This window comes from Dryobates pubescens, chromosome 8 (genome assembly GCF_014839835.1).
Source record: "Dryobates pubescens isolate bDryPub1 chromosome 8, bDryPub1.pri, whole genome shotgun sequence".
NCBI lineage: Eukaryota > Metazoa > Chordata > Aves > Piciformes > Picidae > Dryobates > Dryobates pubescens.
Genome location: NC_071619.1, coordinates 15,712,060 through 15,856,238, shown reverse-complemented (window position 1 = coordinate 15,856,238; position 144,179 = coordinate 15,712,060). Strand labels below are relative to the sequence as shown.

The following is a 144,179-nucleotide window of genomic DNA, read 5'->3' as shown; positions in this document are numbered from 1 at the left end:
GAAGATCACCATACATCCATCTGGAGAAGCAAAGGCTCCGGTGGGGGCTAATAGTAGCCTTCCAGTGCCTGAAACAGAGGTACTTTTTACAAGGGCTTGTAGTGATAGGATGAGGGGGAATGGCTTTAAGATATAAGAGAGTAGACTTAGAATGGATATTCGGTAGAAATTCTTTACAGTGAGGGCAGTGAGACACAGGAAAAGGTTGCCAAGGGAAGTTGTGGATGCTCTGTCCCTGGCAGTGTTTAAGGCCAGGTTGGACAGGGTCTTGAACAACCTGATCTAATGCAAGGTGTTCCTACCTATGGCATGGGGTGTTGGAACTGGACGATCTTTAAGGTCTCTTCCAACCCATTCTATGATTCTGTGAATGGTATCATCTTTATGAGTGAGACACAATTATCTTCTGTGTACTGTGGAGGTGGAAAAAGAGTAGGCAGGTAAAAATATCAAAGTAAGCAAAACCAACTGCAATAAGGTGAAAATGGAAGAAAACAGTTATGAAGAAATGGGCATGTCAGCAGAATTAAGAATGTGTGATCAGTAAGCACTTCTATGGTATGTTCTTTGTACAAAATGTATCCTATCTGATATGAGGTAACAAAACAATTGTGTACCATGAGCAGCAAATATCCCTGTGGACCTGCACAATAAAACCAGGTGAATGTCCCCAAGATATTCCAGGTAAGTCAAATGCAGCCCACATCCTAGATTCACTATTATAGAACAAAACTGCAATGCTCCAGGAGGTGCCTGAAAACTGGCATGCTGAAAATGGAGCAGTTTGAGAGTCCAATGCAGAGCTGCATTAATTAGAGATTGTCTTAGTACCAAAGCTACAAAAAAAGTCCTTGGACACATGTACTTTGGTGTAGCAGTTAGATAAGTGCTGTCCAAAAACAGCTGCAAGGTATTAGTCTAATGATGACGGCTGCAGAATGATGGGTGAGGCTTGTGGCCAAACTGCCAATGTCTTGAAAAGCTTGTGACTTCAAACTGCCAAGGAAGTTGTGCCAACAACTGAAATACATTGGTTGGATGATGTCATTATCGATCATATCATTTGGAGATGTGATTTGCAGTCCTCCTGCAATGTTAACAAAATGCATTTCCATGTTGAGGTTACACTCAGTTCTTCTTGGCGTGCAGATTGTTTCGAGGTGTGAGTTTCTGTATCCATTCTTCCCTGGAAAAATAAAAGGGGGGGGGTGGGGGGGGGGGAAAGGTGGGAATTTCAGAGAATGAAGCAGAGACAAGGAGAAAGGGAAACTGTCCCTGACACTCAATTGCCTTTAATTTCTTTTGCCCCAAATCATGTTTTTTCAAATACTGCTAGGCCTTGGTGTTCCCATGGTATTCTTGTTCATCATGCAAGGTCTGTGCTCACCTCTTTTTGTTGTTAGAATTGTGTTTTGTTCCCCTTGACACTGCTAGAGAATTTTGTATTGAATTTTCTAATCATATCATCTGATGAGGCACGGAACTGCTACGAAGAGTAAGGTATGTTAAAGGAAGAAATCTGCCATTATGCTACTTAGCCAATTCTCTGGCACTTGCCATTCCCACCAGCACACAGACAAGTGTTTGGGCCTGACTAGCTTAATTAAGAAAAATGATGAAGGCATTAAATACAGGGGGTTTATTGTTACTCTTAAAAAACAGATTTTTCACACATTGCAACTAATCTTTACAGACAATACCTTACAATTTTGTTTGGAAGTGGTGATGACACTTGCATTAATGACACCTGTAGATAGTTGTAAACTAAAATAGGACTGTTCTAATTTAGCCTCTGTGATGCTCTACCTTAAATTTGACTCTAGAACTTTCCAAAGCTATGACAATAGTTGCCATGGAACATCACAGTAAAATCAACACCTTTCTTAGTAGCTTCCTGGTGCTTTGCTCTTACAATGTGTGTCCTGTGCTGATCCCTGGGTCAACTCAGCATTCACTGCAGCAGGTGACAGGGGATTCTCTTCCTGAAATCCAAGGGATTGATTTGAACATCTGAAAGAGAACAAAGGAACTTTCTGGAGTTGGAAAATCCAACTGCATATTCAGATACATCTGTATATGTCTATATATATATACATTGTAGATATATAGCTTAGATGTATGTATATCCAATACCTTTTATATAATGTGTCTACATAAGTTCTACTGCTGAAAAGCTATTGAAGAATTGAGGGAAATTCAGAGGTACTGTTGAAAGAGATTCTGTGAGGTTCCTAAATTTGAGAAATAGTTATTAGCTTTCCAAAACAACTATTTTTTCCTTTTATCAGCAGAGACCTGCCTGTAGATTCTGTATAACTGGGTGGCTTTTTTTACACATACTATGCTAAAAAGAACTAAAATAACCTTGCCACAGAATAAATAGTAATTTATTTAAAATAACATTATAATAGATGGCATTGACCTCTGCAAGGACAATGAATTATCTGATGAATAAATTCCCCTATGAGGGCAAGCTAAGAGAGACAAGTTTGCTTAGCCTAGAGAAGGGCCCAGGGAGACTAGAAATGATCAGATGAGGGAGTAATAATTTTAACTGAAAGAGGGTAAATTTAGATTGCATACTGGAAATAAATTCTTTGCTGTAAAGGTGGCGAGGCATTTAAACAGGTTGCCCAAAGAAGTTGTGATGCTTTCAATGCCTCCTCTCTGAAAGTGTTTAAAGCCAAGTTGGATGGGGCCATGAGCAACCTGGTGTAGTGGAAGGTGTCTCTGGACATGATAGGGGGTTTGGAACTAGATGGTTTCTAAGGTCTCTTCCAGCCCAAACCATTCTATTTTTATGATTAAAACCTTTATTTGCTACACTGTTGGAGGACTCAGCCCATAAACAGAGATTCAGGAGACTTGTAAACCTTTAAGAGAAAACACAGTAACAGTAAACAGTATTTTCTTTTATGTCATGAAACTCAGTTATAGATTTTAGATAACTTCTAGCAGTTTGAGAGATGCTCCAAGTCTGAAACAGCTTTTACTGAAGTCATAATCTGCAACTAAGAAATAGCAATCTTTCAGATATTCTTACTGGAACATAACTTCTGTAAGATGATAATTTTATGACAGGGAGGTATCTGCCATTATGAAGCATAAATATTTTACAAACATGCAATCTAAATCAATAATAGGATAAGCTACCATTCTGAAACTCAAGCGTAGAGGAAAAGAACACTTTATTAGAAGAGGTTGTTTATATCAGTTATTCCAAGAAAGTAGTTCCAAAGAGGTTAATGGATTTTTGTGATAAAAGTCAACCAATATATACATTGTAGTCCAATCTTCTGTTCTCAGAGCTGCAAGAATTTTTTCAAATGAAGGGCACATTTTTGCTTTAAAGTTGTATTCCAAATTATGAACTAGAAGTTAAGTAGAGCTTTTTAGTGGATTGCAGAGTATAATATGTGAATAAAGAAAAGCTAGTCAGAGTATTAAACTCCCTGAGAAACATTTTAAACTAATAAACTTGGAATGCTGTTTCTGCTTGGCTGATCCATTAGAACCCCTCTGGTCATTTGCAGCTGTATTTGGAGTGAGTGGGGACAAATTCTCCTTTTTGTTCCTGTGGTTAGACTAGGGTAGGTTACAGTCAAATGCTTTTTGTCCTTGAGATGATTCCTGTGACTCTTCCATTTTTGGTTTTCATAACCATAGTAAAATCTATATGTTGGTCAGAAAATGGAAATCTTTTGCTGAAGAGATTTTTGCGTCTTGCAAACTGGAACAGAGGTGTGTCTTGCGTTGGTTTGGATTTGCTGCTTGGTTTTGTAAACCAAAAAAAAACCCCAAACAAAATCTAACCAATTTCCTTGAAAGAGATTTTTCAGGGGACAGGATACTTTTAGGAGAAACAAAACCAATCTAATTTGTGATCAGGACAAATGCAAACAGGGGTTTGTGGGCTGTGCCAGCAAATGAAAAAAATTCTGGCTAAGGAAATGTGATTTTTGTGTAAAGGAACTTTTCTGTCATGAAATCATTCCAACACAGAACTTCCATTTGTCTGCAACTGTTATAATCCTGGCTGTTGATAACAACATTCTCTGTATACAGGTCCTTTCTAAATAAAGGAAAACAGCCCCTGTTTTCAGGGTTTTACTCTAACACCGATAAGCAAATAATTTCTTGACTTTCAATGGCTAAGATCAACTGCTTTTGTGAAAAATGTGCCTTAATATTAACTCAGGTCTTGGCATTCTTCCTATTGGTCAAGTCCTGAATATGCTGTCGAAAATGAACTTCCACAGCATACCTCTTCAGACATGTGCATTGGCTGCCTCCTGAGGCAAACACAGAATCTGTGTATCTATATAATACAGGATGAATATCAAAAAGGATCTTTCTTTGAACCTTCTGCTCAGAGGTGATGAATAGGCTTAAACACACTGTCAAGGATTTCGTGATGTCTGTAACAAATACACATATTTTAGGGTTTTAGATTAAAAAAAAAGAGAGCATCTTTTGCAAACAAACCTACTTAGCACTAGAGCTCTGTATGGAAACTGGTAGACAGCAACTGGGCAGCACAGTTTGCAGAATTTCAAATAGTAGATGGACAAATTACACTAGAAAGCTGGTAATGATTTTTCTTCGCTTTGGGTGAGACTCGATCTGCGAAGATTTGCGGCATAACTGGTTCCTTGGAACTACTGCACTTTAATGCAAGCATACGGGCAGAACCATTGACACGTAACAATTCTGTAAGACTGAATTAATATCTCTGTCATGGATAGATGGTGTGCTTCACTGGTAAGAGAGAGGCAACCATATGTTTGTTGATATAAACCAGCATTTTTAAAAAGTTTGCTAGTAAATGTGACTGTGTTTAAACAAGATGTGATGGCAAGGTACAATTCTTTCTTTAATGCATAGAGGACAAGTCAAACAGTACTGTCAGGGAGACGCTCCCATTGAGTCATGAGGCTCGGAAAGGACCCTTTTATGTTTTCAGAGAGGAATCTCTTTGCAGTTGGATTAGTCCAAGACTTGATCAGTGGTTAATGTTTAAAGGATTAGACAGACGGGTGTTGGTCTCTTCTCCCAGGCAGCCAGTACCAGAACAAGAGGACACAGTCTCAGGCTGCACCAGGGGAGGTTCAGGCTAGATGTTAGGAAAAAGTTCTATACAGAAAGAGTGATTGCCCATTGGAATGGGCTGCCTGGGGAGGTGGTGGAGTCACCATCACTGGAGGTTTTCAGGAGAAGACTTGATGGGGTGCTTGGTGCCGTGGGTTAGTTGTTTGGGTGGTGTTGGATTGGTTGATGGGTTGGACGCGATGATCTTGAAGGTCTCTTCCAACCTGGTGTATTCTATGTATTCTATATGAGCAATCAATCCTTTATTTCACTTATCTAAAATTTTAGAGTTTCCATGCCATTATTCCCAATTCACTTACTAAGCAGCTGGTATGACAAGGATTCTCTGAAACATGGAGTAATCTTGAGAGGAGCCCGTATTCAAAGGGAGAGCCTAGTGTACAGCCCAATCTCATGCAGAAGACCCCAATAGGCCCTGGGCTGTCCACTGTTTAAGATTATAGACTTACGTTTTTACAGATTGACTGCAGGTGTTAGTTTCCCTAAATCTGGCTTGAGTTGGGCATTGACCAACACTGTGGTTAGGTCGGTCCATTGCTCAAATTACTACTTGGCTTTTGTGTTGTTATCTGTCTCCCTGGAATCCACATAACTAGACACATCCATTGAGACCCCCACTGGTGGTTATCACTTGAGCAGGGTTATGGCATGTAAAGGGCAGTCACAGAGAGTCTTTCAGTCATTATTTAAACTCGACAGTGAAAGCTTTTATGGCTCCATTGTTTTCATTATCAGTAGTTACTTATTTTCACACTTTCACTACTTATTTCATATGATAAATCAGAAGGAAACACATATGTAGCCCGCTGATGCTAGTAATTAGAACACCAGTGACAAAATTTTACACTTGGAAAAAATTGATGTAAGAACAAAATGGTATATAGAATAGAATAGAATAGAATAGTATAGAATAGAATAGAATAAACCAGGTTGGAAGAGACCTTCAAAATCATCGTGTCCAACCTATCATCCAACACCACCTAATCAACTAAACCATGCAACCAAGCATCCTGTCAAGCCTCATCCTGAACACCCCCAGTGACAGCGACCCCACCACCTCCTCGGGCAGCCCATTCCAATGGGCAATCACTCTCTCTGTGTAAAACTTCCTCCTAACCTCCAGCCTAAACCGCCCCTGGCACAGCCTGAGACTGTGTCCTCTTGTTCTGGTACTGGTTGCCTGGGAGAAGAGACTAACCTCTACCTGACTACAACCCCCCTTCAGGTAGTTGTAGACAGCAATAAGGTGACCCCTGAGTCTCCTCTTCTCCAGGTAGGCAATCCAGAAATGCTTGTACTTGGTGGGCACTCTGATATGTGAGATAAGTAATTTGCTAACCACATACGGTACAGCTACTGAAACTTTCTAAAATTGTTTTGTCATCGTAATTATACCTTATGCCAGCAGTTCTAAGCAAAACTTGCTATTAGCTTAATTGAGGGAAGAAGTGACTTGAAAAAAATATCTGATCTCATGGCCCAAAAGCAGCAGGTACACAACAAATCCAAGAAACAGGTCCCTTGTAGGAATCCTATCTACAAAGCCTGGATGCAAATCACCTTGTGATTGTATCATGACCTGAGATGTGGCCCAGCAAAGGATAAAGACTGCTCACCAGACTGCAGCTGCCCTGGAAATAATGGGCAGATGCCACTGCTATTGATACTCTCTGGAATATGTATAAGACAAGATCATCTCCACCCATCAGGTACCCCAGAAAGGGAGGATGGTGAGAGGACAATGGATTCACTACCTGGCCCCTGACATGTATTATGTGTGAGGGCACGTAAATGGAGAAGGAGGAGGGCCCTTTCCCCCTCCCCCCCATCCCCTTCCTCCTGTCCCCTGTACAAACACAAGGACTACACAGGGAATTTTTGATCCTGGAGCACCAAAGATAAATACTGACAATTATTCCAAAGGTGCTTTACACATAGATGAAGTCAATGCTTTTGCCTATGTAATCAATGCTTTTGCCTATTTTGGAATTAATTCAGCTATAAATTGCTGTATCTTTTTCCAAGTAGACATCCCTGTATAAGATTTGGTTGTGGTCTGGGAGATGTCTGCATTCTGCTCTACAATATGGGAATAACTGAAGCGCTGAGGAACTGAATGCAAAGCACATTAAACGTATATGACAGGAATGACAGCTGATCATCACATCTCCAAAGAACAGACACTGGCAAGTTTCACTGATGTTCCTAAGAGCTAAAGAACTGTGTTTTGCTGGCAGAGAACAGCAGAGCTGATGATAACCTACTCCTTTCCATCCTGAATCCCTCTTGGAGGCATTTGCTGATAATGTAGCTAGCATCACCCAGATGGGACTGCTGCCTACTAGATTTATAGAGCATAACGAAAGTAAAAAGGGGGGAAATTGTTCTTCAGTTGTAGAAAAATCTTATGTTGTGAATTTAACACATGGCCTCCTAAAAAAAATAACACGTGTGTACTTACTTATCTTTCTCTAACTAGTGTAAAGCTTTCTGGTGAACAGAACCACGTGACTTTATAGCAGTGCTGCTGGAGACAAGAAGCATCATCTTCTAAAGTAGCTCTAGTGCTGACTTCTCTTGTGAACAATGCTACCTTCTCAGCCAACTTCTTTGCCTTGTTTTTGGTACAAAGACTTCTCGTTCTTTATCTTGCAATAGGTTCTGGCACTTTTATCTAATTATTTTGCTATTTATTCTTTAATGTTTAGGCTAAAGCTAATTCTCTTGGCTTCCAGTCTGCCTATTTGTCAATTCTTATTTTAAGGATATTAATGCAAAGTAGTTTTGAAGCTCTGCAAAGTGATCACAGTCAGCAACTGAAATCCAACAACTTTGTCTTATCTTTTTGAAAGTCATTAATTTATCCTAGAATGCTGTCGTCATTTTTAGGCTAGTGGAGGATATATTATTATCCTGGGAAATGCTATGCACTTTGTGTACTGATAAAAGAAAATAGTGATTTTTTTTTTTTCCACTTGAGTACTCTCATTCTTAATTTATATTGTTAATAATTTTCAATAGAAAACTGTAGGGATTAAAAGGTGAATGTTCATGTAGAATCAGCTCTTCTCTATACCAGGTGCTGTTCAGATCCTTGGGAGGTTCCTTCACCAGGTTGTGTTAAAGTGCTGATACTGAACTTTGCAGAGTTTATGTTATTTGAATATAATTCATTTGTGGTAAGCTACTTCCTCAGACAAAACGCTAAAGTTCAGTTATGTAGAATGATTTTTAAAACCCCACAGAACCTCTCCCTAAATGTCTCCCTGAAAATGTGTTCCAGGACTTGTGTGTTTTCCCAAATCTCATAAGTAGGCAGCATGTAGAAATAATGGTTTGAGGAGATATGGACACTTGAACAGTATAAATATTATACAAACAAACTGAAGTTCTCCTTAAGATATATACCACTAATATTTCATATCTGGATAAAATAATGCAGTTGCTTAAGAACATGAAATGATGTTATCTTTCAAAACCAAAACACCAAACAAACAAACAAAAAACCAACCCAACCCCTCCAGACACTAGACCCCTGATGGATACTTAGTCACACTGAAAAAAGCAGGATTTAAAATCTTCAAGAACCTGAACCAAAATGTATTTTGTAGTACTGAAGATAGTACTAAGTACTTCCTATCTTAAAGCAGTAATCTGCTAATGCTTAGAATGTTCCTTTTCAATCTCACCTTGTAGTGAGATATCAGTAACTGTCAAAAATAACGAATACTAATAAATACTAGGCATAGAGGCAAACATATTTCAGGCAGTAAACCACACATCTTAGCATTTGGTTTTAAATATTGACAGGTGTACACATTTAATGTTTAAAATACCATGTTACCAGACAATCTTAGGAAAAGCTTTAGCACTTCAGTTCTAATTAAGAGTAATACTCTATCTGGGGCCCGAGTACCTTATATTTCTGCTTTTCTGATTATTCTTTCATTACCTTCCTCTGATGCTGTTAGTCAGTGTGAATAAGCAATCTAATCAGTCACATCAGAGTAGAATCCAAATAGTCTGAGACTTGGACTCAGTTCTACAAATAAGCTGTAACTGTTTCCCTAGTAGCCACACTTTACTTTTATAAAGTAATTTAAACCAGATGCTTCTGAGAACTCCTCATTTTTGGTCTCTAGACTATCCCTTTCCTAATCATGATAATTTAAAAACCAAAGTTTAAATCTAGTTTATGGTAAACTAATCCCTAAAACTCCATGTATTCACTTTGCCTGCTTAATAGCAGCACAAATGTCACAGTCATGGATGACTTGTGTGATAGCATCCATGGAAATGTCTAAGGATCTGTCATGACCCCACTGGTAGGTTGCATCTCTGCCTTGATGTCCTGATGAATCATGAGCCCACCAAGCTAAGAACATCTCACCTCAGCATTTCCAGTCAAGATCAAGATCAAAGTTCATGTCTACTTGATAAACTCTTGCAGCTAGATCTGCTTGATGGTTGTGTTGTTACAGTATCACAGTATCACCAAGATTGGAAGAGACCTCAAAGATCATCAAGTCCAACCTATCACCCAAGACCTCATGACTACACCATGGCATCAAGGGCCATATCCAATCCCCTCTTGAACACATCCAGGGATGGTGACTCCACCACCTCCCTGGGCAGCCCATTCCAATGGCGAATGACTCTCTCAGTGAAGAACTTTCTCCTCACCTTGAGCCTAAACTTCTGCTGGCACAGCTTGAGACTGTGTCCCCTTGTTCTGGTGCTGGTTGCCTGGGAGAAGAGACCAACTCCCTCCTGGCTACAACCTACCTTCAGGTAGTTGTAGAGAGCAATGAGGTCTCCCCTGAGCCTCCTCTTCTCCAGGCTAAACAATCCCAGCTCCCTCAGCCTCTCCTTGTAGGGCTTGTGCTCAAGGCCTCTCACCAGCCTCGTTGCCCTTCTCTGGACACGCTCAAGTGTCTCGATGTCCTTCCCAAACTGAGGGGCCCAGAACTGGACACAGGACTCAAGGTGTGGCCTCACCAGTGCTGAGTACAGGGTCAGAATGACCTCCTTGCTCCTGCTGGCCACACTATTCCTGATGCAGGCCAGGATGCCATTGGCCCTCTTGGCCATCTGGGCACACTGCTGGCTCATGCTCAGCCTACTGTCAACCAGTACCCCCAGGTCCCTTTCTGTCTGGCTGCTCTCCAGCCACTCTGACCCCAGCCTGTAGCTCTGCATGGGGTTGTTGTGGCCAAAGTTCAGCACCCGGCACTTGGACTTGTTGAATGCCATCCTGTTGGACTCTGACCAGGAGGGTTTCCATTGTTTGCTAATGGTAAATATCTATACAATATTGTGTATTTTGTACATATTAATTGCATTCCATCGTAGAGTGTAGTTCTTGCTTGTAAATACAGCTTCATTTGCTTCTCACTGAGTTGCTCTGGCAAAGTTAATACTGGGGGGAAACTTCAACCCACCACAGACCTGCAGTGTTTAAACCTGATTTTGAGGGAGTGTATTTATTACAGCTTATAGATTCCTCTGCCTGGCATGTGGCTGCCAACAGCCAGGCATGTTTAGAGCAGTCTGATGCTAGTATCTGGAGAACCATTACCTGTAGTAACAATGGTCACCACCAAGAAAGTGTAGCTAAGTAATTGCAGCTATTATCAGACTTAACTTCTGCAGAAAAATATTTTTATGCTTCAAATATTCTTACAATTTTTGTATGGAAATCACAAAACAGATTCAGAAGACAGATGTCAGAGCTAGCTAGTTCACCTATTTGCCCCAGGACAGGATCAGCTATATCTAAACCACTTGTCTAAGGTGGTCTTAAAAAAGCTTCTAAGTAACCTCTTTCTGTGCTTGACTGCATCTAAAAATTCCTGCTTGTACCTTATACCACTGTCTATAACTTTTTGTCCTCTACATTTAAAGTAAAACTTATCTATAATAGCTATGCAGAACACTTAATTTCCCTTTTCTTTGTGGAAATATTTTGTGAAGGTTAAAACTTACCCCTGCATCCAGTCCAGCCTTTCTCAGATTTCACAGGCATTGTCTGTACAGCTGTTTCTCATGGATCATGGGGTTAACATCTTTGATCACTTGGGCCCAAATCTTGCCTAGAAAGTAGTCCTTGAAATTCAACAAGATTCTTCTACTGAAGCTTTGTTGAGGACATGTAGAAAGATTGACCTTACAGATTTGTATGGGATTCATCTGTTCCTGTACCCAAGTCCATTATTTGCTTTCTCCTATTTCATATTCAGCTTGTGTTCTTCAACACTGCACAACATATTTCAAATTCTGAACTGCTCAGCAACTAATCACTGTTTATTGCTTGGAGAGTTTTCTATCCATAATTTGCCAGCTATAACAGAGTCACCTAAATCACACTTTGGGTTTTCCCCTTTCTTTCCTGTCTCATACAAACAGCTGGCCAACAAGTTACAAGCGTGAGCTCAGGTATTTATAAGGTGAATGATCCCCTAATGACAGAAATAACAGTTCTCTGTATGTTCTGCAATGCAAGGGTTCAAATAGTAGAAAACCCTCCCTTTTTAGTAGGTGTTTAGTAGGTTTTTAGCAGCTCCTCCCAAAAAAAAAAAAAAAGAAATCTTAAGCAGGAGAGTGACTTATCCCTGTCTGGAAGGGACAAAAGCTTCAAAAATGCTCTGAATCAGACAATGGGGCAGGGGCAGCAGCTCTGTTTTTTGAGGAAATTGCCCATGTTGCCCAGGCTTGTCTGAACATGCCCTGGAGTCCAAGTGGGCCAGGTATGTGTGCCTTTGGCCAAGTTTGGAGGAAACTTACTCTATAGGTTAAAATGTCAGGTTTTTATCTCTTAATCTTTGTTATCATTGGCCATCATTGTCTCAGGAAATCTATAAATACCAGCCCAAGAGCCAGTGCCTTGCCTTGCCTTGCAGTTGTCTAAACTCTGGGAGAAGTCACAAGCCTTGCTTGGAATGCGAGCTGTGCTTCCGTTTACCCAGACTGCAAGACTCCTCACTGTATGTGTTGTAAAGCCCAGGAACAGAAGGGACGTGTCTTGCCGGGCCACGAGATGAACCCCAGGACAGTTTTGTTTTATTGGAAGAAGCAACAAGAACTGCTGTGAAGGTTGCAGCTAAAGAACCTCTATAGGCAAAGCTACAAAGCCGACAAGCCCTGCAAGCCTCAGCAGCAACCTCTTTTCTACAAAGCTTTCAACTACAAAGCTTTCAGAGATAAACCCTGCATGTGCTACAGCAACAAGCTGCAGAAGCTAACAAAAAGTGACACTGTTCCTGCAGCTTTCACGTGGTCAACACCGTTTTGGTTTTGTTTAAATCCCCACGCGTGCTACGTGGTACCACGACCAGTGAGTAATTGCAAAAATCTGATTTTTATAAGCATCTGTTAAAAGTCTGCTGCCCTAGAGAGTTCTGGAGTTCCCTCACCCCTTATGGGCAATCTCCAGCATGTTGCTGTTCTCTCTTTTAGTGTTTTTTTACAGTTAAAATTGCCATTTGTTGTGTCTGGATTTTTGCTCATATCGTTTAAATTGTTACATGTTCCTGCTGGTGAGATATCTGTTCCACAGCTGAATACTGTGAACCAGTAAATAGGTTTTATTAATATTTTCCACAGGATTTTTTTTTATTAATAAATTTATTATTTTTTTAATTATTCATTCCACCTATTGAATATTAATAACCTTCATACGATCATAACAGTCCCCTGGATATGCTCTGCAGAATGCTGACCTTCACAATGAAGCAGAGCAATAGGACTGCTTACAGACATTTTTCTGACTACTGATCCTTCCCTGGTCCTTACAGCTTCACCACCCCTCTCCACAGACATGAGGCACTTCCTGAAGCTGGGGCTTCAGCTGGGTGAAGCTCATGAACAGAAAATGCACAAGGAGAATCCTAAGTTGAGGATGCTTATGGCAGTTTATTGTGGAGCAAGATTCTTCCAAAATTTGGTCCTTACTAAGTTATCCCCCTCTGCAAATAGTGTCATATTCAAATAAACATTGGTGTTAACAGTATGAATGCTCCTGGTGTTTAGCAATGATAGGGACACTGTGTCAAGTGTATCCTTCTACACTTTCTCTTACCTGACTTCTTAAAATGCTTCTCTGATTTGAAGAGTACTCAGTAGTAGTACAAAAGGATCAAAATAAAAGGGATTTTGGAGAGCTAGATTATTCATCATGCTGTGCCTAGATGGGTCAGAGCTGTTCTGTCACTGTTCCCAGAAGAATGTGGTGGATTGAATAGAATAGAATAGAATTAACCAGGTTGAAAAAGACCTTTGAGATCGAGTCCAACCAATCACCCAACACCATCCAATCAACTAAACCTTGGCACCAAGTGCCTCACCCAGTGTCTTCTTAAACACCTCCAGTGATGGTGACTCCACCACCTCCCTGGGCAGCCCATTCCGATGGCCAATCACTCTTTCTGTGAAGAATTTCTTCCTAACATCCAGCCTAAACCTCCCTTGGCACAGCTTGACACTGTGTCCTCTTGTTCTGGTGCTGCTTGCCTGGGAGAAGATACCAACCCCTCACCTGTCTACAACCTCCCTTCAGGTAGTTGTAGACAGCAATAAGGTCTCTTCTGAGCCGTATCTTCTCTAGGCTAATCAACCCCAGCTCCCTCAGCCTCTTCTCATAGGGCTTATGCTCCAAACCCTTCCCCAGCTTTGTTGCCCTTCTCTGGACACATTCCAGCAAGTCAACATATTTCCAAAACTGAGGGGCTCAGAACTGGACACAGTACTCAAGGTATGGCCTGCCCAGTGCTGAGTACAGGGGCAGAATGACAAGCACAAGAGAGACATCAAACTATTGCACGCAGTCATTGAACTTACCTTCCCCACCAGTCAGTTTAGTCAGACTGTTAGATATTTGTTTTGCAAAACTTTAAATATTCAGCTACACAAAGGAGGTAATGGCACTGCTTCTTAGAGAGGTTGAGAAATCCAAATAACTCTCTATTCTGATTTCAAAAGTTTTGTGGACTGTTCCAGAGAGGCTTTTATTTCCCAACTTAATTTGCTCCCTAGAGGGAGGAAACTTTAAAATACACAAAAATTTCCTTTTTCTCTTTTTTTTCTTTACAGTATAATTTCATAGCTGGTCAGCTTATATCCAGTTGTCTTTGACTGTATTCTGTTCTGCATCTTTTCCATTAGCTTCATTACATAATATCCAAAATGTTCTCTTTAAATCATTCGTTATCTAACTGGAGCAATTGGGACTTTCATTAAGAATGTTTTTGCTTAACAGTTTGACTGTGGGAGCAAAACCAAACCTCAGTGTAATCAGTTGATCTGTTCTAGTGGAAAGGCATTTTGTTAAGTCTGGACTGGAAAGAAATATAGCCAGCTCTTGTGATCTGTGCTGTACTCATCTCAATGTTTTATCTGTGTAGTGTCCTGATAGTGGCTGATCAGTCCTGTAAGCTACTGATTTGCAGGTAGGTCAAGGAGATATTAGCATTGACAAAGCTTAGAAGCAGAAATCATAAGCCAGTTGCTGGATCTCAGTAACAGAGTGCAGTAACTTTGACAGATGCCAAAGGTTGGCTTAAAGAGAAATTGCATTTTGGAAACTCACAGAATTAGGTCACCTGAATTATATAATCGGGCTTTTGGAAAAGAAATGTTGATTCAGGTGGATGTTTATTCCTGAGGGTGGGGATGCCATTTTGTATTTGCTACAGCAATATTTATTTCACCACTGTGGCAACATGTGGAGTGTTAGTCACAAAGACCAGACGTTACTTAATTACATTGAAGTAATTATCCCATAAAAAGAAAAGAAAAATAACCTAACCAATGATTTAGATTAAGCCCTGCATATTATACACATTCAGCATGAAAATCTCTCCTGACACTAACCCATGATTTTCAAAATGTATTTTTAGATATTCTAAAGTTCCTAAAGAAATGTACAAATAATGTCTGAAAATTCTGTGCAGTCTCAAATGTCATATAAGGTATCTTGATGGACTCTGGAGACTTAAAAATTTGTGAATTCTCCATATGCATTTTTGGATTTTATTCTTATTCTTTTTCTTTTCTACACCCACACAGTAACCATTTGTCATGTGCCAGAACCTGAGTGTTTCTCTGCTTGGCTTTGTGATTGTATTCAGCATCACTTTTAAGCCACCCTAATTCCATCTGCTTGTATCTCTTCTGCTTTCTGTTTAGATTTCCTCCTTTGTCTCTCAAGTGACACACTGCAGTTATCACCTGATCTTCAAACTCTTTCCAATCCACTTAGCTTATGCAGAGAAGGTTTAAACTCTGATCAGGGCAAGACTAGTCAGATGCTGATTTTTGCTGGAGTACACCGAGTCATATTTTAGAAGCAACCTTTGCAAGCTATACTTGTACACTTGGACAACTGCAAGGGTTTTGTTCAATGTATCATGCCTCTTCTAGCTTAGTTTGTCTTTCTGAGTCTTCTTGTGTTTGGGTGCAAAATGGTGAGATGCGAAGCTATTCTGAAGATATTTTTACACCTCTGTCTGCATCTTTCTTGCTAGCCACAAAGCCTGCCCTGAGTTCTCTTCTTTCTTTCCTTCCACTGACAAGGGATCACTGAAAATTGTTTCCTGAGCTCTAGTAGATTTTTCACAGGAAGGAGATATGAATCCAGCCTACAAAGTCCTATAATATATAGAGAGACATAGGTAACCTCAGACTTGGTTGATACCCCCTTAAATATATCATGTAGCTCCTGGTAATGCTAGCATGCATGTTGTTTTGGAAATCTAGTTTAACTCTTGATAGGTACTACTAAGCAATTCATTGAACTTGACACTGGGGCTATAATTTTCAGTAGTCTAGGAATTAATGTCCTATATTATCACTTCCAGTTATTGAGGAATCTATATGTGGAGCTACTTCAGTCAAAGCAAGAAGTAAATTTCTAATTTTCTCATGTGGATTTTAGTAAATCTTCAATTTGTTGTGTTTCTCATTTGTGTTAATGTTTGTCATTGAAATGTCTAAGGATACATGCAATCTGTTCTCTGGAGCTGGAGAGATATAAAGGCCAAAGCATTCATCCCTAAATGTTCTCTGTGTCCTCAAGGTCATATATAAGATAAGTTGCATATTCATAAATAGTATTCACATCACAGCAGTCTCTGTTAACAATTCTTTTGATCAGTTTTCTTGCCTAGTAATTACTTTATCCTTTGCTATGTCTTAATTTGCATCTTAGTAATGTACATGAGTGTTTCTGTTTCATGAGGTAAATAGATCAAAGGAACTGTGTTAAATAGACACTCTAAGCTTGAATTTTCAGGAGGAGTTACAAGTAGTTCTACATCTACTACAAATAATGTCTTTTTCATACTTCAGCACAAGGTGTTTTTCAGTAGAAAAACAACAGAACACTTCAACGCCAGAAATTCATTGCACTAACAGCAGTACAGCGTCAGTGGATTTCCATCCCCACTTAGTGATCTTGCTGAAGAACTGAGGCTGTAGAATATAAGACCCTTTATTTTCTCTTTGCAAAGTTGCTTCTGCCTTATTTCATGCTAAATTAAAACAGCTGCAAAGCTCATAAATTATGCATTCAGTAAGCACTCTGCCATGATACTCTTGAAAACAGTTAATTTTAATCTTTCTCGTGCAATATTCTGACAAAAAATAAAAACTGATGACGCTTTGTTTCTTTTTTTCTTTTCTTTTTTCACTGTAGTTTTGACAGCGAAATGTCAGAGTATATTAAGTAATCAATTAGCCATCTGATTTTAAGGTAAATAATTGTCATACAGACTATGACCAGAGAAGGTTTAGCTTCTTCCATATTCAATATTTGATAAAGTAAATTCAAAATACAATGTGCCGCATACACCTAAAAAAAACACCTCACCAAACTGAAAGAGGGAACTCAGACCTACTGTTTGATGTCTATCTTCATATGGGAGGTCCTCAAGTATGTGTCCATTATTGCAATGTAGTTAGTAAGGCAGTGACAGCTTAATGGAAACATTCCTTCAGGGATATTTGCAAAACCTTTCTTATTTGGAACTGCGCTGATTAAGTCTAGAGCAGAAGTAACACTCTCAATGCCAAAGTGCTTAGGGGCTGAAGTACATGGGAGGAAGCGTGTCCAAGAGCTGTGGCAGCAGATACTCAGTGTTCAAGTGACATTTTGAAAGCCAATATTAATAAATGAAGTAGAAAAATGCTTGAATGTTAGCTCTTGTGAACAGATTATTCCCACTTCCCATTTTCTTAAACGCATTACTTATTAATGCACCAAGAACATTTGTTCAGGTTCATTAGCAGATGATATTTATTCTTCCCACTTTTTGCTTTACCTGAGTTTGAGAGTAGCAGCAGCAGCAAAATCTCACTTCTAACTAGTAACCTTAGAGATCTGCAAATCCTTCTCCGAGTACCTGCTCTGCAATTACTGGAAATCCTCAGGGGCTTTTGTGCTATGGAGAGGGCAGCAACATCCTTGGCGTGGCAAAACATAGTTCTACAGTATTGAGAAATTTTAATCTGTCTCTGAATCCTGCTATCTTCTGAAATTCCAGGTGTTATGGGCAAGTATTGTATCGTGTTTGTTTCCTTTCAGAAAATAAAATCCTTTTTAAAAATTTCTTTGTAGATTAAGGAATAAGATTTTTTAAATTATTATTAAAAGAAAACCCCAGCACTAACTGATTGGCATGGTAGGGAGATGAGCCATGCTGACACTAGCTGTGAAAGCACTTAGAAAGTGAAAGACCTTGCCTAAGGTCTGAGATGGTGTTTTTATTGCACATGTGTGCATTGATAGTCATCTAAATGTAATTACTAGGTTCCTAACCCAGAGATCTGAAATGTCTCGTTGCGGCAGAATGGTGTCTGTACATTCAGTTAGACCTTCCCAGCTATGCAGTGTATCTGTTTATCCTTCATGTCCAGTTTCCAGTTCTGCACAAGAAAGCTATTGCAAATGGACATGATGTCTGCAAGAGCAGACATTGACAAATTTATGTTTAAAAATGGTATTTATAATGATGAGGAGATCACAGACTGATTTTAATTGAACTTCTAATTACCCTATGTTAGGAATACCTTTGCTGACAGGAGATAATCTTCAGCACGTTGCTAATATATTTTGGGTTACTTAAGACATCTGATGATGTTGAGTGACTTCAGGGAAATTTGCAGGCTGATTGTAAGAAATAAGCAGTGAACTAGAACAATGTTCAGCTGATCCCAAAGCATGCTTTATCTGGTTATAGAGGGCTCTTGCAAAAGAAATGTAAACTACTTGCATGTTTAAAGGCTTTGACATTATAGACAGAGGCAAAATGAACCAGTAGATATGTTAAGCAATATACTGTTAAAAGCTGGTGAGAAGATGCAAAGCTCAGCAAGAGGTCCAAACCATCTCTCTGCTCACACCTCAGAGCAAACCAGTGGGTTGAGGGAGAGTTCTTCACTCTTCCCTTTCTGGGGTCCCCTGGTATTTGTTCATGCTTGCAGGGAGGCGATAGCAATCACATAGGCACACTTTGTGAGAAATGTACTTTAATATGCAGTATTCCATTCCAAAAGGCACTTCAAAAATTTGAAGTAATTCTAAACACTAAGAATTGCTAGTTTTAGTACAGCACTGTTGTGCTCCCATTTTGCAGAGTTTCCAAGTGCACCTGTCACACAGAATCACCAAGGTTGGAAGAGACCTCAAAGATCAAGTCCAACCTATCACCACAGACCTCATGACAAAACCATGGCACCAAGTTCCACGTCCAGTCCCCTCTTGAACATCCTATTTGTGTAATATCCACATATCATTTTTGCATCATTTACAAGCATTATAGGGAGATGTAAAGCTAACACTGTTAACTCAAACTTGATGACTTGATGTTTTCCTGAAAGCTGCAATTCTTGTGATTGTTGGTATGCTTTGGACTTTGGGCACCGTATCCAATGCTGAAAATAGCTTCCTAAAACCTTAGTGTGCTGACACCAGACTAGGCAGCATGGCAAAAACAGCTGTTCAGATACAGCAGTGTATCATACAAGCTGCTGTGCAGCCATAATGCAAACTGTGATATTTATCAGCAGATAAAAGTTCTGTATTTGTAAACTGTTCCTGACGCTTGAGAAGTTGTGTAAACAACCAGCTTGTTTGAGACTAAACCTATGGTCTTTGCTGAATGCTTGAGGCAACAGGGATCTGCTTTAATCCTCAGAATAGCTGAAAAAGAAGTAGCTCTAGGAAGAGTTTGGAGACATAGTAACTTATACTGTTTCTATTATTTTTTTAAAAGGGTATTGACACATAGGACTGTGTTCCAAAAAAACCCCCCACACCAATATTTCCTTGCTGCAACACACTAAAATGAATCTTCAGACTGAATAACACCCATTTTGATACATGTGCTCCTTGCCCCTGTAGTTTTTCATCAATCAGCTCATTCAGTGCAAATTTGTCTCCTCAGAGGGTACTAATTGTTCAGATGAGTGAGGATATTTTGTAGTTCAAAGCCATTTCTTTTGCACCTAGATCACTCACAAAATCTCTTTTTCCCCCCTTTTTTCTGTCCTGCTTTGAAGAATTCTGATAAAATGCTATTATTTGAGTCATTTGAAGACTGGTTTTCTAGCTATTTTTGCCTTCTGTTTCAGCTTGTTTAATGTGGGAAATGAAACTGGAAAATCTGTGCTGATATGTGTTGGCAAAAGGTCTGTAATGCCCTGTGTAAAATTTGTACTGGTAAAACTCCCTGATTCCTCTCTCTACTAATCATCTCTATAAAGTTTCCCATCCACAAGGAGATGACTTTCAATGTTGCTGATGTTATTTTAGATGAAAAGAAACCTAAAACATCTGTGAATATGAAGGCAGAGCATTTCCCTGTACTTGTAAGAGTCTGCAGCTTTTAATCTCTGTGAGTAAAGGATTGATGTGGGCCGCACGTAGAGTGAGAATGAGAAAACAGAGCAAGCTGCACATCCTTTGCTTCCCTTTCCAATTTTCTCTCTTTTTACTGACACCATTTTCTCTACTTTTACTTCCTCCCAAGTGTACCTCTTTTCCTCTTTGTTCCTTACTTTCAAATATAACTTTGTGAAAACTTTTAATATATCCTCTTGATGCTGTTTAGGAAAAGTAGATACATCCCCTGGGTTCTGTCTTGTGGAAGTCAAGAATATTTGTTCATTCTGCTCCTGCTTAAAGCCAGAAGGCACACAAATAAGTTACATAGATGTAATGGCCAGCTTGCTAAGAAATGTGCAACCAAAAAATCCAACAATACAAGCCTTTTTAAAACATGAAACTTTAAAAAAGTAATGCTGTTTTTAAGTCAAGATATTGCTCAATTTTCCTGTTCATGGTTTAAAAGAAATGTGAAGGGTTTTTGTTGTTTTATTCTGTCTTACCTACATAAGTGAGTCATATAGGGAGAGAAAATAGCCAGTTAAGAGAACTCAAGATGTGAATTAGCATCTTCTGTTATTCAAGACTTGGCTTCTTCACACTCCCTATTTTGACACTTTAATGATATTAATGAGAACTTTAATTTACAATAATGGAAGTGGTCTTTTTGCTATGTTTTAATTGTGAATTTGTAAACTAGATCTGTCTCTTAGACAAGAACTCCCTTTTTTTCTTTTTTCTTATTTTATTTTGACTGCAGTTGCATATCCAGAGGCACAAATGGTATTTCAAATATAAGATAACTGACATGGAACAATGTTGGACAATGTATATTTTGATTAGGATTTATAAAAGCTTGTGGAAAGATTTATGACATATCTGAAACTCAAAAAACGATTCCTCCCCTTGGGCCCACTATGATCTGCAATGCAATTGCCTTGTTAGTCAGAATTACTTGCAGTAATACCTCTGGTGAATGGATTTCCTGATGCAACTGTGCGAATAACAGGCATTTTGGTTTGTTTTCAAAACCCTGGGTCAGTTAAGATGGTCCCTGAAATTTTAACAGGCAGTTGGGCAGTGGTCATACAATAATATTTACAATCTCAGTGAGTAAATAGTCCCTCTCTGATTACATTTGATCTGCTTCTTTATTGTAGCTTAATATTCACTGGCACTGTGAGTGGAAAGCAAAGTGCCTGTCACCACACTGAATGGGGTGCTGTGTGCCTCCTGAGCCTTGCAGCATCTGTTGAACAATAATGATGATTGCATTTCTTTCTTACTCTGCTTAGAAAAATGGTAATAGCTTTCCCCAAATGGCTGAAATAACCACTTTATATAAACTACATTTGATGTGGAAGAGATAAACATCAAGAGACTGTAACTTTATGATGATCACAAGGCCAGTTTTATTAGATAACATTATATTGGTGAACACAGATTTACCTGAGCACAAAGAACAAAGTTACATGAAGAACCCTGTGTCCATTTCACTACTAGTTCTTCCACGCACTTCTTTTCCAGTTCTGTCTATGCTGTCAGAGTCACTGTATTTTTGTCTTTACTAGGCACACAACTGTTTCTTCTTTCAGTTTTTAAGTTTGCCCAAATTTCCAGTGTGTGCATTTAAAGTAGTGCTCAAGCAACATCAGTGTCACACGTCGTGTTTGCTGAAATTATGGAATATGAAAAAAATACCACTTACTGCTTTTATAACATGTAGAGGGCGATTCTTCAAACTTATTTTCCACTGATATATCTTTTTATGCATTGGTATGATGACAATCATGCAAAATTTAGCACATTGCACTTTTTCTTGTTTTGCTGATTACATTGCCCTTTCTATACCTTTTGTCCCAGATGTGGCAGGACGCTGGAAGCCTCTTCACAGTTTTCAGCATTGAAATAGAGGCTCTTCTTTGGACTGTGTGGCAACAGTACACTGTTGATTCTCGCTCTGTGGCTTTATCGAGTTCCAAGTGATGCCATTGTGCATTATAAAGGTCAATAGTAACAGATGATCACATATTTCCTGGAGTAGTCTTATTTCCCAGATGGGATTAGAAACTGAGGCTGTGGAAGACTATGACTATTTCTGAGAAAGAAAATCTATCAGGATTTATTCAGTTGTATTGTGCTGCTGCCCTATCAATAAAGGACAGAAGAAATTATGACAAACTGCTTACTGAAATAGCAAAGTAAGGAAGAAAACTCAAGTAATAAATTCAGAATTTGCTTTGTGCATTTTGATGCAGGATTTATCACAAAATGTGTACTAGATACATAGGTAATCTTATCAGTAGCTCCACATAGTGCAGGAGTACAGAAAGAAACTAAAGGGAGCTAGGAAAAAGTTGCTGTTGTTGCTGACACATGATAGCACAATACTGTAGATTAGGAAGTTATCCTATATATTTAAAGTATTTAAAAAGTATTGGTAACTGCTAACTAGTTCTGATCAAAACACTCAGTCTTTCAGATCTGCTTGTGATGTTGACACTTGATTTCTGCACTAAAAGCTGTAAATTAATATGGAAATACCTAAAGTAAGCTTATTCCTCAGTAGTCTTATTGCAGCTTTGTAGCAATTCAGCACGGGCTGTTTCTTCACCAAAGGAGTCCCTGTTTCAGCAAGAAGCCAAGCTTTTGGCTAGGAGGATTGCCTGTAGCGTAGATTAATTTCCAGCCACAAATTTTAGAGAAGAATGAAAATACTCTATTTTTATTTTAGTGAAAAGAAGACTTATATCATTTGGCTCCCTGTAAAGCTAAAAAGAGATGGAGGAATTTTCTGAATAGTTTTATTTCTTCCCTAGGATGTATAATTTAATTTATGATGTACTAATCAGTGAAATTCTCAGCATTGGGTGAGACTTGCTGAGCAGGCCAATAAGTTGCATGCCAAGCTTCATGTGTAAGAGCATTAGAGGACAGCTATCAAGTATGTGTGGTGTGGTTTTCCATACTGCTACTATTAAACTTTTTCAATAGTTCCCCACTAGCAACTGCAGACAGATTGTATTTCCCATTATTAACGCCGTTTTAGATATAACATTAGAAAAAGAAGCTGATGAAGTGGCAGCACAGAAATAATTAAAGCTTACTTAAGGAAATTCACATTTCAAAGGGGGGAAAAAATTGACATAATTAGACTCTATGAAGCAAAGCTTGGCATAAATGTCTGGATTGCCGGCATAGATACAATGCAAAGAACCAAATTCTATCAGGAGCCAGTTGAAAAATGAAGCTTTGTGGGTGTTTTGGCCCTAACAACAAGGTTTTCTCAGATGAAATCATCAAGTACAACTCAAAAAATTAGGCTGATTCTTCTGTGTGTAGAATGTGTGAACTACACTCCAGGCTTCATAGAGCACTATGCTATTGAATGCTTAATCAAGATGGGAGGTTCTCTAAAGCACCATCACCTAAGAATAAGGGCGCTAATAGCGGAGCGTATTTCAAAGTTATAAGTTATATACATTCCTTGCACCAGGGTTTAATTTTCATTTGGAAAAGTAATAAAAAATCCAAAGCATTTAAAAGGTGACAATTTGCATGTTCTCAGTGCTTTCACTGGTTATAAATACTGCTGTTTTGTAAAATATTGCTTGGGACGTGAGTGAGGATTCCTTTATTTATTTATTTTCTTCCTAAGTGGAATTTGGTTTGGACTGTCTCAGAGATATCTAGGTATAAAACTAGAGGGAAACAAACAAACAAAAAAATACATGGGGAGGAAAAGAAGCATAGACATTAATTTGAGATGTAGATGAAGCTTGTTGACCCAGGGGAATAAAATAAATGAGCAGTAAGTAAAATGCTTAAGCAAGATTTTCAGAGCTCATTACTTGCATAAAGACACACAAGTACTCTGAAAAAAAACACCCCACAGTGTTGCTTGTCCACTTCTTTAGGCAGCTAATGAGCCCTGCTAAGTCATTGCTATTCTAAAAGAAACACCATAAGTCAACACAAATAAAGTGCATGTGGAAAATATGGTCAGAGATATTTTAAATCAAATTTGTCCAGAATAAATTGTAATCAGGTACAATTTCTAACAAGCAACCCTAGCACAATGCATTCTACCGAAGATCTTACTTAAGCCAACGTCTTACTGGTAGTGATTAGGTTTAGTGAGCATCAGTTTGTTGTATTGTACGTGACTTCAGAAGTAAATGCTTGTTAAACTCACATTTAGTGAATTGTAAAATGATCTTTGGCTCTTATGTTAGCCTTTTTGAACAGCAGCAAGAAGAATATCTGTTGTCTGCTGCCCATAATTTTCTGCAGTTCTAACAGCTTCGTGGCATCTGCTTGGTAATATTCTAATATTCTGTTTTACACTTCAACATCCTTAATACTCACATTTGTACCTAGTAAGTTATTTTTCCCCACTGAATTTGCATTCAATGTTATTAAGTGATACATTTAGTATGCTTTTTACCTTAATGTTTGCTTTATCTGCTTTTAATTCATTCCTCTGATATTTTCAGTAGTGAAATTAATATTTTGTAAACCTACACAGGTTTTGAATACTGCCCAGAATAGCAACATTTTTCTTGTTCAATGGGGGGAAAAATAAGGAAACAAAATACATAAAAATACTCATTGAAGACTTCTATTACAATCTAAACCAGGAATATTCATCTACAAATACTCTGACTGTTTCCAGGAAGAAAAGAAACTATACTTGTCATAGGTTTTATTACACCAAATTATTACTCCCAGTTCCTGGCTTCCAGCAGTTAGAGCTAACAGCAGAAATGTGGAGAATTCTGACACATTTTGCTTTTTGCTACCTCCACTTCAGCAAATATGAAACACTACTGAATGGATGTCAAGAGCTAAGGCTGGACAGGCAGGCTTCCCAAAGGAGAAGACAAAGAGAATAAGGAAGAGAGGCTTGTGTATTGGAAAAGAAAAGTAAAACAACTTTAATGAAAATAGAAACGATCATATACGAATCCAGTATTGAGCTCAACCTTACTGATGGCAATTATGTCACTGTCACCACTGATGCTATGGGCAGGCACTAAGGAAGCATGGAATCAATGACAGATGAAAATTGGATTCAGGAGCTGGATTCTGGATCTGGACTCAGAAACACACAGATTGGGATCAAAGGTAGAATGGACAGAGTTCTTGGATGCCAGAGAATAGAACTTGACACCTGCGATCCTTCAGCTTTATACTGAATATGATGCATATGGAATGGAATACCTTGTTGGTCAGTTCAGGGTCACCTGTCCTGTCTGCTCCTCTCTGTAGGAGCAACCTCTTATTGCAGCCCCAATGCTGTACAGAAGATTTAGCAGTGACCTTGGTTTTCACAGGCACAAGTATAAGTAAGAACCTTTCTGCATATCAATCCTTACTAGAAACTATAAACATTGAACAATATCAATATTAGAAACAAAATCATGCTGTTAACTTCAGAAAGTGTAGGTACTTAGAAGAGGATGAGCTACAAAATCAGTCATTGGACAGAATTAGTTCTGTTCTAGCTCAGACCAGGACAACTGAATGTGCTGCTACAGTGCAATCTGGGAGGAGAAGTAATTGAAATCAGAAACAAGTCTAGGTTACTGTGTGGGATTTGCATTGCTGATCAATGACTACAAGTACCCAGAGGGGGGGGGGGGCGAAATGGCAAATTTTTTTATTTTTTTTTTTTTTACTTAGGTGTTTGAAGCTTGGTTTTTTCCAAGGAAATTGGTAAATGGTTGAAGTCTGTGCATTGCTCATTCAGTGAGATTCATACGATCTAGGTACATAACAGCTCTCAAGGACTGAAGAAGAAAGCAGAACTGTCCAGGAAGGAACTTTTTCATTTGCATTTTTAAAAAATACATTACTTTTGAAACTGCTTTTCTATTCCACTGCCTATTTATTACATATTCCAAAATCTCAGCTTGGGTCCAGCCCTCAGATCAGCAAATACCATTCATGGCACTTGACATTTCTCAAAATATCTTCTGTTAAAATGTAGACTCTGAATGTTTTTGTTCAGCAAAGCTACCTTTCTGCTGCCCTGATACTCATCTCCATAGCAAAGCAGCCAAGAGGTTCAAGTGGTTCAACTATTTATCCTCAATTTAATGAGACATCAGTCCAGCTTTTCTGCAGAACTGTAGTTCAATGCAGTGTTTCTGCAACTTCACTGTGCTACTATAGTTTTGCCAGGCAGCACTCCCCGGAAAGGTGCAGGTAGAAACAGAGCACAGAAATACCTGGAACAAGCCAAAGAAAGGATTGTCGGACAGGATGCCCAGTCAGTGTAGCAGCTTGTCTGATTTGCTGTTGCAGATCTCTTAGAGTCTGCTGAGGCTGCTTCAGCCCCAGTTTGAAATTGCAAAATGAGAAAATTTGAACTGGAACAGATTTTCAATTGTGCTGATACAGGTTTTCAGTTAATGAACCATCTTGTCCAGTTAATGTTACATCTCATAGGTGGGGCATTTTGCAGCATTTGTCTTAAGTTTACTTTTCATCTTATTTCATCTTTGTCCTTGCAATTCTATTTATTTGGTATTTTTTTATCTTGCCTTATAATTCTTCACTCTCCCATGTGCACAGTTACTTTGTTCTTTCACCTGTATTTGATGTTCAACTCTTAAAACATGAATGAAGTAAATGGAATTTTCAGAAACAATTATTCTTTTAATTTGGGTTTCAGTTTTGTTTGGCTTGTTTAGGGTATTTTTGGCTGTTGTTTTTGTTGTTGGGTTTGGGGTGGGGTTTTTTGGTGGGGTTTTGTTTCGTTTTGTTTTAACAGTCTGAGAAATCATAAATAAAGAAGAAATATTTCAAATATATTACTATTAGAGCTGTTTTCAAAGGGTTATGCTGCATTCATGTCTTCCTAACACTTGCATGATTTTTGCTTTCATGTTACTTTTAACATTTTTTTATCATGTCCTTCTTCCTATGGTGTTGCTGCTGTCCAGATAAAGCTTTCTACTTGCCATGTTCCAAGTTTATTTTCTGCTTTTGTTTCCAGTCCTTCTAGGGAAAATAACTTTCTTCAGCGATAGCCTTACCACCAGACCTTATTAACTTCTTGTATTTTTGTCATGCTTATGGAACATTTCCTCAACTGCTTCCTCTCTGGTTTATGATCATTAAGGGTCCTAGCTTTTAACTATTAATTGCCTGTTAATTTTGATCTAGTAGTTGCAGTATCTATTTTCAAAGCAAAAAAAAAAAAAAAGTTTATTTTAAGCATAAGATTTCATTATATACTAGGAAAAAAACTATAGCAGCTGGAAACTGTTGATATAAGATTAGAAAAAGAGATGCAAATCAGCGTGTTGTGCCACACTTGTGCTTTCCACACTCCCCAAAATACTAGGGAATTGCCCTGTTTCTAACTTGAGAAAAAAGTAGTCTTACCACCACCATCATTTTTGAAGACAAGGCAAGAAACATTATTTTCTATAGCTGTCCATCTTTATGCCTGATGTATGCTTTGGGGTATTTCTGTCTCGCATTTTTCCAAATCACCAGAGCAGTATCAAAGGGATGGGGAGCAATAGGGAATAGTTTTTGCTATATCAAATGCTTGACTGGAATTTAGATAGGTTTATTTTATTCATCTCCCTTCCCTTGCCTCCCCTGGTTCTCTAAAGCCCAAGAAATTGGGTTGTATAAAGGTTATGTTTTTAGAAACCTGAATTGATGGATCCATCATGTTCAAAATATTTCAGCTGAGTAGTTCATTTGATATGTTACTGGAATTTTATTTACTGGGATTTTGGTAATTTCTTTGCCTTCAATGACCTGATGCTTCTGGTTTTCTGAGATTTAAAAAATTAATTGTGTTAACATTAGTCTTGTAACTCAACTCATTTGACATGTTAAATTAGTTCTCCATTCTTGACTGCTTGCATAAATTGATGTTTAGCATCCTCTCAGTTTTATCGTTACTCTTGTATTTCCTGTCTTTGTTATTTACTTTAGGATACTTAGACTATATTGTACCAGAGATTTTAATAATTTGTTAACATTAACACATTCATTATTACACTCACTCACTTCATCATCAGAGACACATTTTCTCCCCCATATTTTTCCCTGAGTTTTTGGATTCTCATTTTGAACTTCTTAATCCCTAGAATTTTAGTGACCCTTCCTCTTGAAGGATTCCCCTGAGCACCACCACCACCAAATTTGCTGTGATCTGCATTTTGGGTTGGTAACTTCCTCTTTTTCCTAATTGGCTAATCATTTAGTTCTCACATCCTTTTTGAAGATATGGGGGTTTTAGGAGACAAGTGTATTGCTGTTCATTTGTTGCTTCCTTTCTTTTTGGAAGAATGTTGACAAGATTTGATCTCTTTTATAATTGCTCAAGTATTCTTTCATTCATCTTGCATATATTCCTACTGAATCATGTTCCATGCTTAATTTTGTCCCTTCTAAAATGTCCCCCTTGGTAAAACAAAACAAAACATAACCAAACAAAACAAAAAACCCACAAACCCAACCAAAACAAAACAGAAAACTCCATCCAACCAAAAAATGCACACACCAAAACACACCAAAAAAAACACCCCAACAAAGAACAACAACAAAAACCAATGCACATCTTCCACACCCCTCTTTTTTTTTAGTGGTTATTTAATTAACTCAACACTTTTGTTCATATTCTAACACATAGGCATGCTTTGCACTATTTGTTTCCTGTGAAATCAAACTTCATACACAGAACTAAGGAATAGATAGTTTTGATAAAGCCTAGCTGCCCAGCCCTGTCAAGGGTGGTGTATTTCTGGACATGCCCAGGAATAAAGGTTTAGTTAAGTAGAAACGAGAATACTGGAAGTTTAAAAGCCTCTATTGATTTTGAGAGAAATAAAAGTGGCATTTACAATGTAGAAGTGGCATCACTCAAATGTTTCTTTTGGATAGTAAAGCTTTTTCTAGCTTTATATCCTGGGTTCTGTTTGAAAAGGTAGAAGTTAAGTATTTAAGTAGTTAATCAGCATACTCATTCTTGTGCCTTTCTGTTGTTGCATATGGCTTTCTATGTACAACAAAACTGATATTTCTGGTTAAATGACTTTATTTTCATAATTCCTCTTCACTCTGTATAACCATGGCTATTTCCCTTTCTGCACACAACAGGATGTTAATTCTTTGACTGCAAGTCACACTCTGCTGGCTTTTTTTATCTCAAACTGGACGAGTTGTTCCCTTGATTTATGTATTAGTTTAAATAATTAAGTGTTATTGAGGGATTTCAGGATTTGGCTGTGGGGAGCTGGGAGACAGCTGCTTTTGAAAATTGTAATAGTTACCTTTCTTTGCATTTATGGTTACAACAACCTGACTTTGAACTTGCAGTTTCCAAGAGTCAAATTGTGTACTTACTGTCAGCTTCTGTAATAGTTGGCATCTTATATTATAGAAATCCTTCCTGCTGTCATCTGCTTTATAAATGTGAGCTCTGACAGATCAGTGACTTTTGATATTTCCTTTTTCCTTAGTAGGGAAGAAAATGGTATTATTTTCAGGAATGTTTATGATAAGGTTCATTTATATGATTTCCAGTTGTTACCTTGGGTGACTAAAAGTTCAGTTCCTAAATACACTCTATAAAGAAGTGATAGGAAAAAAAGACTCTTGAAAAAAAGATTTTAGTTAAATGAAATTGGTCATTCAGGTCAGATGTCTGCAAGTACTGGATTGTTTCTTGAAGTTTTGCATGCCTCACTGATACTAGGCCTATTCCACTCCATAATCTTTTTTCTCGATGATAGTTTCTTGATGTGAATTTCATTCCCATGAGTGATATGTTTTAGATATTTTTGACTCATCCCCAGTTCATACAACATACTTCATATCACTGCATCTGCATGAAGAAATACAGCCTTATTGTTATATATACATACATACATACATACATATATATATATATATATATATACACACACACTGTGGTGATTTATATTATGTGAGAAAAAGCAGTATTTTCAGATTGGAAAACTAGTAGTGTTCAACATCTTTCTTTTTAGTTCACAGACAAAAGATCATCTACTAAAATTGGTTGCTGTTGTCATTTCTGACATCATTGTTAGGTATGTTAATAGCAGAAGAACAGTTGTTTTATTTCATATCTAAAAATAACACCACTACATTACATAGCACATGTGTCAAATTGTTATACTAAGAGGAAGTTTCTTGCTATGATGGTCAATGTTCTCCTTCCTGGTTTAATAAAGCCTTTCCAAAGAGCACTTATCCTCTTCTCCTATGGGAATAAGAGACACTTGAAGATCTATGGCTGAACTATTCCATGTTGAACTCATTAAAGTTAAGAATAACAGCAGTTTCTCAGCTGTTCTCAAAACCAATTTATTAACAAAAAAGAAAGTTTTCTAAGGCTCTTCTTTAGTTCCTAGATGAATTCTGACCTCATAAGAAATCTGTGTTGGTCCCTCTGATACCATGTTATTTTCCAAGAATGCTTTCTACAAAAAACAGCAAGGTCCACTTCAGGCATGTCACTGTTTTGCTGATTTTTAGTTCCCAGGTCTTTAGAGAAAAGAATCAATTCAGCAGTAGATTTTGAACAGGGAAAACTGTGGCCTATGTTGTATGGGAGATTGAACAAGGTCTGTATGATTGCTCTTCTAGCTTTAAAGTCTTTAGAGTTATAGAATATATTTAAATGTTTGTTACAGCTTCATGCTTGAGACTGCAATTTGTCTCTGCCGTGGGTGTCATGCAGAAAGTCCTTGTGTGAGCTTATTTACTAATGTTGCAGTATACAAAAATGGTGAGCATAATAACGGTTCATTCCTTGACATGGCTCATGCCCTTCAGGCTTGTCAATGTGAGTGTTTTGTTGTGCTGAAGCACAGGAGAAAGGAGCCATTCTCTCTCAACTAATACCAGCAGAAAATGACACCTCTCTGTTCAAGTTTAAACAACATTTCAGAATAATGTAGACTGTGATCAATATTCTCATTTCACTCAACCACTTCACAGTGATAAAATATGAAAATTCATTAATATAGCAAGTTTTCAAGTGTTTTGGAGCCAGCGATTGTCACACAGATATAAATCCATGTGGTATTTAATTTAGGCAGGTAATTAAGGGGCGAAATATAAAAGCTATAAAGAAAACCAGGCGAAAGTACTAGACACAAACAGGACCAAGCTCAGTGTTGCTTAGACAGAAAGGAAGAAGTGTTTTGGGAAGACCAGGATGGATGAGGCTCTGGACAGGCTGATCTAGTGTGAGGTGTCCCTGCCCATGGCAGGGGGGTTGGAACTAGATGATCCTTGTGGTCCCTTCCAATCCTGACTGATACTATGATACTATGGTCCTATAATGGTGAGAAAATCAGTTTCTGACTGTCAAGGTTCAGGCACATGACCAAGTAGATAAGTTCTGATTTTTGTTGCCTCATTTGCAGTTCTGTTTATTTATCCCAGCTTTGGTTAAGGTGTTAGTATACTTCATAGCTAGCATAGTAAAAATTATCAGAATTTTACATACTCTGCTTCCAGAAATACTCATTGTTGGGTGAAGGATGAGCAGTCATGTAAGAAGTATACTCTTGATATTTTCAATATTAGGTGCTGTCCTAAGGTGATTTGGGAACCATGGGTTCTAAAATACTGTAAGTCAGCTCAGAAAATGCCATTAAGACAAAAATATGCTCACATTACTGCATTCTTCAATTGTCACTACTTTAAAGTGTATTAAGAGCCTCTGAACAAAAGTGTGTTGCAATTCAGTTAAGTAGAATACTGATTTCTAATTAGTATTTAATTAGAAATGGAATTCACATTGGGAAAAGGGTGGCTTTCTGTTACTAATTACAAAACAATGTTTTCTGATTCCAATTAGCATGATAGTTTGTAAACTCCTTGCACATGAAAGCAATTAAATTAAATGTATCCCATGCAAAACGTTTCATTTATGCTATGAGTTATCTACAGTAATGAATATTTTTGATGATGTAAGTGGTGGTCTTATGTAATTAAAAATGTATTCATGTAAGCCTTGAGAGGAAAACAACAAGCAGTTAATGTGTAATATCTATCTGCACTTAGGTGAACTGAGCTAGTCTGTCTTAGACCTGCAGGATTTTATCCTATGCAGCTCTGGTGTATGTGTAATTCCTATAGTCCCATCTGAGCCTAGCCCTTACAGCAACAGCTTTTCTTCAGGAGATGCTATAGTACCCTGGGGGCAGAAGTGTTTTCTTTGGTACCGATGAACAGATACAGCCTCAGTAATTTGATGTGCCTACTATGTTAAACCTGTATCTGTTTCTTTCCAGCAAGTACTGGAAAAGCAATTCAGGTGTTCCCCAAAGTACTTTAAGGTTGCAAAGGAACTGGATACCTGAGAACTGTGAGGGTGTACATTATTTTTTTTTCTTTTTATTGGCATGCCTTACACTTGGTAGATCTATCACCCAGAGCTGTGGCATGTCTGTTCATTTGGCAGTGAGGCTCTAACCCCGTGACAGATATGCAAGCAATGCAGACTAATTGGTTTCAGCCTGTTAACTACCTTGTATCAATGAAGCAACTACAAGAATGATTAGAACAGTTAATTTAATAACATAAATGGGTAATGAAGAAAAAAACCCACAGCTGCTGAGGAAGTATTTTAGAGATGTCAACATCCATGAAAATTAGAAATTTTAGAGTACTGTTTGATTTTGTTACACTTCTTAAAACTCCCTGGTTTTAGCAAGTTTCAAAGAATCCTTACAGAGTTAGATACTAATCTTTCTCAATATATTTCTCAAAGACAAGTTTCTTAACTCTACTCATGTAATATCACATTCATAAATCTGCAATAAAACAAGCTGAAAACTTCCTAATAATAAAAGGCAACTAAAGATCTGAAATTCCTACCTATAAGCACTGTTCATTTTTATTACTTTACATTTGCTATCTCTGGGGGGTCTAGAAAAATACCATCTTTGTGGTCTTTTCATAGAAAGATATCAACAGGTAGTTCTTTAAAATATATATATATATAGTAGGTGAAAGGAACTTTTGGACATACTTGCTTCATTCATACAGTGAATAGTTACTGCAAAAAATGCATTCAGTTTTCCACACGGTCTGAGGTTTTGACCACTCAATAATCTTTGGATGTAGCCAAAGGTCAGTATCATGGAGAGGTGTAAAGGGTTTGTGAGCTTACAGATTATATCTTCTGTCTTCTCAAGCCCAAACATTCTGCTTGTTCACACTGCTCAGCTCTATCCCTCTTTGAGCTTATGGTATGGAGAGACTACTGGCCACGGATAGCTATAAATTTATGAATATCAGTTACTGGCTTGAATTCAGTTACTGGCAATTTCTTCTTGTCCTCAAAAACATTTCTAAGAGGCAGTAGGTGTAAAAGGAAATCTTCACTGAGGTACAGTGTTCACATTTATGGTGGATAGAAATTATGCCAGAGGAACCTCATGTATCCTCTTTCTTCCTAAAGAGGTGTTTTGACTTGCAGTTGGTGAACTCATTGCTCCTCTTTTATCTGCTGGTCTAATTAAAAAGAAATCTTTCCACTCCATTTTCACAAAGTACGTAGGTGATTTGCAAGAACATATTCTCTGTTGTGAATGTTGTCTTGCAAGCTAAGGGAATGTTAAGTTTTCTAGGGAAAGTGAATTACTTGTTCTTTTAAGGGGATTTGTGAAGCTTGGCTACTTTCTGAAGAATAGCTGAAAGTATTTAAAAAGCTTTTTTGAACCAACTATGTTAGAGGTAGTATTAAGCATAATTTCTTAGAAAGTGTCCACCAAAACCAGGAAATGTCACTGAATTTATCCTTCACCTGCTAAATGGAATAATAAAAAGCTCAGGTTAATTGTCTAACTATGGTTAGACCCTAAATTTTAAACCCCTTTTTTTTAATGAAACCACCATTTTGACTGATGAAGAGTCAAAGAAGCACTCCTACTTAATTTATCCCATGGCCCACAGTGTGCAGCACCTGTGATCTAAAGGTCATTTTATTGCCCACAGTGTAGTTAAAATTCAGTTTTCAAGCTACCTGTTCCTTTAGAGACATTAACTTGCCCTTGTCAGTTTTCCATTAAAGAAATGTCTATGCCTTAAAGTGATTTGTGGTCAGTTCATGCCAGGAAATTGTTGTGAGGTATATGAAGAGACTGTTAATCCTTACTATATTTTAAAAGCATACTCAAACACTAAAAACTGGATGTGAGTCACGATTAGCCATATTTCTTTTGTATTTCACTCTGCTGTAATAAATATAATATTAACTCTGTTTTATTATTGGTATCCTTTTAGGCTGTTATGGAACAGAATATAAATAATATTTTAATGACTAATGGCACTTCAAAAGGCACCAAAATCCTAAGTAAACCATTTGAAACTGTAATCCAAACTACATGTTTCTTTTAGAGTCTTCTGCTGTTAATGCTGAAGTTGACCTTAAGATGATACATTAGTGGTTTCTGCTAGTTGTGTCTACTGCTGCCATAAACAAAACCATAGAATACATAGAATACATACATACATAGAATAAACATAAAATCATAAATCATAAAATCATTTAAATCATAGACTGCCATTAATGAATGAATTAATCAATTTTCTGCTATTGATTGGCTAGATTTGGTGTCATGTCACAGTTTAGGAGGTCTATCATGGAACAGTGAATTTGAGAACATAAAATTAAGCTATACTAATGTTGACCCTAACAAGGGTATGTCACTGGAAGTGCAAAACTCAGTCTGTGCAGAACAATAAGCATTGTTACTCTTGCTTGGTTCTAAGGCATTAGGAGGTGAGAACAGACTGGCCAGGCTGAATTAATTCAGATGATGACAAAACAAGGCATATGTTGAGTACTTTCTCCAAGCCTGAGGATGGGACTACGGGTGGCCGTGGAACTCATACCCAGAAAAGCAGGATGGTCTTCCCAAAAAGCTGGTGTTTACTTAAGTATTTGACACAGAGTAGTTATCAGGCTGCAGTGAGCAGAGACATGTCCGACTTGATCAGGCTGCCCAGGGCCCCAATGAGTCTGATCTTGAATGTTCCAGTATTTTACCACTCTCACTCTAAATAACTTTTTCCTTATGTCCAACTTAAAATCTACCCTGCTCCAGTTTAAAACCACTGCCCCTTGTCCTATTGCTACAAGCCCTTCTAAAAAATCCTTTCTCAGCCTTCCTGTAAGTCCCCTTCAGATATTGAAATGTAGCTATAAAATCTCCCCAGAGCTTTCTGTTCTTGAGGCTAAGAGGTGCTCCAGCCCTCTGATCTTTTTGGTGGCCTTCCTCTGAACCCAATCCCGCAGGTCCATGTCTCAGTTGTGTGGGGAGTCACAGAGCTAGACAAGCTACTCCAGGTGAGGTCTCACCAGAGTAGAACAGAGTGGCAGGATTCTCTCTCTTGACCTGCTGACCACACTGAAGTGGCCACTTTTATAACCTTTTAAAAATTGCAACAAAAAAAAAATCTGAATTTTTAACTCTACCACAGATGTATATTTGGACAGTTAGTGTTTTGTTAAGTGGTGAGATGCAGCAGTGGAAATCATGTTCTGAATTCAGTTCACGAACAAAGAAACCATTTACTCTTTTCCTTGCTTATGAAGAGATAATTGCATTACTAATGTACTGAGCCGTATGATTCAGTAATAATATACTTACCTCTTTCATACAACAGCTTCATCAGTAGATCACAAATCACTTTACAAAGGAAGTAAACATAATTATCCTCATTTTATGCCACAAACTCTGTAAAGAAACACAAAAACTCCAATAAAAAATATTGTGCTGCAATTGTACTTAATTATAATATTATTAATATTATCAACCTTATATTCATAAGCCATCATAGTCACTAACAAAGCTAAGAATCTTCTGGGGTTTTTTAATAACCACAGAAGCCACAATTCAGGTTTAAAAGTGTGAATATGTTGATTCTCTTTATTCAGCCTTTTTCTACGTAATTACTTCTGCTTTATTCTTGAAGCTGGTAGTTAAGGGTCTCATAAGACTTTTGTCTGAACCTTAGGTCTCCATGCATGTAAAGCAGGCAATATTAAGAACAAGATGATAAAGCAAAGTAGAATGTATGAATTCCATCTCATTTTAAGTCCTAAAATATCTAAATGCTGACATTTCTCTTTTTTGCTGTTTTTTGAGAAACTTACTTACTATATACCTGACTTATATAATCTTCTAGCTTCTATAAAGCACCTTGCAGTTTGTTTAGAGGAGGCTATGAACTGTATTATGAAATTATAAAGCCCTAGAACCTGAGACCCCTAAAAAGAATAAGATTCCAAACTGCAACTGACATAAAGTACTGCACTAAGAAGATGTTGATGCATTTTTCTCTTTGAAATACTTCAAAATAAAATGCATTGCAGAAGTTAAAAAAGTGAAACATTCTGCTCCAAGTTCAAGCAATCCCAAAGTAATTACAGTAGTTTTATTGACCAAATTCTTTTCCTATCTCTCACTTAAAGGCCACCTGTAAAAACACTGTTGTTGAAGCTGCTGAAACTGAACTGAACCAGGGGAAATATTTACTTCTTTGGAAACTTGCAGAGTTTTCCAAGTAAACAGATGCTGAAACTGTTCAATACCCGTTTCATCTAGGACAACACTTAAAGCTTTCTAATTGGTATAGAGAATTTTTTCCTTTTATTTCATTTTGGAGTCTAGACAACTTTTCTATACATTTTTTTCCCTCAATGCTTATGTAAGGTTTTAAACTGATCAATTTTTTTGCCAAATGTTTGTAATAGGAATTAAGAACATGGTCTAGAGAGGCTGATCAGAAATATGCAGTGAAATAGCAGATAGAGTTGTATCTGCAAAGGCATGCAAAAATAGTCTCCAGGGCTTATCCTAGAAAAAGATTTGCACTTTTAATTTCACTGCTGAGTGTGGCCGTTTGACGCTGTGCCTTTAAGAAAGGGGCACACTGGCTAAATGTTTGTAAAATATTTTGGTTTTCTAAACGAATTTCATTGGTAGGATTGTGGGAGGAGAGATTGGACCCAGGGGAGTTGGGAACTTTCTCTCAGTCTTCCTTCCTTCACTGTCCCTCTCGGCTGGATCTGCTTCTGGGCTTCTTGCCAAAAGATAAGAACTAACTCCCTGTGCATAGGCCTCTGCTTGCTGTACTAACTCCCTTTTCGTCTCTTCTTCTACCTCTTTTGGGGGAGAAGGGAGGTAGGGGGGTGAAGGGGGCACAGGGGGAAGCCCCCTCTGTGGGGGGTCTGGTTTCTGGTTGAGTTCATTTCCTGTATATATTGTAAAATCCCTGTATTTGTTGTGTTACATCTAATCTGTTTCCTTGTAAAATATAATCTCATTTCTCCGACTGGGTTTAGCCGTGGTTTCTTTCTCAGTGGGGGAGGGAAAGCAGAGCCTTTCCTTTTGAACCACCACACTGAGGAATAATCTGAGTGAGCTGTTAAGTTTTCTTAAAATCAGTGCATACTTCTGAGCTCAAGTGAGTCCTTTTACAGTGGAATTTCATTTGATTATGCATTTTCTTGATTTATGTTCTTGAATTTTCTAAGTGGCTGACAGATAACTTCACTGCTATGTAGCAATTCGCACGTGTCTATAGAACTCCTCCTGTCTGAGGTTTGTTTCATTTTCCAAATCACCATATGTAACGGTAAAACCTAGTAGTTTGAAGATAGGAGTTTGGTTTGTTAGGAGAGAAGGGAACTGATCAACTGAATATTTTTAGATCAGATTCCTTGTAGTGATCTTCACACTTACCGTACAACCGATCAAAAGGACCAGTCAGAAATAACAATCTAAACATAACCTGCTGTTTCTATGGCTCTGGAGAAAATTAAGCACAGTGTTAGCTTGCTAAGAAAGATGGAGAATCCCCGCCATTGAGGGCTTTAAAGAACAAGGTATCCAAAAATCTATTTGGAGCAAGGCAAGAAAAATTCGGTCACGATTCCCTACAATTCTGTAATTCTGTAATGAAAAGACTGGTAGATTGTTAGGAGTAGCTAAAAAAAAACACCCTAGCTGTTCAATGAAAGTTAAGCAGTTTGGGCTGTGCATAAATACAAGCATGCATTCATTTCATCTATAAATTACAGTTAGGTGAATTACACTAGCAGATAACTGACTTGCCTTCCCCCCCAGCAGAGAGTTCTTTAGTTCCTTCTTTCTTCAAACACTGAGCCCTATGCTCCTAATAGAAGTAATACAGGCATTTGCTATTTTCTGTGAAGGAAGATCTCTTTTGTGATTGTTTGTTCTGCTGACATTTTGGTGGAAATTGGTCTTTATAATGCATGAAAGGCATGAATTTTTAAAGCTCATTGTAGACAACACAGAAAATTTCAGGAAAGGTCAGCATATGATACACTTAATGACAGCCTTTAGGGGAGTGTGTCCTCTTTCTTTTCTCCTCTCCTCCCTTCCAGCATTGTGCAATATGCAATATACATAACAATACCAATGTGTTGGGTTTATACTTTAAATCCACTGGCTCACCCAGAAGGATCTGTGTATTACCACCTGCTCCACTGTGTCCAGCTGCTTGGTCTGGTGGTCATAACTAGCAGAATTTCATGACTGCATGGACAAGATCTGACTGCAGCATGTTAGAGATTAAACTCTGCCCTTTGTTGCCTTCATGCTTTGCAATGCCCGATATGATTCCTGGTACACAAAACTTAGAATGGGTACTAGAAACAGTCAGAAATCATCTCCTTCAGTGTATTTCTTATGTGAGAAAATCAGCAATTCCACTTACTAGTGCACTGAAACTCCCATTCAAAACACCTTTTACTGAAAATCTATTTGAGTCATACCAAAATATCCTTATTAATGAGTTTATGCAAAGTTGTTGTCAGCAACCATAAGAAAATACACAGCCCAAATGCAGTGCAGAAATTGAGAAGAACTGAACCAATGTACAGGACCTTCTTGTAATCCAAATGAGTGGTATATTTCTCTATTATATATGATGTGAATGCCATGGAAGAAGGAAGAAAATGTCTTCTTCAGCCTTTTAAAACACAACAGGCAGTAAAATTGGATGCTGGGAATGATTCAGTGCATGTGTTAGAGTTTGTGTGTGGGAAGTCTGTAATTATGAGCAGATTGACAGTTATGTGCGCAGTAATTCCCTTCTGATAGCCAGAGTACTAATACTGGTGGGCATACATGAAGAAATACATGAACAGGCCAAGAAAACCTGCTTTTCCTGGATCTGATCCCTGTAAGCAGGCAAGCTTTGTGAGTTACTTCCTATAATTAAAGCATTCACCAGCTCAAATTTTGCTCCAACGGCTCTAGAATGTTTTCATTTATTTTTAAGTTAGTTTCTTACAATGTCAATTTTGTGATTAACTTCTAATACATATCCTACAAAATAGATGCACTGCAAACTCTCAGTGCTCACGAATTGCTGGGCCAGAATTTGCTACACTCAAATATAATTCTTGCCTTTGTCCACAAAATCTTCATATCTTAGTTGCCACTAGTTAAAAGAGATGTCATAAAAGCAGTCAGTTGGCCTTTAAATGCCTCAGAGAGCCCACATAATTACACAGATGCCAAGCTCTACCCACAGGCAATCTGCAAAATTTCCTAGTGTTCATAAATTGCCTTCATCTAAACTAAAAAAGCAAATATTACCCTTGTTAATGTATCTGATTTAAAATTACCTGTATCTCATGATAAATCCATTTCTTTGCTAATCATTAAAATAACAGAGTTTATGAAATATTTAGTGCCTTAAATTAAAAGCATTTATCCATTAAGCTAATAGATTAAGAATGGAAGTCAACATTAAGTTAGAGGTATCTCTTTAATAGCTGAGGAGGACTTCTTGGGCAATGAGTAGCGCAGCAAAGACAGATTATGCCAAGTGACTTCATTAGCTTTGTACAGAGCAGATGGGATTTTCTATTACAGGAATATCTGGGGAGAATGTTTTGAAACCTCCTGTAAGAACACTCAGTCTAAATTTCCTTTTTCTTGTTTTGTGTTTATCCCATCCTACTTGCCTGCTTTGTAAGATGCATGGGTCAGATGTTGTCACATTTAGTGTTATTTTTAAAGTTTCTGCTTTTATCCCCAGCCTAAATGAGCAATGACCGTCCCTAATAGTAAGGAGAGTTTCAAGGCTTTGAGTCTATGGCTGACTAATAAAGAGTAGGGCTCCATCCTCATCCCCCAAGCACGCAGGACTGAAACAGGAAATAGAAAAGGTATTTGACACAGTGCATAAGGAGGTACAGAAAAGGATTCTGCACTGCTATATATATAGGAGTACATAAACACACACATTTGCAATCACTAAATACTGAATTAGCTATGGAAGGGAAGGCTCCATCTAAGACTCCTATAATGACCTTTTCCACACAAGGATGTGTCTGGCTTGCTAAGCAACCCTGTGTTGTACACATCTGAAACAGCAGTAGAACAAATTATACCACACTTATTTAATTTGACATTAAATAAAAACATTAGAGGACAATCGAACAATGAAACAGATCTGAAGGAAATTCTGAAACCTAAAGCAGGGGTCATTCAGATAGTCAGTGATGAGAAAATGTGGAACATTTGGCATCAGGAGAAAGAATCTGACTCTCTTAAGTCATCAGGTATCATGCACACTTGATCTCCAAGTAGTTCAATTTCTATTCTGGATGATGTTACTCTTACCCTGAAAAAGGCCGGTTTGCCTTTCCTCTGAAACCCAAACTGTCTTCTCAACCCCTCTGAGGCTTCACTTGGTCATCAATTTGTGAATTAGAAGCTTGCTCCTGCTACACTGTGCCATTACTGGAGAATGCAAATCTCTGACTATCAGCCTTGACTATTTCATCAGGACTAGCCACATAACAAAACAGTACAATTAAGACTATAACCTGATCCGTAATGCTCTAAGAGAGGGAAAAAAGGTAATTATTAGCTGAGCCATTTAGAAGAAATTCAACATGTTTTTTAAACTATAACAAGGATATTACTTTGAACAGAGAAGAACAGAAGGGAAAATTGCTAAAGAACAGTAGCGCAGGTCTCACAAATAGGAGTTGAAAAGACACATTTATTTATAATGACTTAGGGTATAGTTATAGTACACTCTATAAAAAAGAGAACAGGAAGGGAAAATAGTGACTATATGTTTCTTCAGCTGAGAGCTTCAGGGTGTTGAAAGTGATGATGCAACTAGTGTATTCATAAGGATAAGATTTTTTAGCACTTCAGTGTTTTAAAAACCCTCCATGATAATTTTATAATGTTCTCTTATATTCACTTCCTCACTGTGGGATTTATTTAGCCATCTATTTATATGCAAGATTAAAAGACTTGAAAGTTATACACCCAAGATAATGCTCAGTAACCTCTGGTTTATGCTTTTTTTGGCTGCTCTGTTTTTTACCAATAGCTGGACTCCCTGCAGATGTAGGGCTGTTAAACAGGGAAGCATTCAGATTGTTCAGTGTGTTCTGGCTGATTTTTAAGAACCCTGCTTCACAGGCCTTTGAAGGGTCTGCATCTTGGAAAAACCTGATGTTGCTTTGGTGTGGGGGAGAGGAAATGGATTTACTTGGCTATTTATTTGTGCCTGTGACTGTGTGCCTTTGCCTTCCTAACATGTGAAGATAACCCCCAACTAAACCACAAAGCACATCTCAGGGCCACAGTGAGACCTTTTTCTACCTGTCCCTCTGAAGTTGCTCTCTACTGATTCTTTAATTAAGCTAAAGAAATTTTCTCTGTTCCAGTCTTTCTCCTGAAAGCAAGATTTCAGCCTGCTGATTAACTATGATTTCAGCCATGAGTCAGTGAGTCTCAGTGCCCAGTCTGTTACCAGCCTGAGAAAGAAACATATATATTTTTTTTCCCCCTCTTTTCCTACAGTTTGTCTACAAGAGTCTCTCCCAAGATCAGAGATGAAAAAAAAAGAAGTAAAATACAAATGCTCTCAGTGCAACATTTCTGTAACTTCCAGAACACAATGTTTGGGTTTCTAACTTACTTCCCACTCCCCCAAACACAGAAAAAAATAACAAAGATAATAAAACAATTTGCATTTTCTGTCACTGAAGGCTACTAATCTTGCCCAGTACCTTCAAAAGTATAGGCAGTCAAGAGATGCAAACAAACTCCAAATCATTTTGAGCTGACATGAGTCTCATGAGTTAGAATAGTGAACCTTTGAACCAGACTAAGCTCTCTGCTTCTGCAACAGCTTTGTTCATTTCCTTGACTTGCTGTGATGTAAAGGGATACCTTTTTCTGACTTCATGGATGCTAAATTTAGTAGGCTGCCAATTCAAGACACAATAGTGAAGATCACCAATTAACCTGCAATGGCTGGAAGATCCCTGGCAGCCAAATGAAAGGCAGGAAAACCAACAGAATTTCTAATAGTTCTAGTGAATTTGCACAACAGACAAAAATCATACAAAACAGAAGGAGCTATATCATTTAGGATTGTTTTGAAAGACTTAGTTGTTGATGATGTATCATCCTTTTACCGATTAACATTTCTGCAGTTGTCTCCCACATGGCCTGATTGCTTGAGCCTATTCCCGTAAATAGTTCTTTAAGCTTTGCTTAAAATAACATTTTTGCAATTTCTTACATAAATTTATGGTTTCCTCTTTTGCTCTTGCCCACAAGAACATCTGATTATCAGTGTTCTCTGCAGTGTCTGTGGGAATAAAATCACAACTAGCATTGTGCTCTGACTGAGCTCATTTGCTTGATAATTGTCTTTGACTCCTGATTGAAAATGAGCTTGTAACAATAAAACCATACAAAGAGATGAGAAAAATGTCAGGGCCAGATCCACCAGTCTCTCCTGAGGGCTGCAGGATTGACTCAAATACTCAGTACAGCTGATGAAATAAGAAAAATAATATCTCATCTTCAAGCTGTGAGCTATAAACCTTTCCACTTGGCAGGGCTCACTTTCACAGGGATTGTTTTTTCAAGCATCCTGTACTTCTCTGCTGTGTCTCAAATGCAGCTTGATCACATTTATTTACTTAATATCTCAGAAAGACAAATTCTGAATGCTAGGGAAAACTGATATTTAGTCTTTTATTTGACAGTTTAGTATATTGCAAAGGACCTTGCATTTCATGGAAAGCTGACCCTGGGATGTCAGTAAGTGCCTCTGAGAGTCTATTTAATGGTTCTGAGTTTCTCTGTAAGTGAAACTTTTCTAGCACCATGTTTTGATTCAGCAGAAATTCCAGCTATGTCTTATCTAACTTTCCATCCCCATCTCAAAATAAATTGTCTTGGAAGTCATTAATATTTTCACTTGATTTGTAAGTTGTTTTAGTGTGGTTTTCAGCTACTACAAACCTCTTGTTATTTCTGAAAGTAAGTGATCAATTTCACAGACCAGGATTTAGATAAACAGCTTCTTTAATTGTCTGACATGAAATGTCTATGTTTCAAGGGCTGATACTCATAGACATTGCTCCTATTTTGCTGTATAGGCAAGATGCATTTACATAGATTTTGAGATGCTGCAATTCAGGTTAGAGTTGCTACACTTTCCCTACTAAAGAAACACAGTGTTTAATCATAGAATACATGATTGAAAGACACCTCAATTATCACCTGGTTCAAGATTTCCTTCAACCTTTATGTACTTGGAATAACTCCCAGATAATAAAATAAAGTAAAAAAGTAGCTGCTTACTGCTGGAGTATCTCTAACATAATAGTGTAGATCATTGGGAATCCTGTAAATGAGCTTTGTTTTCAAAGTGCAGTGATTTACAGGCAACATTTGAAGTTGGTATGCTCTAAGCATTGTGTCAAAGCTTGATGTGAGTACCTAACAAACAATCAACATTTTGTTACATCTATAATGAGCTTAAGACCACTTCCTGACACTGTCTTTCCCGATTACTCATAATCTTTTCCTCCCAAAGAAAGGGGGGGTAGTAAGTTTGACTAAACAGAGCAGGACAGAGCTAGTGTTTGGTATGTCTCAAATTTACCAAGTTTTTTATCTATGCTAGAGGTATTGATGAGTTGGGAAGAGTACTCCTCTACTTTTGAAACCAAAGCTGTAGCATACTTGCAGTCTTAGTAGTGTACCATCATCAAATGGAATCCAGTAATGTGTTCTGCACTGAAATGCCACGGTTTACTCACTTCTATCACACTGCAGCAGGGTCAGATTGTGCCTGAAAGAGCTTTCCAATCAAGAGTGAGGATGACTTTAAATAATACCTGATATTCTTCTGAAAGCTGTGTCAGCATCAGAATAGCAACGGTTGGACTCTTTCCATCTGTACTTTTTTGTTGCTGGATTAATTTTGGATCTGCTGCATATGGTTTGTGCATGAAATGTTGTTTTCCTGGTTTTGTTGCTGCTGCAATTAGTTCCGCAGTAAGTAACACTTCTGGGAATTTCATGGTCCAGCATGCAAGCCTGTTCTGTCACTACTGAAACCTGAAAAGTAACAATGTACGCTCAAAAAATTAATTTGTGGCTTTAGAGCAACCTGTGGCTAGGAATAGGAGAGCCAGCCACGAGCACTGTGACTCCATCAGTTGTGGCCAAGTCAGATGCTGTGCTTTGTCTGGAGCTGGGCACTGTTAGTGATGTGCTGGACAACCCCACCGTCTGCTAGGGAGCTTGTGAAATTATCATGCTCTGAAACTCAATTTAAGTAAGAATCAAATAGCAAATCTAGCATTAGTTATGCTTTGCACCCCAGATATTTTCTAGTGACTTTTGTAATGATAACAGGAACAGAAACTGGCAGTTACGTGGCAAAATATATTCTCTGATAACTGTAGCCTAGTTCTTCTCTATAGATTTCCTAGCTGCTCACTGTTTTAATAGTAATGCTGGGTGTATAGCCATTTACGTTAGTTTGTGATTCCTTTACCCTGGAGAATACAGCCTGTTGTAGTATAGGTGTTTTATGCACCCAGAGCAATGCTTTCTGGACCAGATGGAACAGCCAACACAACGAAGTATGGGTTTTGTTTTCTTTTAACTGAAAAAGTTGAAATCTTACTTTAAAAAGAAAAGCGCACTTTCATGATAATGTTTGCGGACAGCTGAAGTCAAAGAAAGCAGTGTGGCCTTTTTAAACATGTAACTGTTTTTAGCACTACACTATTCTTATAAAATGTTTGCCTGCAAAGAATAAATAGTACTTTTTTTTTTTTTTTGTATTTTAAGTCACTTAAACTTTTTGTGTAGGTCTTTTTATTTTTAAAATGAGATTTTACTGAATACAAGAGTGGACAATTTATAGTGGTTGTTTCATAAGTGGACTAACACCAGTGTTAAAAATCTCCTTCAGCTGAAGTTGCAGGTTGACATTCTCCTCCTAATGCTGACAGTGTGATGTGCCATTTTCTTAGGCACCAGTATGAGTTTTGTACTATTACTGTGTTTCTGAGCACAAAAATAGGGATAAAGCACACTGAATGGAGCATGACCTTGAAAAATTACTGTCCTTTGCTTCGTCTGACAGAACTCAAAGGCAATGGGTTTAAGGTTGAGTTTCTCTTCCCTTGTTTTCATTCCAAGATGGAAAAAGTGGTGGCTTATTCCAGTACTAATTTCTGAAATATTAAATGGCATTTTCTGTGTATGCCCCAGCCAAACTGCAGAAAAACAGCTGGAATTAAGAGCGGCTGTTGAGCTGACTTTTCCTAGTGGAAGAGGGACATTGATTGTCTGTTGATGCAGGACCAGGCAATGTGAATCAGAGATGTGCATCTGCAGCACATTGGGAGGGGAGGAGAGTTTTGAGGCGGTTCATCAGCAATGCTTAACAATTTGTAAAGCTGTGAGAGCAACTCAGAGTTAAAAATATGAGAATGAATGTCAGGTAGAAATGTTTGCTTGAGTCATGTGAGATGGTGTAGGCTGATCTAATCACTCAATCTGTTGGCAGAAGGAGGGATCTATACCTTGCTGAATACTGCACTGAAACAGTTCAATGACTGACCCAGTGACAAGCCATCACCTTCCCTCAGGCAGACACACGTGGAGACAGGCTTTTCCTTCAGGCCAGACTGTCTCTCAGTCGTCTGTTGCTGCCACTTGCTGCAATCCTCAGCAAGCATTGAGGGGTGGCCTTGGTGTAGGCTGGGCTCCAGCCAAGACAGGCAGGAGGGAAGCCTCCCACTCAGGCAGTAATGAGCTCTTGGATCAGCTTAGACATCTCATGCAACTTCTTTCTAAGGTTCACTGAGCCTCTTAAAATAGAGAAATGGTAAAATTTCTTGTAGATAATTAACTCCTTTGCAGAGTTTGAGAGATAGTTAATGCAAGGTTGCTGTTATCCACATACAGGAAAACCAAATAAATAGGGAATGTTATTAAATGGCTTCATGTTTGCACTGAGCAATGCAAATTTCTCTAGTAAGAGAAAACAAGGTGGGGGAGGGGGAGCTTAGAGGGAAAAGGGGAAGAGTCTTGTAAGATAACAGGTACATCTCTTCCTTAATTGTTAGCCCCTGTCTACAGAGCTTTCTTATTTCTCCACCTTTGATTTAGTTACATAAATTTCTGAGTCTTCTTCTGGACCTTTCTGGCCATTGAGTATCAACTCCATTGAAGGCATACTGAATTTTTTTAACTTATGCTTGTCAATATTCTGATGGTGTCAATTAATATTGACACTTCAGCATAAATCTTAGGTATGGCATAGAAGAATCATAAGCAAGACCTAAGTTTTAGCAAAATCTGGTAGAATCTTTATTCAAATTTTATGCATTTTTTTATCTATTCCTTAATCTCTTATTTCAAATCTAAATTCTAATTAAACTTTGTAAAAATGGAAATTAAAGCCTGGTAGCTATGCATTGACCTAAATAGCAATGAAAGGAGGTAAACATTAGTCTTTCCTCAATCTTTCCTACCAATGAATGCAAATGCATCTCTGCAGACACTGTAGCATCTACAATTGTATTTAGAATAGAATAGAATAAACCAGGTTGGAAGAGACTTTCGAGATCATCATGTCCAACCTATGATCCAACACCACCCAATCAACTAAACCCTGCAACCAAGCATCCTGTCAAGCCTCACCCTAAACATCCCCAGCGACGGCGACCCCATCACCTCCTCGGGCAGCCCATTCCAATGGGTTTATACTCTCTCTATATATAAAACTTCCTCCTAACCTCCAGCCTAAACCTCCCCTGATGCAGCCTGAGACTGTGTCCTCTTGTTCTGGTACTGGTTGCCTGGGAGAAGAGACCAACCTCTGCCTCACTACAACTACCCTTCAGGTAGTTGTAGAGAGCAATAAGGTCACCCCTGAGTCTCCTCCTCTCCAGGCTAAGCAACCCCAGCTCCCTCAGTCTCTCCTCAATTCTTTGGGGGGCAAAGTACACATCAAATGGAAGTGGAATAATAAAATATATTTATCATTTGCTTTCTATGCTTTCTTTGCTTTGGTTTGTTTTAAAGAAAATTAAGTTTTATTTTATGCAAATTGTTAAGTAAGTCCTCATAATGAGTGCTCCACTACTGATTATATATGCACACAGAATGGAGGTTTTCCTCTTGTGTTCCCTGGCCATTTCATTAAGTGTTTGTGTGGGTCTGTTGCAGATTTAGACTTTGGCTTATGCAGGATTATATGAATGTATGAACAATGCATTGAATGCACAAACAATGTGGTACCACTAGCCAAATGTGTGGCTAGAAATCCTCGTACTCATGCTTGCAAGATGAAATGTGTGTTTGTAGTATAACACTGCATATACTTGCCGTATCACAGTGCAAGTGTCACCCTTTTATAGGTTGCAAGAATCTGTACATCATGGATTATTTTCCTACAAATGTTGCTTACCAATGGGTCACTTAAAGAATGTTAGAGAACACCCACAGTTTCCTGGATATGTCAGTTTTTATCAACAGGATTAATCCATAGTGGGTAAAACATTAATGCCCAGAAGAACAGTTTGAGAAAGTGTGTTGATTATGTAGGAGATCATTCTCTCAGATGTCTACTTAGTATGCTGAGAGTCTGATTTATTGAAAATAGAAACTAATATCCTATATAATTAGACTCATTCAGGTAGAAAATCTGAAGTACAAATTGACAAAAAGAGAGCTAATGAAGATTAACAGCTTTGCTCTTTCTTCAATTATTTTCTTCTGTCACTCTAAAATTGTTTTCCCACCTCCTTGGTTGTGCTCTAATCTCCTCCCTAGGATGCAAGCTGGGCTGTTCCATGATTATATTATCGCTTCTGTTTAAAGGCCACCAGTTCAACCTCTGCACTGGGGCAGCATGATGAGTGTTTTAGCACCCAGTTTCTGATGTTTAAGGGACTATCGGAGCTATTTCTTCACAAGTGGACACAGAGTCCCTGGAGAAAGAAAATTTACAGTTTTCATCTTACATGGTTGTTCTCTAAGCTGCTCCTTGCATTCCCACAGGAGACAAATATAACAACCTAATCTTCTTTTTAAGTAGTAAATGATAGGGTTTCAGCTCTGCAATGTGTGTAGGTGAACTGGGTATAACAGACCATCAAGAATGTTTTAGAGGAAGCTCTTTTCAGACAGGAAAAAAGCATCAGGAGAAAAATCATAAAGTTTCTCCTGTAAGAGACACTGAGGGTTGAAGTTGTAGATGGTCAATAAAGATGAAAAACACTGGCATGACAACGTTAGAGATGACTGTCACAATGGGATATTTGGTTATTACTTGAAGGGATTAAATGATACAAGGACTTAATAGGCAAGAAAGCTTGAATGGACAAAAGGAAAACCAGTACAGGGATTAAATGGAGTGTTGGAGGGTCTACAACACTTGTTTCAGTAACAGTGCATTGAATACAGAGAAAAATGTTGCTAGAGTCAAGCTTTAAGAAAGGGAAGTTTAAGCATAATATGTTGAGATCTTGGAGATGTGGGTGTAATGACAGAAAGAATGATGAGTCCTTCAAGGTACATGGGTAAAGAAAATGAACAAAATCTGGAAAAAGCTGAAAAGTGTAGAGAGGGATTCATGAAGTTACGACTTAAGTGGGGAGTAATTTAAAAATTCCATGTCTATTATGAAATATTTGTGACAACAGTGAGATTTTCTTCATCCACACTGCTGCAGCTGGGTCACAAAATGCCCAGAGCTGATCATTTGTGACATGCAGTCTCATTACCAGAAGACTTTTTTGCTTCAATCTCTATTTGTGATATATATAAATGAACTTTTTGAAGACCTAAATGGCATTTACCTGAACTAATCACCTACCAGTGAAATATCATTAAGACTGCTGTGAGAAGAGCAGACTATATTTTGTAGGCTACAAAATCAAACACAAAGTAGCTTTTCTGAAAAACTTCATCTGAGGCTATTTAATTTCAATACATGCAAATTGAATTCAAACATACCTAATTGAGAAACAATTTCAGGAATGTGACAGTAGTAATACATCATCTTGTCACCTTGGTTAGAAATTATTTCTCTACAGAAAAGCTCTCCTAGGAGAAATGCATAAGTACTGACATCTAGCACTATCAGAGCAAGGTAAATTTTGTCACTTGATTGGAATGGAATGGAATGGAATGGAATGGAATGGAATGGAATGGAATGGAATGGAATGGAATGGAATGGAATGGACCAGACCAGGTTGGTAGAGACCTTCAAGATCATCGTGTCCAACCTATCATCCAACACCACCAATGGTGAAATGACTCCCTCCTGAGTGGATAAATGATATTTAGTCTTCTTTTTTTTTTAATTATTTCCTTTACATCTTCTTGTTTGTATATCCGTTATTCTCAGATACTCAAAAAAATATTTAAGGATATCACCTTTATTGGAGTTAGTTACATACATGAATCCAAACAGCCTAAGTTGGGATTTTTTTGATGTTATAATTTATTTAAGTTAGTTTAAAAATAATTTAGCTGGTGATTAAACTGTGTACAGGACTGTTACATCACAGGCTAAATGAAAAACCTGAGGAACTGAACAATGTAAATTACAAAAGGAAGCTTTTCTAGGCTTAACCAACATGTGTGAAAAAAAACACCTCAAAACCACAAACAAAACAAAACCAAAACCAACCAAACAACCAGAGAAAGAAAAAAGAAAAGAACACTATAAAAACCCACAACAACAAGCAAATCTTTTTTTCAAACTTGCTTCCTAAAAATCCATTGATCCAAGCTCAAAGTGTACCACTGAAGTGGAGGTCATGTTATTTTCCCCATCTCCCATCAATGTCCCCATTACAGACACTCTAGATACCAGAAGTGCTTCCTGACAGTTTTGGTCATTCATAAATGTTCTTGTATTTATTTATGCCTTTGAAATAAGATCCTGAAAGAAAATACCAAACAAACAGAAGATATCTTAAATATGGCCATATTAATTCCCCTCTCTTTCCTCAGTTTTACCTAATGGAGCTACATTCATCAGACCGTTTGAGCTTTACTCAGTCTTACTGATTTCAATGAGAATGACATATTTGTATGCCTTACTCACTAATGAGGGAATTAAATGTATGCTTAAATAGTTCACTGAAGCAAAGCAATTTCTTTGCTTGCCTTTTAAATATTGGAGTGTGTGTATATATATTCATATCTACAGATACAGGCAGATATATGAACATATACATGCACGATGCCACTTGTGTGCTCAGCCAGCAGAGCAATAAATGCATTCAGAAGTTTTTCAGAGCTAAACTCTCTCAGGACTGGAGTTGTACCTCACCAGACCTTCACAGCATGGATCTTTGCACTATGTAAATGCTGCATGCCAAACCCTCCAGAAAGGACAATTTCATCTTCCTTTCTCAGTTATGCCAAACAGCAATACTGGATAAAAAAAAAGTCAAAATACAGTGAGTTCTCTCGTTGCCTAGATTTTGTGGCAAGTGGAAGGGATAAGAATAGTGGTGCAAAATTTTACCATATTTGATATGGTAACGAGATCTCACCTCATCTTCAGATTAGTTTATTTGATGCCCAATACCTAAAGGTATTCAGTAATCCTGAGAAAATGTAGTAGAGTTCTTTGCCAAGTCTTCTGTCTCTGTTTTGGGATGGGCTGCAATTTTATTTTAGTTCTTCTCTCACCTTTAAATCTCCAAGTTCCTGGTCCTCTGCATCAATCCTCTTACCTTTTACATCTTTAATTTTGACATCTGTTTTCACCATATGCTCCTATTTTTCAGCCATCCGTTCATCTTTTAGTTTCTGGTTTCTTTTTAGTTCAGCCTGCATTTGTTTCCTTGCTTCCATCATGAATTGTACTCTTCCATGCATGTTCTTTAATTTCAAGTCTTGCTTAGTTTATCCCATTGATCAACCATAGATGGTACTGTAAGTGCAAGCTGTAGCATACATATAGCCATCTGTAGGGCCTATAGAAATAATTTCAATGATTTATTATACCTTGTAGTCTATGCTATTCACTGGATTAAGGAAGTAAATTTAATATTCTCTTTATGCCACATTCTCATGTTCCATTTTACTCCAGGTGTTGCATAGTTAAGTAATCCAAAGGATCTGTTTCAGTCAGATTATGTCCATGTGGACACAGCAGAAAGGGATGTTGTAGCCAGGTGGGGGTTGGTTTCTTCTCCCAGGCAAGCAGCACCAGAACAAGAGGACACAGTCTCAAGCTGCACCAGGGGAAGTTTAGGCTGGATGTTAGGAAGAAGTTCTTCACAGAAAGTGTGATTGGCCATTGGAGTGGGCTGCCCAGGGAGGTGGTGGAGTCACCATCACTGGAAGTGTTTGAGACTTGATGGGAGTGCTTGGTCCCATGGTTTAGTTGATTAGACGGTGTTGGGTGATAGGTTGGACTTGATGATCTAGAAGGTCTTTTCCAACCCTTCTATTCTATTCTATTCTATTCTATTCTATTCTATTCTATTCTATTCTATTCTATTCTATTCTATTCTATTCTATTCTATTCTATTCTATTCTATTCTATTCTATTCTAAACTCCCAAGCAGCTGCATGCTACAACTCAGTAGAAAGGAAGGCTGAAGCTGTCCAGGAAGAGCACTTGCTTGTGCTGCAGTGGTGGATGATCACTCTGGTATGGTTTTATTGTAATGTTAGTACATGTCTTGCCACATAGCAATGTCATGTTTGAGCTGTAATTGCTCAGTGCTGAGTATCGTAAGCATCTTCACACTGATATAATTTGATTTCAATTGGACTTTCATAAGGAAAAGCTTTTCTACAAACTACATGATGCATTTACAGTTTGCAATCTCTACCTTTACCTGTTTTACCTGGCCTGACCCATTCTATACATCTAGCCAGTCAGGATGAATTGCCCTTGAGCTAGAAGAGATGTTTGAATCTAGGATTTTCACCACAAAAAGCCCAAGAATGTGTTAAGATGGAGTACTAACAGCCAAAGAAACATCAGGCTCAGTAAAAGAGAAGGTTAATGAGGACTTGATTTTGTGAAGATGTGCTAAAAATGCATTTGATGTAATCACAGTTTTGATCTAAGAGAGCTCTCTCTGACTGTAGGGGGGAAAAAAAGACCTTATAATTATGCTTGGACAAGCAAGAGGGTTGATGATTAACCTGTAGATGTTAAATTATCTACGCTGACTGGAAACCAAAGTACCAGTTATTAATGTTATTTCCTGCATCCTCCTGCACAAAAAACTACCCTTTATTGCAAAGTGTTTTCATAATGTGATATAAAACAAAGTGGAGTTAAGAAAACATCAAATATGTGTTAACAGATGAACCTTTTCAAAAACTGCTTTTCCAGAATGCCATTCATTCCCAAGAGAAATAATTAAGTAGCTTGTAGAAAATTCAATTTGATGTCATCCTTCAAAGTAACTGATGCTATTATTACATGTCTACAGTGAAGATCCTGCTTTATTTCAGACATATGTTAGAGAGCTTAGGCATAAGGACACAGGACCCTTCATTTCAGTAGTGCAGAAAGCTCTGGAACATGGTCTTATCAGTCTATATGACTCTGTATTTTCCTTTCAGTGCAGTACCAAGGCAGGTTTTGATTTGTCTCTGAATTCTATTGAGTTATGTACATAATCCATATTTTCCCTGCTGTAATAAATGTGCAATTTTTTGCTTGCAGGAGACATTTTATGCAGACAACAGAGCTTAGATTGCTATATGTAATATGACTCTGTTAAATAGATAACACTATGTTATGGTTAGCTCTATGGCAAAAACCACTCAGGTAATCTATCCGCCAGCCTCAACAGGCTATGAAGAATTTGTTCTGATACTACAATGTACAAAACAATGCTTGAAACAAAAGAATGATCTTGGAACTAATATTTTGTCTGGAACCTAAATTGTTATCTAGAACACACATTAGATAAGATGTTCCTTTAAAGTCTGAGAAATTGCAGTTTTATTAGTGACAAGCTGTGCCACTTTGCATTACAGGGACTAATATTATTGAGTCAGCTGAAGTCTCAAACTACAAATCTGACACTGCAGTGTTTTTAACTGCCAGGCCAGCTTTTGGTAAATACGATCTCAGTCAAGATGCCTCATTTAGAGTGTTCTCATTTTAATTCACTATAATACCAGGAAATCTTCTGTTTAAATCCATGGATAAAGTGTACTAGTAATTGTTACCTGTGAGTTCTGAGACACCGAAGGACAGAGGCACCGGGAAACTATTAATTAATCTCATTAAATAGATCCTATTTTGATGGGTTAATAAATTGGTTAGTTTTTGAAGTGCAGAACACTTACCCTTTCTCTGATGTGTTATGTAATGGATCAATTATAAAATGATATTTTATTCAAATTCATTAAAGTTTCCATTCTAAACTGATTAGACATAGAACACCACTTATAAAAGCTTTAATCTGTTGTTCAGATCTGGTAATCTTAAAACAGAAATGTCATTCACCTGCTGCAAAGGAGAAATTTTAAGATTCTGAATATATACACACACACAATGTATATATTCAACTGTAAAATTCCTTGTGCATCATAACCTCTTGGTCAGCAAAGGCAAATACCAAGTTTTAAGTAAAGGCTCCATTCATCTGCAAATCTGTGCATGTCAATAATTTTTGATTCATGGGACTTAATTACTCTTTTTGAAAGACAGTTGAAATTGCAAATGCAAAGGCTAAACCTGGTCTTATAATCCAAGTTGGTTTTTTTGCTTGCTGGTTTAAATCCTAAGTAAAAAGGCAGTTTAAGAACTACAGTTTAATAATACATTAATACACAACCACCAAAAAAAAATTGGTTTAGCTGTCAATTTTTGGAATAATTTTGAAGAGAAAGGGAACTTCTGAAAGCACAAATAATGTTTGTGCTGAATCATCATCAGGTGATGATGATCAACAGCTCAAAGGAAGTGTAGCAGGAGATAATTTTCTGCACTTTGATTCTTTGTGACCTTTCATAGTTAACATAAACTAGAACTTACCACTGGCTGCTAACATGGCATATAGGATTGCAGAGAATCGCACCCAGAATCAACCATGCAACACACTGCGTATTTTACAAGTCACAGGTCTATCCTTTTGAGCTACTTATATGATGCCTCTTCCTATAAAATCAGCTGGAATGAGTTTGCTCCATGGGTTCTCATGGGTCTGAGTTACCTAAGCAGCAGATGTACTCATGTGGCACCAGCAAAAGACACAGCTGTTTCCAGTGTAATCCACAAAGGGTTGATGTGCTCCAGTTTCTTTTAAAGCCTTCGCTAGCCAAGAAGTGAAATTCTGTACTAGAAATGTAAAAGACTGAAATATTTATCAAATGTCAGTTGGAGGACAGAAATACCTATATGAGTTTGCATCCCAAGTGATCTCAGGATCATGCTCTCAAATAAAGGCTTCATCTTTCCCTCTGTTTTATCAGAACTAGCCAGTCTTAGCTACTACTTTTTCCACTGACCCACAGTTTAAACTCTGCAGACTGTGACTTGCAGATAAGAGTTTGAGGTCAAAATGGAAAAAAAAGGTGTATCTGTGTGCGTTGCAGTTTATGGAATTATGCCAAATGAAGACAAATGTATTTTGTAGAGCACATTCAGGTTACTTTTCTTCTAAACATGCATTTTGTAACCTCTCTCAATATTTCACTAGCTAATTAAGTGGGCCAGTTCATGAAAATGGAGGAAATTTCATATATTTACAGTCTATTCTATGTGAAAATAAGAAAAAGATAATAAAACAAGTTTCTTTCACCCTGTCAGTTATCTAGGACAGATCTAAATGGGTCATTTTAAAGGCTGTAGTGTTCCTTTGTGGCAATAGAATAATTTTAAATGACATTTTAAAACTTGCTTTGATACCAAAGCTTTTATGCTTAACAGTCTGAAGATCATTTTAGGAACAAATTCTTTACTATGAAGGTGGTGGAACACTGGAACAGGTTGACAAGGGAGGTGGCTGGGGCCTTGTCCATGGATGTATTCAAAGTGATGCTCAACAGGGCTCTGGACAGCCTGATCTAGCTGAGAATGCTCCTGCTTACTGCAGAGGGGGTTGGACTAGATGACCTTGTGAGGTCCCTTCCAACCCAGACCATTCCATGATTCTATGATTCTGTTATCATTCACCCAGACTGGAGAAGAGGCTGCACAATGTAAAAGCTGCTGTCAATTCTCAAGTTTTCAATATTATATTTTTATATTTTTGGAGCTATTACCCAAGATTACTGTGCCAAATCTAAGCTTAGACTATGTAAAATATTGATATATGATATGCAGTAGGTACTTTTTTAGCTCCAGTTACTCTCAGTGAAAGTATTTTTGCCACCTAAACTTTTGTAGATTGCTAGAAATCAGGGAGAAAATCATTAGAACAAATCCAAATAACAGAGCTTCACCAATTTCTGTTATGAGTTCCAAACTCTGATTATTGAAATGAAGAATGTTATTTGCAAGACCTCAGTGAAGAATAGCACATCAGTATTTATATAATGGCTGAATAAATGCCTCCGGTCTGAAGCCCCCCCTGTAAGTTATACTTTTCATACAGTACTTAATGCATTATTTCCACCACCTGCTCAGCTTTTCACTAATGGGAAAATGATCAGTGCTTTCTTACTAAAGTCTTGTGAAATTTCAGCCATCATTTAGATGTTAGGGAACTTCATTTTTGTGTTTTAAGAAGTTATTTGTAAACTGGAGCACAGATTTATGCAGCACCAACCACCAGAGCACAATGTGTCAGCCCTCTCTAAACGGTGCTTCCCCCCTGCACACCCTCCTTGGATTTATCTGGCCCGCCTTCCTCTTTGCAGACCTCGCTACAGCAAAATTCACTTCCCACTCTGCCTTTTTGAATGGGACATCAGCTGCTTTGTGTTTTTATTAAAGTGTTTAGGAGATCCTAGTCTTGCTGAGGTAAAACTAAATTTATAAACAATCTTAAGTATAATCATCTTTAAAATAAGTGTGTGGTTGCTTTTGTGTGGCAGATGTCAACTGCTGATCAAGGTCAAACACAGTGTTTGAGCTGCAGAAGGTGTCCAAGCTTGTAGGCTTTGGCTTTATGGTGGCGACACTGCACTGTATTTGCGTTGGTCCAGAAGAGAGGACCTCGAAGGTGTAATGAGAACTTAGAAGTAATGCATCAATATATTTAGATGAAGGGTTTCTGGGAGAGTCCTGAAAGATAGGAGACTCTCTAAGGAGCATCAGTATTCTACCAGGTTAGGAAATAACCTTGCAAAACACATCCAGAAACATTAAGAAATGACCTGTTGAGGCAGTCAGTTTTCTGAGTGGAACATGTGTATCCACATAGGAGGAAACTACATGAGGAAAGGCACTTACTATCTTCTGTTGGAATGCTTTGAGATAGAGTAATCTGTGTAGCAACAAGTAGCTGCTGATTATCGCAGCACAGTTTTGAATAAATAAATGTTGTCTGGTTTTATGTTGATAATCAATAATGGATCAAAATATCTGTAATGGATCAAAACTTCTGTATCCACTGAGTATTTTGTATGTGGAGCTAGTGTATGTACAGCCTTTGAAAGGTAAATAGGAGCTAGCAATTGAAGCAGCAAGATGAACATAGAATTAAAGGCTTTACATAAATTACCTTAATTTATGTATTGGCTGGTATTGGTTTTCATCTTACAGAATTTAACTATCTATATGCAAATTACCAGTGATACTGGCTGTGGGGGTTTTTTTTCTTTCTTATTTGCCATAGCTCCAAAATGGATCATAACAAAGGAATGAGTGCTGTTGCTAATAGAAAAATGTATTGAAATGCACAAAAATGAAAAGCTGCCAATGAAAGTTTAGGTCCCTCTCTGGCAAGCTATATTAATGAATATAATCATTCACTGTAAAATAACATTTTTATCCCTGTGCTAGCTGCACAGTGGCTCTATGGACTTAGTAATTTTCATTACATCTTAGTCAGTCCTTAGAGAACAGCATATGTTTTCTTTTAGTTAATTAAAGCTGGTAATATAATATCCATTACTTCATCCACATGTTTGTGCCAGCATACTTTGAATATGATTTTATCAAATCTAATGTAAAGTTTAACTTCTTAGGCTCCTGATGCCCAAAATGAAATGCCAATGCCTGTGTTAGGAGTATAGGCTTCTACTGTGGTGTCTGAGAATGGGCTTGGAGCCTCACACTGGGATTTAGGAGCAATAAAGCTTCCTTCAACTAGCCAGTATAATACTCTGAGTTATACCTGGAACCGCTTTCTGGAACTCAGATATGCCTGCTACTTTTTGGGTTCATTCCTAATGATGGACATCAGTGCTCTTTTCTTTCAAAGACCTCTCTGAAGCTCCCTATTTTCCCTATTTTGCTCTTGCCTTAAAAGGCTTGAATAGATGAAATCACCTTTTGCTTTGGAGCCATCAGTCTTGACCTGAGCCAGTGTTCATTATAGCGATGCTTGTGCTGAACAAACCAAACCACCCCTTTCATCAGGAGAGTGACTGATATTTCCCATCTCTCATTCTTTCTGTTCAGTGCTATTCAACAAGTGTAGGTACCTTCCTTTAAAATTAATTTTCATACAGTAAGTATTTTAAAGTAGTCAAGCTGAAAGAAAAAATCAGACATTTCTGTAGATGAGAATGTCTTCCATGAATATAAATTAAAATCACTTAAACAAATGGATTCTTTGACTCTGCAACATTAGTTCAAAGAAAGCATATGACACAGGCACAGTATTCAGTAGACTTAACTATTTTATTTTACAAAAGTAATTACCTCTTAAATACTATCCAAATTAACATTATAATATGTCTGAGGACATACAAATTTTAAAAGAATAATATATCTCAGTACCTAATACAGAAGACCCCTATTTTCTTTTCTACTGAATTAGTCTACTGTGTAAATTTTAGTAATTTGCAAGTTAAATGGCAGCAATTGTTTCTTTTACAAATAAGAATCATATTGGAACCAAAGATACTCAACATTTTCAGTGCACACCACTTACAACTTAAAGAGCTTAATTTCCCTGTGTCTATGTTTCCTGGTAAGCTGTTTATGGGATATAGTCTCTTATGTTAACTGTCTTCACCTTTAACTGGATATCATCAAGGGAAAAGATATGACTTAAAACATAGAGTTTAAACTCAGTTCTCTAGTGGCTTTTGCCTACAAAAAACCTCACCTGACTGAAATTTTGTGTGTGTGTATATATATATATAAAAATCTCAATTTTATCTATGAAAATTATCCAGAACATCTGGCTTTTTATATTATATATAGATACGTTTTTTTCATACTTTCACATAACTTTTACACTGGTACATCTTGTGATAAGAAGATCATTGTATTTCTGTTTTGCTCAGGTCTGAGGCAAATTAATCACTTTGTCATATGACTAAAATTAGCTAATTTAGCAAGAATTTTATGCTAGGATCAAAGGAAGGCTATGAAAAGGCTTTAAGTTTGTAAAGAACATAAGACAGATGATGAGGGAAGGGCAGGAGAGATATAATAAAGGTATAGTAGGCTGGTCCAGAAGATACCTCAGCTTTTGATCCCAAAAATACACATGGAGAACAAAACAGACTACTGTGCATAATGAAGGATCAAAGTTTTATGCAAAAATATGGGCAAATTAATTTAATTTTTATTAAAATTGACAAATGTAGTGGTAAGGCAGCTCTGTGAAAATGCAGTCTGCCCTCTATCACATCCCAGACCAGGTCTGATTACAGAACTAGAAAGGTATCTCCTATGGAGATCTCTACCTCTTGAAAACCTCTTTTTGTAGTGTAACAAAGTACATTCAGTCTGATTGATGATCCCTGAATATTAGTGTCAATGTGGCGATATACAAATGTGATAAACATAAATGAATGCTCTCTGCACATTCCCCCCGCCCCTCCCGCCCCCCCAACTCAGTGTTCCAAACTCTTATTGCTGAAATTATTTGGCTTTCTCAGGCAGAAAGCTATTTTTATTTGTATGTAACAGCACTTCGCCCCATAACAAACAAGATGTGACTACTTCCAATAGAAATATAGTTAATGGAATGTATTGACCTCATTGAGTAGGTTTAGCACATTCCCATCAAAAGAAGATGAAGTATGTTTCATGTATCTACCCCATTCTTCAGAAGCCAACTCTTCATTTTTCTTCCAGTTCTGGTTTGACTTTTCCTGAATGCTTTGATGCACATTTGGTCATGATTCTTTTTCCCTGGAGAAATCAGGACTTCTCCTGTTTATAAAAAAAAATGGACAAATTAGATGGGAAATGTTCCAGAGCAACTAAAAGACATGATCAGGAAATAAACAGAAACATATCTTAAGAGTCAATTAGATCATGGCTAATGAGTTCATTCTCAAAGGTCCCATGCAAAGGAGGAACGCAGGGGAAAGCAGATGATTCTAGTGGTTTCCAAGTCTCTTGTACTCATTGCGTTCTGAGTTACTGTGAGAACTGAGGAAGTTCCCGCTCCATTTTACACAATTCTGTGGCAGAAGCCCAAAATTACTTCAGAAAATGTAGCTGGTTTTACTCAGAGCCCCACATCTGGACCAACCTTCCAGCCTCTTGCAGCAGCACAAGCCAATGTGTGACTGTTCGTGGAGACCTCACACATGCAAGAGAAAAGCTTTCCACAGAATACACATCATAGCTGCAACCATGGTGTATTTTATCCTACCTATAATAGCATTAGTCTAACCATAATTAAGGCAAGTTCCTGCCTCTAGTCTCAACTTTGTTGAAGGAAAGAACCAAGCCGCTACAGTAGCCAGGCTGAAATATTATAACAGAAACACCTGTGAGATTACAAGCTTTTCAGAGCATCCTAACTCCAATTCTGCCTGTCTATAGTGTGCAGCAAGGTAGTCTTTTGTGTGCCTATTGAAGTCATTGAATTATTCACATTGGTAAATATATCAGGAGAAGACATTTCTACAGACAAACCTGCATTCTTGATAATTTCAAATATTTAATTAACCAAAAACACAATCCAGCAAAAAACAGATCCAAATTAAAGGAAGGCAAATTGGCAGAAACTTTGGAGAATTGGACAGGTAATTACATTCAAGTTCAAAATAAATTATGAAGGAAAACAAGGAATCTTTTTCAAGTTATGTTTTAGCTAATTGTGAGCACTTTTAAAAGTCAGAATAAAATCCTGGACTTTATATCATTTCCCCTAGGAAATACTGTCTATTCTATTCTATTCTATTCTATTCTACTCTATTCTACTCTACTCTACTCTACTCTATTTTCTGTTCATGTATTGCATTCATTAGAACAATTTTCATTATAGCTATTTAATTATTATGGCTAAAATTTTGCTTTTATAAATCTTTGTAATACCAAACCAATTTGTTGTTGATAATATTTGTTGTTTTCTGGGCTGAGAGGGGATTATTTTTGAAAGAGAACACTAATCTTTAAAAAGTCATTTATTTTACAGCAGTAACTGTTCTAATTCAACATCTGGTTGGGGGGGGGGTGGGGGTGGTAGTTGATTGGTTGGTTTGGTTTTGTAATTACAAGTTAAAGGTCTGTAGCATCATTTTCAGTTGCTGCATTTACTGCTTTGTTTGAAGAGAGAAACAGAATTTATGGATTTGCCAAATGCACTTACTCTGTGTCAGATAAGAAAAAGAGTATTCTGTAAGGGACAGGATCTCTGTATGCTTGCAATAAAATATACAGATTTCAGCTTCTCTGAATTTGTTTGGTTCCTATGTTAGTTGTTAACTATTTCTGCTATTTCTTGTCTCTCGGGACAAATATTTAGATCTCTTTAATGCCCTTAGCTTGGAGATGCAATGTGTACCTTGAACAGGTCCTCAGTAGTACATCCGTATACAGAAGGTGTACATTGTCCTTATAGCAAATACCTGCTAAAGTAAAATTATTTTACTAGACCTCAAAACCACAGCAGCTTGCTCCCACATTCCTTAGTGAAAGTCTCCATTAATTAAATATGCAAGAAACAAAAGTAGCTCTCACTCAGTTTGGAAACACATGCCATTAAGGTATTAATATTTGTATTTCTGTGAAACATCTTGTAACATTTTGTCATTATGCTGTTTAAGTATTGAGATTTTAAAAACATCATCATTGTTTTAACTTACTGGGTTGGGTTGTTTCATGTTTGCAGCTATTATTGGGAGGTAAACATTCATTTAATTTGCCAAATTGTAGCTTTTCCTTTTCTTCCTTCAGGGTGATAGATTTGCCTGAAGAACTGTTGCTGTTTTATCACAGACCTGCTGAAATCTTGGTTCAATTAGACAAAGACGTGAAGTTTTCTGAGACATTGGTGAGTTCATCCAGATGTGTTCTGCTATATTTTTCTGTACTTTAAAACAGATTCTCCAGAAGGGCTGAATTGAGTATACTACAGTGGCTTGCTTTCCCTTCTCTCACAGAAAATGAAAGTATACTGTAAACACAATTTTCTGGAACCAACAAGACCACACAACTACTGAATTAATGAAATATTGTTGATTTTGACTGAGCAGACAGAAAACTAAAAGCAAAATATTTATTCAATCTGGTACATTGGTTTATAAAAATGCATTGGTCTCTTCTGGAAACTGTGATACACACTATCAGTAAAGACACAAAGTTACAAACCATCAAAACATTTTCCCCTGCACTAACCACAAAGTAATATCTTTTAGAAAACACAACACCTCGGTGGAGGTTGGGGTTTTTTGTTGCAGCAGAGAAAAATTAATCCAGGAATCATAATCATCTTCCAGTTTTCAGTGAGTAAAACAAATTTGCCTTATTGGATATACTGCTACACGAAGAATGGTTTGGCAATGCACAGGACAGCTGAAAGTGGGCCCAGAATTGCAAGTGTGGGCTACAACAGGCATACCTTGAATACTGTTCAGAAAGCAGGTATAGAAAACAGTATTCATTCACTTGAAAGTCATGCTGAACCCACTCTTCAGTGCCAATAACTACCTAAGATAATAGAATTGCTAAAGAGGGTTATAAGTTTATATTTCTTGCAAGGTGCAAAGATTGCTCTATAATGTGGGATATCTTAGGCTATTTACCTGAGCCCTCCTTTAAAAACCAAACAAAAAAAACCCCAGCAAAACATAAAGAAAAGAAATAAACAAAACACTAAAAAAAAACCTAAAACAATAACCCCCCCACAATTTAAAAAGTCCAGTTCTTACCATTCCTACCTCCTCAGCCTTTAAAATAAGCGGTGTCTTCTGTGTCGTGCTGTTAATAGCTTGGCACATTAAAACTATTCCCTATCTCTCTGAATTTTCTCCCTTCTCCCTCCCTGCATCTTCCTGAGTAACACTGTTTTGAAAGACCAGAACTGATTCTTAAGCAAGATGTGACCAGGTTTGATGAAGCATTTCTCATTTTCTGAGAATATTATGCTTTGAATAGTTTTTCCTGAAAGGTAAGAAAAATAATAATGAAAGCTAAGCTGATAGCTAAGGGAAAACAATAGAGCAAACAGCATTGCATCCAAACACCTTCCACTTCTATACCTGTAGCATTTTGGCCAGCAATCCCAAAACTTAATTGTATTCCAATGGTCCTGCACTGACCCCATTGTCTGGAGCAGGGGCTGTCTGGAAATCCATTTTCCTTCTGTGAAGCATGCAGGAAGGAGTGAATGCATTCTGTCTGCATTATTTATAGTATTAATTTGAGAAATAATTCATTTTCTCTGTGTCTCATTGTAATAGATTTTTTTTTCCACATCATTGTAATAGATTTTTTTTTTCCACATCATTGTAATAGATTTATTTCCCATTGTTTGGCATATCTTTCTGCAGGTGGTGCTAGCTAGTAAATCATGTAAACAGAGCATGAAAAACATTGCTTTCCTTCCTGTGAAACTGAGCTGGAAAGCAATAGACATGTAATAATGAGATATTGTATAAATTCATGGTTTACTACTTTGTTCATTCTATTATTACCCAGTAAGACTCTTGCTAAACAGAGGAGTTTGTTAAGTACTAAAACTGTGCTACAACTGGGAGAAAATATTAGGGATGAGACTTCAACCACAGACAGACTCCCTCAGAAAAGCAGTACTAAGTGAATGAAGGGAGTACAGTTTTCACGATGTATTGATACTACATCAAAACCTTGAGTTTTGTTTGAACATGGAGGAAATACACCGTGCTGTACGTTGTTACTGCCTGGTTGTACTGCAGATTAAGAGCTACTGAGAAAGGAGAATCGTTTATAGAACAAGAGGACACAGTCTCAAGCTGCACCAGGGGAGGTTTAGGCTGGATGTCGGGAAGAAGTTCTTCACAGAAAGAGTGATTGGCCATTGGAATGGGCTGCCCAGGGAGGTGGTGGAGTCACTGTCAATGGAGGTGCATAAGAGAAGACTGGATGAGGCACTTGGTGCCATGGTTTAGTTGTTTAGATGGTGTTGGGTGATAGGTTGGACTCGATGATCTCGAAGGTCTTTTCCAATGTGGTTAATTATATTCTGTTCTGTTCTATACTATACTATTCTATACTATACTATTCTATAGTAGGCTAGGAGAATGTTTGTGGAAAAGTTGTCAGCAAGAATGGCAATGAAGAAAGATGACAATTTGTGGCATGGCTCCTGATTTGATTATGGTTAATTAACTCAATAGAAAGAAACAGAGATGGGCAGGTGCAAGGTGGACAGGCAAGGCTGCAAAACTAGCCAATCAAAGCTCTTCAAAATAAACACTATCTCAAATTCTGCTTCAAGAGCATTGCTTACCCTGAGGAGAATTGTTCCGCCTGTTTGTTCATCGAGATCCTTTATGGTAAGCTGTGCTGTATCTGAGCAGGATGAGACTTGAAGGATGCAAGTGACTTCCTAGCAAAGTACAACTTACACATTGGCTGCTATATTACTGGCATAAGGCACGCTATAGAAAGGCTGTTTCAAGTAAAGGAGGCTCATCCAAGACCCCCCTCACCTGGGTTCCATTGAGATCTAGCCCTAGTTTTGTCTATCAATTATAGACAGGGTATTGCTAACACCATATAATGAGTTGCAGAAGAGGTTGGGGGATTTTGTTCCCTTTTCCTGGTTTTGATCTGTGGCTTTTATTTTGGCCACAGCTGGTGTTTATCTTGGGTAAAATGTGTTTGTGATACTGAGAGGTGGGCTTGGGGAAGGATCTCCGGCATAGCCATGACTAAAACTCCTTTTAGAGACCTGTTTCAGTCATTGGATGATCTTGAGGATTCTTACATACACCTCAGAGGTGAACAAAGAGATGTACAAAATAAAAAAGGTCTGACAGGCATCTCCATGTGTTAGTGCCTGGATAACTCTGGCAACAATTGAAGATTTCAGGCTGCAGCCAACTACTGACTAAGTGGTTGCTTGCGCTGGATGAAAAGGTGATCTAGATATTGTCAGCAACTGAACAGCTGTTCCCCAGTTTCCTCATCTGCTGGCTGATCTTAAAGGTCTTTTGCAATTGAAATGATCCTTTGATTCTACGGTGCTATGACTAAGCTTTATAATCAGAAATATTGCATGTGTGCACTGTAGCCAATAACAAATGCTGCACTGACTTTCTTCATCAAAAATCCAGCTAGGGTAAGGCCAGTTCTGCACTACAGTTAATGGGAAATTCTCCAGGATAATCTTTTTCATACTTTCTTGTTTTCCAAACTGTGCTGCCCTGTGCACCTAAGTACCAACTCCATCTTTCTTGTCAAACACTTATTAAACGAAGTGGTAGCTACCTTCATAGAAAAGCTGAGATATTCCAATGTTTCAAGCCATTCAAAATCTATAGTTAACATGGGACTTCTCACATCTCAGACTGTGACACAAGGATAAGATAGCTGACATCTTCCAAATCTCTCAGGAGTGGTGCTACAGAGTTAGCTGTCACCATTATCTTCATCCTTCTGTGACTGAAGTTTGTGGATTTATCCAACATGCAGTGTTTCTTTAAAAGGAAAGATTGGTACAGAGAGGTTTGTATCTTTATCTTCAGCATCTTGGATATGTATCTCTGTTGCCTCTATAATTTTGTGCTTGTTTTCCCAAAAGCAACTACCCTGTCATAAGTCTGAAACTCAGAACAGCATTTGTGCCTTGGTTCTGATATCTTGCCTTTCTTTGTCTCCATTCAGTTAGTGTCATGCTGGTCTCTCTATGTCCTAACTTGTTCTGGGAGGGCTTTTATTACCTTTTTTTTTTTCCCCAGTCACATCTACCTGATTCACCTGCCTTTCTTTCCCCTAGAAATGTGTGAAAGGATGCACAGAGCAGGAGTGATAGGGGTTGATACTAGCCCATGCCAGGCTGCACATGTGTTGATGTAGACTTCTCATTTACTCATTCATTTGCTACCCCTTATGTTTCTTAGATAAGCCTTTTTCAGTTAGAATTCTGATTTGCTGCTAAGGCATTTTGATAATGAACATGTCTCCTCATTGACGTCCCTGTATCTGAAAAAGTAGATCAAGCTCTGAAATAGTCTTCCTTCGCTTATACACATTGTGCTTCACCTGGAGCACGGTGTGCAGTGCAAACTCGGTCCCCAGAAAAGCATCTTATTGTTATGTGTTGTTTTAATCATAATAAATAAATGTATTTGTTATGATTAAAACATAAAACATAAAGACATAGAAAATACACATTAAAAATAAATAAAAAAGTAGTTTATTGTTGGTTATTATAGTAATATATTACATAATCAGTGCATTTTATATTAATACATTGCTATTCATATATTAATATAATTAATGCATTATTATTAAATACAAATATTATAATATTTGGCCCTGCTCTATTGAGGAAAGAGCTTTGTTACCAAAGTCAAGAGAAATAGAATCACATACTTGGATGAGCTGCGGTGGTGAGGGAAACAGCTAGAAGAAGAGATGTTAAATTGTTGTGATCCTTACAAAAGTCAAGGCTATAAACCACTTCAAACAGAAAAGATGACCAAAATCAGTTAAAGTCCAAATTTCTCTGAATGTCATAAAGTCTTACATTTATTTTTTTTCTTACTGACTTCAGCAAGGAAAGAAATCCCAAGAAGATAAAAGACCTTTCAAATAGACAATAAATTAACTACTGAAGTGGAATAAGGACTAGCCATACATCAACAGAAAAAGCTTGAGCACAGACAGGCTCTCAATCTAGGTTAGAGAAAGGCTCAACTGATAAAGCCAAGAGATTTAAAGAAAGAAAGGACAGACCAAGACCAGACAGCTCCTGAAATAAACTGTAATCAAACATATTTGGTATAGTAGAAATATAGGGCAAGATCTTTACCTGGTGTAATTGGCATAGCGGCACTGGCCTAATTGTGCTGCATGACTGCAGCTACAGATGTTGCTCCATGTGGCTTTACTCAAACTCTTATATTCACATTGGAAGTGTAACTTGATCTTTCTGTGCTATAGTCACTGTTCAAAGGCATCATTAAATTTCATAAAGCACTTTGTTTCCCAGCAATCTAGTAAATTAACATTGTGGGCTTTTTTTGTTGTTGTTAATAAAGGGTATTTCTAAGCAATATAAATTCTCTGACCCAGCTTCTTCTTAAATGATTAATTTTTATAATAACAAAGTGGAAAGCAATGAATTATATGGAACTTTTCTCCATTCTTAAATCTTTATTACAGAAAAAAAAAAAAAATATGGCTGGGATAAAAGATGCATCCAGCATTCACACCTACTGAAAGTTTGGAGCCAAAGACCAAACAAATGTGTTAGGCCAACTTTGCTCTTTCCTTACCAGCAACTCAAACATTTTGCAACACCTTTTTATCTCTCCCCTGATTGGTGTTCCTCTGACACCTGAATTCTTTAGGTGGCGGTCTTGTTTCTCTAGGCTCACTAGAAATGGTGGGCTGTACAAGAATTAACCTTGCTACCTTTCTGTTTCTTGAACACTGCATTAACTGTACTCAAGAAACCTGGTTCTTTCCTTAACTCCTTGTCTATCAAATCTGTGAGGAAAAAGGCAGTGTAATAAAACACCAAATTATCAAGTAAAGGATGAATGACCTTACAGAACAAATTCTGGCTTTTCTGCAAGCTTCAGAGCCTCATGCATCCCTGCAGCTGATAGTTTCCGGTTGATGTTCCTATATCGGCATTGCAGGAGGTTGCGATAAGTTGTCCTCAGGTCCCGATTGAAGAAGGCATATATAAAAGGGTTAATGAGAGAGTTTGCATAACCCAACCATAGGAATGTTCTCTCAACCCACAGTGGGATACAGCTGCATGCTGTACCACAGATGAAGGGTCTGGCAGTGGAGAGGAGGAAGAAGGGCAGCCAGCAGATAGTAAAAGCCCCAACGATAATCCCAAGCGTGGTGGCAGCTTTCTGTTCTCTTTTAAAGATCGAAATGTTTTTCTTGTCATTCTTTAGGAGTCGAGAAAAGTTAGTACATTCTTCAGATTCCTTGTACAGTTTTACAACTCCATTCATAGAAACCCCATCCACTTCTTCTGGACGGGGAAAACCAGCAAACTTGTGTTTAGCAGCACTCCTCTTGGCAGCTTTGTAAATCTGATAGTACATGAAAAGCATCACCGACATCGGAATATAAAATGCAACTGCTGTGGAGTAGATGGTGTAGCCAAAGTCTTGACTAATCAAACAAACTTTTTCATCATTTACATTTTGGGCCCAGCCAAAGAGTGGGGGTATAGTGATAGAGGCAGATAAGAGCCACACACACAGAATCATCTTGGCCATACACTTCCCATTCTGCCTTACAGGGTAGGTGAGAGGTCGTGTTATTCCCAGGTACCTAGAACAATAATGCAGAGTTACTACATAGTGCAGGGGTTAAACAATAAAAGTTATTTCACATAATCTGCCCTAAACCAAAACATCTTTGGCTAAGATTTTATTTTTCCTTTTTTCAATCCTCTCTTTGCCTGTGTCTTTCATGCTAAAATCCATGTTGTTGGTATTCTGTATAACAGGCCTTTTATTCTAGTAGGTAATCACCCAGGGGCCATAATGGACTGTGATTTTAATGAATTTGTACAGTCTCCATTTTTGGCTTTCAAGGAAATTCTGAAACCTACATTCTGTTTGGCTAGCTTATCAAATCTTAGAATATAGATGACTCCACAAAGCCTAACTCTTTGGGTTGAGTTAAAACAAGCATGCATTCATCTTCATTCTTCTTACATATTCAACAGTTACGAAGATCCCTGCCACTAAACTGATATGATGAGTTCTCTCTCTTACCTCCATTTTTCAGAAGGGTACAACAAACTGCAAACTTAGGTTAAGTAGATGATTTCAGTTCTACAACAGTTTTCTATCATGATGTCATTATTAAAAACCCCATATGTTTATTCAGTGTTCACATTTTACTGAACAAAATAACAATCTCTTACAGTGCCAGTTCAAGAAAAACAGGGGTGGGGGGGAGGCAGAAGAAATAGAGCTGGACAGAAATATCCTAGGTTTATGTTTACTCTCAGCTTACTTTATTTTCTCTCTAGCTTTGGGAAGTTAAATACAATTAGATGCTTTTTTTCCCCCCACACCTAACATGGACATTGTAATTTATTTTCTGCTCAGCTGGAACTTACCTATGAGTTACTGTTAACTTCTCAAATTGCTCTTTTCTTTCCTCCTCCCAAAGGAAATACTGAGAAAAATCACTGTGATTCACTTTGTTACTTTTAAAAGACGTGGTTTCAAATCGGGTTTCCAACCAGCATTTTAGTTTCAAGAGGTAGTAGTGTTTAGTTACACAGTGAGCTTTTTGGAGCATTACAAACAAAAAAAATAGAGTAACACAATTAAAAATATTTTGGGGGGAGCATGTTTTGATCTCTCTGTTCACCTATCAAATTAAATGAGTATTTGCCAGGCTCAGCAGAATGCTGCATTGTTGATTTTACTGCAATGCAGTAAATCATGGGCAGTGCTGCTGCTTTACACAAACACCCATGTATGTTACAGTTCTAGAAGTAAAAAGAAACATCTTTTCACGATCTGTCCTGATGAGTACCAACATTTACTCTTAACAGTGTCATTGATTTTATATTACTGCTGTGGCAAGTGTTACACAAAAGACAGAATGGGGGGGGGTATGCCCTGTTCTCCATAACATGCAAAAAAACCGTAGAGCAGGCCAGTGTTTCACTAGTGAAGCTGCGCCTGGTGGAGCCATAAGATAGGAACAGTTATTAAAACTGTCCAGGATTAGAGCATTGCAATACATGGACCATGATATAACATTTATAGCTGTTATGAAACAAAAGGCTGTTTGATGCACCCCTCTCTGTTAGCACTAGAATATAGGCACTGGAACAGCTCTGGCCAAACTCTAGAGCCCATGGAGGTTTCTGGTTGACAGCATATCAGCCAAAATTCTTTGCATGGCCAAGTTGCTGAGAGTTTTCTGAAGCACTCCAAGATGTAGAAGAGCAGGATTAATGCAGTCAATTTTCATAGTTATCTGGCTAAAGAATACGTTGTACTGCTTTCAGTAATGTAGCTGCAGCAAGCTTATTAGCTGGAGTCATCCTGGGACAAGAGTTGCACCCCCTTAAAATTTGTCTGAGAATAGTATGATTTTGCTATAAAACAGTTAAATACATCCTTTGTGCAGAAAGATTACTTAACACCTGAAATGTATGGTGTTGAAAAACTCTTTTAAAAGTTGACTAACCTTCCAAAGTACTTTTTTGTACCTATTACCCAATTGGTCATTAAAAATAGCACACTTAGGAGGTGAGCTTTATTATGTAGCTAAAAAAGTTAAACGGGATTTCTGTAAAAATCAGATCTGTGGGTTGTATGCTCTGAATGCCTACTGATGCATTCTCATGCATCAGAATATAACAAAAAGAATTCATGAAAGCAGAAGTATACTGGAAAAAAAAATATTAAAATTCATTAGTTTTGCCCTGGCACCACTCTTTTGGAAGCTATCTGAGCTTCAAAAATGTGATTTGAAATTAAAATATGTTAATTAACATAAAAATACACCAGCATCCTTTCTGCCTTATCCATTTTGCTAAATGTAATGTGATAGGGAAAAGAAGTCAGCAAGCATAAATGAAGGAATGTTGCCTTTTTATCTCTCCATTTAAATCTATCATCCTTGAAAACTTCCTTGCAACTTCAAAATAATCTAAATCTCTACTGTTGTCCAATACACTAGAGAGTGTCCAAGACTTAATAGATTCATAAACTTCAAAAGCATTGTGTCAAATTCATGGCAAAAATATGCTTTGTAATGCTGAATCTTTAATTACTACCTTCCCCAAAAGCCCCCACCAGCAAACAACAGCAACGAAACCACCAAAACCAACCGACCAACAACAACAAAAAAGCAACACCAAACCCCAAAAGAAACGAACAGCACCCCCAAGAACAACAATAAACCAAACCCAAACCAAACAACAAACCTTAAAGGACATATCATTCAAAAACATGTAGCACCTTGAGGCTTGCTGCTGGAAAAGAAAGAATTCAATTTCCCTAAAAAAGCTCATTTCGTGTATCACAGCTATCTCCCACAAGAAAGAAATGTCTCAGATTTGTTATTCTCAGATTTGTTTCTTTTACATGCCACAGATGTTCCTTTTGATCTGGGGAAGAAACCATTCCTCAGTTCTTTCTTGTAACAGAAGGGCAACGCTATTTCCTATTCTTCCCTCTCTGAGTTTCTTGATTACATGGTTCTGCCAGACAGGGCATCTATCCATATTGCACAGTGAGGACTATATCTAGGTTACTACCCAAAAGCACAGCATCACAGATGCAAGGCCTTTGTTTCTGATAACCTGGCTATGGCATTTTCTCACTCAGCATTGGCTGATGCTGTCTGCAGAATGCTGAAGTGCAGGATGCTACAGCAAACAACTGTTAGGCAACACTATGAGAAGCACACTCCAGCTATGGTCCTGCTGTCATTCCAAGAAGAAAGGCTGCTGGGTGAATGGAGAAAAATGAGAAGAGAGAACTTGTCACTGATCTCTAGAGGATGCATAAGGAAAAAAAATAAAGATTATAGGAACTTTGTACTACACACTGGAATCTACAAAACAGCCCCATGTTGAAGAGCTCAAAATCAGAGCAGAAATTGTAGACAAAAAGGAAGGCAAATGGTGAGGGACAGAGTACATTTCTTTTAAAAGGAAAGTGTGCAATTAGTTTCTTGCAATTTTTTCAGTGCTTCCTCTTCAACACTGCAGGACCAGAAACTGCCTCCTGTGCTGCTGTCCAGAGAGATTGTGGAATCTCCTCTAGAGACTTTTAAAACCTACCAGGAGGTGCTCCTGTATGACCTGCCCTAGGTGATTCTTTGGCTCAGGGGGTGGACTAGATGGTCTCCAGAAGTTCCTCCCAACCCCTGCTATGGACTCAGGGAGCAGTATAGTTCCCCTGTAACCCAGGAGGAAGTAGTTAGAGACCTGCTAGCCACTTGGATCCCCACAAGTCCATGGGACCAGACGGGATCCATCCTAGGGTGTTGAGAGAGATGGCAGATGAGCTGGCCAAACTGCTCTCCATCATTTTTCAACACTGGCTCACTGGAGAGGTTCCAGATGACTGGAAGCTGGTGAATGTGATGCTCATCCACAAGAAGGGCCGGAAGGAGGAGCCAGGGAATTACCACAGTATCACAGTATAACCAAGGTTGGAAGAGACCTCCAAGATCATTATGTCCAACCTGTCACCACAGACCTCATGACTAGAGGTCAGAGTGGCTGAAGAGCGCCCAGACAGAAAGGGACCTGGACCTGCTGGTTGACAGCTGGCTGAACATGAGCCAGCAGTGTGCCCAGGTGGCCAAGAAGGCCAATGGCATCCTGGCCTGCGTCACAAACAGTGTGACCATCAGGAGCAGGGAGGTCATTCTGCCCCTGTACTCAGCACTGGTTAGGCCACACCTTGAGTACTGTGTCCAGTTCTGGGTCCTTCAGTTTAGGAAGGATGTTGACTTGCTGGAACATGTCCAGAGAAGGGCAACAAAGCTGATGAGGGGTTTGGAGCACAAGCCCTATGAGGAGAGATTGAGGGAGCTGGGGTTGCTTAGTCTGGAGAAGAGGAGACTCAGGGGTGACCTTATTGCTCTCTACAACTACCTGAAGGCGGGTTGTAGACAGGCAGAGGTTGGTCTCTTCTCCCAGGCAACCAGTACCAGAACAAGAGGACACAGTCTCAGGCTGCGTCAGGGGAGGTTTAGGCTGGAGGTTAGGAGGAAGTTTTACACAGAGAGAGTGATTGCCCACTGGAATGGGCTGCCTGAGGAGGTGGTGGGGTCGCCATCACTGGGGGTGTTCAGGGCGAGGCTTGACAGGATGCTTGGTTGTATGGTTTAGTTGATTAGGTGGTGTCGGATGATAGGTTGGACATGATGATCTCGAAGGTCTCTTCCAACCTGGTTAATTCTATTCTATTCTATTCTATTCTAAACTACCTGAAGGGTGGTTGTAGCCATGTGGGGGCTGGTCTCTTCTCCCAGGCAAGCAGCACCAGAACAAGAGGACACAGTCTCAAGCTGTGCCAGGGGAGGTTTATGCTGGCTGTTAGGAAGAAATTCTTCACAGAAAGAGAGATTTGCCATTGGAATGGGCTGCCCAGAGAGGTGGTGGACTCACCATCCCTGGAAGTGTTTAAGAGCGGACTGGATGAGGCACTTAGTGCCATGGTTTAGTTGATTGGATGGTGTTGGGTGATAAGGTGGACTTGATGATCTCAAAGGTCTCTTCCAACCTGGTATATTCTATTCTATTCTATTCTATTCTATTCTATTCTATTCTATTCTATTCTATTCTATTCTAAGTTTCTATGATTCAGGTGTGAGACACACTCAGGGTGCCCAGCTCTAGGGAGGAAAAATGATCTCTTGCCCTGCTCTTTCTGGAACTCTGCTCAAATGTAGGTGGTAGGTAAAGGAGTCCCTCCTTCATGGGGTGATATTGCTGGCTGTTGTATACAATTGCCATTTGACACATTGTGGTGGGTTGAAGCCTAAAACCACCACATACATTCACTCAATGAACACCAGCAATGGATAAGGTAAATGAGTAAGTCCTTTCTTTCCTTTGGCTTTAAAAAAAAATTAAAATTGGCTCCCTGAGTTCCAGTATTCTTTCCTGGTACCTTTAAATTGTCACCATTTAATAGAGGGCAATTGTTACAGACAATTTAATGGAAAACCATTATAACTATATAGGACTGCACCTGAGATCTTTCAGTATGTGGGTTTTTTCATTCCAGGTTTTTTTTTAATACTGCTGCATTACAACAGCCACACAAAATAGTTTTTATCCTACAGGGCTAAAAAAAGCCTCAATTATCACTTGAACTGTAGCTCTTACAGGGCATTTCTTATTACAGTGTGCTCAATATATTGAATGTTACAGCAAGTGTTGAGATGTAATGTATATGGACCATTACATGGTACATGGCAAAGGGAAGAGGTACCCACAGACCCTGGTATCTGTTTCTGGCACACCATTTTATCTCTCTGTGACTCTTTGTATTCCCTCTTTCTGTCTGTGTTTGTCTTAGCTGTTTGCTTGTTGTGATGGCTGGCAGACTTAACTGCTTGCACGGTGATTATCAAACTGGAAACTGGACCACACCACTGTGTGTCCCACTAGATGTTATTACACTTAAAAATGTGAAAGGCTCGATATGGTTTATTTTATTGTAAATACTTTCATTTCATTCCCTAATCCCAGAAATTGTGAAAAGTAGTTTGCTTTATCTGCGCTACTATGGAGTGAGTTAACGTAGCCATCTATTTATCATTCACATGAATAAATCTCTGTTTGTGGATGAATTGATTAGTAATTCTGTAGATGTAGAAGAAGAGAGCATTTTTTCCTGTAAGAAAACAGCATCAGCAGTGTCAGGTATGGTAGCATTTCATATTATCCAGGTATAACTTTTGTGAGTGTGAACCCGATGTTTTATCTTAGCAGCAGCAGAAAAGTTCATTTCCTTTTCTTTGCGTGTTTGTGGGTTTTTTTTCCTGAGAAAAGTAAACATAGCTGAAATATTAAAGCTGAAAAAATGGTGATTTTTTTTCATAGCTATAGTGGAAACTCTGTGATGGGTCATTTTTTGTTTGGTTGGGTTTTTTGGGTGTTTTTTTTTCCAAATATCAAGAAAGCAAACTGAGGTTTAACAGCTACACCAACTTCAACAACAGAAAGAAAATACTAATAGGATGGTCCAGTTTGGGATCCTGTGTCCAAAATCTTTCTTTATTACCTCTGTTGTATGGCTAAAAGATAAATGGGGGTGGGGGCGGGGAATAAAAAGGAAAAGGACTTGCTTCTCACTGTGAGCAAAGTCACAGAGTAACAGAAACCTGAACAGCCAAAAGCATGAAAACTGTTTCAAAGCCTCCTGCCCAACACAGTAATAAATTGAATGTGCCATGACATCAGCATGACTACTTCTGCTTTTGAAGCACACACATTTAATTCCTTTGCGCCTGGTCTCTATGTCCTTCATAAGCAGAGAGAATTCCATTCTAATTAGTCCACATTTGATTCTCAGAATTCACTGACTTGATCTAACTGATTACTCCAGAGTCAGATTAACATCCTTCACTGTTCGACTTAACAAAGCAGACTGGGTTAGTATGGAATAGAATTTGAAGCACCGAACTGGAAAAGATAGAGATGTGTATTCTGGCTATTTCTACCCACAATCTTGACATATTGTTTTGTTATCACTTACCATCTGACTAGGAATTGTGCTTAAACTGAGGTTCTTTCAGTTCTTCCCTTTTTTTTTTTTTTATTTTGAAAGAGTCATAAAATTATTCTATTTCAAAGACACAAAAATGCTTACTTGCTTCCTTCTGTGCTTTTTCTAGTAAAGCACCTTCCCCTATCTCCTTGTATCAGTTTCTTTGCCAACCCACGGCTATAGAATTCTCTCTAACAATTTGCCTCCAGTAATAATTTATTCGGAAGAATGATGCTAATCTACTGCTCTTCCTTCGGTGGCTGTGATTCTCTCATGATCTTTCATATTTTTTCTGGTTAACTCAGTGCAGCATTAAGAGATGCTTCACAAGAATAGGAGTATGATGCATTCCTAAAAGCCACCCAGCACTCAAAAATATTCTCCCTAATGTAAGGATCAATTTAGATTTCACACCCCCCCCTTTTTTTCCTTTGATACATTAAGCAGCAAATGTAAACACAACAAGTTGCAGCAATGGTCAGATCCATTATTTCTATTATGGCTGTGTCAAATCACCTAACAGAAATTGTTCTTTTCAAAGATAATTGTATTTACACTAAGCAAGAGATGTTCTGTCCCATAGACCTGGTTTTAAATAGAATGAGGTATACGAACTGCTCAGGGAAATACTATTCCCATTGTATATTTAATTGAGATGGAAGTAAAGGGATAGAAATGTAAAAATACTTAAGCACCGACACATGAGCATTGCAGAGCATGACTAAGGTGTTATAATGTGAAAAATAACCTTGTTAATTACTGTATGGCAGCATTAATACCTGGCTTTCTGCAGTACAGGCTGGCCTCATAATCACATTATGGTAACCATGAGTTTATTGGCTGTGAAGAGGAAGATATTTCAGAGGCAGTAAAATACTTCTCTCCTTCCCAGCAGAGAACAAAATTACTGATTTAATTGCATATAGAACAGCCTTCAGAATATGAATTAGATCACTTTAAAGCCTAAATATTTAATACTGTGCAATGTCAGACTGAGACAGCAGAACTAACAAAATCAAACCATTATTCGGTGGAGTGAAAAAAAAGACTCTCTTCAACAATCCTGTGCTCCATCCAGTTAAATGTTGCATCTTTTCTATGCAATGAATTACTACATAGTTTATAAAAAGTCTTATCACAGCTCCCACATCTTGACTGCATTCGCTAGGAACGGTTAAAGCTCTCCTTCATCCTTTTTAGTAGATAGTGAATGCAGTAATGTGTGAACAATCTCAAATGTATGGGTTTGTATCCATTGTTTCAGATGCTTATGCTTCATGTTTCATACAATTTCAGCATCATTTTTATTACTGAAACAGCGATACTTTGATTTTTATACTTGGAAGAATGAGAATTAAATACATGTTTTGCTTTCAGCAAGATTAACACTTCCCATTATTCCTCATCTTGCTCTTAACTAAACCTATTTCCTTAAGTTCACCTTACAAGAAGACGACATTCAGTCCTACGGTTAGAGAGGGTACGTATTGAATACAGCACTATATTTTTATTGTGCATGGTAAATGTTCTGACTTGATTTTTCATTTAAAAAAAAACACCAAAACACCACATTTTAGGGGGTTATTTTTTATGGAAATCAAGAACTTTAGGCTTTCCTGGTAGAGGGGGAGGATTAAGTCAATCAAAATTAAATATCTAAAGGAATGTAATTTGCATAGTAGAAGATTATGTTCTCCACTATTACATTCCTTTCATTTTCTCTGTACTTTCAGGGACTTTCTTCCTCTCTTATTGCATAACTTTACAGCTTCATATTTTTCTTATTTTTCCTTCTTTTACTTCAGGCCTTAGCTCCTTAGCTTCATGTTCTGATCCTTACTCCGAAGCTCTTTTACCTCCTGCACAATAAATCTCACTGTCCTTTTGGCAATTGCAGTCTGTCAGAAGACAGACGTTAACGATGATCTTTTGCTAAATGCCTACATGTTTACAGGATTTGAAGCCTTAGATGATTCATTTGCTCATTGACTTGAACCACCTATACAACTGAATATAAGGCTCAAGGCACTGAACTTAATTTGATCCTATGGGCTCAGCAGTATAGAAAAATATGAGTTGGTTATCATCAGGATAGCCCAAGTTGCACAGCTGATAGGCAGAAGCACTCCACAGAGTTGATATTTGCCAGTGTAAAAGGTTTATTTGTTGCTTTGCCTTTGCTGTGAAGGAGAGTAACTTTAAGCAAAGATGTGGGTTCTTGAAGCACCAGCTGAGATCAAATGCCTACCCTCTTAAAAAGAGGCAGTTCATAGCTAAACAAAACAGAGGAATGGAAAATAATCCATTTTGCAGATTAGGAACTGGAAATTCCCTATTTTCCTCTTTCAAGTTCCCCTTATCTTAATTCTTTTGTTCCTCACACTCAGGATATTGCCAAAGCCAATGAAGATTTCAGGGTTCTGTCAGTTTACAGTGCTTCTAACATTTTTGGTTTTCCCTTTATTGCCTTCAGAGACAGTTTTAGTTCTCAGACTCCCAACTTCCTAACAGAGTTCAGGTTTCTTACTCTCCCATATCCTGACTGCTGTTGTCCTGTGGCAAAGACAAGCACTCATGATTACAGGCAAGCCTGCCAGCTTCATTCAGGTCAGAGGAGATGTGCCAGAACACCACCACCAGATATGCCTCAGTCTTGGGTCCATCCTGTTCTGTGCAAGCGTTCAAGTAAGCTGTAATAGAAATTGCAGCATGTTTTGCCTCAGTTCTATACTCTGTCAGGCACCAGAACAAACACCTCTTAGCTGAGCAGAGGCAGATTATAGCCCACAGGATCTGTGCCTGTATTTTGGCCACTGTATTAATGTATCATGCACATACACTGGGTGACCCCTTTGTGTCTGGCAGCAAAGTGGATTCCAGGATGTATTTGCTACAAACAAGTTGAAACCAGAACAAATTCCAAGAGGATCTTCAGAGGGTACCAGAGTGCCAGCAGATGCACATCAGAGGGTGCCTATGTGAATGCAGCTGAGGCAGCCTGGAGAGTTTCTCAGGGTGAGGGGTGGAGTGTCAGACTGGGAATGGGACACCAGGACTTTAAACAGTTCTCAGGAAGAAGAGGTTGTCAAAACAGTACAGGAACATGCTGCTCAGTAACACAAAAATGCAGGTCTGCCAAGTTCCTGTGCCCACCTGAGTGCTACGTCCATTCCCTGACACCATATTGGCATAAGACCCAGATGTCCTGTCCCCCTTGCTTTTCACTGGAGAACCCCTCAATGCACAAGGAGATATAGAGAGCTCTAAGAACCTGAAAACCAGAGGTGGGGGTTGTGTTTCTTGAGGTGAGCTAACAGACACCTTCAACTAAAATGTGTTTGGGCTTGATTTTAGAGCTAGGAAAAATCATCTTTTTTAAAAAGAAAAGCCTCATCAGATTCCCATAAAGTAGAAATGGCTAAGGTGGTTTTTTTTTCCAGCTTCACTACATGAGTCATGCTTGGATTGACACTAAGCATCAGCTTAAAAGGAATTATTTTGAAAGTTATAATGGTGTTTCAAAATGAAAGCCTCCTACAACTTTAACTAGAAAATCATGACTGATGTCTCAGTACAATTAAGTGAAGCATTTCAGAAACTTCCACAGCATAAGTGATGAATGAAATGAAAAATCACAGCCCGATGAACCACTGTATTAAAACAAAGTATTTAATACCACTGTATTAAAACAAAGTGTCTTCAGGGAATATCTATTTAAATGTGCTGATATTTATGTCCTCTCTCTTCCTTCCTTGAATACAAACGTATCTCCAGATGAAGCACTTCAGAAACAATTCCTTACAGATTACTTCCCACTTCCCCTTTCTTTCTCTCCAGACAGAAAGAGTTCTAGAAGGACCTGGTCCAAATTCTTCTCTTTGCTTCTCCACAGTAGAGCCCTAAGGATAACCTATATAGTCATATGGTGGAATTCCAATACAGAACTAATCTACTTGGACTGCTTGGGCTTTGTGCCTAGCTGTACTGGCCTGAAGGCAGGTCTGAACTTGTCAAAAATCACGCAAAGAGTTTGCTAGGTTCCTCTGGATCTGGTATGTAAGAACTGTAATTTTTTGCCTCAAGTTGTATAATTTTTGCCCCAATTCAGCAGGAAAAAAACCAAAACCACAAACAAACGAACCTAAACAAACAATATATCAATAAAATATGCTAGTTACACAGGAAAATTGAGTCTAAAGCAAGTTCAATTACAAGTCTTATTTCTAAAACTTTGAGTCTGTACATAGCCTAGGTCTCTATAATGTGGAAATGTCATCCAGAGCTACCTACTGTTCCTAGAAACTGGGCACTGTGGGTTTTAATTTCACTCCTTTCCTGAAAAATATTTTAATTGCAGTTCAGTGTAAAATACTTTTCACTAATGCAATCCCCTCACAAAGGAACTCTCAATGCAAATATGTCTGAAAGCAATAAGCAAACCCACTAACAGAAATGGCAAAGTGAGAAATGGCAAACTTTGGGATTGTAACTGAGGCACTGAAGCAGCCAAAGAATCTAAGTATTTTTGTTTCATAACCAAGTCTGAGACTAAAAACTATACTGTGTTTCTAGCTGACTAACTTAGATCAGTGATGCTTTACTTGAGAATAGCAGCAAAGCAAAGAATTTTTGTAAGACAGGGTCAATGGTGGTGGAGGGGGTGGAAAGCAAACAAACTACCCAAAACAGGAGGTAGGCAGCTAGTGATAAATTTCCAGTGCATGAGTAACTAAATACAACTCCAAATACAACTCTAGTCTAAGCACTAGAAGAATAAGTTATCTCTGCTCAAAGTCACATCCAGACAGGTATCTAGCAGCGCTTTGTGAAGAATGAAGAGAGCCATGCTGTGTTCCAGTAAAGCTTTACAATTGGCCTTCATTCTGAATTATATACAGGATTTTTATCCTGATTGAGCAGTTTGAAACACAATGGTGCACTGGACCTTGCCGCTCACATACAAGCAAATGAACAGAACCATCTTGTTCTGAAGTATCAAAAGAGGACACTGCCAGAAAATAATTCTAATTGTATTGCTCTAACAAAATAAAATCCAGGAAAATTGTCTCAATTGCATAAAGCATTTTTATAATAGAACATCCCAATACAATACCTGTAGATTTTTAAAGATGCAGACTCTGGGCTTGCTTGTCCTTTACAGTAGTAAAAGCATGTCTCCACTTTCTATTATGAATAGGTCCTATCATAGGAAGAAATCATAACCTGGTTTGGAAAGGGAGCCAGTGGGTTGGAACACAGCAGGAGAGGAAGGTATCAAGGAGGGGAGGCAGGATATTAGATCAAATTGTATATCTGCAATTCAAAGTTTTTAGAAACCAGTCCTTTCCAACAGAAAATTCTGGAATGGGGAATTACTAGAAGAGAATAATGTGATTCCTTCCCTAACTTATACAGGCAGCTATTTATTTGCCATTTATTGATTTTTAGCAGTGTATTTTTGCTCAGTATGTGGTACAGAATAAGATTATCGTGTCTCATCATCTTTTGTGTCAGTTAATGTGAGCTCTGCTCTAGCTGCCACATCTCTCAACCATATGTCATTTATTTTCTTAAACACTTAGCGTTTTATCTAACATATTTATTTACAGCATGCTTATACACCAGATCCTCAGTTCTCCCTTCACATGTAAACCCCCTGCCTGATGTCATTTATCTCAGAAAAGGCCTCATTCAGTGATGTCTTGGAATTTAATGTCAGTAAATAAATTTGTCACATTGAGCTCTCCTCTATAAACTGGAAATAGACAAATTGTAAAAATGTAATACTACTTTGGGAATCCTCAAGAAGGCCAATGGCGTCCTGACCTGTATCAGGAACAGTGTGGCCAGCAGGAGCAGGGAAGTAATTCTGTCCCTGTACTCAGCACTGGTTAGGCCACACCTTGAGTACTGTGTCCAGTTCTGGGCCCCTCAGTTTAGGAAAGATGTTGACTTGCTGGAATGTGTCCAGAGAAGGGCAACAAAGCTGGGGAGGGGTTTGGAGCACAAGCCCTATGAAGAGAGGCTGAGGGAGCTGGGGTTGCTTAGCCTGGAGAAGAAGAGGCTCAGGGGAGACCTTCTTGCTCTCTACAACTACCTGAAGGGTGATTGTAGCCATGTGGGGGTTGGTCTCTTCTCCCAGGTAACCAGCACCAGAACCAGAGGACACAGTCTGAAGCTGTGCCAGGGGAGGTTTATGCTGGCTGTTAGGAAGAAATTCTTCACAGAAAGACAGATTGGCCATTGGAATGTGCTGCCCAGGAAGGTGGTAGAGTCACCGTCCCTGGAAGTGTTTAAGAGGGGACTGGATGAGGCACTTGGTGCCATGGTTTAGTTGATTGGATGGTGTTGGGTGACATAGTCTCAAGCTGCGCCAGGGGAGGTTTAGACTCAAAGTGAGGAGAAAGTTCTTCACTGAGTGAGTCGTTCGTCATTGGAATGGGCTGCCCAGGGAGGTGGTGGAGTCACCGTCCCTGGACGTGGCAGTTGCCATGGTCTAGTCATGAGGTCTGTCGAGACAGGTTGGACTTGATGATCCTTGGGGTCTCTTCCAACCTTTTATACTGTGATACTGTGATCTCAAAGGTCTCTTTCAACCTGCTCTAGTCTAGTCTAGTCTAGTCTAGTCTCAAATACACAGCTCCAGGTGCTCTTTAACTGAAGAAAGTTGAAGGGGATTAAACATCTGGTGATAGGAAACCCTAAACTGTTGTGGGTAAAATTATACATTCAGACCCTTACAATAACAATATTTAATAGCTAATGTGTCACAATATTTGTTCATTTTTACCAGCACATTTGGGGATGAAGAAATTAATAGCTAAATGGACACTACTTCTTTCTAGCTAACCAGTCCTCCACTCTCATGAACTTCGAACCTCCTGAGTCTTGATCAGCCCTGCCATGTTGTGGTTCTGTGTGGCTGCCTTTTTCCAGCTTGCTGCTTCAGTAAGCTTAATCCAAATCCAGGAGTTCAAACTCCCCATTTCAGATGTCACTAGTTCTGCTTTTCCAAAAGCAGCTCCAAGTAAGCTTTGAGATCTCTATACAGGAAACCTGAAAATTACCCAGGAATTGTGTCCTTTTTGTCTTGTTGAGTAAAGGCCTACCCAAAATGAGTTTGCACTATAGTCTATTCTTTTCCTTCAGGAAGGTCTTTCATCATTTCCCTCCATTTCAAAATCTTGCAGAATCTGCAATACTAAATATTTTTAAAATATAGATCAAATTTCAACACAAAACAAACTGCTACCACAAACTTCACAGGTACGGAAACAGAGTACATCCAATCTACAGAAAACCTTTTACTTTTCTCCTCTCCAGAAAGAACTTTCTGGCCCTCTGGCCCTCTTCTGGGATTTTTGTACAGAATGATAAAATTTAAGCTTGGATTCACCCACTGGTTAACCACAAGTGACCACTTATCTGGCTCACTCTATGTGGGGATCACATTTATTTTACAGTACCTTCTCAAGTTCTCCAGAATTTAGAATACCTTGATGCTGGACCAAAAATAGACACAGCCAATAACAGATCATCTCCTCCTCCAAAGTCTTTAAAGATAGAAAGATCTAGAGATCAGCAAGGATCCCAGACTTCTCTATTTGTTTTACAGATGCTACACCACACATGAAAGCACTGAAATATGTGGGACCAGCAGAAAGAAGCCATTCTTTCTGTCTCTCATTGAGTATGCCTTGCCTTTGCTTTTCTCAGCAGCAAGTTGGCAACCCTAAGGTTCTTATGCAACATGGTTGCATCAACCTTGTGTGGATAAAGACTAAAATACCTAAGGGTTATTGTGGTGCCTAAAGCTTCCAATAATATCAGTTCTTTTTACCGTGCGGAAAACTTCAAAAGTGCATTTGAAATTAGGAACAGAACTTTGACATCAGTGTGGGACAAATCATCACAGCTAGCCTATAGACTTTGCAGGATGCTCACTGCAAACTGCAATTATTTGGGATACTTGATAACACGCTCCCTTCACTTCAGCACTTAGGCAGCAGTGCAGAAGCTTCATGTTAAGTAACAGGCTTTGGAAATGTTTAAGTTCCTTCTTGCATTGTTTAATTCACAGAAAAACAGTCTACTATGCTATTTTAATTTCAGTTATTTTTAGAAATGAAGACTGTGTTCTGCTAATGACCAAACTCATTTAGCAAAACCAGCTTTTTAATATGGGACAATACATTCCTAAGAGACTACATTTGGTGTTCTTGCTAAAACCGCTTGTGCTAAGAAGTAGGTCTGCCAGCGCAGGCTCTTAAGGTAAAAGTGAAAATGCAGTAAATAACAATGGGGAGGGGGAGGAGGAAGTCTTTAGAGCCAAAGCTGTACTATCTTTAGCATCAAAACATCTTGCTAAACTACTAAAGAAAAGCTTTGCATCTTGTCAGCAGCTGTTTTGGGTCATGGGTATAAATATTCTCAAGCAATTTATGGCCAGACAACACACTCTGACTTTGCTCATGGATTTCGTACTTCAGCTGTTTGTTAAATGTCAACTTCTAGAGCAAATAAACAAAATTTAACAACCCACATGGAGAACTGCTTACAGAAAATTATTCTGGCAAATGGTACTGTGTATGTGAAATATTTCTTGACAATCACAACATGTTTTCCTGATTTGTATTCATGATGACAATTGTGGCACAAATTCTACAGTAAGTTTAGATAGCATCACATACTTCTGCTACCTGTGTTCATGCCTTCCATTTTCCCTTTCTAATTTTTATGCCTGTTACCAATTTCTAAATACCTGTTAGCAGAATAAATTGTCTAGGATAGTTTGATTCAAAATTCCCTGCTTTTTCTAGTATGGGAATAGTCATAGCTAGTAAACAGACACTACTGACAACAGATGGATGTTTTTGCAGCTTCTTTTTGTCACCTTCTCTGGAGATCTGCAAATCATATGTTGAAATACATTGTCCCTAGTGAACAGTTTATAAATAATGTACTGAAAGAAAGCTCTGTATCTGTGGCTCAACTTAACTCGCAGCACCAATAGGCCATATTTCTGATGTCTGAGATACAACAAATTCTGTCCAGTCTCCCTTTCGTCCCTGAGCAGTTTTTCCACCACTGTTAATACATGGCAAACATGCTTACTCCTCAATCTGCTACAGCCTGCAGGACAAATAGCTCCTAATATGAGAAAAGTGTTACTTTTCATATGGTTCTACTTCCGTGTCTCATAATCTCCTTAAAGGAGCGTAAGACCCCATAAACAAAAATGCATAGCTAATTTTCCTTTTGCTTATAGAGTTTCACAAGCTAAAAAAAAATGGTTTCAGGTTTTGACAGTACCAAAAAAAACGCCCATTTCCTTGATATATCTCAGGAAAAAACTTTGCTGCCAGCTTTTTCAGCAAGACACAATGTACCTCTAAGAATAGACTTTGCCCTGGTTTCTCCTCAAAAAAAAAGAAAAAAGAAAAGAAAACGTTATTTTTGTAATGTCCCTTCATGTTTTTGTGGTTTGGGTTGGGTGTTTTTTAAACACTTAGGAACCATTTTGCAATGAAATAGTCGTCCATGATAATGTTAACCCCTCTCAGAGGTTTCCTGGACTAGGTCACAATTTAACAGCAGAGGCCAGTGTAAAGACAAAAAGAATATACTTAGTACTGAGTTGATTTCGCTGCACATCTCAATTCTGCATGTTATTAGAACAGCAGTAACTATTAGAAATTTCTTTCTTTTCCATACATTATCCCCAAAAATTTGTTTACTGTCACAGGCAAATCACTTCCTGAGTTGCATACATGCTAATGTATTTGGAACCACCCCTATACATCAGATAAGCTAGATGTCCTGTATGAAGGCTCCTGATTAATCAGCAAGAAGAAAAACAAAGCTTCTATATTCTTTAGTTTTGTTATATTAAGAAAAAAAAAACATCCCTATGCCATATTTAATTACAGGAGTCTTTTGGAAAGGAAAGCTTAATCTTTGTAGTAAGAGTTTGCTAAAAAAAGTCACCTGTTTTTTTTCTATATTCAGGATAGTTAAGGATAGACCATGAATCAATCCTTTAGAAACAGTTGGCTATTCAGTATAGCACAAAAAAAATCTAAAACTTGCAGCTTTCCAGCTGAAAGAAATTATCCTTGCTTCACATGTGTGACTCTTAGGACAGAACTGCACTGAGAATTGCCTCATGATGCTCATGCTTTGTACACTCAGATATAAGAATTTGTAATTTTACTCCCCGTTCTTTCTCCTACAACTGCATCTTGGCAGATTCAAGTATTTCTCAAGCTCTTTCATGTTCACACAAGACCTACAATGGCTGGCTTTCTTCAGATTTCCTAGTCCACAGAGGAAGGACCAGATCTTTGTGTGAAATACTGACAAAGAAGTAAAAATAGACATTTGTTACCAAAAGACAGGACCATCTGCACAATATCACCTGCAGATAAAGTGGGATGTTGTGCTTTAAAAGTTGCCACAAATGTTTTCAAAAAACTCCTTCAAATTCAAACACAGTATTAAAAATAATGCTGGGTTTCTTAAAGAAGTGAGATACTACCCTTATATAATTTACAAGGATTGTTATAAATAAGCTTCAGATAAAATTATTCCAGAAAATTCAAATAGCACTCCTTGGTTAATTTCTTTTCCTCTAGAAGGTTGTGAGAGCAGGCTACTAATGACACAGTAGTCTTGCTTCAAACACAATATGTCTACAAATGCTTTGATGTTTCATTCTACTATACTCATTCAGTTCAAGAAAACACTCCAGGAAAAGATAGTTTGATACCAGTGTACCTAGGTTACGCTACACCATCATGCCAGTACGATATGAGTTTGCATTTTTGTGGTTTATATTAGGAGATAGTTCTGAAAACTGCTTTCTCCCTTCAAAAACTAAGAGAAGTGTTTCTAGAATTGTAGTCTTCCTATGAATCTTCAAGCAAATCCAACCTCATTTAGGGAAAGTACATTTATGAACTTGACAGGAAGAAAATAATTTTTTTAATGTTTCCAGAATGCCCTGCTTGGCAAAAATGTGAATTAATGTTCCCTTACCTCTGACTACCAGGCTCCTTTGAAATGTCTGGATGAACCCCCAAGAACTAGAGACCCCCAAATCACTTCTCAAAACTCATTCAGTGTTAAACCCTGGTAGGAGCAAACAGAAGATAGTTTCAAATGGGGGCGGGGGGGGAATGCAACATCCAATTTCAAGAGAAGGCATTCACAAAAATGTGATCTAATTGCATGTATCCTGGTACTGGCTAAACTATAATTCCCCATTCATGCATATCTTGGAACATTACCAATTGCAGTCACCTTTTCACAGCTTCGTTTCCATCTCCACACTTCATGACTCCTTTTCATTAACACCACATAAATGCAGCCAGTATATAGCAGCAATAATAAATCTACAGGCTTTTTTCTATGGCATCTTCTAGCTTCCTAAACTTTGTCAGCCCCTACTGTGCAGCCATGGGACACATCTACCACACTACAGATTTTATGCCACTAGAGAAGAACAAAACTTCCACTCATTTTGGTGGTAAAAACTCCACCTTCCTCCTGAGTTGTTAAGTCTTCACAGTATTATCAGTATTTGATAAAATATTGCAACCTCCCATCTTATTTATTGTGTATCTGGCAGTCTGGTCATAAAGCATAATGTCTCCACAAAGTCCTAACAAAGTAATTCCTATGGGCAAGACTAGGTTACAGCATAAGCAACTTCACCTCTTGCAGGCTGCCTACATGACATGGGAAAAGATGCCTAAGGATGTCACAGAAAGGTGCTCAAAGTGTGATCAGTTAGTACAGCAAAACACCTCATCTTCATTTACACTTTTGAAGCCAGCTCTGAGTGAGAGATACACATTGCACTGCCTTATACTAAATGTATCCAACTTCCAATCCCCTTAATCATAGAATCTGGGAGCAAAACTTTATGTTGTACCTCTTTTCAATGTAAATAATACAACAGTAATTGCAGGACTGCTCAGTAAGAAAATCCTTATAAAAAAAGAAACTACAATAATTTGAAGAATGTTAATTGGGTTAAATTGGAAGAACTACATGAAAAGGAACAAAAATAAATCAGGGTTGATTTCCACTTTAGTGTATCAATGCTTCCTGTATCTTTCATAAGCTAGACAAGTTACTTACAGACTTAGGATCAGAGTACAGTTGGGGTTTGGGCTGAACAATGAGAAGAAGGGTTGTTGTGATGGTGGTGGTAGTTAGGAATTAGCTGTTATATTGATCCTAAAACTTTCTTCTGCAGTGGAGACCTTAATTGCAGTAACTCCATCACACACTTTTCCTATAGTTCCTCTTAGGTTTTTCCTGATTCCTCATTAATTTCTGTGTCAATACCTATACTGAACAAATTGCCACAGTGGGTACTGCTGGTGCCTATACTTATTCTGCTGCCTACATTTATTCTAGATGCATAGATGGATTTTGTCTTACACATAGGACAAATTTTTCTATACGCATTTTCTGAAGGAACTAAGCAAGACTAGCAGAACAGACCACAGCTCTTTCTACCCATGGCCTGAAGGTAGTATTGACTGGGAAGCTATGCAGGGTTCTTAAGTTACCATTACGCTTACAAAAATCACTGACAGAGTTTTCATATCACATTATGAGATTTGGATGTAGGCAGAATCTAGACACCTGGATTGTTTTTAATGTGCTTAAATTTTTAATTAAATTTAATCCCAAGTTCTTCCTGTGAGGCACACTGAGACATCTCAGTTCCCAGGCATGCATCAAGGACACTGGAAATGGATGAGTTTTTAAGGACTGACATATTCTGAAGTGAAGCATAAGTACTCGTACTTACTTGGAGTGTGGCAAAAGGTACCAAACAGGGAGAGAGAGAGAAGCAATCATTGCATATAAAAATCTCATGCTCAACAGAAAGGCACACTTTGGTGTCATTTCCATGCACATTGTAAATCCTCATCAATTTAATAGAACTCTGGAATACTCATGAATTGTTGGCTAAAATGCAGACTGGGAAAGTTCCCCAAAAGTGTTTCATTACTTGTGTGGGGAAAGTGTTATAATTCATCAACTCTATCTGAGTAGTTATGTTACTTTATCACTTTCTAAGCCAAAGAGCTATTCTTGAACTGAATTTAAAATTGCTACTTATGCAGTTATCCAGTGGATACTCTCCAAAACATGATGAATCAGCATACAAACACCACCAGTTTAAATTAAATTAATTCCCTTTATAAGTTCATTCACCCACTAAGATACAGTTTGCATCTGTTCCTCGTAATTCACTCCCCACATTTCCTCACTCTTAAATGAAAAGTAATCTTAATGTGATATGATTTAATTCAGAAGCAGAAAAAGGGGACCCTTACAAGGAAAAAAAAGGCAAGCACACTAATAAGAAATACCAAAAGGAGACTACTAGTCACTGAGGCAAAATTTTCCTGCCAAAGTCTGTTTAACTCCCACTTCTCTCCAGAGCTATCATGGATGGTGATTATAGTGAAGGTAATAATGATTGTCTGGATATCAAACTGTCTTGTCTGCTTAATCTTTAACAAATTTGAAAATGGAGAAATACTCTTATCTCTCTGTCACCTCTGTTTTAGTTATGACAGACTTGCCTCTAAACAGATAAGCCTTCTTCCAAAGAGGGGGCTTAAGTAAGACAGAGATGCCTCAAAAATAACATGCTTATCTCAGATCACGCTTGACTAAAGATCTGTGGAAGTTTTCATGTTGTGAAATAATAGGAAAGATATGATCTGAAGAATAGCATAACAGTCCAAATCTTGGTATCATTAGAATAGAATAGAATAGAATAGAATAGAATAGAATAGAATAGACCACACCACACCACACCACACCACACCACACCACATCGGAAGAGACCTTTGAGGTCATTGACTCCAACATATCATCCAACATTATCTAATCAACTAAATCATGGCACCAAGCACCCCATCAAGTCTCTTCCTAAATACCTCCAGTGATGGTGACTCCACCACCTCCCTGGGCAGCCCATTCCAATGGGCAATCACTCTTTCTATGAAGAACTTCTTCCTAACATCCAGCCTAAACCTCCCCTTGGTGCAGCTTGAGACTGTCCCCTCTTGTTCTGGTGCTTACTACATTATATCATGATCTCCACAGATTTATTTATTTGTGGAAAATAAAATTACCTTTTCAGACTAGCTTTTCTCTTGTGCATCCTCATAATGGCACACAAACACCAACCAGTCTCCATTTTTATACAATTTAGTGTAGAAGCTACTTCAAAAGCATGAGCAGCGCTTCCTGTGTCTGACTAGGGAAATATTACTGCTGTTTTTTCTTTTCCAGCAGTATGAAACCAGCCCATTCATAGACCCCATGCTAATCTGCATCTTTCAGAGCTTTCCAGATGATAAATTCAGCTGAAAAATGCACCCACCACTAAGTGCAGCAAAATACCTCTGTGTGCAATGGGCCTGCCAGCTGCTGGCATTTCATGGTTCTCAGTGGCATGAGCTGAGCAGCACATATTTACACAAGGGAAACAAATCTAAAACCCTCTTTAATTTACTCATTTTATCCTCTTTGGAAGGGTCCTGAAGCCTCTTTTTACCAGCTATATTTTTGCCTTACAAATCTTGCTTGTTTCTAACAAACTTCTTTGTTGTTGTTGTTGTTTTAAAATTAAGTCAATAGCAACATTCTCTCAGCTATTTATCTTCAACTAAGTCTCTTATCTACTTCATGAAGAATCTAGATGTTTAATGATGAACATTTTAAAATACCAAACTTACTTGCTGTCTCTGCACTGGCTGCTACAGCCTCATCTTTCCCTTCAGAAGAGACTTTACTGGATCATAACAAAGGCTTCCTAAACTGTCCTAAAGTGCTAGGTGGCGGTGCAATTCATAACTACTCTTCAGAATTGTTCCTTTTTACCATATCTTAACCCTTCTCCCTAAACAAATGTATTCCATGTGCCCCTGGCGCACCTACCTGTGTTAAAATGTTTAAGTGTGTCTAAACAGCACTATGGATACGAGCCAAGTTAAAGGACCAAGAATTTCATTCACTCCTTCTCTAGTTTTGGATTTCTTGATTCATGTCATATTTGTATACTTTGAAGTGAGATAATGAGGGCTGATCACTGGAGATCTAGATAATATAAGTGAGCAAGTGTTTCCATCAAAACCATGGGAAAAATGTCCTCATGTTAGTGGTCTGACACTCCCATGTGTTGTACATGTGGTGATGTGCAAACGCCTCTACTACATACAATTCTTTATCTGGAGGTACTTATTTTTTTCAGAGATAAATCTCTCTCATTGATCATTCAAAACTTTCCTAACTTCTTAAGTGAAGGAACAACTACCTGTAAGATGGTATCATTAAAATCAATGCTACACTGGCAACATCTAATCATTCACATTTAATGTTCATCATTTCTCCCTGGTTTGCATATTTTGTACATATTCACTATTCAAAAATCAGTTAGCATCCCAAGCTAGTCTTTGGCCTGACCAAGCAGTGTTACAATAGTATAAGATGATTTTTTTTTTTAAATAGGATTACAAATCATGGAGACTTCTTAATTCTTTTTTGCCAAGTGGCAGAGACATTTTGCTAATGAACTGCTGGCTTGTTTCCTTCTATTTGTGGCATCACCCTTCTTAACTATATAATGGATTTAGGTGACATAGGTTAAAGCACCATGATTCACACAATTTTGATTTCAAGTAGGGAGCAGACAACAGTATAATGAATTATGAAGAAAACATGTTCAATAAACATCCAGTGATAGAATTGAGGACAAGAGGAGAATAATTCCGGTTTAAACCAGCACTTGTTCATGAAAATCAGACATTTGTGATAAGTTATATTCTGTTCTAAATACATAGCTGTATCTCTTGTTAGTATTTTTGGGGGAAAGGGAAGTGGAAGGAGAATGAAAAGCAGACAGCAAGAGATTAAGTAGTCACTGTGACTGGTTCAGTCAAAGCCCCTGTTCAGCATACAGCTGAACTGTGTAAATCAGTCATGCAGACTTACTTGGGTAAGAAGGCTTAATTCTGTTAAAATGCCTTCAAAAATATTAGAAATGGAGGCAGAGAACACAGAGATGGATGGAAATACTTTATGTGAAGAGGAAAAATTAAAGCACCTGTCTTAGAATAGGTTAGAAAAACAGAATAATATACCTTAGGAAGGTAGACAAGCCTGTTCATATTTTCTTACAGTGCTGGAGTTTAAAGACAACAAATTTCAAGGCAACCAAAAGCCAAACCAAAGAAAACAAAGAAAACCCAAAACAACAAAAAACCCTACACCAAAATCCAACAGGCCACCACTACCACCACCACCACCACCACCCCAAAAAAACCCACCATAAAACAGAAAACCAACCAAACAAAATACCCACAAACAAAACTAAACACATTAAAAAACCCTACCACACACACACAAAAAAAAACCACCCCACCCCACTTTACTGCTTCAAGATGCTTTCAAGTATTCAGTCACAAAATAAAGAGCATCAATGATCAATGCAGGGGATGCTCATACCGAAATTAAAGTTTTGCAATTAATATAAACCATGATGCTCCCTGGCAGGAAACAACCCTCAGTTATTGTGGGAAATTCTTTGAAAAGGGTATTTCTTTGCAGAGAGTTAATGCACAGCCCTCTCCAGAAACTTTTAGAAGTAAACAGCCAAGGCAACTGTTGGATATTGGACTTGATAAATTACTTCTACAGTCTACTTAAGAAGTTCTTCAATTTCTGCTAATTGCCTTGAGTTGTAATGAAAACAGTCCTCCTCTAGATGCCAAAATTCTTGGCATAGGATTTAAGATGTGGAAGAAGGAATTTACAATCTGAAATTTATTTTAGAATGGAACCTACATGAAATAAGGGAATCTGTTTTAGTCTTACAGAAGAGAGCCTAGACATGAGTAAATGTGAGATTTAGGTATGGTCTTAACATGAGATATAAATGCCTAAGATCCTGTTTTGCAGTCTGTATACACCTCCATATTGCTCTAGTGCCTGTATCTTTTGGAAGCTAAATTCCTAATCACCATAGCTTGGGTTTTAAGAGGGCAGAAAAAATTTTTGAAGATACAAATCTTTGAAAGCAATTTTTCTTTCAAATACAATGTTATTTGTCAAAAAAATGGTTCTGTTACTTGAAGTGAAGATATTCTTGGGTTGTAAAATAAACCCTTAATAAACACTCTGATCTGGTAAAACTCCACTGAACTCAACAATGTTACACTGTCACAGCTTCAGAATGATCAATTCAAATCTAGTTGTGGTGTAAGGCAATTTAAAGACGTGTTGTAAATTCTAAAGCGGCTGATTGCAAATGCCCCGTTACTTGTACAGAGCCACAGTAAACGTATACAGTTTATTACCAGATTTGTTCTGACACTTTGCCTGCACTGGTAGCAGGGACATTACCCAGGGGCATAAAAGAGCATCTAGGCTGGGACAGCGGGAGGCAGCACGGACTGCTCCGGCGGGCTCCTTCGCACGGGAGAGGCTGCAAGGCTTGCTCTCGCCTCTCTCCGCACTTTTAGCATGCCTACAGGTAATTTCCAGAGGCCCCTGCTGGAACCGCTCATAGCAGGTCCCCAGGGCCGGTGGCCACCCTCGGGAGGCGGGCATGGGCGCAGTGCCGCAGTCAGTGCCGGTACTGCTGGTCCGGGTCCTGCCGGGAGTACGAGGAGCAGCGGGAGGGCAGGGCGGGTCGCCGGGTGTCTCACCTGTCGATACTGATCACGCAGAGGGTCATGATGGAGGCTGTGCAGCACATGACATCCATGGCAATGAAGACGTTGCAAAAGAGGCGCCCGAAAATCCACTCGCCGCCGATGAGGTCGGTCACGCTGACGAAGGGCATGACGGCCAAGGCCACCGAGAGGTCGGCCAGGGCCAGCGAGACGATGAGATAGTTGGAGGGCTGCCGGAGCTTCTTCACGAAGCAGACGGAGATGACCACCAGGCAGTTACCGGCGATGGTCAGCAAGGTGATGAGAGAGAGGACAGCCCCGATGATAACTTTCTCCACGTTGCCGTAGCTGAGGATCTGCTCACCGCACTGGGAGTCGTTGGCTGGGAGGGGGCTCGCCGTGGGCAGAGCCGACGCGGGAGGCGACGGGCCGAGCTTCGCCAGGCTGCGCGGCGGCCAGGAGCCGGCGATCATCCTGCCGCCGCTCAGCGCCCGCGGGTCCTCCAAGACCGAGGGCCGGAGGTTACCGTAGAGGTGACTGCCGTTGAGGGCGAGGACCATGTTGGCGTGAGCTGTCCATGAAGCCCGGCCGCCCGCTCTCCCTGCCAGCCGGGATGCTCGGGCTCCTCCTTGGACACCCGGTGTCGGCCGCCCCCTCGCAGCCGGCTCTGGGGCCCAGCCTTCAACTTCTCCCGGAGCAGCCGGGCTCGCCCACGGTGCTCCACGGGCGGGCGAGCTGTGGACACGGCGTCAGGGCCCCCTGCCCACCAGGAGAAGGGCGGGCGGGAGGGTGGTCCCTCCCTGCCCACCACCCACGGCTGCTTTCCTCCGCCGGCGGCGGGGGACGCGGTGGGAGCCGCTCCGCCCCTCCCGCTGCCTCCTCCCGGCAGGTTGGAGGAGCGCCCCTTCGCCGCAGCCCCGTTGCGCTGCCGCCTCGGGCCACGGCTTCGCCGCCGCTCCAAGCGGGGCTCGCTTCGGGAACCCCTCTACATATATATGCATGCGGCACCCGACAAGCTGCAAGCCAGTGGATGCGCCTCGAGCAGAAGCGACCGCAGAATGAGCTGCTCCGGTCGGAGACGGGTGACAGTCCCCCGGCGTGCTTGCTCCGATACAGCCCTGTGCCGCTGCCTCCGCTGTCGAAATGTACAGGGGTCCCACTGGACGCTGGCTGCTGCTGAGAGAGTTGATAGTGGCTACTCTTGTAAGATCTACTCCATTAACACGGTCACCTCTGAAGTATTTCTTTGTATCCGCAGGCTGATAGACCCTCCTTCCTACTAAATTAATGTGAATCCCATTACCTGTATTTTCTCTCTTCCTAATATTTATATATCATTCTTTTCAATTTATGCCCTGTTCCATGTGTAATCCTTCAGGCAAAGTTAAAACAACAACAAAATCACATTGCTTTGAATTAGATGATTTTCCTGCAGATCCCTTGCTCTCTTGGATACTAGCCTATTTCTGGGACTCACCAGCTTTTTCTATTCTTTGAGTCATACTCATGCCTCCAAGTGGGGTGAAAACTATCTGAGTTGTCAGTTACCTATGGGATGCCAGCAGAAGATTACACCTCTTGGTATAGTAACATGCTAGACAGTAAGGATTAAAACCAGGAAACACCTGCTCTTCAGTGTCTCCTTGCATGTCCAGCAAGAGACAGAAGGCAGATGAACAAGGGAAAGAGAGGAAATGAAAGGACCATATGGAGCAGTAGCCTTGGAGCCATGTCACTGGTCTTGCAGGCAGAAACACTATTAGCAAGTTTTATTTACATATGCAACAGACAGAGGGAAGAATTGTTTGTGTGTCCCAACAGTAGGAGACGCTGAAGTTTGAGATCACATCATACAGACATTAAAATCTTTGAAGGTCTTTGAAGAAAGAACTAACAAGCATCCAACTGTAATTCTTAGTTTTGATGAAACGTCAGCATCACCTATTTTTGAAAACAGATTTTTCCACCATGAATGAGGCCCAGCTCCTCCATGAACCTGCATGAGACTGAGGGACTGGGGTAAAATGTGCCTGACACATTCTGAGTGCAGGCAGTCTCCTGCAGTCAGAAAAGCAGCCAGCAGAGAGCAGGGTTTGGGAGTTCAGTTGCCCGCCTTCCGTTTCACCCCAACATCTTGATTTGATAAATATAATAAAACAAGCAAGTTTCACATGACAAGGATGAGGTCTAGTTGGGCAGCCTTTTGCCATTATCAATCTGAAAGTGTTTTTCTATTCAGTCAGATACTGTTCTACACTTTGCCTCACTATGTCCACTCATAATAAACACTTTACCTGTTTAACCATGAAGAATGTGTTCATGGGCCTTGAGCTTCAGGTGACTTACTCCTCCAGGGTGATAAAAACAAGTCCTTTTGTCCCTCCTTCCCAGCTAAGCAAATATTAGGAAGAAAAATATCTTTAGAAATGGCAAGGGTAATTCAAACTAAGTTAAAGCATTAAGGCAAAAGGTGGAGAAAGGAGACTATTTCCTCACTGTGTGAATACTTCTTTTTTTTTTTTAAGAATAGTATCTGAAGTACAGCTATAGAGATAGTAACTGGGAAAAAATTGTTCAAAATAAATTTGTATCTTAAAAGCTGATAGCGCTGTACAGTTTAATACTCACTGTAAAAGGAATTTTTTAGTTGCTCAAAATGCCACTAAGGCAAAGCAAGTTATAATATGGTGCTTCCTGCAAATGTGTTGACACAGTTCTTTAAATCAGTCACTTTTCTTGACAGCCTTTCAATGCATTTCTGGAACGTGACACCCTAAGTGAACTCAGTGGATGATATGCTGGATTATTTTTGTGTTGCTCTTACCCACTCCAGCCTGAAAGAAGGATATTAGCTTCATCTTTTGTTCTGTACCTTAAATTCCCATAGAGTTCATTAGAAGTTAATCACTTGGTTTTCTTACTTCTCAAAGGTCTTGTGTCACCATCCTTTGTATTTACTCTCATAATCTTATTTTTGAAGGAAAGGGTTTACATGCTATTGCAGAGAAAATGGGAAACTTCAGCAAGATGAAGCAGATGATACCTCTCTAAAATCTCTTCCTTAAAAGCCTTTCACTAGGACACATCCAGAATAACATGCCAGTTTTTAGGGCTGGGCTAAATCTGGTGAGGTGCTTTCCTGGAGGTCTTTAGAGGGTTTCACATCTCCAGTGTATGGGACTACATCTATTTTATGTATTTAAAATAATGATACCTGAAGGTAGGTGTTGATCCTTCCAAGTGTACTTTTGTCTTCAGCACCCTATCTACAAATTCTAACATGCTGTTCCAGAGAGTGTACATAAATGATTGGGTGTCAAGAATAACAAGCTGGCATTTGTTCCCCTCAAGGTATAACTTTTTTATCTGCTGTTAGGCTTCCATAAATATAACAAAAACAGTTTTCTGGCTGAGTTTAGTAACATCCTGTCCTCTGGGTAATTTAGGCTCTCTGTGTATTTTTATACACTTCTTATTTCTGTATACTTCTAACTCTGTGCTATGGCCCTTTTTCCTCATTCTTCCTGCATTTATTGAAGTTGAATTATTTTATTCACACATGATAATGTATTTTATTTGTAAATCTCATCTATTTTTTACCCCCTCCTCCAGAAATAGTATTAATCACATAACATCTCCATTTGTGATTCATGCTAATTGTATAATACAGCACTGGCTATTGGTATCAGTTTTTTACTCCTATGTTAGTGAGGTAAGGTAAGAAAGGCATCATCAGAGCTAGCTAAGGAAATCCAGTTTCCCCAGCACATGTTCACAGAATCACCAAGGTTGGAAGAGACCTCAAAGATCATCAAGTCCAACCTGTCACTACAGACCTCATGACTAAACCACGGCACCAAGTGCCACATCCAATCCCCTCTTGAACACCTCCAGGGATGGTGACTTGTGGTGGGTCGAGAGAGAAAGGCCCAAGCTTTCCCTCCCCCACTAAGAAGGAATAAAAAACCACAGCTAACTCAGCCAGAAAAGCAAAGGAATGTACCTATATTTACAAGCAATGGGAAAATGCAGGATATGTACTAAAACTTCAAGCTACATTCTACCAATCTACCAATGAAATTCGTTTGGAATACCATGTTTACAAAATATTCAGCCATAGTGTCCCAGCACTGTCCCTTTCTTAAAGGCACAGCCTCAAATGGTCACATGACTCCACCACCTCCCTGGGCAGCCCATTCCAATGGCTAATGACTCTCTCAGTGAAGAAAGCCCAGATCTATCTATCAAAGCATTTGTATAGAAAGAACTTGCACTAAATCCTGGATTCTAGTCCCTCTCTGGAGGACTTAATTCTTGTGGTGTCTGTTGATGCAGTAGGTCTTTGCTAACTTGGAGCACCCTGACTGAAATGAGTCAAGGAGAGCAAGACAAGAACTTCAGCCTTGGAGCAGAAAGTGTGGAAAATCAACTCTTTCCTCCATACAGCCTCCTCTAGAAAAGAACAGCTGTACTCAGCATAAAAGCTTAAAGGCACCACTTCATACCCCTTCTTAAACAATTCAGTTTTGGATGCATGACAGAAAGGTACCGCAATGTGAGTATGCAATGCAATAAATACATAGAATATTTTTTTTCTTGCTCATCTTCCTTTTTCATCATCCTCTTTTTAACCCTTCCTTGCCTGCGACAGTCTATATTTATATGCCATTGTTTTAATTTGTCTGTTGTACATTGTTTTTTCTTTGCTTTCATTTTCATCTTCTTTTCTTGAACACCAAGATAAGTCTGGTGAAGACTTGCTATTTGGAATAATAAATAAAGTATTAGGTATATGTTTCTTTGGCCTTGGGGAAAATATGTTATCAAAATGTTGAGAACATTTTGTCAGAGACTGGTTAGAGCTTCATGGACAAATATTACTGAAACCTCAATTTTTATTCCCAGCATGTACATCTAGCAAATAACATTTTTGTCCTACTTCTTATGCTGCAGCTGCAGTTTTCCTTTCTGTCTTTTCTTGTCTTTGTGAAAATAAATCATCACCACTCTGGGGCAGTAAAACAGAGAGGTAACCATTCTCATCTTTGGCATTTCTTTATCATTGTCAAAATAAATACTTGCATCTGTGCAACTGAAATGTGAAATGATATCTTCCCATTTTGGAATTAGCAAATACAACAGTAAGCTGAAAAGAATCAGCAAATACAACAGTCATCTGAAAAGAAAACAAAAAAGGTGGAATTTATGCCAAAATTCTGTATTGCTCAAAAAACCAGCTCAAATCCCTGAAAATTTAGTCTGCACCTTTATGAAGGAGGTTATCAAGTGATAAAAGTGACTGTGACATTCATGCTACTGAGTTGCTGAGATAGTACCATCTTATCTCCCTAAAAGTGTTGCACACAGAAGTAAAGCAAAAAAAACACTAACAGTTGTTACTAAGGGCTTCCTATTGAAAACATACTAGGGTTTCTGTGTAAAAGTGTACTGAAAGGACTATCATGAGATCTAAGTTGTTGAGAAAGAAAATATCTGGAGGGAGGAGATCTATCTCCACCAAGAGAACTTTAGAACATCAGTGAAACAAAACACCTTAGAAGTTTGTGGGGACCACAAAGTTATTTTAAGTAGGGGCCGGCATAAATAAAAGTTGTAAGAACTAAGTAATTAATGTAGTAAATAAGGTTGTACGCTGGTTTAAGTACATGACTCATGATACCTGATGCTGAAAGTGCTTCTCAAAGCATTACAGCAAATAGGGTTCCACAGATCTTCTGCATGAAGATCTGTTTAAATGTTCTCCATTTAAAGTGCCTCAAGGAAAGGCTTGTGTTGTTTGTATACTGCCAGATACAAAAGATGCTTAATCCTGTTCGAACACTGCTATAGCAGGGGCATTCCAAAACAGTTGATAAATGCTTATGGATTGCTTCTTATGTTCACTAGGACAAATCAAATTCCATTATATGCTCAGTCAAAGAAAAGCTGGAATAATATCTTGACCTCCTCCATTTTCACACACATGTCAAAGAAAAGCTTTGACAATACCATTCAGGCTATGCTGCTTGTTTGAATGGCTGACAGAGTAGCAGTAGTGAGTGATATAATATAATAGAAAGGCACCTTACTGGTGGATATAGGCCTAAACAGAGCTCCTTTACTCAAATGTTTGACCCAGTGTTTTAAAGAACAGAATGTTGCCATAGATGGTGTAAGAAAGACTGTTTACTAGCTAGTTTTTTTCCCTTTCAGAGTGAGGTGTCTTTGCCCTGTCACAGAGATGTGGCAGGCAGTTGACCAGCCTTGAGCTCCTAGACCAGCCTCTCCAGCCTACAAGTAACTTCTCAGCTACCACTAACCCAGGTCTTTGTAACTCACCAAACAGCAATGCCAGAAATGTGTCAAGAAGCCACTATGTGTCTCAGTCATTCATTGTAAACCGTGTGATCTCTTTGTTAGAAATAAGCCACAAGACCCCTGGCATGGCAGGGACATACTAGAAGTTGGTGGCATTGACAGCTTGACCTTGGTTAGAAGGGTTTTTGCCTTGTTAAGAATTCAGATCTCCAGATATGCCAAACACCTCTCTAAAGGAATATTTAGCCTAGTTTGAAGAAAGAAAAAGGTGACTACTCCCATTCTGTCCAAGGTCCTGAAGTGCCACCTAAAATTGGATGGGAAATGGAGACCTGCTGTCTTCAGCAGCTACTCTAAGTCTTCATGCAAAAACCCCAAACAAAGAAAAGGACACCTGTATTTTACATATTCTGTACTATTTATCAGTGGTAGAACGATAATTTGTGCTTTTTGTAATAGTGTGGCAGAGTGAATGTGAATTTGCATATTGGTTTATTACAGTTCCTCAGCCTCTTTGCATATTAGGAGATATCTCTTGACATGGCAGCTTGGGGCTTTGTTGGTTTGTTGTTTTGGTTTTTTGTTTTGTTTTGGTTTGGTTTTTTTAGTTAACATAGGAAAGAGAAAACCTTTCAATGACTAGCAAGGATTTTTTTTTTTTAATTGACAGCGTTCAGGTGGAGCTCAGCAAGTTTAACTGGCGGTACTTGAGTCGAGGAGCAAGGCTACTGCTCCACCTGGTGGGAACCGAGAGGCCTCCCGAGAACAGCGTGTGCCTCGGTCTGCTGCTTCGGCGGGACAGAGCGGCGAGGAACCAGATTTGATCAGCCTCAGGGACAGGTTTGATCTTCTTCAGAGTCCTGCCTGAGAGCTGAGAAATTCACCACACAGGCTTTCCGCTGGATTATTGCAGCATTTGGTGCAGCACCTGCGGACGAAGAGCATCCGCCATGAGCACACCGCCTTCCTTTGCTGCTGCGGTTCCGCAGTTGGCGAATCGCCCGGGCTGATACCAGCGCTGCCGGGCTGGGGGCGCTGCCTTCCCGGGACAGGAAGGGAACTACAAAGCCCAGGCTGCCGCTGGCCGTCTTGGGGCGGTGTCGTGCGCGGCACGCCCGGCGCCGCGCACAGCATGGCCGGCTTTGCCGATCTGAACCTCCCGCAGGGGCTGGACAAGAAGTCCCTGCAGAGCTTGCTAGACGCTGCAGCGCACTGTGAGTCGGTACCCCGAGCACGGCGCGGCGGGAGAGGGGAGGGCGGCAGGACCGGCCAGGGGCTAGGGTCCCGGTGCGGAGTCGACGGGCCTGAGCCGGGGAGGGCTGGGCCTGGCCGGGGAGGCATCAGGACGGGGGCGGCAGCTCCACCAGGCTGGTGTGAGCAGCGTGCTTCTCTCGGATGTGTTTTCCCTTCTTGTAGCCTAACCCTCGCCATCCTCTTCCCTGGCTGGTTTCCCCTCGCTCCTCTGCCTCTGCCTGCAGTTTTCTGCCTCTGAGGTGACCAGGTCTCTGTGGTGCCCAGTGCGAGGAAAACTTACGTTGTGTCTTGAAGGCTCTGGCTCTGCCTTTGCCTCTGGATCCCAGTTGTTCTTTTCCCAGCATGGTTACGGTTTTTTTTGTCTGCAGTCTCTTATGGCCTAAATATGGTTTCTTTCTGCAGAACTGTTGTACGGCCAGATGCTGCCTGGCCAGTATTTGGGGGTGATTTATCTTTGGCATGTGTACCATCTTCCTCTCGTCCCTGCTAAAGCAGATCTTTGAGACAAATTAGTGAGCATCGATTCAACTGCTCACCTTGCTGCCATCTCTAGCTGTTTCTCTCGCAGCTCTGTGCTGTCTGTAATTTTTAACAACTATCCCGAATGTTATTGACCGTTTTCCCTAAAGAAAGCCATCAACGGGCCCAAACTGGGGCAAAATCTTTGGGGATCCTAACCGTAAGTATTCGTGTTCATAAAGCTTTGCCACTGAGTAAGCGTTGTCAGAGCTGGGATGCATTAAAAAGCGAAGAGATTTTTTTTAATTGTTATTTTGGGGCACTACTTTTTTTGTAAATTAGTCTTCAGAAATTTGTGAAGGGTAAATATGTGTGTGATTATAAATTCTGAGACCCATGCTGAGTGTTTTAACAGGTCTCTGTTCGGATTTGTTTCCATTCGTTCAGTGTACAAAATGTTCTTACTCTGTGTTTGCTTTTCCAGTGGGATATTCTGCAGTTGCTCTTAATCATGTCATCGATTTTAAAGAAAAGAAACAGGTAATTTTTTGCGGGGGTTAGTTGTTCTTGGTGTGTTTTCTCATGTAATCTTGCATGCCTTATTATTACATGTTCCCAAATAGCTTTAGTACAATAGCAAGTACAAATGTCCGCGTTTATTCCATTATTCCTGTTGTATAATTCAGTATAATTCCCCTGGGGTTAACATTTAATATGGTCTTCATCCCTGAGAAATCGTTTTGTTAGTATGGCAAATGTCTTTTTATGATTAGAACCCAGCTTTTGTTTACATTGTAGGCTTAACCCATGGCATTTTGAATAACTTTGTTTTGGTCCCTTTTAAGGAAATCATCAAGCCAGTATCTCTTTCGGAGTTGTTTCCATCTTTGCCTATTGTACAAGTAAGTCTAGTTCCAGTCTGAGTTATGATTTTTCAGTTGATGGGTTTGTGTATGTGATTTTTGTGTGTTACATGTTAATAAGAAAGAGACAAATTTGTCCACCGCTTGATTGTTTAAACTCCAAGCATTGAAAGAACGGTAGACTTGCTCTGTTCATTATAGAATCATTAAAATAATTGCTTCCTGTCAATTTTTAATCTTGTAGTTGAATAATTGCAGTATAATTCTTGAGATTTGAGTTTTGGAAGTCAAATCTCTTTGGTTTTGACAGACCAAAATTTGGATATAATGAAACAAGTTGGTGTTTGAAATCATTGGCACATGTTAATGCTTGTAGTTGTGGCCTGGCTGCGGAGCTAGCTCAATATTAAAGCATGCTTGGGTTTTTTTGCATGATTTTACTTTCATTTACTTACTTGCTGTTTGGGGTGGTTGGTTTTGTTGTTTTGGTTTTTTTGTTGTTGGTGGTTTTATTTTTCCCAAGTGACACTTCCCAGAAAAATTCAAGCAAGTTGTTCTTTGTAAAGGGCAGGTATAATACCAAACAGATAAATGCATAATAGAGAAATCATAGAATCAATAAGATTAGAAAAGACCTCAGAGATCATCAAGTCTAACCTATCACCCAGCACCTCATGACTAACTAAACCATGGCTTCAAGTGCTACGTCTCATCCTTTTTTGAACATCTCCAGGGACGGTGACTCCACCACCTCCCTGGGCAGCCCATTCCAATAGCTAACAACTCTTTCTGTGAAGAACTTTCTCCTCACCTCCAGCCTAAACTTCCCCTGGCACAGCTTGGGACTCTGTCCTCTTGTTCTGGATGCCTGGGAGAAGAGACCAACTCCCACCTGGCTACAACCTCCCTTCAGGTAGCTGTCTCCCCCGAGCCTCCTTTTCTCCAAGCTAAACAACCCCAGCTCCCTCAACCTTCTGCCATAGCACTTGTGCTCAAGACCTCTCACCAGCTTTGTTGCCCTTCTCTGGACATGTTCAAGTGTCTCAATATCTTTCTTAAATTGAGGGGCCCAGAACTGGACACAGTACTCAAGGTGTGGCCTAACCAGTGCTGAGTACAGGGACAGAATGACCTCCCTGCTCCTGCTGGCCACACTATTTCTGATGCAGGCCAGGATGCCATTGGCCTTCTTGGCCACCTGGGCACACTGCTCATCTGGATCATGAGTAAAGATAGGATGGGGCCCAGCACTGATCCCTGAGGGACACCACTAGTGACTGGCTGCCAGCTGAATGTGGCACCACTCACCACCATTCTCTCGGCATGGCCCTCCAGCCAGTTCCCAGCACACAGTGCTGCTGTCCAAGCCATGGGCTGGCAGATTGGCCAGGAGCTGGCTGTGGGGGGATGGTGTCAAAGGCCTTGCTGAAGTCCAGATAGACTACATCCACAGTCTTCCCCACATCCACCAGGCAGTGACCTGATCACAGAAGGAGATCAGGTTGGAGAGGCAGGATCTGCCCTTCCTAAATCCATGCTGGCTGGGCCTGATCCCTTGGCTGTCTTGCAGGTGCATTGTGATTGCCCCCAAGATGATCTGCTCCATAATCTTTCCTGGCACTGAGGTCAGGCTGACAGGCCTGTAGTTTCAGGTTCCTCCATCTAGCCCTTGTGGATGGGCATCCCATTGGCCAGTTTCCAGTCATCTGGGACCTCTCCAGTGAGCGAGGACTGGTGGTAAATGATGGAGAGAGGCTTGGCAAGCTCACCTGACAGCTCTCTCAGCATCCTAAGATGGATCTCTTATGGTCCCGTGGACCTGTGAGTATCCAAATGGCTCAGGAAGTCCCTACCTGCTTCCTCATGGATTTCAGGGGAATTATACTGCTCCCTGACCCCATCTACCAGTTCAGGAGGGCAGTTATCCTGAAGTCCTCCTGCCTTACTGATGAAAATGGAGGCAAAGTAGGTATTTAGCACCTCAGCCTTTTCCTCATCTTTAGTTACAATGTTCCCCTCCAGATCCAATAAAGAGTGGAGGTTCTTGCCCCTCTTTTTAGCATTAATATATTTATAAAAATGCATTTTGTTGTCTCTCCCAGAAGTGGCCATCTTGAGTTCTAACTGGGCTTTTGCCTCTCTAATTTTTTCTCCTACATGATCTAACAACATCCTTAAACATATCTCGAGTTGCCTCCCCCCTTTCCAAGGGCGATACACCCTCTTTTTTCCCTTAATTCCTTCAGGAGCTGCTTGCCCATCCAGGCCGGTCGCCTTCCCCGCCGGCTCATCTTTCGGCACATGGGCACAGCCAGTTCCTGTGCCTTCATGAGCTCCTGTTTGAAGTAGGTCCAACCATCCTGGACCCCTTGGTTCTTAAGGGCTGCTACCCAGTGTACTCTCTGAATTAGTTGCTGAAATAAGCTAAAGTCTGCCCTCTGGAAGGCCAAAGTAAGGGTTCTGTTACTGCTCCTCCTTATTTCCCTGCATATTGAGAACTCCACTATCTCATGGTCACTGCACCCTAGATGGCCACCTACCATCACATCTCCCACCAGCCCTTCTCTATTTGAGAACAGCATGCCACGAAGGGCCTGACCCCTGGTAAGCTCACTTAACAGCTGCATCAAGAAGCTGTCCTCCATATGCTCTAAGAACCTTCTGGACTGTCTCCTCTCTGCTGAGTTAATTCCCAGCAGATGTCTGGCAGGTTAAAGGTCTGATGATCTTGAGACAGCCTCCAGCTGCTTCTAGACTATTTAATCAACCTCTTCATTCTGTTTGGGTGGTCTGTAACAGATTCCAACCAGGATGTCAGTTTTGTTATCCCTCCCTCCGGCAGAGTCCATAACTATTCTGGGAGTCACTGGTGGATCTCAAGAGTTAAGTAAGGTAGAGGTTAATATAAGTTTAACTGGTAAGCAGTGGAAAAAGCATACAGTTGTGACCGGACCTGATGCACCTTGTATTTTGGGAATTGATTTTCTGGGAGAAGGACTGCGTCGCTGGGAGGTTCCATCACATGAGGAAGAATAACTGGAATGGTCTGATGCTTGAGCCTGAATGAGAGACTGTTTGAGTGGACGCCCAGATGAAGATATGGACTCTGCAGTGAATGTTACAGAAAACCCAAAGCGCAGTGACAAAGAAAGATCCCATCCCCACCTGAGGGTGCATGCAAAACCCCCAGGGCTCCTTCTTCCCCCTCCCTCTGCTGGGCTAGTCTCAGCTGGCCAGGCCTGAGACTGCCCATCCCCCTGTGGCCTTGGGCCCAATCAGGCCCATGGCCGGGAGATTTCTCCCCCAGTTACCAAGTCTCGGAGAGGGAAGGAAAGAGGAAGTGCCAGACTCCGCACTGGATCTTATAGTGGTGCAAAGGATTATGGTAGGAAATACACAATTTCCTGTGTCCATCCCTCTGGGCTGGACTTCTGGACACAGGAAGTGAATGCACCAGGGGGGCACCCAGCTCAAACTACAACACTCCCTCTGATTTTAACCCACAGGCACTCAATTTTTTCATCCTCAAGTTCTGTGGCATCAAGAGATTCCCTAATATACAGAGCCACCTCTCCTTCTCTTCTCCCTCGCCTGTCTCGCCTAAAGAGCTTGTAACCATCCAGTGCAGTACTCCAATTGTGTGAATCGTCCCACCGTGTTTCTGTCATGGCAATTATATCATAGTTTTCCTGGTGAACCAAGACTTCCAGTTCCTCTTGTTTGTTACCCATACTGCATGTGTTGGTGTACATGCACTTCAGCTGGGCTGCTGATTTCTCATCTAACTCTAGTTTATGTCTCTCCCTCTCCTCTCCAGAGAGACTGGTTTCACCACTCACCTCCTTCAAACCTAGTTTAAAGCCCTCCCAATGAGCCCTGCCTAGTCTAGTGCTAGAACCCTCTTGCCCTTTCTAGATAGATTCAGAAATGTAACTACAGGCCTTAGAAAATTAGTATAGGCAAGGCACTATTTTCTTTTATAGCCTACAGGGTGAAAAAAATCACCATACCATTTTTGCTTTGGAGCTTTTAAAGTCTATTGTACTATTTCATTTTTGTAGGGGACATCTAAGAGAATTAAAGTATTAACCCGGCTGACACTTGTTGTTTCTGATCCTTCCCACTGCAATATCTTGGTAAGTATATTTAGTGTATTGATTTCCCAATTTGTATTTTATTTTCTCAATGAATGAGTGGTGAAACTTTGGAAATTGTATGGGGAGAACTTTGAAGATCTTATAGGACACTCAGCAGTGATGTCTCAGATTGCATCTTCAGCACATCATGAGGAGATGCAGATTTAGAAGACTGGATATGGCTTCCATTGATTATTTGTTAAGATGGGACAACAGTTCTGGGTTGGGTTTTTTGTTTGTTTTCTGGAATTCTTTGTGTAAACCAGTGTCTGCTTATGCATTAGTGCTACATGACTGGAACAAAAGATCTAAGTGTCTTACCAGGGGGGTGACAAGGCTCAAAATGAGAATGAATGATGTCACAGTATGGCTCGCAGTGAAGACCTGATATGCAATTGGGTGATGGTTGGGTTTGGCCTTGTTTTACTACTTGAAAATGAAAAGGGTGTATTTCTTCTCATTGTTTTGTTAGTAATGATCATGCATAGCTTTGGCATCTGCCAGAATTCAAGGTAGTGATTGTTTTCTCCTTTTGCAGAGGTCCACGTCTGCAAATATCAGGTTATTTGACATCATAGCAGTATTTCCAAAGACTGAGAAACTGTTCCATGTAAGTACAGTCATCTAATCAATAATGCCTGTTCATAAACTTCAGGTGCCAGGCTAGTTTGTGTATATGCTTTGTTTTGATACATTTTTTTACTTTTTTTTTTTTAAATTTCCATTTATACAGGCCTGCATATAATGGGGCTAGCTGAGCAATATAGGCCACCTTCTCCATTGATAGACTGATAAGACTGGGAGGGATTGCAGGAGGCTGCAAGGCCTTAAGGTGACTGGTTAAAGTCTGAAATGTTTACCTGATGAAGAGGCTTGTATGCCCCCTGCACTTGTTTTCCTGTGTGTCTTAAACTTTGCTGGAACATGTCCAGAGGAGGGCAACAAGGTTGGTGAGGGGCTTGGAACACAAGCCCTATGAGGAGAGGCTGAGGGAGCTTAGCCTGGAGAGGAGGAGGCTCAGGGAAGACCTTATTGCTCTGTACAACTACCTGAAGGGAGGTTGTGCACAGGCAGAGGCAGGTCTCTTCTCCCAGGCAACCAGCACCAGAACAAGAGGACACAGTCTCAAGCTACACCAGGGGAGGTTTAGGCTGGAGGTTAGGAAGAAATTCTGCACACAGAGAGTGATTGCCCGTTGGAATGGGCTGCCCACGGAGGTGGTGGAGTCACCATCATTGGAGGTGTTTAGGAGGAGACTTGATAGGGTGCTTGGTGCCATGGGTTAGTTGATTAGGTGGTGTTGGATGATGGGTTGGACACGATGATCTTGAAGGTCTCTTCCAACCTGGTTTATTCTATTCTGTTCTACTGAGTATTCCTCTGTAGTGAGGAGAGAAAACATCCTTCTTTTTCCCTTTTTCTATGTATATATATGCTACCATTGTGTATAAAACTTCTGTCTTGAACTTTAATTTCTCAACCTGGAAGCTTCCACAAAACACATTCACTATCTTCTGTTAGCACTGTTTTTGTTCCTGGTCTCTGAAATGCCAGGGAAAGTGGAAAGATTTTAAAGTCTAACTAATGTGGTTCTGAAAGTTACTTTCTTCCTTTTAGTCTTAGCTCTTCTCTTGGAACTTCTTTCAAAGGAATAGCTGATTCCTTTAGATTTCCCCTTTATTTGTTTATTTAAAATCAAAATAGGAGCAGGAGTTTGAGACAGAATTAGTTCTGGTTGTCATAGCACCTTATCAACAGATAAAATCTCCAAAAGTAGGCATGCCTGATTCAACATAATGGCCCTAGCTTCATTGCCAGACCAAGATTTCTGGTTTGGTTTTGTTAAGAGTGGTTTGAATACTCAAGTGAGAGAAGCTTTACTCCTATGGCTTTATGATATGTTTGTTACTTCACCTGCCAAGAAACCACTGAGGCTGTACAAAAGCCTCTGGGGAAATACTTGAAGGGCAGAGAGTCATTTTCTCAGTCAGATTGTGTTCTGGCTGTTCAGAGAAAACTTGCAGATGACAAACTCACAAAATTTGAGTTTCTGTCTCATTGTTACTGAACAGATGCTGACAGCTGTAGCAGTTGTAGTTCTCCAGCAGTATTAGTGAGAGAAAAGAGGGGCACTGGATAATTTTTTAAATGTTTTACTTCCTTAGGACTAGTTTGTGACTTTAGCCCAGTGCTGTTTATGCTAGTAGAAATGCAAATATTTTGAACAGAACCACTGATTCTCATGTTATTTTTGTGTTCATAGAAAAGCAAGGTGTTTCAAATGTCTTTGACCATGGAGTGGTTTGGTCCATTCCTGGTGTTTGACTGACAAAGACATTTATAGTTGGAAGCCATACCTGAATACAGCAATGTTCAATAGTTCTTCAGTCATTACTAACAGCACCAAGCAGCATATTGTCTCTCAACTTTTATCCATAGCTGCTAGATCTTGAATAGGCCCTTCCTACCAGAAAATTCTTAGCTGTTAAATGCCATCCAAAGCAGAATGATCTCAGCTTGTCTTGGTGAATGATAGGGGTTTGTTATTTCAGTCTCTCTCATTTTTAATGACTTGGGAACAGCTGATGTGAGTGGTGTCATCAAGTGGAGAAACTGGAAGCAAGTTATCTTTTTCTCATCATGCTTCTCTTACAAAAAAACTGAAATTTTGATGGCTGACCTGTTGCAAGCTCATAAATAATAACATTAACTCTGAACTGGCGGAGTAGGTGGAGGTGTCCTGTCTCTGTTAGTCTTGCAGTCAGCGAGCAGGCATGCAGTTTAAAGCGGTGTGAAGAAGGTTTAGGGACACCAAAAGCAAACATGAATCTCTTTGAAAGAGTGCCAGAATTTATTTTCAAAGCATTCTTGTCAGTGTAGAATTGAGTATGGGTTTTGTTTGGGGTTTGGCTGGTTGGGTGTTGTGTTTTGTTCAGGGGGTTTTTTGTTGATTTGTTTGGGATTTTTGAGGCTTTTGTTTTGGTTTTTGGTTGGTTTGTTCTTTGGGGTTGTTTTTTTTAGTAAGTTGAAGCTACTTTCTAGCACCATTGAGTACTTCTTTTGACACATTAAAATTATATTCTTCTATTATTTTTTGTATTCTAAATTTTTCCCCTTCTTTTTGAGAACTCATCCAAATAAGGTACAATGCAAAAGGCTGTAGAAGGTGAACTTCAAAGAATCTTTCAGCAGAAGAATTCAAGCATTAATCAGAACAGTTACAGCTTAGTAAAACTAATTTCTGGCTGCTTTTATTTCCATTGCAAGACTTGAGGGTGTGAGACAGGTGAGTAGTTTTTTAAATGCTTTGAGGGCCACTTTCCACCTCTTTCTTTTGTTTTCTGGCAACAGAGCTCAATCAGTTTAAACAAGCACCCTAAGCCAGGTAATCAGCAGGGACATGCTACACTGGTTTTGGGGGAAAGGGGCTCACTCTTTCACTTAAGCATGGATATTTTTTATTTTTGCACATATCATGAGTTCTCCTGCAGTTGGGCATTCAGCTGTGGCAGTATCTAAGCTGACTTGAACAGCCACTCATTTCTGCAGGTCTGTTGAGTCTGCTTGTTTAGGTGCATGGCAGTTTGGTTTGAGGAATATGTTTCTGCTGGTTTGTGGCAGGCAGATCCAGTTTCCCAGCCACACAAATAGTTGTGCTGGCCTAAAGAGGATGGCTGTGATTTGGGCAGGCCAATGCAGGGAGCAGCTGTTTGTGCTGACACCCTTGCAGGTGATGGACAGTGCATTAGGAAGAATGCAAGGTTGTCAGGGAGATCATCTTCATTGCTTCCATGCTGACAGCGCATTGAGCTGGGGAGGGAACCCAAGCATGTTTCTTGCAAACCATGTGAGGTGAAAGACTTCATGCTTTCATGTTCACATTGAGGGCAGATTTATGTGTTTGTCTTTTGTTTAAAGTTTTTAGGTTTTCTAACTCTCTGGAGAGCTGGGTCACTTTTTTAGAGGAACAGGAAACCTGGTGCAAGTGATGTTCAGCATGGAGTTTCAGCATTTAGCTCTGGCTCTTCCAGATGTTTCACTGTTAAGGATAATGCCTTCTAGGATGAATCTTGGACCACAAATTAACTTCATATTTGAAAAGTGGCTGTTGGTAACTCATCATTACCTTGAGACCATCATCTTTCTCATCAGCAATTTTGCACTTGGATTATTTTGTGTTTTTGTGAAAGAAATACATGAGTGCTGGAGATGTGCTCTAATTGTGGCACGTCCCCCAACCAGTCTGTGCCTGAGCGTGGCACTGAAACGTATCGAAATACATGCTTGAATTGTTATAAAAAATAATAATAAAAAAATTTACAATCATATCTTCAGGGGCATGAGACAGCTGTGTTTGCCAAGATAATTGTACAACATGCTGCTGCTTGAAGTCTCCCAAGAGGATTGTTTTGGGCTGCACTAGGAATGCCCACTCCATGCCGACAATGAGGTGTCCGTCTGTTGCTTTGCCAAACCTTTTGCTTTTCATTTCTGACTGGTTTAATAATATTAGTTAGTTGTGCTTGCTGTTTGTAGGCAATTAGCATATCACCAGTATCAAAAAAAACTTGCTCGCACAAGTGAGAGGATGTAGTGCAAAGCCAGATTTCGGTGTTTATTCCTAAACTACTCTCTGAAGCTTTCTTCAAGCCATCCAGGCAGTCTTGTTTATTTCTGGCTGTCAGGAGTCTGCCAGCAGATGGGGCTCTTGCCTGCGGTGAGACTGGGCAGGTGTTGGGCTGCGCAACTGCTGCGTATGGTTTTCCCTGTAAAGACTTTAAGCGTCAGATCCTTTCAGTAGGCGGGGTAACCTTAACTTGCTTGCCAGTGTGACCTGTGCGGCAGCCAAAGCTAGGCTGAATATTGGAGTGTTTGGAGAAATTTCCTTTCCATCTTTCCATGCAGTGCAGGAATTCTTCCTTATGGAGAAAGATGACTCTTCATTTTGTTTTGCCTTGGTGGTGTTTTCAGAATTGTTCTTGTCATGGGAATCATGCAGATATCCTGACTCTTGGGTCACTTCCCTATCCCACTTTGTGTAATTTCCAAAATCCAATTTCTGGAGCTGATTAGGAAGGTTTTTCTCACCACATAGGGCAATTTCAGCTTTCTCTCCTGAGTTTCTGACGGCCTCACTGACATTTTCTGGGACACAATTCAGAGCTATTTGCTCTGTCCACGTTCCTATAAATTGCCTGTCTAGATGGCAGTTTGTACTCCACATAAGCAAAGGAGTAAAGCTGGCCGTAGTACGATGTACACGAGTTTAGGTTTATGCAATGCATTCCGACTGTGACCTGCCTAACAAAGTTGGTGAAGGTAGGGAATAAAGGTAAAGTTTAGTCTGAATGGCCTGGTGAGACATGTTAAGATCAAAAAAAACCTGGTGGACTGCTGAATTTTTTGTTTCCATGTATGCTGTGGCTCTCCTGTGTAGGAGGGAGTACTGTCCCTGGGTAAGGAGCACATATGCCTGGAGCTGAGCCTCTGCTCTTGTCACCATCCCCGTTCCATGTAGATAAGTGGTAGAAGACTAGTTTGCAAAGCAGTAGCCTGCCCTGAGTTAGAGCAGCCTAGCCCTGGAACTCCCCACAACCCCTACCACTTTCATGTTGGTGTAAGGAGGGATGAATGGTTGGCATGTGGCCCAGGTGTATTTGGAGCAGCTGCTGGCAAGTTTCTGAATGCAGAGAGTTCCCCTATGCATAGAAAATGCCTTTTCAATTTCTTCAGCCTATTTTATCTTTTTTTTTTTTTTTTTGTTACAGCACTGCTTAGAGACATTAATCTGGCCCTGTGTAATCATCTTTATGGGGCAGGCATATATAATTCCCATGTCTTGTGTGCATGAGATTATATGTAAATCAAGGGCTCCCTTTCATGTGCACTTCACTGTGGAGATTCTCTACCCTTTTGTTCATTTTTTTTTCCCACCATTCGATACAGGCTGTAAATTGTGATGTAAGTTCAAAGATAAGCCTTTAAACTATAACCTTTCATACCATCTTCAGACTTGTCCAGAGACATGGTTTTCAGGAAGGGCTGCATATTTCTACCCAGCCAGGAAAGTGAGACCCTTGGGCCTCAATCACTGGACCTGTGGCACAACCAGAAACTGTCTAATGTTCTGCTTTTCTTCAGTCTTTCCTCAGTTGCTTCTGGTAAAAATAATTAATTGTGAAAACAGACAGTTACTAGGCTGGAATTGGAGTGATGGGGCATGGGGCAATTTCTGGACTGGTCCCTTTGTAAACAGGGGTTGCCCTTCATTAGCTGCAAGTTTTTGTTATCAAAAGCCAGCATTGCTTCTGCATGTCCTATGTCAGATGAAAATAAATCAGTAAGTCTTGCCTTTGGGTTGGTCATTATTTTATAGGAAAGGTAGTTCTGGAAGTAGGAGAAGGCTTGAGTTTTGAGCCTGAAATGCTCAAGCTGTGCACCTGCAGCCCTGCTGTTCTACCGGCATACCTGCAAGGTGTAGTACTTCTTAATTTTGAAACTGAGCTCCCCCTCTCGAGAGGCATTTGTTGGATCAAGAAATGAAGGAGACTATGAGTGCATCTGAAGATGGTTATGCATTTTCTGGCATATCTAATAATCTGTTCCTGTTTCTTTGCTGTAGATTGCTTGCACAACTCTAGATGTGGACCTGGTGTGCATAAATGTGACAGAAAAGCTGCCGTTCTACTTCCGAAGGCCCCCTGTGAATATGGTAAATTTACATCTAAATTGTTTTCTTGCTGTTAAATTCTGTATTTAATGTCAGTCTGAGTTGAATTCCCTACCATTTCCCTCCCACCATTCCCATCTAGGTGGTTCTTTTGTTTTCTTTCATAATGTATAGTGTTGTTTCAGATGTCCTTAACTTCAAGGCCTCCACTGCAGCATTTAATAAACAATGATGTAAGTTATTTTTTTTTCTCCTTCCTGTCCCCCACTTAAGAAGAGAGAAGTGGTGTTCCCGAGCAGTAGAAACAGAGCCTTAAGGCCACTGTTTGCTAAGCAGTGAGATGCAGTGTATTTGCTGACTAAAATGCTTCCCAAACTAGAACTGGTACATCTGTGTCATAACAGATAAGCAGCCCTGGCAAACTGGACATTTTAAAGGAAAGTGTGCCATGAAATGCAGACTGTGATGACTTTTGAAAACTACATTAATGCAGAGAACAAAAGAGCAACACTATTAAAGCAAAATCTGAATTTAAATTATTTTAACCATACTTCAGTCTTCTCAGAAGATTGCATGAGAGCAAGGTAGATGCATTACATGGCACTTCACTAATTTTCACGACAAGGAGATCGAATGCACTCTCAGAAAGGTTGCGAATGACACCAGGCTGGGAGGGAGTGTTGATCTGCATGAGTGTAAGCAGGCTTTGCAGAGGAACCTGGATAGGCTGGACTGATGGACCAAGGTCAATTGTATGAGGTTTAACAAGGCTAAGTGCTACATCCCACACTTGGGAAGAGTGGCTGAAAAGCTGCCCAGTAGAGAAAGACCTGGGGGTATTGATCAATAGTCAAGCAAACCTGAGGCAGCACTATGCTCAAGGGGTCAAGAAGACCAACAGCATCCTTGGTTGTATCAGGAATAATGTGACAAGCAAAACCAGGGAAGTCAGCACTGGTGAGGCCACATCTGGAATGCTGTGTTCAGTTTTGGGGCCCTCACTACAAGAAAGACATTGATGTGCTGGAGCAGGTCTGGAGAAGGTCCACAAAGCTGGTGAAGGGTCTGGAGAACAAGTCTTATGAGGAGCAGCTCAGGGGACAGGGGTTATTTAACCTGGAGAAAAACCTTACTGAGGCTGTAGTGAGGTGGATGTTGTTCTCTTCTCCCTAATAGCAAGTTACAGGATGAGAGGAAGTGGCCTCAAGTTGCACCTGGGGAGGTTTAGAATGGATATTAGAAGAAATGCCTTCACTGAAAGGGTTATAAGTTCCCCAGGGAGCTGGCTGAATCCGCGTTCCTGGAGATGTTTTAAAGATGCATAGACATGGTGCTAAGGGACACGGTGTAGTAGCAGACCTGGTAGAGTTAAATAATGGTTTGACTCTATGATCTTAAAGGTCATTTTCCAATAAATATGATACTATGATTTTGTGGTTTAAAAGACAGAAGAATATGAAAGACATTTTCAGTTTGGGAGAAGGGTGTCATGCCAGTTATTTGGAGGACAACTGTATTAAATCCATACTTAGACAAAGGAATGTCTTGGCAAATGAGCCAACCATGGAATTGCTAAATATCTGCGTTGGGAATCAAGATGCCTATCAGCATGGATAAACAGTATTTTGGTAATAGAATTCTGACTGATATTGGTGGTTTGCCAGAAAGCTTAATCTGAACATGCCTTTAGGTGATTTTTTTTTTTTTCCTGTGACTACATATCAAGGTTCATTACACAGGAGTATTCTTGACTGATGATGTAGTTCTTGGTGCTTAAAAATTTAAATTTGGAATTGACTAGAAATCTTAATTCCTCTCCTGCAGAAAGTTTGACCTAGAATAAGAATTTTAAAATAACTAGAATCAATCCTGAAAGAGAACAAAAGTACTACTTTGGTATTTTTTATGGGCTGGGAATTTCAACACTCCACTTGGAGTAACAACTTTGTGTGAAGCGTTTCAAAGTACCCCACCTGCCTAATACTCCAGCAGTTGACTCTGATGAGGAGCTGCATGGCTCTTCGAGCCCTTCATTGGGAGGAATTTTCCTTACAAGCTATTTCTGAACTTCTACACTGCACCCTGTCTGTCAGACTGGTTTTGTACATCCTGGGGCACTCAGCTTTGGTGGTTATGCCAGACAGACAGATTGGCAGGCAGCTGAAGTGGTGGAGATGAAGTTAAAAATCTGCCTGAAGGGAGCTTGGTGCGTTGCCATCACCTGTTTCAGTTTGGATAAATTCAGGCTTCTTTTCTTGTTTGCAGATGTTGGACCAGTTCTGTGTAAAACATTTGATGTATACATAGCTTCTGTTGCTCTTGCATGGGTGGGATCTGGACTAGCTCCATCTGTATTTAGTTACTGAATTCTTACAGTAGCAACACTGCAGCATTTTTTTAATAATAAGAATGCAAAGCACAGAGGAACATTTCAGGCAAATGTACCACAGGCAATGAATGGAACAGAGAACTCCTAGCTTCCAGTTGTGCCTTTGTCACTAGCTCAGTGTCTTACAGCAAGTTGCTTAACCTGTCTCTTGAGTGTTTGCAGAACTTTGACAGATAGCCAAGGATTTTAATGCAGCTGAAAATACCTTAAGTATTATTATTTGGAACCTCTCCTATGACTCCCTGTTGTTTAACGTTACCACAAAGTGTCAGAGTATCCTGTAAAACAAGAGAGGAGGGTCCTCATCATTGCTGCTATCATACAGGGACAAATACCTAATCTGGAAGATATGGGTGCTGTGGGAATGGGCAGCCTTCCTTAGAGCAGGCTGTGGGGCTTAAGAAGAGTCCTCAAAATGTCAAAATTTTTTTTCTGACCAGCAGTGGTTTCCTGTCTCCTCAACTCTGTGTTAGTGGAAAGCCTATTACAATTAATAAGTGGCTGTTTTTTCTTTTAAGTCTCACTTATCCATCACCCCAATATTCAAGTGCACATCTGGTGTACACTGTGATCTTCCCCACTGCTACTTCTGTGCTGTTCTCTGCTCTTGCTGGAACAATTCTTCTTCTTTTTATTTTTTTTTTCATGTGTAATACAGTTAAACTGAGAATAAGCTACAGCAGTAATAGACAGCAGTTGTTAGATTGTTGTGCTCCTCTCTTTGATTTTTGATCACTCTTTTTTTTCATGAAGGCAATAGATCGAGGCATTTACTTTGAACTTCTTTACACGCCTGCCATCAAAGACTCCACAATGAGAAGATACACAGTTTCAAATGCACTCAGCCTGATGCAGATCTGCAAAGGGAAGGTAAGCTCTCAAAGTGAAAGCCAGCTAATTAATTCAGTTCAAATTCTTCAGTTCAGATTCTTCTGGAGTTACACAGTGAGCCGTTTTAAATTGGTTTGATGCTGGGGTTTCTGAAGCTGTGACTGCATCTTTTTCTGCTAATAAAAGGGCACAACTATTCCAGCTCATATACCACTGCATGCTTTCTTCTGAAGTTGTCAAACTGTTAAGATTGTTCTGAAAAAAAGGATCTATCTGTTGTTATGGTATGCAATACCCAAAACAAGAAGGGGAGTGGAAAAAAGCGCTAGAGATCGAAGGGTTGCGCTAGAAGTGAAGTCCGTGCTTCTCTAAAATCCCCCATTTAGTATTTCTGATTGACCAAAAGCTCTTTTTTAATAGTATACCTTGAATATGAGGGGCTGAAAAATAATAAGAAAAAGGTAGAAATCTTGTTTTGTTAAATTGTTAGTAAATTCCCAGTGTATGAAACGGACACAGCAGCCAGCTGCCTATCAATCAGGGCTTTGCTGCAGTCAGATCAGCTTCATTCTTACCTGCTACTGAAACCCAAGGGAGAAGTAATACTTATAGCTGAGATGCCTGTAATCCATTGCTTTCATACCTTGCCTCCTCCCATGCTACAAGGCTAAGCTGCCTGTCATACTGCATCCTCTCAGGGCATGTGCTGCTTGTTAGTTGTTTGGGGTTTTTTTTATTAGAGAAGCATATTGTCATACATACCCAAGTTAAAAATGGTTGTAGTCTGAAGTGAGATGTACAGCTTAAAATCAGATCCATTGCTAACTCAGTGGCCCTCAGGCATGGCAGTTTATGTCACAGTGGGGTCAAACAGATAATTCCATTGGTGCTGACACAAGAAAGTGAATATTTGCGTGGCCTTTCCTGAGAAGTCCAGCTCTGGGAAGCAACCACGCAAAATACAGATTGGTGATGAGGTGCATGCACAAAAATCCTCCTTTACCTGGGGATTCCTTTTTCCAGAGCTCCTCTTTCCTCTGTGCAGTTAAAGATGTGCTTCTCATGGGGTCGTTGATTTGTGAGCATGAGCTCAGCTGATGTCACTAACAGAGGAAGTGAGACATTTGAACACTCAGTCTGTGCACAGTTCCCTTTCTTTCTGCATCTGTCAATGTAGTGCATCACCTGTGCCTGGAAGGTAAATCAGCTGGAGCTGAGCATGACAAGTTGTTAGACACTGGAAAAGCTGGGAAAGGAGTGATAGGATGTATTTACTTTTTATCTCCAGACTCGGTATCTGGTGAGAAAGCAAATATGGTTATTAGCCCTCACTGGCAGTTTCCCTTTATCAGTTATGCAAAGGCCTTTTTAAATGGCATGTGGGATGGCTGGTCTATAGCCCGCTTGCATTAGAACCTGGCACACAGCTCTTGTATTCTCTAGCCTATAGCTGCTGAACGTGTTGCAGGTTTTGGATCCATTTGTTCCTCTGTTGTAGTAGGGCAGAAGAACTTCCAGAAATTTGCTGGTGTTGAGCAGAGTCCTTAAAACATGTTAAAATGTGCAGGGAATGAGGGAGGGACTCGCCTGTCCTTCCAGACAGGTGTGCATAGCCACAGTCCCTCATCTCCCATGTTTTGGTACCTGAGTGCAGGTACTGTGCCTAGAGCAGTGTACTGAACAAGCTGCTGTCTCCTTAACTTGGGGAGACAATGTTTTGCCTTTGAGTTCTTCCCTTGGATTTGCCTTTGCCTGCCTCTCCGCTCACTAGCAGTGCTTTTCTTGTCTACTCTTGCCGCCTTCTCCCATCTTACCAACCCCCAACTGGAAGCCAGTTGCCTTACAGCCAGGAGGAGTATATCCAATACACAGTGGTGAACCAGGACCTCGCACTGATTCATGATGGCTCACACAGCTTCTCCAGGAGCTTCTCTGAGTCTGGGAGACAAGTGTTGGCTGCTACATCTCAGGGCAGCAGACTTGATTTTTTCTTAGCAAACCCTTGCAGTCAGGACCACTGAAGCTCAAAAGCACCCTTTGGACCCATGGTGCAGTCATTTTAAAGGTGAAATATGCAGAAAGAAATGTCTTGGACTCGATGATGATGTGTACTGTTAAGTCACTCTGATGTATGTATTGCTTCTGCTTCAGGCATTCCTTACACTAAGGGAGAGTTGTCTGTCCCATCCTTTCTTCCTCGGTGCATCAGGATACCTTAGGCACAGTGTGAAACATGCAGTCATTTCCATGCAGATAACTCTTTTACGTGTTAAGTTCCAGCTGCACACAGAGCATTGTCTTCCAGTGCTGGGGAGGTGGCAGGACAGCCAGGCAGTGAGGGGAAAGTAACAGAAACCCGACGTTGTAAGTGGAGGTGGTGTGATGTGTTGATGGTGCTGATGTCAGAGAAAGTCTTCACTGCTTTAGTACAGTTCCCATTCCCACCCACTCAAGCAGGAATTCCCAAAGCTTTTTATTCAGTATAATAAAAGGCAAAAGGAATTTTTTGCTGCTGCAGTTTCTGCCTGTGCAGAACAATCTCCCCGCTGCGATCATCCTTGGAGATTTACATCAGAAAAGCACCGGCTGTTTTGCTGTGGTATCTGCCAACCCCCTAGCAGTCACATACCTGTTTTGCAGAAACACTTTGGGAGAGAAGGAAGAAGGATGTCTCGCTGTCTAGTGAATTTATGGGGGGTGTCAGTACTGAGGGAAGTAAGTGTATGGCATGAGTTGGCAGCCACTGCCTAGCTGCAGCAGTTCAGTTTCCTGAACCAGCATGAGTTTGAATAAAGCCAGCTTGAAAGCTGAGGTTAAGGCTAAGCTGTACTGCAACACAAAGAATAGACTGAAAATTTGGGAGCACCAAACTGTCTAAACTCCTTCTAGGGTATCCTGGACTTCTAAGTCTTTTACAGCTTAGGCTGAGTTGTCATTTGTATGGAGCCTCTTTCAGCTAGTGTAGATATTGGGGACATAACACAGTGTATGCATCTCTGTATTGCTTCATGACCTTTAAGGTCCCTCTAAAGTTCACTATGACAGGCACAGGCTAATAGGTGCTTGCTTAATGCCATCACTCTGCTGTTCACACTGTTTAGCCTCTAAAAGGTCTCTTCCAGCCTTGGTGATACTGTGAGAAGGTGCAATGCTTATTCAACACACATCTGTCTGTGAGAAGTTTGTAACTTCAAGGGAGTGCTCATCTGTGTGCCCCTCTGTAGTGGACAAGGAGATAACCTCCGTTTATTGATGTCCCCAAATGAAGATCCCCACTGTCAGGCTTGCTTCATCTGGGGATATCAGATACTCTGGTGTTTAATTGGGTTCTGAGCCTGAGTTTGGTTAATGCTCATGCAGACTTTGCTGCTTGCTGACTTCTATTTTTATTTTCTTCATCTCTGCATGCTGTCTGACAGATGAACGTTTGTTCTCTTTTGTTTTCCAGAACATTGTTATATCTAGTGCGGCTGAAAGGGTAAGTCCCAGGTAGTTGGGGTCTCTTTTAAGAACACTTGAGGATTTATCTGTCTGAAAATGTAGCTTTAGTTATTCAAAAACTACAATTTCTGTATGTTTAATGTATATGTTTGCCATCTTATGGGTTTATTTAATCAGTCTGGTTTCCCACATTTTATTGTGTGCTTTGGGGGGATTTTGTTTATTTGGGTGGAGTGGTTGTTTTTGCTGCTGTGGTATTTTCCATGACAGTTTTTTCTCAGGTGGATTTGCTACATTTCCTAGTGCATCTTCAGCAGCCTGCTATTACGTAGCATTTAATCTTGCTTTCCTGGCCTGTTCACATTCTGTCAGCTGTAAGAGGACGCATGCACATATCCAACCTTCTTTGTTTTGTTTTTAGCCTCTAGAACTACGAGGTCCTTATGATGTGGCTAATCTGTATCCTTTTTCCAAGTCAAAGTGGTTTTGAAATACAGTTTCACACTCCCTGAACTTTTACACAACTTATTGGTGACTGGTTCAATGAATCAGGGCCCTGAGTGGATGTGGACCAGGTCTTGGTCATGGAGTAGCATGAGCAGTCACTGTAAATATGTGTTCAGCTGCAGGTATGTTTTGCTGTGATATGCATTGATACTGTGTGTGGATATAAGTGGAGAGAGGAATAAAAACTATTAAATATCTGTGGACACTGTGAACCAAACAAGAAATTATTGCTCATGGTCTCAAGGTGTCACATCTTTGGTAGAAGAAGCTCTAAAATCATACTTACATCAATAAAGAGAAAGTACTCGAGTGCTGGTTACTTCTGTTCTGAATTTTCCAGTCTTTAGTTATGTATCTGCTGTTAAACAAGTGGTTGTGGTCTAGAAATGAAGGGGAGTGTGTTTTTTCCCCTTTGAGGAATTCAGATGCATTTTTTGCTAGTTCCCACTCCCTTCACCACAAGTGTGTATCTGGACTGTCCCTTGGAGGGGAGGAGCATGCTCTGAATCATGAGAACTGTGTGGGAGAGTGTGCAGCCTGGAGGGATTTTATGTGCAGTATTTTCTTTCCTTCTAAACAAAAGGAGTCAGGCTCAATCCTAATTAACACACCTAATCTGGTATCATCCCTGATTGTATCAGTGTCCTTTCCCTAAACCTGAAATTTTCAATTGAGTAATTATTTTTGCTTGATTATGTATGTGTTCCTATGTTGACAGACTTTGATTTTCAAGAGTGCAGCTTCTTGTCTGGAGAAAAATCAATGTTGTCAGCAGCTTTCCAGGAGGACTGCTGGGGAACTGCAGCTAGGAGAAATGGGTGCCTCAGTTTCTCTGGCTAATGTTATTCAAAATGCCACTTTGAGTTACAGCTTTGCTAATTTCTAGTTATTTGTAGAGTAAGCAAAGTTATCACGTAGAGAGACTTCCCTGTTCTGTGCGTTTTGATCCTGAACAAAGGGTGACAGAGGTTTGCTGTTTGGGCTGTCAGAAAGCGAAGCCAAGGCAGCTGTGTCTACCAACTGCAGAGCCACCATACTTCACGGAGGTAAGTGAAAAGCACACAGAAGCTCATCTAGGTAACACATACATTCGTTAAACTAAGTTCATGCTAATGCATATTTTCCTAAAGGTCCAAGACCTTACAGGGCAAGTCAACTTGAGGTTTTAGCTCCTTTGTCCAGTGAATGAAGAGGAGCTTTTGTGGCAAGGGTGTTCTATTTTCCCTTGTTGCCATGTTAGCAAATGAGTGGCTGAACTGATGGCACTCTCTGTATTGGAGTACTTGCTCAACCACACTAACAAGTCATAACCTTTTTAGCCAAAAAGCATGCCTGTTCATGCTTCATAGTGACTATCTTGTTTCTGAAAGGGTCTAATTCTGATCACAGTGACACCAGCAGAAAATACATCTTTGACTTCAAGAAAGTCAAGGGATGCCTATATTTTGCATTTACAGCCAGAGATGTACCTTTGCTGTAGCTCTAACACAATAGAAATGTTAGCAAAGATGGTCTCGGGGTTATCAAATCCTGGGTAACATCTGACGCAGATATGCAAACCTTCACAGTGGCTCCAACAGTAATGCAAGACAAGTTCAGCCATGTATTGAATGAGCAATTGTCCCCAAAAAAGATGCCTCCATCGTGGGTGGAGGGAAAGGATCACAGCCTGTTAACAGCTGGTAGTGGTGTTTATGCTGGCCCACGCTACACCCCCTTAACTGACCCTGGTACCAGCATCAGTGGCATGTGTGCTTCCTGATGACAGAGGCAGCATGCACTGTCATGTCCCTCTCATGGGTTTTATACCCCAGCCCATGTTGTCCCTGCCTTACAGGTGACATTTAACATGATTTGGGAGTAATGTTGAGTAACCTAGTCATATGTTTAGCATGCACTTGAATTTTTCCTCATTAGCACTTCATGGGTGTCAACTTTAATATTACAGTTAATTAGTCAAAGGTATTTGGGCACCCTGACCCTCAAAAGCTGCTTTGAAGTTGGGTGTTTGTAATTTGAGCCTTGCTTTATCAGTTTTAGCCAAAACAGGACCATCTTATCTTTGTGAGACTCTCAGCCCTTCTGTAGGCCGTCTTTGTGGATTTAACACAAATGCCTGCTGATTTAAGTGACCTTGGTCCCAAAGCATGGTAAATCAGCTTGGCTTCCTGTCCCATGGCTAGCTAGGCCATGGTTTCACAACACCACCATAGCACCAGTTTCTCTATCTCTACCCTCCCTTCCATGTGCTTATTTATTGGTTCTTTTTTTCTCTTGATTTCTGCTGCTTATTCTGATGGCAGTTTAACTTTGTGACTGAGTAGTCTCATCAAGCTCTTAATTTCTGCTTCTGCAAGGTTTGTTGGGTAGATATGATTTCTAGTCACCTTCCCAACAACTCGGATCGCTTTAAGTTTCAAAGGCACAGAAGGATTTGGTTTGCATCTCTTATTTCAGTAAAATTGGAACTTGAACCTGCTGTCATTCTCAGCAGGTAGCTGATCTCTTGGAGAGGGCATTTCTATGAGCAGGGTCGTCCTTCAGCCTGCTACTCATCTACATAGACACAGCATGTTGGAAGAATTTGTCAAGTTTATGTGGAATCTCTCAAGACCATCATCTATCTTCTGTGTCAAATTAAATAGCAGATGTCATTTCCCTGGCCGCCAAAGGATACTAGCCCAGAATAAGTCAATACATTCTAGCAAGGTTCTTGCAGAGCCTCTTTGCTTAACAGTATTTGTAAGGAATCTCTTCTGCCTCAAATTTTGCAGAGAAGCCTCCTACCAGCAGTTGTGAAATTTGATTGGGCTCACGAGGTTGGGTGGCAAACAAATTTGTGAGAAGTTTGATAACATCACACAGCAGTATTTTGTGATAATGCTGAGGATTCTGTAAGTGTCCTTAAATTGTACAAAGCCACTTACTTGTGATGTGTAGTGAGCCTCTGCCAACTTAGCTATGCCAGCATAGTCTGTTTAAGGATCCTGGGGTTTGTGAATACATTTGTGTGGGGATTTTTAAGAACAGTATGTTTTGCTCAGAAATGCAGAATTGCTTTTGACAGTGCTTCAAGAATGTGTCCTTCTAGGACTACTGAACTGATTAGACCTGGTTTCCTGTGGTTTTATGTGTCTGCAGCCTTTCAACCCTTGCAGGACCTCAGTTATCTTTTCTTTAAACATGTTGAACTGTGCTTTGGGGCACAGACACCTGAAATGAGTATACCTTAGTGTCATTTTATCTGAGATGCTGCATCTTCTGTTTGTATATTCCAGAAACTCGGAAGAGTGCCTGTGGCATAGTGTACACAGTGAAGAAGCCTCGTAAGGTTGAGGAGGAAGAAACAACGCTGCCAGCCTTCAAAAAGGCTAAAACTCAAGCTTGATGACTGAGCCAATTGTCAACAGGAGCTTCCATCTCTCCTCTACCCAGTGCTCAGTCTTCCCCCATCCTCCAGCCAGCCCAGTTCCTCCCTTACTACTTCATTTAGCCTGGACAGGAACTATTTTTTTGGTGTTCCAAGTAAGGAGAGCTATGGTAATGAGACTGCTGAGTGCTAGTTCACTGCATGATGGGCTTCTGACCAAGGTCAGGAAACTCTCTCTCCATGTTTTACGTCCTCTGGAGTTGGTGCAAACTCAACACAAAGGTTCTAGTACATGGAAATTTTGAGCTGTACAAGTACATTCCTTTTTTATTAAAACTGTTTCTGGGAACATGTCTCCAAAGTCTAGCTCGTATGGTTTCTCAAGTTCTGAACACCTGTACTAAACCTCTAAACTGATGTCCAGTGTATGTTTACCACTGGTAGCTTGTACAGTAAAAAAAAAGTTAGAAATCTGTTTTCCCATTCTTTTGAGATCTTAGGATCTGTCACTTGCTAGGAGATATCTTGGATTTGTGTGACATTAGGAGAAACTCACCTGAACTGCCAGACACATCTCAAAGGCCATCCTTGTCCTGCAGCTCCTAAAACCAAGCAGTAACATGAGATGGTCACCACAGATAAAGAAGAGGAGCCCAAGGTTACACTATGTGCTTAGTGTGGTGTGTTGCAGTTGCAGCAAAACAGCTGTCTCACCTGGGCCTTAGCAGTCTCCACGTCACATCACTTTTACAGCATCATTTCCTTCTTTGTGTCCAGGTCTGGCAGAGTGGTGGATGAGACTGTTCATTTTTCTGCCTTGCCTTTCTGTTTTCCTTCCTGTTAATGCTTCAGTAAACCTAATCTGGCTGCCAAAAAGGCAGCCCTAACAGATTATAATCAGCAGAGCATTTTCAGAGCTCCTCCAAATGTTGACTGAAGTTTTGGTGGTTTTCTTTTTTATTAAACCAATATAAATGTAGTCAAGATACTCTCCTGCCAGCTTTACTGTGGATATTCCAGTTCTGTATATGCATCTGACAGCAAGGTGAGAAGTTGAATTTATAGTATGTAAAATATTGCAGAAATCTTGCAGCTAGTCAGTCTGTAGGCTGATCAGAATAGATGAAGTTCTCAGTAGACTAACAGTGTAAATCACAACAGCTTTTTCTTCATTTGAGAAATAATATTTTTACCTTTACATTGTTGTTATATTTAGTCTTTGTGATTCAGGTCTATTTTATTGCAGGTATTGGGATGTATAGGTAAATAAATTACAAACTGCTGTGTGCATATATGGCCTTACCTCCAACGTGACGCTCTAGCCTGAGAAGCAGCAAAATGTATTCATGTGGTGCCATCTTCTGTGTCACAGAATCTTTAAGGTTGGAAAAGACCTTTGAGATCTTGAAGTCAAACCGTCAACCCACCACCACCATGCCCACTAAACCATGGCCCAAAGTGCCACATCTACATGTTTTGTGAACACCTCCAGGGATGGTGGCTCCACCATCGTCTGGGCAGCTCATTTGGATGCCTGACCAATCTCACTGAAGAAACTTTTCCTTATCTAAACCTCTCCTGGCGCAACTGGAGGCCGTTTCCTCCCATCCTATCACTAGTTACAATCTTGCCTTGGCCAGGGGATAACCTACCTTGAGCATGACAGAAGTTGTTTGGTAACTGGCAAATGGGAAGAGGCTTTTGAATGCTAGAGATAATTTTTGTTTGGCTTGATTTACACTCTGCTTCTTTGCACTTTTAAGTAGATGCAACACTTTTGAAACTGACTGAAAAGTTTCTTTTGCCCAGACTTCCTGAAGCACGTTGTTCTGGCCACTTTGCTGTGTGAAAAATTGAAATGCTTTTTGGTTAGGATGATAAACAGAGTTACCCAGCACTGATGTAATTTCTGTTTCCTGCAAGGCATGCTCCCAGTGTCTGGGTAATTGTGCAGAAACAAGCAGTGAAGTAGTGGCTTACAGAAGAGGGCAATGAGCAGAGGTGTGCCATAACTTTTATGGAGAAGAGTGTGTTCACAAATAAAGCTTGTGGCTGGCAAGGTGACACTCGGGAGTTACAGTGTCTATGTAAGAAAAGTATCATTTGTCTAAAGCTGTTTGCCTCAATCTAGGACAGCTGGCTGCAGACAGAATAGGTGTTTTCTTCTGCATGCTTCATTATGGGGTGTCTGTAAATTCACTTGAGTCTCTACAATTGGCACTGCAGTAACAACTATTTGCTTCTGCCCCCTCCTTATCCTACCTTGTTGCCCAGGACATTGCTTTGGCCAGCTGTAAAGCCTGTTGGCTAGAAGCCAGCCAGCACAAATTGGTGAAGGTGAGTGGGAGCCTGTGGCATATTTTGCTGGGAGGCCACACCATGGGATTTTTGCTGAATGCAGTGTGTAATGTCCCAGTGAGACTGAGCATGTGAAGATGTTCTGCTTCAACGGAAGAGGTGCCTGCATAGCCTGGCAGGACTTGGACTCTCCCTTGGCGTGGATAACTGAGGCTATCTCATGCTTTGCATAGTAAGTACTGACTTGCTAAGAAACCGAGTTTTTAAATCCAACTCAGTAATGAAACTGAGATCATTTTACATTGAGGTACAGTCTTTCTGATTTGATACACATATTTCCATTTAACAAAAGTAAGAGATGGCATTTGTGGCAGGGAGATAGTTCAGGGGCTGCTGGCTCTAGGCAGCTGAGACTTTTTTGTGTTTGTTTTAAAGAATTTTCCAGAGGCTGAGATGTGAACTTTCTTCAGAGAGATGCAGTTGCCCTGTGCACATCCATCACTACACAAACTGCTCCAGCGAATAAAAAGAAACACTCTGTTTATTTAGTCTGAAATAGATTAGTACAAAATGTACAGAAAAAGCAGTACAAATGTACAAATACACATAATCCAGTTTTGCATTCTTCAATCAGACTTCACAGTAGTCTACCTTAAAAAAAAATTCACATTCCTGATACTCTCCCCACTCACTTTAATAACATTACATCTGAATCCTGCACTGGGTGGTTACATGATGGTTGGATCTCAGTCCTTGAGTTATCAACCACGCTTGCCAAACCCTATGTAAACCCAAATACTCAACTGCTTCTTCAAACCCATTTGACACCTCAGTACACCTTCCATTGCTCTTCCACATAACAACATTCATTTAACATTTTAGTAGTAAAAATTTGGCAGAGAAAAGGCAACAGTTGCAAATATTCACTACTTAGAGCTATTGGAAGGCTTGAGGGAATTTGCTAATAGAGTTGGAAGTACTGCTGTCTAAGACAAAAGGATTTATGTTGCTGTTGAAGATTGCATTGGGATGTAAAGCTCGGGGGGCGGGGGGGAAAGCACAATGCTGAGAATCATTAAAAATAAGTTTTGAAATAAATAAATAATAAATAGTAATAAATAAAGGTATTTCAGAACCAGTGGAATTTTAACACTTTTTAAAGTAATTTCTTTGCATGTTTGTTTTTCAGTGCTCAGTGAAGGTACCTCAAACAATTTGGTACCATAAATATTTTCAATAAAAATACTGTGTTCACAGCTATTCTCCAGGATCACATGAAGCATTTAAAAGTAGCAAAAAGGTTTGTCCCTTCAGAGCTTGCCCAGATGGCCCTTCTTACAGGAATTGACTTTCAGGCTGTTGAATATCTCTTTGGTGCCGTTCTGCCACTGAAGAACAAGATCCATGGGAGTTTTCCCTTGCTGGTTAAAAAAGCAGAGGAAGCAAGATTTAATTTCAACCGGTGATTACTGAGTCCGTTCTCCCTTAGATACTTGTGCACTGCATCTGCCTGCTGTGACACCTTGGGTCAGACTTATTCTTGCCTCCCTGAGATCAGAGTCCTTTTGCTGTACAGATTGAGTTTTGACTGATTATCAACTGGCATTGGTAAAACACACTGTCCATCCTACTGCTTCTTGGTTTGGGTTTGGGAAAAAGGGTCTGTGATGTGCTGTTTTAACAAGTAGTCATAGAGCTCCAGCAATGCGTCTGTGGCTGCTGCCCTGGCTATGAGCAGAGTCAGGTGTGGGGCTTCTTGAACCAAAGTTTGGTTAAGGCATAGAGTTATGTTGCCTGTCCTGTTATCAGCCAGTATGTAGAGCTTGGGCTTGCCATCAGCTGTGGGCTTAACAGGAAGGAGATTTCTCTGATGAGCTAAGCTCTTTGCAGGGTAGTTGGAAGCCCAGGAGTTGTGCAGAGAGGAATTACCTATCTTTTCAATAGATGATCAACATCACATCTTTCTATGATTTTATTCAGGTTGATGGGTTCCAGTTTTAGAAGAGGTACTGGTTTCTCCTCTTCTCCCTGACCTCCCCCAAGTTATACTTTCCCTGTGTCAGCTCTCCTTTAATTAACTTTAATATGAGCTTGTTAAGTCTGTTCACAAGTTTCTCCCAGCCTTAAAACCAATGAACCTGCTCTGAAGGGAAACTTATTCTAAAGCATTTTGTATCATTGCCCTTTTTTTTTCTTTTTTTTTTTTTTCCCCCCTGTTACTTACACAGTTCTTTATAGTTAGATCTGCTCCATACAGAATCAGAAGCCTGATCATTTTGTAGCGGTTCAGCCTTACAGCATCGTGCATCGGTGTGTCTCCTTCCTGCAGATGCAAGACATGGACCATAGCGTCAGTCCCACCGGTCCAGCACCACCATCCAGCCCCAGCCAAGTAGCTAGGGATTTTTACAGGCAAGTGGAACTGTCCAGACAGGTGGCAGCTTGATGCTACCTGATAGCTGACAGATAAGTTGGTACTTACTCTGTCTCTGGCATTGAGGTCTGCCTCACAGGCGATGAGGTGCTCCCCGCAGTCATACTGACCTGTTCTCACAGCCACGTGCAAAGGGGTGCTAAGCAGCTGAGAGATGGGAGGAGGAAACAGTCAGTGGCATGGAACAGGTAAACCCCACTTCAAGAACGGTGGCCAAAAATTGGAGTAAGGGTCAGATTTTCATCTCTGATTTAAAAAGCTGCATTCACACATACCTTGTCTCTGGCATTTCTATTTATCCCTTTATCCAGTAAGTACTTCACAATATCCAGGTTCCCACCTCGGCAAGCCCAGTGTAGGGCTGTAGATTGAAGCTGCAGCAGGAAAAACAAATGGAAATTGAATTTGGTATTAAAAAAAAAAAAAAAAAATCTATTTTAATCTATCTAAATTAATCCAATTTCATTTTCATGCAATATGACCTAAAAGAGTTCACTGTGATCACTGAGTTGTTTCTAGTAACAGCTTTTCTTATTTTGCCCTAATTTCTTTAGTGCTGTGATTTCTCACTCTTCACACTCCCTGCATATTGCTCTTAAAGACAGAGATCTTGGCAATGCTGCTGTGAGTGTGGATGTGTTTTGTCTATTCTGTCAACTTAGAAGTTATTTTTAGCTGGGTATATGGCTGGTATGTGCTAGTTAATATTTTTTTATTTGATGCCTTTTTCATTTTAAAATTAATAGAAAACGAAGCTCAAGGGAAACAATAGTTCTCTTGTTTAAAAAAAAAACAAACACACAACCAAACAAAAAAAGGTCAAAACTGAAAAAGCCTCCACAAAAGCCACCAAAAATCCCACCCAAACTATGTAAATCCACAAAGTAAATTAGAACCCTTTTCTTCTGCAAAATTTATTTTCACTGCCTTCACATCTGCTGGAAGGGATGGAATGTCCCTTGAAGGTCTTGCCCTGACTGTTATTCTTCCTATTCCCATATGTTCTTTGAGCGCTGCTGGGCTGAGAGAGGGGGTACAAGGCTGGCTGATTTCAACTGTTTACCAAGTGGACAAAGAGCTGAGAGCACAGAAGCAAAAAACCAGCTGCAGGAGCTGCTGCTACTCAGCTACTCTCATGGCTGGCATCCTGGAGGTGCAGAAGTCTCTCTTGAGCACCGCCTTGGAATCCTGGTGGAGGATGTACACATTGCACTGAGCCCTGGTACATATATGGGACACTGGTACCTCCAACACCTGCTAACAGGCTGATGTGGTAGCCTGATCTCAGCTCTCTTGCCCTGCATTAGGATTTGGTGTTTGTGGCAGTCTACTAACCAATGAGTTCCTCTACTTCCTGTGTTTTCCAGCACCTATTTTGGCTAAGGGAAACAGACACCCTCTCCTTCAACCTCTTCTCAACAGTAGGATTTTAAGGATAAACTTACAAGGCATTGTAATGCCTTTCAATGCTCCTCCTTTACATAGAAGCACTTCTATAGTGCTTCTTTTTTGCACTTACAAAACAATGAACAATTTTTTGTAAGATGTGCAAACTGATGTTCATACCATGTCTTTCTGTTCAAGCTTGGCTCCAGCTTCCACCAACTTCTTCACTACCTCTAGATGTCCTTCAGAGCATGCCCTGTGCAATGCAGTGCGTTTGTACTGGCAATTAAAACAGGTGAAGTCAGATGTTAAACATGGCACAAAGAGTCAGCTTTAAGTCTTTTCTCCCCTCCTCCCTAGGATGATGGCAAACACATACTTTATGCTGATTCATTTGCAAGAATGAATACTTTTGATACCTGAAATCTGCTAAATTTTAATAGCAGCCTAGTAGCTGACTACCCAGCATTATAAAGGTTGTGAGAAACATCTACAGTAGGGCATTCAAATTTAAAATTATGCCTCTTGGGGTCCCACATCCAACATGGTGCAGTGTTTTGCCAATGTAGCTCATGCATCATGGAGCATGAGGCACCATCAATTTTTTTGTCCTTCTGCAGGCAAATTTCTTTTTTCTTCATCTGTAGCATTGGAAGATCACCTGTTACAGAAAGTCACAGAATCTCCTGGGCACCAACAACTTTCTTGTAAGTACAAAGGTTATTTTGAGGCAATATTATTTTGAAGGGTCCCAGTGGGCCCTTTATCACTATATAAAAAACTTTCAGTGTTTGTTTACTCCCCACCACCACTTCTTTCCTCCTTGTAAGTGTGGAAGCTACGAAACCTAGTGGTAGAAGTTATTTTTGCTCGGTAATAACTTCTCTTCTGTAGCAGACTGCAGTAAGAAAGAAGATTGTACCTTATCGAAGACATTTGGATCTCCTTTGTCTGACAGGTATTTTTCAATTACTGGCAACTTATTCTCCAGTGCAGCTTTAAAGAATGTGGGTACATCCACTGGTCCTGTCTAATGGAAAGAAGAAATACGGGGCATAAATGTGTGGTGCAAACCCCCATCATTGTTTCCCCAGAGCGGGGGGAGGGGGGACAGGGAAAGTACTTTGGAATAGCTTACAACAACTTCTGGTTCAATTTCCTTTAAAACAGGTGCTTTCACTTTCTTGTATTTTTTCTTCTTCTTCAGCTGAATAATTTTTTCAAGATCTTCCAAGTTTTCAAGTTTTGACCTCTCCTCTAATTTCTTCTTCTTCAGCTGAAACAAATTAAGGAAGCCAGGAAGTTGAGCTGAGTGTGACTACCTCCTCCTTTCAGAGTAGCATGACAGCATGTGACACTATTCACTTGTGTTCAGTTAAGACTGGATGTACTTTGAAACAAGTTGTCTTCTTCTTTTGCAGCTAGAGCTAACTGACTAGAATAAGTTACTAAGGCTGTGAGAAATTCTACATCATCTATTGTTTTACATACACATCAAACCTCTTTCTAAATGGTGCTTCAGCCTGTGACTGTGGGCTAGATGGCATGGATTTGTGGTTGGTGTTAGACCAGGAGTTGGGAGCACCGCTGCAGTCCCTTCTGGCCCAACAATTGTAAGAAATCTCTCATGCAGCTTGTGAGAGCTGGGAAGCCCTGCAGTTTTAGCTGACTTCCACAAGGCGTTTTTTTCTTCAACCACTTTTATAATGCAGGTCCTGATTTATTGTAACTTTATCACCTCTGGTTAAAAATGTACTCTTAAGTGAAGAGCAAGTTTTGTACTTCTGGTAGCATTTCAGTCAGTGAGTGTTACATTTTGGTAAGCTACAAAGAATGTCTTCGTTACGTTTGGAGGGGCAGTTCCGTAAATGTTTAAGACTTCTTCAGGCCTGCTTATAAAACCCAGCCTGCATGCAGTCATTATGGGGCACTGCTAACATGAAGGGTGTCCTTCCTTGAATTCAGAGGGGCATTCACAAACAAGGGGTAACTTGGGGTGAATACAGATGACAGATTTTTGTCCCATGGTATCATTAAGGGTAAATACATTGGTGACACTCTGTATGGTATATGGTATAGGGGTTTTTTAACTGAATTCTCACTTTAGTTACTTCCACCTCTTTATTGCTCTCTGTGTTTAGGGTTTGTTCTGTAGATCATTGACTTAATGGAAAATAATTATGTTGGCTGAGTGGACTGTGGATCATTATTTTTGGTGCCAGTCATTAGGTATGCATACTGAAGGTGTCTTACTAGCTATAATTGTGCCGCCCCCCCCCCCCCCCCCCCCAATAACTGGGCAGAGGGGAAGCCACAAAGATTTCAGCTGGAAATGGCCAAACAGGGGGGAACATTTGGGTTCTGCTTCACAATGTTACTGCCTGCTTCCATGGCCTACAGGAGTCAGCAGATCTCCATGGCCTTCAATGGACTTCAGATAAACCACCTTTGGTAGTGAATTCCCAAGGGTTCGTCTAGCCTACTATGCATATTTTTCTAACTCAGAGGCAAAACATCAAGGGCTGCAGCAGAAAGTGCACACAGGATGATAAAAAGCCAAGCACAAAGCCCAAGAGCCTACCTCAGCTTCTCGTTTTTTCTCCTTCTCATAAGCCAGATCACCTCGGGTCAGTGAGTGTTCAGGGACTGTCTTTAGGTCCTCCTGCTTCTCTAATTTTACAGCAGCTTCATACTCCCCATTTTTGAAATCCTCAGGGAGGAAGCTGCCAGTCTCTTTATCATCTCCTTTCTTCCCAGTAACCTGTAAAAGCAAACATGATACAATATAAGCAGCAGTTTCATGACTTCAGTAGCCACCCTGTGGCTAATTGCATGTCATTCCTGTCCTGCTCTAGGAGTGTGTGACAGAGTGCAGACCTCCTTCAGTCTGTGCCTGAACTGACCATATATGTGAATGGCTAGAGCAATCTTGCTTGCAGGCAGATTGCCCACATCCAAGCAGCAACCCCTCTTTGGCATTTTCGGGGCTTGGATCAGGATTCACGAGGCCAACTCACACTTCAACTCCCTGCCTGTTTGGGGCCAGGATGGTCTTGTGTTGACAAAAGCCAAAGAGCTGGGAGAAGCATTCTTTTTGTTCAGGATTTTCTTGTTTCTTCACTTGGCAGCACATGTCAGACTCATTCAGAACATTGTAAAAGGCTGTGGTGGAAAGAGCCAAGACAACCAACCACCAGCACCCTGTGAGTGTTGAGCAGGGGAACTGAGCAGGTAGAGTGGGAAGAGAGGCTTTCTTTTTATTGAAACACATCCAGAGCAGTTAAATTGGGTTGCTGAGTAATTTCAAGGCTGGTTTTACCCAACGCTGTCAGTACCGAAGTCCCCATTTATAGCACTCAGCAATAGTAGCTCCCACGCAGAAGAGAAGTGATGCTGAGCAGCAGCGCAGCTTCCAAGAGCTTACAGAAATATTTCTGATGCTCCGTTAGCTATGTACAAAGAGAGAACCTGTTAAACTTAGTTGGTGCTGTTGCATATTTTGGGAGTGTTTCTGTAAATTGATGTGGCCCAAACTGCATTTCCTTTCAAATACCTTGTAAAAACGTGTTTGTTACAGAGTTTAACACTGGAGAAACTGTCAGGGTGTTGCCACGGGCTTTAAGACAGCATTAACTAGTTAGATGATGTGCAAGTTAACATCTTAACATAGTCATCTGGGGGGGAAAAAAGCTCTTTCTGTATGATGTTCCAGTATTGTACTGGATCATTCCCTTTTTCACAGTTTATTGATTAAATCAGGCATTTCATGAGTTTCCCTGTGTTTATACCTCCTCCCAGTCTCTTACTGGACTGGAATTGCTCAGTGTGATCACACACTTAATTTCTTTAGCCTCATAAACTTTAGGGTTTTTTTTTAAAAATAAGATCAAGGTCAAAGGAAAGCACATAGCTAAATTTTGGTCAGTCTCTTCTTCCAGGTGAACTACGTTCTGATGCAAATCCAGACAGCTATGTAACTGTATCAGTGGTCAGCCCCCTTCCCAAGGAAAAGTTGAAGTGAGGATGTAAGAGGATCACATACAGCGTATACAGAGTTTGCACCTGGATCACAGCAGTACTAGTAACCTGCTGAATCACCTCACTGATCCACAAAGGTGGGTATCTGCCTGATATAATGACAGTCTAGAAGGAAAAATAATTATGAATAAATGAAAGTACCTACCAGTTCTTCTACTTTCATCGTCATCATATTTGCTGATGTTTGTTTGATGTTCCCTGTATGGCTGAAACTCCCAAGTGCTCAGGCCACCTCTGCAGACACCGCCACGCTGGCTTTGCTTATATATCTTTGGGAGAACTGTGCTTGAATGAGATAATCTTCCAACCTGGGAATCCAAGTATGCCTCTTGGGTAGGCTCACGCTCATTCCAGACATGTTAACGAGCCAGATCTGGTGTCAAGTCAGGGAAGGGGGCGTCAGTTGGGCGAGGAAGGGTGAGCCTCACAGTCTAACCACACCGAGTATGTGAATCGGAATGAAATGTGAGCTCGTCATTCCTTTGGCCATGACTGCACCACTCAGCAATGCAAGTCATTCTGTTCCCAGTGCCCACTAGGACAGCTGTCTGTTGATAGAGCATTGTAACTTCATCTGTTGGTTGGTGGGCTTTTTATAAACTGATGTTCAGATGGCTGTAATACACTGGAAATGGTAAATGGCTTACATGCAATACTTGTAGCAATATCTTCCTGATAAATGGATTATGACCCCTTAAGTCTCGGAAAGCCATTCTTTACATTGCCATTTATTCTTGAATGATAAACAGTTTGAGGGAAGAGGATTTTTCTCATCATGATGACAGCCTTCTATATTTGTTGGAAGGAATTCTCTGAAGTGATTACTAAGTTGGAACGATGTCTCTGGTGCTAAAAGGGGCTTGTGATGTGATAACTTACAATCAGTGTTAAGATCTCAAAACAGCAAGCTTTGCATTTTTCTTGGGCTTTGTCGTGATCATAAGCAGAATAATAAGTTATATCCCACTATGCCAGGAAAAGAAAGAAAGTAAGCAACTAAAACTAATCCTGTTTTCTCAGGCAGTATTTTTTCTTTGGATATGAGAGAATAGGGGCACAGAAGTGATTTGTCCATTTTTTTGGAGAGAAGATGTGGACAGGTGATGTGTGTGTTTGGGTGAAAGGAGTAACTATGTCCTTTGGAAAAGCTGTTTCCTGTGCTGTTAATCAGAGTATCCTGGAAGCAATTGTATAAAAGGAAGATGCACTAATTTTTGCATTTAAAGAATGTGGGTAGGTAAATGCTAAGAAAAATCAGTTCTGTCATTCTGCAATACTTAGAACTCCTGTCTGGTGACACACGAGCCTGGCTGTAGGCATCCAGGTCACCTGGCTGAAATGAATACAAGTACTCAGGTGCTTCAAGTACAACATGTACATCAGTGCTTCACCAAATCAAGAGCTGACTATCCTGAATGTTGTTCATATCATTAGCATCATTAGCATGCTGTGTTCCTGACATTGACCTTTCAAGGTGTCTCTCCTCTGAACTATCCCCCAGTAATCTGAGTACATCCAAACTTGTCTTCCAGTGCCCATCATACCTATGCCCTCCCTTTCCCTGAAATGAAGCTCGACATCAAGTGGTTTCTTTACTACTCAGAATATATATGACATTAGAGGATGAGATCCAGAACTAAAATAGAGTATGTGGCAGCAAGAGAACTTTTCAGAACATTTCTTTCCAAACCTGAGTTCAGCCAGGCTATCATTCCCCCTGAGTGGTATGTCCCAAATCACACTGCTGGGGTGTTTTTTCACAGCAGTTTTGTACTCCTGCTATAGATCTGTATGATAAGAGGCAGCGTGGTTTGGCTTTTTGTTATTTACAAATGTGCTGCAACAACCTATCTTAGTCTATTTTATTCTGTGATGCTTATTTGGGAGATGGTCTTTGCAGCCATCCTGTTAGGGCTGTGGATTTCAAGACAACTTCTGATTTAGTGGAAACAGATTACAGCAGAGACCTGATGCAGTAAGAGAAACACAGGGGTGTGCTGTAAGGACAAAAGCTGTTGAAAAAGACGTGAACTACCTCTAGCTCTGTTGTATTTCAAGCTTACTTCTCCCTCCCTCCCCCTCTCCCCCCAAATAAACAGTGTAGTGCATAAAAGTGACTCAGCAAAACCTAAACTGTAAGGTTTAAGTAGGTAGATCTTCTTCTGCAAATGGTATGTAAATCCAGAGCCAGAGCAGCTTTACAGGAAGCCTCAGTGCTCTGAGGGGAAACCCACTTAACCACGTCATGCGTGCTGCCAGAAAAAAAAACAGCTTATTTACGGATAATTCAGTAATTGTCTTTAAACTTCCCATGCCTGATGACTCAAAAAGTAATGTAGTATGGAAAAGAATCTTCCTTGCTTATCTGGAGTCTCTGTGTGAAAAGGACGGCACAAGAAACCTGTTCTAACCAAAGGCTGGAACCTAAATTAAACTAATGGTAAATGCTTTTAAGCTAAATGTTGTGTAAACTAAGGTAACCCTACTGAAACTGTAGAAATGCACTGATTCATATCAGCCAAGACTCTCAGCTGGATGATTATCACTATTGCTTAATATTGGAAGGGAAAGTAGTGTAATGAGCTTGCAACCTTGTGCCGGACTGTAACCACTTAATCACCTTTCAATAAGTGGTTTCTTGTTAAGGTGGTAATAACATATGGTCAGTGGGAGATGTGTAATGGGAATCTGAAAAACCCTTGCTGACCTGCTGAAGGATAAGGGCAGAGCAATTATCTGCAAGTGGTAAGGCAATTGAATATTATCACAAAAAAAATTCACAGAGAAAAACAAAAATGCAGTAGGCTCAGCATGACAGAGGAAAAAAATCTATATGGCACACCCAGTTCCCTGCTATCAAAAGCGAAATTGTCAGAATAGCATAAAGAATTTTGGTAATACATGCTTTTAGGAGATTAATGGTAGAGAGAAAGCATTATGTGTGACACAGATGATATTGCCACCTCCTGTCAAGTATATTACCATCGTGTTTTCAGTGTCGTCACTGTTGTACTTGGCTATCTTATATTCTCCAGCACTTTGCCCTTGGCTCTGCCCTTGCATCTGAAGATGTTGCCCTTTGGAATGCCATTGTGCCTGGCTGTTTCTGTCCATGTCCTGCTGCTATATAAGGTATGAAAAAAAATGAGTTGCTGGGGAGTGGTTATGCACCGAAGAGAGTATTAATCCAGCAAACTATGTTCCACGTATGTGCAGTTAAGGATAAATTCATAGCTAAGGTACATGTAAGAAGCAATAACCTGTAGCTTACTGCTGTATTAGTGATCTCCTGGTATGTAATGGCTTGTTTATTTCTCAGCATGCCTTGCACATGTCCGTATTCAACAGAGCAGTAAATACAAGTATATTGCAAATGTAATACAAATATATTCCCCCTCTTTGTTAGCAGTTTGTTTTCCCTAAGAGGTAAGAAATACTTTTATTTGTCTGACATATACTTTTGGTATTTACTACTAAAAAGCATTTTGGGTATGAGCAAACTCCAATATGCAAATTCTGTCACTCATGCTCTAACTTTTTCAACATAGTGATATATATGTCTGCCTGTGTTTTCTAATGTGGCCAGGGAATTGCAACATCCTCTATCTAAACTTGCAGATGTCTCATCAATGTCTATTTCTGTGTATAAACCTGCTAAAGAGAAACTCATTGTTTCCTTGAGGGGAAAAAGACCCCAAGCTATTTCACATAGGAATATGGAGTTAGTCTCAACTAAATGATTAGAATATGACAAATTGTTAAGATAGGCAATTACAGCCTCATCCTTTATTTCTTCAATAACAACTGATCTGAAATTAAAGAACTCTTAGGTTGCTGGTTGCTGGTCTGGCCAGCACAAACTTTTGGTATCAAAACCCAAACTAGCAGTGAGTCAATAGTTGCATCACTTACTCTAAGGCTTCCACATAATAATAATAATAATAAAAAACCCCACCCTGTGATTTTTATTTAGAAACAAGGGATTTGAACTTATCTGTGGCTGTGAGCTTTATCATTATGCCATTTGTATGACATCTGAATCTGCCTGGTTCACCTTAATGGGTCTCAGTTAACAAGTGCAGCAAAATACCCACCAGAAGGGTTGTTGTCTGTGGTCAGATGGGGTTGTCTGTGGTCAGATGGGTTTATCTGCCTGCTACTTGACTTTTCTAGTCAGCGGTATCGGTCAAGGTCGTGCTGCTCCAGCACACCTGTGCCAGTGCTCTGTTCACATAACCTCTGACTACATTTTTGTGTGGTCAGGGAAATACAATATTCCTTCAGATGCTTAAAAAGGGCTTTTCCTTATCAGTGTGGAGTTGTATAAATCTATTCTGCTATTCATAAATGCTCCAGAGCAGGTCCAAGTCAGTCAGGAAAGGAAAAGTGCTTAATGTAGAGAAATGTAGAGGAAGTTATTATCCTTACATTGAGAATATGCCTGCAAATCCTGGTCACTTGAGTTATAATCCAGTGCTGGCCGACTGCTCCGCAGTGGCTAGTGATTTTGACTGGCAGCTAGGTAGAATTCAACTTCACTCCAGCCATTTTTAAACTTTATTTTTATTTTGAATTTTACATTGTTTAACTTAAAGCCTCCAGTTAGTGGATCTTGCTGTACCTTTGTCTGAAAGCTCTGAAGCATTCCCTCTCATCCTGGCAGTACAGTGCCTTTTTGCTGTGTAAATATGAGAGGACTGTATAGTTTAGGGTGGTAGAAACATCCCTCTGAAATGCTTCATAGCATGTACAGGACTGTTCCTTGCTTATGGAGAAAAAAAATCCAGGTCCTAGCTGTCCTTCACTAACAGCAAAAACAGCAGCTCAGGAGACAGCATTACATTACAGACCATACTGAAGTAGCTATCTCACAGGATTCCCAGATTGCTCTCCAGGCAGCATTGACCAGCTTATAGTCAAAACACATGGTAACAGGGAGGACCTTGGGAGGTTGTCTAGTCCTAGGTTCTGCTCAAAACAAAGTTTAAAACCAAATTCAAGTAAGTTGCTCAGGGCATCTTCCAGCCAGATCCTGAAAACCTCCAAGGATACAGATTTCATAACCTCCCTGGCCATCCCAATCCAATGCCTGAGTACCCTCATAGTGACTTCTGTCTTTTTTTTTTTTCCTTATATACAGTTGAAACTTCAGTTTATGATTGTGATGTCTCATTCTCTTCCCACAAACCTCTGTAAGGAGCCTGGGTCTCCTTTCTTCCTAACTGCCTCATAGGCTGCTCGTAGTTTCCCTGAAACCTTGTCATCTCCAGGCAGAACAAATCTGTTTTGCTCAGCCCTTTCATGCGTGGTAACTGCTCCAGCCCCCAGCCATCGCAGGGCCGGCTTTACATCATTGTTTGGACACGTGATGAAAATACTAAACGATGCTGTACCAGGAACTGATCCTTGTGGGAATCTGCTGGAAATAGTTCCACCCATTACTCTCACCGCTCTGCAATCTGTCAGTGAGCCAGTTTTTAGTTCTTCCAAAGTACATCGTTTTAATTCCATGTAATGCACGCTTTTTAATCTTACCAATATATGCCATTAATGAAATACTTTGGCAAGACCCAAGTAAACTGCATTAACACAAATGCTGCTCTCAACCAGACCTCTTATCCTGCTAAAAGCATCTTGTTTAAAAAGATCTGCTTTACTTCCAGCCACATGGATTGGTATTGTTTGCATGTAATGTATCTGATTATTTCTTGATAAAGCTTTGGTTAATGCTTCCCCCTATTTTCCCAGAACCGAGTCAGTTCAGCCTGCATGTTGTTCTCTTTCATCATTTTCAGACAGTCAAATTATCTTGGGAGCTTAGGAAAAACTAAAAGGAGCTTCTCTGCTTCGTTGGCACTGAAGCTGGCCGGTGAGGTCTTTGGATGCAACCCAGGCAGATGGACTACATCAGGGAGGTTTCTGCATCTTGTGAATAAAAGGGAGCTCAGGGAATCAGGGTGAGAAAGAATTGGATGGATTTTGCTAATAAAATATGAGAATGTACTCACAGAACATTGATTTTGTAATCTCTTTGCAAAACAATAGTATGCCACTACACAGGCATAATACATGTGCTGAGGCATAGCAGCCTTTCTCGTTTGTTAAAACCTGTATCCTCTAGAGTGTTAGAAAAACATTGAGGAGATTTTGAAAAATCACTATCACCTGGAAAAAAAACAACCCTTTCATGAGGCTTTTGTTTACTTTTAACATATTGCAATTAAAATATCAGTGCATAAATCTGCTTCACATTAAAGTTACTCCCCTCCTTTTTTTGATGTCCTGGTTTGAGTTAGAACAAAACTAATTCTGTTCAGTGATTTATTTTGCTGCTCAGTCTCTCCTAAATAACTGCACTTTCTGAAGGGGATGGCATGTTTTCACAGTAGGACTGCTAGTAGTGGTAGTTCTCAGTGTTTATAGTTAGTACCAAGGGCTGGTATGCAGACCACAGCTACACCTGCAAGGAGGAGTGGACAGGACAGGTGAGTCTGAATGACCAACAAGATATCCCATTCCATGTATGTCATATTCAGTAGAAATCTGAGGGATCACAAGGATCGAGTTCTCTTCTTCAACGGGCAATATCAGAGGAGGACTCTATCTGTTCTACCTTCAATCCTGATGCATGCATTCCTGAAACCAGATCCTGAATCTGGTTCCCATCTGCCAGTGAGTCCAGTCTGGGACTCCCCCAGCCCCTGCCTGCAGCATCAGTGGTGACAGTGACATAAAATGAGGGGGGTTGGGTTCAATGTTGGTTCTCTAAATATTTGTATATATCTCATTTTATTGTCATTACTTTCATTAAAGTTATTTTAGTTTTCTAATCTATAAGTATCTCTCCTTTATTTCTTCTCTCTTCTGCTTTGGGAGGGGAGAGGGGTTAATAGAGAGCATCTGTCACTTGTTTAGGGCTCAGCCCAGCCCTAACCCTTGACATACAGCATGAGCTTTCATAGGCAGTGAGATATTATTGGATTTGCATCAAAGCTATTTTTAACAAATATCTCCTTTGATTCCCCTAATACCAGTGAGGGTAGAGAAGCATTGATGCAACTCTGGAATTACATCATATAATGCTGATCATCCTCTCAGGGTTAGAGGCTAAGTATTTCTGTGACTGCAAACAGAGACAGAAAAATTCATTTTCCCTTTTTTTTATCAGTTTGTAACAGGTACAGTGTATATGCTAAAAATGCAATTTGAGGTTCATTTTAGAGAAGAGAGTAATTAAAAACCAAATGAATGAAAACAAACAAAATACCTCCAAATCTACTTTTTCCTCTGAAGTGTCATACCCTGAAGCAAATATATGTTAGATGATGAACTTGGTAGAAACCTTGTGTCCTGTAGCACATGGAAGTTTACAAGAGTCTGTTATGACCCTTTGGTATGAGATTGCTGTATTTGGGCTTATGTCAGAAGGAAATGTAGGCAATGCATGAAAGAGGTGTGAGTGATCTAAATTGGTTTCTCTGGGCCTAGAAAATGCAATGTATTCATCTGCAGGCACTATTTTTAGTAAGTTGTTATTTGACAAGAAAGAATACCAAAAATTTCCCCCATAGCTATTTTCTCTCAGCAAAGGCATCTTCACGCCAGAGCCAGCTGTGTAAGGAGACCACGGGGTAGACCTTTTCCCCCCAGAATTGGTTGTTATCCAAATTAAGGAGATAGAAAGGTGACTAGACTGTGACTAAACAGTCTTTGCTGAGGCTGTACTAAGCCCATACCTTGCCTGTGTCTAATCCACATGCCCTGTAAGAAATACTCAATGAGCTTCAGGGTTTTTTTCATGTCTTTTAGACCATATGCATGCCAATTTCAGTGCAGGCTGTTCTCACTATAACATGATGGAAACACCCAGGAGAGCCTGCTCTTTCCTCCTCCAGGGGCACTGAGGGGAAGGATACAGGACAGCATTAATCCAAATGAAACACTGTATTTCATGGTGAAGAAATATAAAAACAGACACACTTTCCTTTTTCTGATGGAGCAAACAAACAAAACCACAAACAAAACCAAACCAAAACCACAAACAAACAAACCAAAGCCAACAAGATAGTGAGATTATTGAAGGGCATTCTCATTTACCTGTGCCAAACTTTTCAGAGGGCCAAGGGTTCTTGCTAGTCTACCACAGAAGTGAATATACTCAGTGATGTTCCCATCAGAACAGAGCAAAGATGGTGCTCCCTTCCCTGACATTCTGGTTCAGACCAGGCTGTTCAATTCTGTTGAGTAACTTTACGCTTTTGTATCATGTTGCATCATGAGGAGAGGGAAGGGCATCGCTTTCCCACTCAGCAGCATGAGTGGGACAATGAGTCTGAAGGAAATAAGAAATCAACACAGCCTTTGCTAGACAAGCGCAGCTTGTGAAACATAGCACAGTTTTGGCTAGGTGTTTTGGTTCGTTCATACAGTCTCTCTGCACTTCCTAGTTTTGGCAGAAAGTGGAATAGAAATGCTTGCTGCCTGATTGTCTCTACTATTTTGCAGCAGAATCACAGAATCGCCAAAGTTGGAAGAGACCTCAAAGATCATCAAGTCCAACCTGTCACCACAGATCTCATGACCAAGTGCTTCATCCAATCCCCTCCTGAATACCTCCAGGGATGGTGATTCCACCACCTCCCTGGGCAGCCCATTCCAATGGCTAACAACTCAGTGAAGAACTTTCTCCTCAACCTGAGCCTAAACTTCCCCTGGCACAGCTTGAGACTGTGTCCTCGTGTTCTAGCAGCATGTCACCTGGTCTCTCTAAAACTGGCACCACACTCCCAAGCTCATGTCCTGTGTCAGAACTCTTGGTGAATGCCTAAGAAGAATGATCACGTGTTTATTTGGTGCATTGACATTGAAAAAGAAATAATTCATAAATAAAACTAGAAAGGGGGGGGAAGAAAAGCAAAACAAATACCAGAATACCTGAAATAACAAGTTAAAATGTAATTATATTTTTTTCCAATTACAGCTGTGCATCTGAGAATGCCACTCATTAATCTCTTATCAAAGCATTCTACTTTTCTTTGATCTGACTGTAATTTATTGAGAACAGTTGCCACAGGCATCCGTAATCCTGCTTTAAATCCCTCTATGCATTCCACTCTGTTCCAGGCTGGCCCTTTTCCATCCAGTGTGGTGAATTCTCCCAGGGTATTCTCCCTTTTGTTTGTGTGTGCATCTCCCACTTGTCACTATTGGAATTAGAGGCACACACATGCATAGGCATAGTCCCTTCAAGTGCAAGTTTTCTATTTGGTTTGTTTGTTTAATATGTGTTCATTAATTCCTATGATTATTTGCTACTTGGGAAGATCTCAGCTGTCTATATTAATGGATCCTTCGGACTGTGAGGAAAATATAAACATTTTCTTGCTTGTTATTGTCTATGAATAATGGCAGGGACATGTGGTAGCAGCTTTCACAGGATGATAGTGTTTCGTTGGCATCCATACAGCATTTTTATTAAAAAAAAAAAAAATAAATATTAATAGGGAACTTCATGAAACTCAGGCTAGGAGATCAAAAATGCTGTAACTTCTGCCACCTGTGAATGCCCAAGGTAAGTGACCTGGGCAATTTTGATGGACCCATAGTGGTTCTGTACTTGCAGTGGAGTGCTTGTCTTTCTTACACACATAAGGCCTTTTGCATGGATGGACTGTCCCAAAGCTGCTGACCTGGCATAGAAGTACTCCAGTGAAATGTACACTTTTGTAAGCAGTATCTAATAAATTCAGAGACTAATTACCCATTTCTTACTGGAAATACAACCAAGCACAGCAATTTCTTAGTCCTCAGAAACTGGTAGTGGCTTAGGGATGAACTTGGATTATCCATATTTCAGGATATTATTTCTATTTCTCTTTTCAGGTAGTACACTTTTCAGTTAATAATTTACATGGTTGAAGATTGTGGCTGAAAATTCATAGCCTCCTGAGATGCTTCCTCCATAATCAGTTGTTACCTTAAAATGGCTGAACACCATCTGGTTGAAGCTAATCTACATCAAAAACAGACACTAAGAGACAAATTTCTTGAGCTGTTTCATGGCTACACAAGAGCACCATCAGTTAAAAAGCAGAAACCTCCAAAATCATAAATTAGTCTACATTGCTTTTTGAAAACCCAGTGATCACAAAACAGGTGCTGCTTTCAGCATCTTCACAGAAGATTGTGCTGTAGTTATACTGGACTTCACCCCAGTTACCCCAGTTCACTTAAGATAATAAACAATTATTTTGCCCCCTCTTTGAGCAGCACAAAACAAATATATCTCACTTATGTTCTGCTAGTTGTGTGCTGTCAGCCAGTGAGTTGGCTTGTAAAGAAGTGTCACAGGAAGCAGAGCATCTGTGGGGAAGGCATTGCTAGATGCAGTAAAACAACCATAAACTTCACCGCATTGAAGCACACAGCGTCTTTCAGTTGGGTATTTAATCAAAGCCAACTAGAGACAAAAACTCAACCACAAGAATTCCCAGCTGACAAGAAAAAGTTATTAATACCAGTTCTGCTCACAGGAAAGAAATGGACACAGGTTCTTTGAAAAAACAACCATGTTCTGCTTGTTCTAAGCATAGAAGAGTCTCCGCAATCGTCTCTCCTCAGGTAGCAAGAACAGTTATCTGTGAGATTATCACTATGTTGAACAAGTGTAGTGAACTCTCTGAGCTTAATTAACATACTTCCTACCTCATTAAATTGGCTTGAGCATGAGAGATGAAAGGGAATAGCTACTAACAGTACCTTTAAAAAAATGTTATGAGGTATTTGTTAGTCATAATAGTCCCAAGTGAGAAAGAGGAGTCATGTTAACTGTTACAAGTGTCAGTCAGAAGTGGACAAACTCAGCTACTCCCAGGAGCTGAACATGGGTACACTTCCCCTTCAAAGCAAGGGCAATGCCACCTCTACAGCCTCTGAAGCTGCATGTTCCTGGAGCCAGTAAACTCAGGGAAAACACATCGGGTCAAAGCTT

General features: G+C 39.8%; 3 protein-coding genes across 4 annotated transcripts; 1 reads left to right on the top strand and 2 right to left on the bottom strand.

Annotated features, from left to right (window-relative positions):
* Positions 1–59,296: 59,296 nt before the first annotated feature.
* On the bottom strand, positions 59,297–93,518 carry HTR7 (5-hydroxytryptamine receptor 7). Of its 2 annotated transcripts, none has more exons than XM_054163489.1 (3): positions 92,829–93,518; positions 67,400–68,146; positions 59,297–59,617 (listed from the first exon to the last, which is right to left on the bottom strand). In XM_054163489.1, the coding sequence occupies exons 1-3, from the start codon at positions 93,353–93,355 to the stop codon at positions 59,581–59,583; spliced, it is 1,311 nt and encodes a 436-aa protein (XP_054019464.1). In that variant the 5' UTR covers positions 93,356–93,518; the 3' UTR covers positions 59,297–59,580. The 2 variants fall into 2 exon arrangements, with proteins under 2 accessions (XP_054019464.1, XP_009896032.2); XM_009897730.2 differs by having other exon boundaries at positions 59,583–59,617; positions 67,395–68,146.
* A 6,713-nt stretch (positions 93,519–100,231) lies between these two features.
* Positions 100,232–123,078, top strand: RPP30 (ribonuclease P/MRP subunit p30). The gene is made up of 11 exons (XM_054163451.1): positions 100,232–100,327; positions 101,311–101,366; positions 101,672–101,728; positions 105,751–105,825; positions 106,364–106,435; positions 112,448–112,537; positions 115,638–115,754; positions 119,164–119,193; positions 119,578–119,615; positions 120,630–120,709; positions 122,942–123,078. The coding sequence occupies exons 1-11, from the start codon at positions 100,246–100,248 to the stop codon at positions 123,049–123,051; spliced, it is 807 nt and encodes a 268-aa protein (XP_054019426.1). The 5' UTR covers positions 100,232–100,245; the 3' UTR covers positions 123,052–123,078.
* Positions 123,079–126,638: 3,560 nt separating this feature from the next.
* ANKRD1 (ankyrin repeat domain 1) lies at positions 126,639–133,446 on the bottom strand. Its single transcript, XM_054163450.1, has 9 exons — positions 133,335–133,446; positions 131,733–131,912; positions 130,290–130,427; positions 130,074–130,181; positions 129,332–129,430; positions 128,041–128,139; positions 127,814–127,912; positions 127,556–127,654; positions 126,639–126,752 (listed from the first exon to the last, which is right to left on the bottom strand). The coding sequence occupies exons 1-9, from the start codon at positions 133,359–133,361 to the stop codon at positions 126,642–126,644; spliced, it is 960 nt and encodes a 319-aa protein (XP_054019425.1). The 5' UTR covers positions 133,362–133,446; the 3' UTR covers positions 126,639–126,641.
* Positions 133,447–144,179: the final 10,733 nt, after the last annotated feature.

Bases quoted from the DNA above. Each gene is read 5' to 3' on its own strand.
- HTR7 (XM_054163489.1), bottom strand. From the start codon at position 93,355: ATGGTCCTCGCCCTCAACGGCAGTCACCTCTACGGTAACCTCCGGCCC. The intron at 68,147-92,828 runs GTGAGACACCCG...TTATTGTTCTAG, and splicing joins TGCGTGATCAGTATCGACAG to GTACCTGGGAATAACACGAC. The intron at 59,618-67,399 runs GTAAGGTCATTC...TTTTATAAACAG, and splicing joins GAAAAGCCAGAATTTGTTCT to GAGAAGTCCTGATTTCTCCA.
- RPP30 (XM_054163451.1), top strand. From the start codon at position 100,246: ATGGCCGGCTTTGCCGATCTGAACCTCCCGCAGGGGCTGGACAAGAAG. The intron at 101,729-105,750 runs GTAAGTCTAGTT...TCATTTTTGTAG, and splicing joins CATCTTTGCCTATTGTACAA to GGGACATCTAAGAGAATTAA. The intron at 106,436-112,447 runs GTAAGTACAGTC...TCTTTGCTGTAG, and splicing joins AGACTGAGAAACTGTTCCAT to ATTGCTTGCACAACTCTAGA.
- ANKRD1 (XM_054163450.1), bottom strand. From the start codon at position 133,361: ATGATGACGATGAAAGTAGAAGAACTG. The intron at 130,428-131,732 runs GTAGGCTCTTGG...AATTTGTTTCAG, and splicing joins AGAAAAAACGAGAAGCTGAG to CTGAAGAAGAAGAAATTAGA. The intron at 128,140-129,331 runs GTATGAACATCA...TTCCTGCTGCAG, and splicing joins AGCTTGAACAGAAAGACATG to CTTCAATCTACAGCCCTACA.